General features: G+C 42.1%; 1 protein-coding gene across 1 annotated transcript; it reads left to right on the top strand.

Annotated features, from left to right (window-relative positions):
• The first annotated feature begins 14064 nt into the window (after window positions 1–14064).
• On the top strand, window positions 14065–106059 carry LOC117282404. Its single transcript, XM_033751851.1, has 2 exons — window positions 14065–14081; window positions 104093–106059. Exon 2 carries the CDS (start codon window positions 104098–104100, stop codon window positions 104464–104466), a length of 369 nt encoding a protein of 122 aa, XP_033607742.1. The 5' UTR covers window positions 14065–14081; window positions 104093–104097; the 3' UTR covers window positions 104467–106059.
• The last annotated feature ends 19256 nt before the right edge of the window (window positions 106060–125315 follow it).

Raw genomic sequence — 125315 nt, forward strand, 5'->3', positions numbered from 1 at the left:
AGGTTTTCCTATGAGAATTTTATATACATTACTCATCTCATCCAAACGTGCTACATGCCCAGCCCATCCAATCCTGATTAGATCTTCCTAACTAACTTGTGAGGGGTATAAATCATGAGGCTTTTTAATGTGTAATTTTCTTCGCTTTCCTCATATTCTGACTGAACTAGTAATTTTGATTTATCGCTTCCTTTCCCAAATATTAACCTTCGCCGCTTTCTTAAAAAAATATTTTGGTATGTAACGACGTTTATTTCGTTTCAGAGGGAATGTATTCCCTTCCTCTCCCGTGTATGTTCAGTGCCCTATTTCTTGATGGTTTTTTGCTTGTGTTACTCTTCGGCGCTGACATCAGAGGCAGTGCGTTCCTTCGAAACGTCGGTAGACTTCTACTGGACTACACGGTGCTAATCTTTTCTCAACCCCCTTTCCCTTCGGGTAGGAAGGAAACCCCGAAGCGTCCATCCAGCTGTCCATCCGTTGCTGTGTGTGCATGGCGGGCAGCGGGGTGACAACAGAAGCTGTCTGTGTTACGTCAGCACAGAAGCAGCCAGTGTCACACTTCACACTGCAGCACCCACGTGTGACGTGGCACGCACTTCGTTGCGTGAGTCTCTACGCGCTAGTCACAAGTCAGTTGCGAATTTTAAACAATTGGCACATACATATGTAACTATACGTGTGTGTGTGTGTGCGTGCGCGTGCGTGTGAACTTGGTCTCACACGTCTGTCTGCTGGTCTATTACACAGCCTAAATTCAGCATACATTCATGAGCGGGTTAGACGGGCGGTAGCGTTCTAAGCTAGTATGCCAACAGTGCTAAGTCCGGATAACATCCTGACACCGATTATGCTGGCTTTCATGGTTTTCCTAAGTGCCTCCAGGCAAATTATGGGCTACTGTATCGATTAAGGTCACTACAGCATTTTTCCTAAATCCTTCCAAATTTAGCAGATATGCATCATCCTATATTTCGACGCTTTGTAGCCTAGGTCCTGAAAGAGCAGTAGAACAGCCCCCTTCCCAAAATACAACTCATTCCGTTATACCTGTATACCAATAAATAGTACTTTGTTCAAATAAAAGTAATTTTTATTTTTATGCAGAACGCCGTTACTAATAAGCGTGCACTGACATGTGATACTAGTGCCACTACGGGCTTGGGTTTACGGATGAATGAATTTGCGATTGGCACAATAACAAAGCAGAAAGCGAGTTTATGGACAGCCTGTACAAGGATAACCGGGCGTATCTCTCTCAGTATGTAAATGACTATATGCTAGAAGCCCGGATTCCCTTCCCTTCAGAGGAAAACCTTTCCTCTCCTCCGCCACTTATACCAGATCGGTTCAAGGCCCCTCAGTCCAGTGTGTCCCGGGTGTTATCGGTCGGAGCGTGAAACTGCTAATATTTCCCTGTACTACTGAGGTTATAAACGTGTGGAGTTTAACCTCCAATCTTAATACGTCTTCGAATCATAATGCTTAAGTACAGGTACACCTCTACCTTCCTCTTTACCTGGTTTCTTTATCTGAAGAAAGCCGGTATAGTCCTATCATTCAGTCTGCGCAACCAGGGATCGATTCGCCATAAGAACATGGAATCTTCTCCCCAGCACGACGCCCTGTTTCTGCAATATTTACTGGCTGCTCTTTTCCCAGGAATGAGGCTTCAACTGTACAACTGTACATGCATCAAAGTTGAGTGGAGTTTTGCCCTCACTCCCCCATACGTCTTTGTGGCTCCGTACGTACCCATCTGAACAGTGACGTAACTTCCTTGGGGGGGTGAGTCAAGCACTTGGCAACATCATGCCCATGTGCGCATCTGATGTCCCTAACAACTTTGGAACCGGTGGATGAAATTAAACGAAATTATGGATGGTTATCTGATGCACCACAATTTGAAACCCTTAACTCCCTATTTTCATTGTGGCAATACTAATTGTGAACATGGCCGGCATTATGACTGCAGAATGCCCAAAATATTACTCCTGAAGAATGAAAATATGGCGAAGCGAAGTCTAGAAGAGTTTTTTTTTTGTTTCGTGATAGTCTTACGCAAATCACGTGCTATCCATGCACACGCACCCACGCACATCAGCACATGTAACACGAACACACGCGAGCTTCGCAGTTTAGGGGTCATTAGTTCTGCTCGGTAATAATGCTAGACATCATGACTGAGGGTTTCGTTGTTTTCCTCAGTGCTATGATGATAGTAAATAGATCAGACCATTTCCTTCAGAGACCCTTCAATCTACTATTCATAACAATCCTCCACCTGACACTAAATAATATATGTATCTGATATGGTGTCGTTAAATTAGTACGAACTCATTTACATAATCACAAATGCAACTGGTATGCTAAAGTACTGGTGAGAATTGCGTTCAACATTACAGTTGATAGGGAGCCAGGATAGCGTAGTCGCTGTAGGGACTGACTATGGGCTGGACGACCAAGGGGTCGCAGTTCGAGTACCGGTAGGAACAAAATTGTTCTCTTCTCCACGTCGTCCAGACCTCCTATCCAATGGGTACCGTGGTCTCTTTGGCCGGGGTAAAGCGGCCGGGGCGTGAAGCTGGCGACCCACTTCAAACTAGTGCCGAGATCAAGAAAACGTGGATTAATACATCCACTCACCATACGCCTTCATGGTGTAGTGTTTAATTTGTTAAGTATAGGGACAATTTTACCTTTACCTTATTAGTCTAATAACTAACGGTTTATTGAAGCTGATCACTTGCAGATTGGTATGGAGGTACCATGGATTTACAGATGTTTCTGATAAACACTTTTTGTAATACAAAACGTGGTACACTACAGGTATGAATGGAAATAGTATGGAGATAGTTCGTGAAATTGTCTGCAGATGTTGTAAGATTAAACACTGACAGAGACCATGAAATTGTCTCTATTTTTGGGGGGGGGGATTAAGTAGTTTTGAAGTTGCATCTGATAAAGCTTAGTGTGGCGTTGAGAAAGATCATGAACTTGTATACAAATGTTGGATTAAGTTACGAGGTAAACGAAGACGTATGTGCTGGGCCATTCTTGAAAAGTCAGTAGTCTCTCGGCCACTGAAGAAACTCCGAGCGGGTAATGAGGGCCTAATGTTCATTACTGGATTCATTAGAGCCGCCACTGGCCTCCTTTTGAAGGCAGATGAATGAAGTCCACACCCTCTCATCCTATCTCTTTTAAGTTTCCTACCAGAACTATGTACGCACTACTCTTCCATCTCACATGTGCTGCATGCCTTGCCCATCACACTAAAATTGATTTGATAACCATAATCATTTTTGACGAAGAGTAAAATGATGAAGCTTCTCATTGTGCAGTTCTCTTTAGCTCCCTGCCACTTCAGTACCGTGATTTCAAACACCCTCAATTGCACAATTCACAATTACAAACTTAAAGAGCATTGTCACAATTTTAGTGACTATAGATGTGTTTTGGATTGATGACCAGACTTATTGGAGTCTTTAATACAGCAAGTGACTATACGTGATGATTATGCTCTCATTGTTCTACACACTTCCCGAATCACTAGAGGACACACTAGTTCTTCTCGACCTGTTAGATTCTTCACTAACCGTTGCTTGGTATCGGCTTCAACGGAGGACATTCTCCATCCTCTGGTTTCCCGAGCTGTTACCCGCCTCAGCTTCCAGCTTCACATAGAAACATCTATCTACCTAACTCAACCTTTAACTTATCGTGCTTATAGCATCTCGGGACGGACCGCAGAGAAAACACCGATTCTCTGTTTGAGTGCAATTTTTTCCATGAAAACATGCTTGTTTGCGTAGCCATTACTTAGCAAGTGCTGTTGTGTAGTCGCTTATTTCGCGGTCGCTGCATAGCAACGGGTCTACATGCCTCATTATTTAAATCCCCGTTTTGCAGGTTGAACATCGACAATTATTCCAAGTAATTACTTTTTTCCCACATGCTTATACTATTACTGCATCACCACTTCCAACGCATACCTCAAAAACATGTTTTGCTCTGTGTGGGCGAAGTGAAGGTCATTTCGTCTTTCACAGTTACTCGTGTTCTTTCCTTCCAAACATCCTGCCATTTCGAGGAGGAAAGTACGCTTACCTTCAAATGTACAGAGATTCAAATTGGTGTCTATTAACTTAGAGAGCTGGCATACTGCAGCCCATATAACTAGCGGCTACGGGCTGGACGAGAGATGGGTTCCAATTCGAGTCCCGGTAAGATCAACAATTTTTTCTTCTCCATTTCATACAGACTGGCTCCCAGCCACCTATGTAATGTGTACGGGGAGTAAAACGGACGGTACGTGAAGCTGACCGCTCACCTCTAACTAGCCCCGATGTGAAGGAAACATGGATCTACACATCCACTAACCATACGCCTTCATGGCATAGTGTTTAATTAGTTAAGCAGAGGGATATCATTACCTTACTTTTACCTTCTATGTGTCCATCTGTGGCTTCTACAGTCCTTTATAGCACCTTGGCAGCTTTTTCAGTTTCCTTGTCTTTTAAACAGACGGTAGGACACCTTGGACGGGGGATCAGCCAGTCGCAAGGCCGCCACCTAGATACAGAACAATGCAAACACAGAATAAACTCACACACAGACATCCATGCCTCGAGGAGGAGTCGAACCCACGATCCCAGTGTTTGAGCAGGAGAGCACGTTTCATGCCTTACACAGCGCGGCTACTAATCAATTATGTATTCATTGTTTGTCCAGCCACACGGTCAGAAACTCGGATTACGGAGCGTGGATGTAGATTGATTTGGTGAGTGATGAACTGGAAACGAGGTGGAGGGAAGTTGTCGTGGCAGGGTTTGAGTCACTGTCACGGAACGGGTGAGGGGAACCAGAACATTTGGTCTGCGGGCCGAGATCTGAACTCGGGACCTAATGAATGAGGAGCAGGAATTCTAGCCACTCCACCACAGTCAGTACCTACATATTTCTTTTATTATTATTGTCAAGTGTTGGGTGGTACGCGTGACGAAATAATTGTGGCTTCTAGTTGGGATGATTGGATTTATTAGCACTTCGATTACCTTCTTTCTCTTAATTACAGTTAATACAGCGCTATCGCTGATTTACACTTTCCAGTTCGGTGTTGCACACGCACTAGGATTCTCTGTTTCTACTAGTCGTCTCCTAGCAACGGATCTCAACGCAGACACTCTCACTTCAAATCATTATGAAGTCTTTTTGTTATTTCGTCTTCAATCACTCTGTACTCCTCTGTCCTAATCTGTACTGAACTAATCTTTATAATTCACTAAGGGCACGCTCCATTCTCGTCCTTGTGCTCTCAACTGCTGAATCCTCCTGGACTCTCCAGTATTTTTTTTATTGTTAATGCGGTGGGACTAAGTCCATTGTACCGCGGCCACTTCTAGCCTATTGTACCAGCCCCAGATGATAGACGAGGGTGATTGTGGAGCAATTGGTGGAATGAAGATTGGCAGGGGAAACCGAAGTACTCTGAGGAAACCTGCCCCAGCGTCACTTTGTCCACCACAAATCCCACTTGACCAGAACCCCGGATCGAACTCGGGCCGCCGCGGTGGGAAGCCAGCGACTAACCGCTTGAGCTATGGCGCGGCCAGGACTCTCCAGTAACTTAAGCTTAAACAAATCTTCGTTATATAGGCGCCGCACGGACAACACTGAAAGCAAGTTACATGATAACTAGTACTGTTGAAGTGTGACATAATTGCACCTGCGCGGAATTCTGTTTACCGATCCATCCACGTTACATTATTTTCTCATGGGGTGAGACTGAGTCCACTTGGTACTGCGGTCGCCGTTTGGCCCACTGTACCAGCCTCGGGTGATTGTTTATGATGATGATTGTGGAGCAATCGGCGGAATGCGAACTGGCAGGAGAAACAGAAGTACGAAAAATACCTGCCCTGCTGCCACTTCGTCAACCACAAATCCCGCATGACCTGAACCGGGCCCAAACGCGTGTTTCCGCGGTGGAAAGCCGGCGACTAACCACCTGAGCTATGCCAGGCCTTACCTAGACGTTACTAGCGCTGAACTAATGCACATAGAAATCTACGTCTTCAGAACTCATCGCATATTGGAGTACACAGATATTCTACTTTTACAGTAAACCGTCGCTAATCCGGATTAATGTGTGGGGAGGGAGGTCGTCCCGATTAACCGATAATCCAGATCAATGAAGCAGTACAGAGCTCTAAAAGATAAATAAACATTAGGAAACAGATGAACGCAACATTTAATCATATTGGTAGTGCCGATGAAAATAAATAAAACAAATTACAGCAGTTTGTTCTCCTTAACAACGAGTACAAGGACACGACAACAGATTAATTGAAGAATTAAGAAACCCTCCCAACGTTGTACGGAGACTGAAGAGACAGTGACCATCCGACATTTCGAACAGACAAAATTAGTTTAAGCAATAAATTCTAGCATCAATTGTGTTTAAGAGCATCGACGCTGGTTAATTCTCTACTCACGTTCCTACTTTTAACCAATTTACTTATTGCTCTTTACTGTAGTGAGTAGATTGTAAATTCGCAGAGAAATAAAAAAAATCAGAAGCCGAGATCCTGGATCTCCTCCATCCAGCTCAAGATTAGATTGGAAATTTTCTTGTGTGGTTTCAGTTTCCCCAGAGGTACTCAACTGTGAACAGAATTTTCCATTTTTCATATTTCGATCCAAATTGACCGTAACCGAATTAGCGAGGGTTTACTGCTACGTCATTATATTAGCAGAGCACCTCGAAGAATTTCTGAAATGAATGCCGAATATGTGAAGGGGCGGCAGTTGTCATTTTGCAAATGCTATTCCCATGTTTCAAGGGGGAATTGAGGAAATCTGCTAAAACTGAGGTCATAATAGGACGTAATGGGGCCGAGATTCAAAGCAGGTAATTTTGTAATACAAGTTCAGAAGGTTCCCGTTACCTTAGCCTTCTCAGTGTGGTTGGCCTACCATTGTGATGAGAATATTATAGACGGGGTTTCGATTGATGAATATATTTATTGACAACTTACTACAAATACACGTAACTGTAACAATATCTCTATTTCCATATTTACAGTTCACAGTTCAGACAAATTTCGAATGACCAACCAGAAGTTTCTTGGGGATAGTTTAAACATTTAAAACACCCCGAAAATTCTGGAAACGTCCAGCGGACTAAACTGTATTTCGCTCTTCGTAGAGCTTAGATAAGAAAGCATATAGGTCAAGAAAGAACTGATCGCCTACATTCCTTTGACACGACACAAACCGCATAGAAAACACCACGTCCAACAATTCTATTATTGTTGAATATTTATTCCTTGCCATGGGAATCTGTTTGCTGAGCCGTTGCCTAATAACGACCGTCTTATCTGGCCTAACTTTTTCGACTTTTAGACGTCATATCGCACTTCATTTAACAGTTTATAATATGATATACAGGCACGCAGACAGCAAGGCGGTCTCATAAATTTCCTTTTATTTCTTCAGAAAAATGTAAGTGGGTTAAAAATCATTGCTTGCTCCTTATGTTGACCTATGTTCGTTTTTGAAATGTCTTATTTTTGATTTTTACAAAAATAAGAGGCAATTTCGAAAAAGTCGCAAAGAAGCAAGGGTTTACATTCTAATGAATCAGTTAATTCCCTTACAATTCTACTATTTTATATTAGTGTCACGTGTAGGGTGGTACGCGTGGCGAAAAGGACGGGTTCTATTCCGGATGATTGGATATAGTAGCACCTTGGTTACAATCTCTCTTAATTGCACTTAAATACAGCGCTATCGCTGATTTGCACAAACACAGGTCCTCTCCTGGTACCACAACTAAAACAGAGGAACTGTAACAGTCTCACTGAATCACACACTCCAAGTGTTACACATGAATGAAGCCTTCTAATCGCACACGAAGTCTTCAGAATTAGACGAACTTCCCGTGACTCTCTTCTAGCGAGAACTCAGAACCCAGATCTCAGAACTGCATTTGAAACTGAAAACTGTTATATCTGTAACTGTCGTTATATAGCCTCCTCACCGACAACGCACGGAAAATACAGCCCTATCGTTGCATAAGGAAGACCACAGAGAAAAGGAGTCACCTGATAGCTATCTAGCCAGTCCATTGACGCCCTGACTGTTGCCTAGCGATGAGCTATAAACATTCGTCCTATTATATATAGGAATTAGGGTAACCGTCAGCACAACAAATATACTCGCTTTTAATGTTTTACAATTAGACTTTTTATTCCTGCTACATGTTTCGGTAGTAAAAGCCCATCATCAGGCAGTTATATATAGGAATACGCATAGTCATTGAACTACCTATATGGATCCATACCAGTGCAATTTGTCATATTATATACTAACAGATAAAATTTGCCTCAAGTTGGTAAGTGTTACAATTAAAGTAGAAGGTACAAAAATGAGATAAAAGATAAAATATGAAAATGTATACCATATACCAAGATGTATAAAGTGTTGAATATATTATGGATGATACAGACGAGAAAGGACCATATTGTGACATGTTGCGCAATGGAGAAAACCCCCCCACCAACAGTGACGCGGCGGGTGAGTCAGCGCTCCGTCATCCCCCCTCCGCACGGTGACGTAACGCTCAACGCGCGGTGACGTAAGACGGCGTGAGGTAACAGCTTTGCTAGGCTATACGCAGACACTGTGACGTGGCACGCAACGAAGTTGTTGACGCGGGCAACGGGCAACAGCGAACGGAATAAAAGCCGGCTGAGCAGTAAGCGTGAGTTAGTTGTAATGTGGCCGTCGGCGAGTTCAGTTGTATTCAAGTTAACTTGTAGCAGCCGCCGAAGAGAGTTGAAATATAGCAGCAGTCGCGAGAAGAAGACCCGAACGCGTGGTTACAAGATTTTATGTGACAGTGTGCGAAAACTAAGAAGTCAGCGAGTGGAAGACTTATTGTGTGCTTTCGAGACTTTGTGTGTGCTGTAGTACAGTTATATTTGGAGTGTGTAGTTCAGAGAGACTTGTATAGCTCCCGCGTTATTAATACGTGAGGACTCTTGAAGATAGTGTGAAGCGATTTGGTTGTAGAGTTTGTAAAGTGTGGAAACCCGAAACATTGGTATAATTAATTGTAGCCTTTACTTGTAGGTTGTTGAATAAACCAATTAACAATCCAAACGGCATCTTCAGTAACCCAACACGTTACAATATATTTTACAAAGTGAGGTGGAAAAAGCTATCAAGGAAATGAGGAAGGGAAAGGCTACAGGAGATGATGATGTACCTTGAGATGTGCTCAAGTTGCTGGGAGAAGGTGGTTTGAAAACACTGACAAAACTAATAAACACCGTATATGAAACTGGGGAGTGGCCCAAGGACTTTACAGAACTAACAATGATTGCCTTAAAGAAAAAGACAAAAGCTACAAAATACAGCCACCATCGCACAATAATCCTTATTGCACATACAGCAAAAATAATAGCAAAGATACTTAAAAGAAGAATTGAAAGGAAAATAGAGGATATACTTGGAGAAGATCAGTTTCGATTTAGAAGAGGAAAAGGAACCAGGGATGCAATTGGGATGATGAGAATTATAGCGGAACGAACTTTGGAGATAGATGAAGAACTGTGTTTGCTTAATAGACTGGCAGAAGGCATTTGACCGTGTAAAGTGGACCAAGTTAATGCAGATCCTGAAGGAAACAGGTATCGATTGGCGTGAATGAAGATTGACTAGTAAATTGTACATGGATCAGAAAGTTAGAGTGCGACTGGACACAGGGGAAATAAGAAGTGTGAAGATTGGAAGAGGAGTTCGACAAGGATGTTGTTTATCACCAATTCTGTTCAACTTGTACAGCGAATGCCTTACCAAGGAAGCTCTGGATGGGCTCGGAGACTTCAAAGTAGGAGGGCAAATTATTCAAACTGTGAAATATGCAGATGACCTTGTGTTAATGGCTAAGGAAGGAACTGTGATACAGGGTATGATTAATAGACTAATCGAAATTGGAAGGTGCTATGGTATAGAAATGATTGTGGAAAAAACAAAAGTAATGAAAATTTCGAGACAACCAACCCCAGTCACACTAAAGATAGACCAATAAACTGGAGAATATGAAATGTTTTAAATAATTGGGTAGCTTGTTAACAGATGATGGACGGTGTACGTGTGAAATTAAATCTAGGATTGCCATGGCAAAAGCTGCATTTAGCAAGAAGAAGAATCTTTTTACCAGAAAATTGGACTTAAATTTGAGGAAGAAACTAGTGAAATGCTACATTTGGAGCATAGCTCTGTATGGGGCTGAAACATGGACACTTAGGGCAGTAGATCAGAAACATCTGGAAAGTTTCGAAATATGGTGTTGGAGAAGGATGGAGAAGATCAGGTGGACCGATTATGTGAGAAATGAAGAAGTGTTAATTAGAGTCAGTGAGAAGTGGAATATCCTACACGAAATAAGAAAACGGAAGGCTAATTGGATTGGTCATGTTTTACGCAGAAATTTCCATCTAAAAGAAGTTATTGAAGGAAAGATAGAGGGGCGGATAGAAGTGACAAGAAAGCGAGGAAGAAGACGTGAGAAGATGCTGGATGACCTTGGGGACAGAAGAGGATATTGTCATTTGAAGGAGAAAGCTCTAGATCGCATTAAGTGGAGGAATTGTTTTGAAAGAGACTGTGTACCTGTCGTCTGACAGATTACTGATGATGATGATATTATGGAAGTATTAAAAACATTAACAAATACTTAAAAAAGTTTAAAAATATATTTAAAACTATTTATTTCTATTAATATACTGAGGCTCCAATGCTACAGTGTAGAATTGGTTATGTTATGTCGTTTGTAGGTCTTTGTTGGTAGAGGCTTTCTACTTAGTAATCCCTGTCATGGAGCCCAGAGACAAGTTTCTATGATGTACAAGTTGTTAATATGTGGTATATTAGGTGTGCATATTTCATGATATTTATCGTTATATGTTCATAAAATATGGCGTATGCGTTTTGTTTGGGTGTATGTATATGTTCGGTGTGTTCTACCTTTGAACTGGTTCGATGTAGACTGACAAATCATATCTACAACACACAACAGGAAGGAACCAATGAAGATTTGTCCTATTGTTGTGTGCGCCCAAGCGAGAAGGCATTTATCGCGCCGTTGTCTAGCTTTGCATGTTACAGTGTTAATTCTTCAGTACGTTGCTCACTTATCCGCGTACATTGCACTCGGGCTAGGCCCGAGTAAGTCAGCCAGTCAACTGTAATTCTCGCAAGTTGAACTTTACTGTCATCGCAAAACCTACAGTAGCGTTCAACCCCAACCAACGCAGTCTGACCTCACTGATAACTCAATCGGCAATGACTGAAAAGGACACATATGCCCTTATTGTAACCGATCCAACTGAAACTCATGAAGTAGGCCTTGGCTTCTCACCACAAAGCCTTGGGTTCGATGCCTGGAGGCTTCAAGTCAACTTATGGTGGACTAAAATTAGCTGCAGCAGATTTTCTCATAATTTCCTCTGATAATAATCTTCCCTCCATTACTCCATAATCATCTGTCCCCGCCCCATGATGTGCGCGATAACCCTGGAAAAGCAGCACATTATCATATTGTCAAGATTTATTTGTGATTACTGACGGGGTTTCGGATGGGATGTTTTGATTTATTGCCCCTTGTACGCTACATTCATACAGCACTCGGAACCAGAGGCAATACAGCGCTATTTCTATTCTACAGGCTTTCCATTTCACCGTTGCACGCGCACGAGGGTTCTCACTCTTCACTAGTCGTATCCTGGCAACGGATTTATTGCAGTCTCACTGTAACTTCAAATCAGATATGAAGCTTTTACCAGTCTAATTACCTTCGACTGTCATCTCCAGGACTCGACCCAATTCTCTCGACTAGTGTTCCATACTCCTTCGAGTCTTCTGACTCTGTTTTTTATAACACCTTGGCACGGCCTCCATGATAACATCCTCTTCTCTTGCTAAGGCTGCTTGTTTACTGGTCCGTTACCTAGTAATGGATGTCTTATTTTCTTTTGATCTTGTGTTGGGGGCATATGTTTACTGACCCATTGCCTAGCAATGGATATACATGTCACAGTATCCTTGGTCTGGAAGCTGGGGGCTTCATTTCTCTGACTCGGCTACGAACAAAGTAAGGAATTTTTAAAGGAAACAAGGAAATTAAGTTTAATTGTAAACAACTCAGAGTTAGTGCGTTAGTTGGGTCACCTATTGGAAGGGGTAACGCTTGTTTCGTTCTCTTTATATAAATGTATGATCAGAATGCAATAAACATCAAACAGATACTTGGAATCCACTCAAAACAAGTACAGTTTCTAAGCCAGATAAGTCGTGCGTAACGTGGAAAAGCTAACGCAAGCGAAAGACGTGTTTGTGTGTTATTGCGCTGCTGCTGTAGTTGAATTCTGATGCAAGACACAAGTGTACATGAGTGCTCAGACCTGTACTGCAGCCAACAGATGCCCCGTCCATGACGCAATAAGCACGTAACCCTGTGACCTCGATAACCACAGGTCGCTGCTAATTTTACTCTTTCCACACCCGCATTCACAGTCACCAACATGGTGACCGCAGGCACTTATGCGGTCTATTGAATCACTGCACTCACACTTTGGAGGTGAGCCTGGGACATTTAACCCTGGAGAAAGAGCCCCCGGTACCCACTGGAGCCCTTACTAAGACTCGAACTCCGATTACTAGTCCGCCCACCTCGTATAATAAAAAAAACTTTTGTTTTGGTTCTGCACTACAGGAATTTAAAAGCCAAAAATTGAGTTTCGACCGAGTCTGTATTCAATGATTAGTTAATTTTTCGTTTACTTAACCTAAAGATATATGAGACAGTCTACACAACAGCAGTTCTGAAAAAGACCAACTAGGCACTGCTGTGTCAACATTTGTTTTATTAGCTGTTGGTGGCAACGCTACAGGTTTCGACCCTTTCTTGGGCCATCAGGCGTACCAGAATACTGGTACTAGTTCTCGAATTGCGTTATTAATTAGCACGAATTTATAGTGTTTGTGTGAATTTTATGCTAACAAATACACTTTAATTTAAATGTAGTTCACATATAGCTAAAACTTTTAGTTAAATTTGACATCAAACAGATACAAATTAAAATGAAATTTAGAATTCAAGTAAAAAGTTTACTTAACCTCACTACCATAAGCGCAGTCTCCAGGATCAGCCATGAAGTGTCGAATGTTATGATTTTTACCTGTAATGAGTTGGAGACTACTACTTTAGTTTGAAGTACAGTCTCAAAAGTTACTCGGACGAATTCAATAAATCCACGAAGAACCTCAGTTATGATATCCGGTCTGAAGACCCAGATCTGATGTGGCACGGACCACCCACAGAAAATACATTGCTGCTCTGCAACGTAAATCGTGTATTGTTGTTAGGCATGTCTACTCATGCATTGTCTAACAATGGGCGCCATATTGTTGTGCATTCGTTGATGTGGGAACTCAACATTTCGGTCTCTGTTGCTTAAACACTTCCAGAGGCAACGGTCTGTTTATGTTTCGTTGCCTAGGAATTGCCAGCCGTTGACCAGAAATGGACGTTTTACATTCCGGCCTTCCGGGCGGCGCGCCACAATATTTAAATATCAGTACTTTAACCCTTACTAGACAACACATGCACGCAGCACAAGTGAAGCATTTCCTTTGAAGTGTTGGTCGCCTACTGATCAAGGCCAGAATTGGCCGAAGCATGCAAAGGCTCTATTTTACTAATAAAACATTGTTGCTATTGATGAAATTCAATTATAATTTAATTTATGTGTTAAAGAGTTCGACAGCCGAGGATATCATAAAAATAAACAAAGCGAAACATTCTCCAGTGTTTCGTACATTCGTCTCTAGATATTTTCCTGATCACTTTGGTAGCAAATGCTTGCAGAGGCAGAGACGGGTGGTGGGGGGGCGGGAGCCTCTGAGCCAGTGTGGGTGGGGATGAGTCGGGCGGCTGCTAGCTACTGTGCTGTGTCCCAGTGTGTAAAAGTTGACATCCAAGCGCGTATCGCACCTGAATGTCCTCACTGGTAAGTGGAGCTTAACCGTCACTAAAATAACTAAGGCATAAATAGATGCATAATGGAGAGGTCGTATCTATCAGTATGTCGTATGTTTTATCTCGTAAATCCCTTTGCGGATTTCGAAAAAGTTGTTTTGGATTTCATGTTCTCATACCTCTGACTATGAAGGGCGCAATTTTCTCGGTTGTGTAGCTTCGCAGTCTTTTGAAATTTCGTGGAAATTTCATAGGAACAGGTCACTGTCATCTTCAGAGTAGAAATCTGATGCAAGCAGCTAGCAAGAAGCAAAAAGTTGTTGATTGTTTAGATTACTCTTAGTCTCTGAGGATGGAAGCAGTGCGTTCCTTCGAAACGTCGATGAACTTCTATCAGATTACATTGTATCACGTCCGAGAACAATGTATCCATACTCTTTCATTCTAATTTTTTTTTAATTCTGTAGTAACCCATCTCGAAAAGCGGCCTCCGTGTTCTAGGGGTAACGTTTCCACCTCATGACTCAAGGTACGCGGGTTCAAACCCGGCGGAGGCCGTGGAATTTTTAAGGGTGGAAAAATTTAGGGAACAAGTCTTCCGGGAAGGAATTTAAGCCGTTGGTCGCGTGTCGTAGATTTACGGCACGTAAAAGATCCTCATGTCTCTAGGAGATCTCGGAACAAAATTAGGCAACAATTTCCCGCCCAAGTAGTTTCCAATGCCTCTGGTATATGGGGGAAGTATCAGGTACCGAGGGCCGACCTCGTCGGCTGAACGGGGCTGGTAGGACGCACCAGTACCGGTAGGGTATGGCGACTGGCAGAATATCAAAGGGGGACGTACAATAGATTATTAGTCGCGGTGCATGGGGAAACCGACCCCCCTCCAATAATAATAATAATAATAATGACCCATCTCGAACGAATTTTAAGTTTTATTGTAACCACATTTAATCAAGCTTCTAAAAGAGACGGAAGCATGACAATATGGAGCTGATTACGGTAGGCCTATATACAGTATACTTCATACCTAGAATTTCCTCTGCACTAATATTTATGAATATTCAAGATGGTATACTTAGGTTGTTCGTAGTTCCTACACCTGCACTGTTCTTCATATCTGTCAAGATCTCAAGAGTAAATGTCAGTCCTTCGGAGAACAGCACTTGTTTTCTTAATTAGCTCTGTGGATGTTACATTTACATTGCTAATAAGCTCACTAAAAGACTGAGAGGAATATGAGTGTTGCAAATGGAGAAGGAAGATACTTTTGGATCCGAGGATCTCATGGCGGTGACTGTGAGGATTATGCTCATGTAGTGCGTAGAGAGACCGGAGGAACATAGTACCTCCATTTTCAAGATAGAAAGGTAAACAATGTAAGAAACTAGGAGAAATAGAGCAGCAGGCTCTGCAGATTTCAGCTCTTTGACCCTGAATATGAAGGCTATATGTTCCTCCGAAACGTCGGGCTCTCTCATGACTAGACAACTATGCAGCCAAGAAAATCGTTCTATTTAAAGACTTTTCTTTGCATTTATTATCTCAATATTGAAGCATTAATAAAAACTAACAGGGATCTTATCAATTTGTCTTGCTGGCAGTCTTCCTGGGAACGAAGCAGATCTAGAATTCCTTACTGATGCATCAGGGTGGAATATATTCTACTGTCTTCATATCTAAAGCAACAGTTAGCTACCTAACCCCAGGTTCGTCACCGCTGCTGACTCAGCCACTACCGAACACCATCTTGAGCCAGTTAAATCCATCCCTCATATTTAGAACCTAGTTCAGCCTTAACCATTTAAGGCCCAGCAGTTAGAGAGTGCGCCATCTGCTTTAATATAATTTTTGGCACGTAAGGAATTTATGTGATTCATATGATTTTGGCAATAAACTTTATTATTTTTTAAACAACATCAAAATTTGAGATGTTAACTGAATTATTATGTTCTGTAGGTGCATTTTAACCCTTAAAGGTTCTAATATTGTCCTTCCATTTTCCGCTTACTCTTGCAAATGGCCGTTGTCCAAGACGAGACATCGTGAATCGTTTCTATCGCGTCCGATCGACACATTACTAGCATTCAAAACCTTACTGCCTCGTCAACACGAAGGGACCTTGATCGGATATTCCCTCCTTATGTGACATCTAGACTTCTTATCTTGCATCTTCACCTTAAGCAAACATTGCAGTGCCGGTCTCTTCCTCAGGCGCTTGTAAATTGTATCCGTAATAAACATTTAAAACGGTTACTAACAATTACGGGATGGGTAGCAAACGTAGCAGAGCAAGAAAGGCGTATAAAATTCTGGCAAGACGAAGATATGGTGACATATTGCTCGAGTAACTTCCGTTTCAACGCAACGGCGCTGTAAACATGCCTCCTCAACATTATAGAAGCTGTGTTTACTGCGAGGTCCGTGCATAGTTGTTACAAAGAAGAATTCAATCGAGACGCGTCGCGTTTCGAGATGCAACCCTGCCAGGATATAAGCTTGGGAGCAGAGGAATCGTGTTGAGCGCAGTGTTCGGAATTGGCAGACGCAGAATAATGACAAGAAAGGAATGAGGCTGTACAAAGAAGACTTCATGTGTGATTTGAAGTGACAACGAGAGCGTGATAAATAGCCACGACTAATGAAGCCTGAGAAGGCTAGTGCGTGCGTAAGGGTAAGCTGAAAATTGTGTAGATGAGCGATAGAGCTCTGTTACCTGTAATTCCTAGTTGTGCGAATGTACGTGTACAAGGTGTCAATAAATCCAATCATCTAATCCAGACCCCGTCTAATAAGTAACGCACAACCCCTACATGTGACAATATGCTTTATCGCCATTGATTTTCAGTTCCGCTTCAACTCTCTGTCTCTGTAAGAGGCCCTGGAGACCCATAGGGCTTTCAGACGTCGGGGCTCCACGTGCTGTAGACAATGGGCTCGCAGATGACGGTAAGGTTGTCAGTCTTACGCGCCGGTAAGGCGCCCTTTACCCCCAGGAAGATTCCTGGTACTCATTAGTGTTAGAGGTTGAATCGACTCGAATAAGGATAAGGTCAATTGAAAAATCCATTGACCTCATCGGGAATCGAGCCCGCGACCTTTCCAGCTTGTAGCATACTGTCTCAATCAGTGACACTACCGCGTCCCCCTTCTGCTTTAGAACACACCATTACAAATTTCAGGAATATCAGGCTGGAAATAAGGAGACACAGACATGTCAGTTTCTGTTCACTGTTGACGAAGTTCATACGCCGAACGGAAATATAAATATCACATGGCGCTCGATAAATACTTACAAATATTTCGGAGGAACTTGCTACATCCATCTATATTCTACGTCCGTCTTTACCCTACACTTGCAAGTAGCGAGTTCCTCTAAAGCGCCAGAAATCACGGCATCACATTCGTGATGATCATAGTGTTAATGACTGCAATGCGTGAAAATAAAGGAGTGGTCTGTGACTGAACTAAGCAGACCAGGCTCGTGCTCGCCACGCACTGGAGGTGCAAGGCCTGACCACGGAGGTTCTTCAGACATGTTTCGAGAATATGACAAAATGCAGATATTCAGGGACGGCTGTAACAAATTTAATTCCATTCTGTCTGCCTGTCAGCACAAAATTCATTCTACTCCCCTGCCCGAACACGTAAATATCAAAACATGCAAAATTATTTTGTCCGTCGTTTTGCATGGGTATGAAAATTGGTCTCTTTCAAAGAAGATAGTGCACTGGTGCTTGAAAACAGGATGGAAAGGTAAAGCTGCCCCTGTGCTTAGCTAATTAAGCTCTACACCATGAAGACGTATGGGGGAGTGGATGTATGGACACATGTTTTCTTGACCTCGGCACTAGCTGGAGGTAAGTGATCAACTTCACGACCCGGCCGCTTTACCCCCGGTACCCATTTGATAGGAGGCTGGATAAGGACCAGAATCAGTGGAGAAACGAAGATTCTTGACTCTACTGGGAATGGAACTCTGAACCCTCGGTCGTCCATCCGCAGCGAAAGGGTTAAGAACAACGCAGACTGAATTATTTACTTACACCTAAAGGAAAAGTAAAGTTGTCCCTGTACTTAACTAATTAAGCACTACGCCATGAAGGCGTGTGGGGGAGTAGATATTTAGATCCACATTGTCCTGACCTCAGCACTAATTGGAGGTGAGTGGTCAGCTTCAGGCCGCTACTGCTTTACCCTTGAGGACATCCCCCCTACCTCCGGTGCCCATTGGATAGGAGGCTGGGTGGACCCCAAAGCCTGTCTGGACGACGTGGAAAACAGAAAAGTTTTGACCCTACCGTAACTCGAACTTCGACCTCTCTGCCGTCCAACCCGTAGCCAGTCGGTATACTGACTTACACCTAAGTACCTAGATTAATGCTGAATTCCCTGATATATGATATACATATAACCTGAGCAACGAAGAGCTTCTGTAAGCAATCTTATGAACTGCAGGTGATGTGTAGGCCTGATGAATATTTATTCAGTACACAGTACGCACCACGACGTTACGGAACGCAGCAATTTCCTTCTGCAACGAAGGTAAATATGGCAAATATGTAAACTGCTGTTTCCTCAGTACTTTTGAATATGTGCTGCACAGGCACTCGAGTAACAACTCATTGCATTTATGCTTTCACATTTACACACTGAATTGGCATCACGTCTCAGTCTTCCATATTGAGCTCCATATTCATTGCTAAATCCTTGACTGAATTCTGCGTCTAAAAATAAGCTGTTCCGGCTGGTAACTGCTTGGAATGTGGTCGCTGCTGCGAAGCGAGATTACCGACATATTAGAGGTTTATTGCTGCGAGGAATCAGAAATTCACGATCGAAACTGACTGACAGTGTCCGTAAATAAGGCAAAGTTTTCCTTATACGTAACTAATTAAGCACTATGCCATGAAGACGTATGGAAGAGTGAATGTACAAACCCACATTTTCTTGGCTTCGGCACTAGTTGGAGGTAAGTAGTTAGCTCCGCGTCCCGGCCGCTTTATTCCCAGGGAAAGAACCCCCGGTACCCATTGGACAGGAGGCTGAGTGGGCCCCAGAGCCGGTCTGGACGAAATGAAGAACTGATAATTCTTTCTCCCACAGGGATTCGTCCAGTCCATAGCCAGTCGCTATAGCAAGTGGAAGTATCCGTAAATACTTATATAAATATAGCCATATTGTCACGTGTCTGCTAGGCAACGAGACAAGAAACTGTGCGGGTTCTCGGATTTGAACGAATACCTTTATTGTACAGTCACTTCTACACTCACACAGTTATTCTCCATTTATAACGTTCTTTAGACGTTTCTTCTCCAATGTTACAACACTTCTGCTAAAGTCGAGTACAAATTCTACTCTTCTAAGGTCAAATACAAACTGAACTCGTCTCTGGCCGACATTGGACTCTTATAAAGTGCACTCGGACTCAGTAGGGAATATCTTGTTGAAGGGTTAATTCCGCCCACTGTTACGCAACGAAGGCTGGAATACGTGTCTGCCTCAACAATTCGTGTGTAACAGTGGAAACTCCTCTGTTAGATTTTCATTTCATTGTATAGCAATGGATGCGTTCCGATTCCTAGCTGTTGTCACGGGAACGTTGGTCGTTGCCTAGGAAATTAACCCTGATCTCCTAATCCATTCCGGCTTTCTCGAGGTACTCCACAATATTTCATATGCATTCCTTATTTTTAAATTTTACCACGTACATATGTAAAATACCGGTCATAGTAGCCGCGCGATCTAAGGCATGAATTATCTTCGCTCGCTCGGACGCTGGGATCATGGGTTCGAATCCCATTCAAGGCGTGGATGTCTGTGTGCGTTTAGTCTGTGTTGTCCTGTGTGTAGGTAGCGGACTTACGAAGGGCAGATCCCCCATCCAAGGAGTCGTACCACCGTCTAAAATGATTACGGAGCTAAATAAAAGGCCTGGACCCTCAATGGGCTGGAAGAGCCATTGTAAAAAAAGTATGCTACAAACAAATTCATTAAGCTGATGGGATATTTGTACAGTTAATAAAATGTTTATTCATACATTATGTATGTAATCAGTTCGTACAGTAGTCAGTCAGTTACTTAGCGCAACATTAATTTTTTTTAGTTCGCTTAGTGGGGGGTGAAGTCCAACTGGGTCCACTCGGCACGGCTGCCACTGATTAGCCTATTGTAGCCTGCCACGGGTGATTATGATGATGGAGAATTTGGTGGAATGAAGATTGGCAGGGAAACCGAAGTACTCGGAGAAAACCCGCCCCAGCGCCATTTTGTCCACCACAAATCCCACTTGACCAGACCCGTGATTGAACCCGGGCCGCCGCATTGGGAAGCCAGCGAATAACCGCTTGAGCTATGGTGCGGCCAAGTGCAGCATTAAGTCAGAGAGCTGCCCAATCAGTCAGCTGTAATGAAGTATTCGAGTGTGCTTTTCTCGCTGATGTCGTTGCCGCCGGTGATGAGGTGGTGAAGTCACCGGAGAGAAGGCTCACGTAGAATTTCAGGATACCTTTCGTAGGTACGCAAAATATCTAAGTCTTTTGGTTGCATAATATAAGAATGTTATTTAATATGATGTTCTGAAGATACACTGATATTAAGTAATAACAATAGCAATACAACACCAGCTTCCAGCAGAATATAGGAAAGTTTACAGATCAAAGGCTCGAATCGAAAACCGGCAGATCTTCGTCGTCTGAAGAATGATCACTAGATATGATACTTGGAGCTACAATACTCCTGTATTTATAGGACCAATCTGGGCGTTGGCTTGAACGAAGTTCACTCATAGCGTCTACCATTATTACAAAACATCTGTGCTCGTGAACGTGAGTCAGCTCCTCTCCCAGTTTAGACCTATAACATACACTTGTCACGACATGTTACAATTCCTAACTTTCAGACTTTGATATTTTCGCATTAATCAAATTAATTGGTTAGAGCGACTGTTTACTCCCTCGCATCGACATCAGGGTCATAACGTCATCTGTCCCATGCGGGTGACTAAGATAACAACTTTTATTAGTAACATGTCTAGACTGGTTTCATACAATATTCTTACATTTACTCTATTATACCAAATGTTACGTTCGATTGAACCTTAGAGGGGTTCTTTCAATTATAGTAATTAATAGCAGGTGTTACTGTATCCATTCAGTAACTCTCTAGTTTTGCTACTTAGTTACACTTTTCATTTAATTACATTTACAATATTTCATTCATGACATATATCAATAATTGATTATAGTACCTTCGTTACATACACTTTATTACACTCAGTACACCTTTGTACTCCATCATATACCTTCTTTATGCTCCTTCATTACACAGCTATAATAGTCAGTGAAGTGGTCAGTCTGTCATTTCATTACTTGCCTTCAGGCCATATCGTTAGATCTAGTCTCGTATATAAAGAGCACTGTTTTCTGGGCTGTATCGCCGGAGAGAGCCCGACGTTCCAGACGAACAGATCCCGAAAGCGGGCGCCAAGACAACTTGCTGCATGCTTCTGCTGACTTCTTGCTTGGCTTACTCTTTGACCCCCAAACTGAGCAGATACATTTCTTCTTAACACCGACCTCTCTCTGAACTACACGGCACTGGAACCGACAACACCGCCCGCTTCAACATTAGCCGCAGTGGGAATTCAGGTTCAACGTAGATAGACGTAGTCCGCTAGATGATCCGCGAAAAGAAACTGTAATTGTCAGCAATTTATATTACATGCCCTGCTCATCTCTTTCTCTTTGACTTAATCACTAAATGTACGAGGATAAGTCAATAAGTAAGTTACAAATTGATATAGAACTTAAAGAAATAAGAATACTGATTTGAAAAATGCTTTTATTTCTCAACATAATCTCCCTGTACATTGAGGCACTTGTCCCACCGTTTCACAAGCCCCTGAAAACCAGCAGCATAAAAGTCTTTTGGCTGCTGTCGGAACCAGGCGAAGACATCCCTTGCTACAGCTTCATCTTAGGGAAAATGTTCAGCCAAAAGATTATGTTTAAGAGGGCCGAACAAATGGAAGTCGCTCGGAGCAAGGTCGGGGCTATACGGAAGATGCTCGAGGACTTCCCACTTGAAATTTTGCAGCGTCTCATTTGCCTTGTTGGCAGTATGGGGACGCGCGTTGTCATGCAAGAGCAACACGCCTTTGGGGAGGATTCCTGGTCGCTTCCGTTTAATGGCCTTATGAAGTTTCCTGAGGATGTTACAGTAGGAGTCGGCATTTACGTAAATGTCGACTCCTACTGTAATATCCTCAGGATATAAATGTTCCCTGTAAAGGGAGGTCACCGCCTGGTTCCGACAGCAGCCCAAAGAATTTTATGCTGTTGGTTTTCAGGGGCTTGTAAAACGATGGGGCAAGTGCCTTAGTGTACAGGGAAATTATGTTGAGAGAAAAAAAACATTTTTCAAATCAGTACTCTTATTTGTTTAAGTTCTATATCCATTAGTATGGTAACTTACTTATTGACTAACATACGTACTTGGCGCAGAGTGTAAGTTCTGAAGCTCTTCGTTGTGCAGTTTTCTCCAATATCGCATCACTGCATCACTCTTCAGTCCAAATATTCTCCTCAGCATCTTCTTCTCAAACACCCTCAGTCTGTGTTTCCCCCTTACTAATGTCAGGGACAAAACGAAACCACAAGCAAAATTATAGTTTTGTACATTCTAATTTTTACATTTTCTGACAGCAGAGAAGATGAGTTTTAGGACCTTTCGGGATAATATTAATTACTAAGCGTTAAAATGTTACTTCTACATAAATAATCCTTACTTAATTCCCAGACTTGATGGGAATGCAAAATTTCTCTTTTTCGGAAGTTCTTAGAAAGTGTCCTTAATTGTTCGGAATTGCAGGACATTTTTCTTTTCCCGATAGTCTCAAACATCAAATAACTTCAAGCTACACTGGTTTTCAAATCTTGTGCTTAATACTGAACAGATCAATCTGTGTGTCTGTGTTTGTATCACGAATCCACCTAGCGCGATATAATATACATACATCATACGAGAGTTAATTACTTGAAAGATAAATTTAACCGAAAGCTTAGATGTAATATAAAAAGTTTCAAGCCATGAAGGTATGCGTAGGAGACGTGAAACTGAAGGTGAGTGCTTTCCAGTTATGAGCACTGGATCTAGGCGAGCTATCCGCTTCACGAGTCGGCCACTCTTCCCCGGGGAAAGAATTCCCGAGACTGTGAGGCAGGGCTGACTCCAGACGCAATTTGGTACCTGTGGTGACAGAAGAAAGTTGTCTGCCCCTGCCGGGAATTAAATGGAGGTCGGCCAGATGCTACAGAATCACTATATTAAGTGAGCTACCAAACTTTGTAAAACGCGTCTTAACCTTGAAGAATACAGATCTGACGTTCTGGTCATGTGCTCTGCGGGGCTGCAAGATTCCACCTGTAAGTGTGACACTGAAGCAGGAACCGGTGACAACAGCAACCCGATCAGTATGATTGTTCATGATTAAAAAAAATTAAAGTAAATGTGTCCCCGTGCTTAACTAATTAAGCACTATGCCATGAAAACGTATGGGGGAGTGGAAGTATTGTCAGGTGTTGGGTGTATAACGCGACAAATAACTTCACGCTGTATTGGATATAGCGAATTTTATTTCACACTCGCTCATACAATCACACAAATTACAATCTCAATATTATTGCCATCGGCAGTATCACAAATACTAGACTGCAAATGCTAGACTACAACTGACTGGTTGACTGACTCCCTGGCTAACTCGTAACTCTGCTTTGAGAACTCAGAACTGACTATGAATAGTCTTCGCTGCTCCGTATCTAGCCTCGTTACGGACAACGCAGAAAACAGCCACGCAATAGGCACCATTGTTGTCTGATGCCGTGTTTACCGGTATTACTGGTAACGCTGTCGGGAGTTGTCTCTCGCAACCACTGTTTACCCGCGTTTCATAGCGACCAGTGTGCCAGGACTCGGCTCGCTTCGGCTCTGCTCGGCACGTCACCGCCGCCGGGGGGGGAGTGGTGTCCTGCATAGCGCGACACGTCACACTGCCCCCTCCTTAAGGCTTTTCGTCCCGAATAGCCTAACGGTGCACCCCCGTTCCTTTGTCTTTGGAGGCTGTTCTTGCAGCATCTTTTCTCCGGCCGTTACAGTATACATCCTCGTTTTCTTTACCTCTACACTATTTGGAAGCGAGTGGGATTATTTCTGAGTACAAGAAGTAAATAAAATGAATGCAAGATATGGATATGATTACATGACAGAGGTTTATGATGAAACTGACGAAACAAGAATATAGAACGGAAGCATATTATAAAAATAACCAATAAACACTCTGGAAAGGTGAGGAAGTTCAGATATCTGAGCATAACATCAACAAAGAAAATGTATGTTCACGTAGAAGAAAGAACAAAATTATATTTTAGAAATGCCTGTCGTCATTTAGTCACGAAGTTCCTTTGGCTTCGCGCCCTCTATGTAGAGGCATACGCTTAAAAAACTCTTAAAACCTACAATTTTGCCTACTATTTGATAGGGTTATGAATCTCGTTCTCTTTTCCTAAGGACAAAATTAAAGATGCCTAAAAATACAATGGTGAGCAGAATATTCTTACGAGGGGTTGAGGGCCTTCATAATTTGTTCTCATTGCCTGTCTACGTTGGATCTATCTATGGCTCGATAGCGCTTTGTTGGGACTATGCCGCTTATGCAGTTGATTGATCCTTTACACAGTCCGTAGGACACCTCGGACGAGGGATCAACCCATTGCAAGGCCGCTACCTGCACCCAGGACAACACAAACGCAGGATAAACATAGATAGACATCCATCCCTTGAGTGGGATTCGAACCCACGATCCCGGTGTTTGAACGGGCGAAGACAGTTTATGCTTTAGACCGCACTGCCGGCCACTGTGCTCGGCTTCTCAACCTGTGATACTGTCGAAGTCATCAGATGCATGATGAGGCGGGCAGGGCATGTACAGCCTTGGGAGATAAAAGCAGGCAACAAAAATGACACAGATACTAGTACGAAGCAGATTATTCGAACTCGTAATTGGTTGAGGAACTGCGCTACAAGCCGGAAGGTCGCGAGTTGGATTCCCAATGAGGTCATGGCCTCTTACAAGTATTTCCAGCAACACTATGACCCTGGAGTCGACTCAGCCTCTAATATAAATGAGTACCAAGAATCTTCCTTGGGGTAAAAGGCGGCCGAACGGCGCGTAAGGCTGACAACCTTACCGTCATATGTGAGCTGATTATCTAGAGAAAATATGAGAGCCTTGATGTCTCACAACCCTATGGGCCGGGATAGCTAGTTACTTTTGTATTGTGGGTCATGCTCCTGTCGGCTGCGGCCAATTCTTTTCGCGGTCCATAATTTCCCTGGGTCCGAATTTTCCTGAAAATTTTTCCCCTGCACCGTGCCACTGCTGCTCGACGGGACACCTTCCTGCAGGCGGCAGCCAACTTCCTCCAGTATCCACCATCTCCTCGGGTTAGTTCCTTTGGCTTCCCGCAGCGCCTTGCAATTTGCTTCGGGCCCCTGTGCTGCTTATTGATTGTTCCCGAAGATTTCACTGCGACCCCTTCTTTTGGGACCTCCCGATGCTCCCTTGTGGACTGCATCCTTTCTGGATTTGTCTCCATATTCTCTGGATCGGCTCCGTCTCTTCCCGCCAGGCATTCATATTTGTTTTCCATCCATTTGTTTCGTATGGCTTTCGTTTCTGCTCTCGTTTCTTCTCGGTCGGCTTTTCTGTTGGCGTTCATGTCCTTTTGATTTCCTCTTTCATTTCCTTTAGGATGCGGACAACATTTGTTCCTTCTCCATAATGTGGCGATGTGCTTCTCGATGATATTTCGATCAGTCCGATCCATTTACTCCTGACGAATACCATCAGATCCGAACCGCGAACTTCTGACCCCAAATTCTCACATGTGTTAGTGATTTGTAAACGCGGGCTTGGATTGTTGAGTCGATTTGTTGGATATTCACCACTCGTAACTAAAGTTAATTATAACACTCACAATATTACTGTAACTATAGCACACAAAATAATGTCTTCTTTATCCGCTTGCTCTAGGCGTTGCTAGGTAGCAGGTCTCAGCTATGGCTAAACCTTGACAATGTTTTCACTATCCGTTTCCTGCCAACACAGGAACTATAAAAGTTTCACTAAATCGTACATTCCCAATGTCACTATACTATAGCATACATAAAGCCTTCATTCACTTTGTACTCCTTTGTCCAAATCTGTACTCAGCTAATCTTCACAATTAACTAAGGACATGCTCCATTCTCGTCCATGTACTATCAACTGCTCTGCAATGCACTGCACTAATCTAAGCTATAACAATTTCTCATTGTATAGGCTTCGCACGAACCACACAGAAACACAAGTCACGTGATTGCTATCTCGCCAGTCCATTGGCGCGTTGACTACAGTCTAGCAACGAGCTATCACATTCGTCCTATTGTTTCGTGGTCTTACTGCAGGGTGTTTATCGAGCCGTTGCCTAGAAACGGGTTGCATAACCCCGTTGGTCCATTTTTGCATGCGTGTATTGTGGGCGTTGCCCTGAAATGGATTTAGATGTCACAATATTTTAACAATATTTTATCTTAGAATGTTTTAAATGGTCCTTCAAGAAACAAAATTAAAACAAAATTTTACGTCTAAAAAGAAGGTAAAGCTATCCCTGTAGCATGCCATGGTGGTCCATAGAGATATCAGATGTCGAGGCTCCAAAATTTTCTCTAGAGAATCGGCTCACAAATGGCGGTAAGGTTGTTAGCCTTACGTATCGGCCGTACTTAACCACCCGCCCCCCCGGGAAGATTCCTGGTCCTTATTTCTGTTAGAGCTGGCAGGATTAGGTCAACTGAAAAATCCAATAACCTCATCGGGAATCGAACCCGCAACCTTTCGATTTGTAACATAGTGCTTCAACCAACTACGCTACCGCGTATAAGAAACTTTAAAAATAAAGTACGGAAAACTCTGTACCAAATATATTACAAATTTCAAAGCTCTAGACATTACTGTGCCCCTAATTTTAATAAAATTAACGTATTAACGTACAAGCTGTAGTTTTAGCAAGACCCTCCACCAAGGACAGAGTTACGTAAATCAAAGTGAATACGGGATCAAAAGTGGGGGACCCGTCGCGTGTGGTAGCACAATTATGTCATGTCGTGCTGCAGAGATGAAAGTGAACAACAAAGCATTAAAATTACTCGAGTCTGCTGGAGCATGACGTCATACACTTGACATCATGTCGCCTGATCCATATTTCTCCTGTATTGCGTCATAGAGTCGAAAGATGATGTTCGATTCAACTCGGCCGTTTCAACCCATTACCGAATTGCAAGTGGTCTGTGAAAACAATGCTCAATGTCCACACTGATTTTGGCGTATGGCTCCTCCTTCAGATTCTGCACTGAGACTGCTGCAGCCCGCAGCTCTGAATCACTTATGACCGAAGGGTCCGAATTCAGGTCAGGATACGTATTATTGTTGGCAGTCTCTCATGTTCTACTGTGTAGATCACAGATCTTAGCCGATGAGTATCCAAGGGACAAACTCGCTTGTACCGCTGGGATAAATTGCCCAAAGTACTTTAAATGCACTCATTATACACGAATCTGATTACGCTATTGAAGGCAAACGAATATGCCTGTATATTGTAGCGTGTAGAACCGTTGCTATGCAACTACTGCGAAATGGGCAGATGTACCGAGGCCGTTTCTGGACAACAACTCGGTAATGCGTTCCCGCAACAACGAACACGAACACTACAATAGAATTGATGTGTTTCCTCTGTGATCCGTGCCGATTATATTATAAGTACGGGACAAGGTTAGAGGGTAGTCATTCTAATGACTAAGATGCCATTGTAGCATAAGCTACGTAAATTAGGCATTATCTGCTCTGTAAAGCCTGTACTGACAGAGGACTTGTATGTAGTGCAAAAGGAAGAATTTTCAATAGCACGTCATATGTGAGAAATATACTCTTGACGAAAAGCCAAGCATATTAATAAGTGACAAACCTAACTTCTAGTTAGAGAGGATGTTATATAAGGACTATAACCGCAAGGGTTCCCTTGGGAAATAACGTTCTCTGGTCGTAGGCCTCAAGGGGCCCGGCGCCAAGAAGAATTGACTGGCGGTAAACCGCCAGTAGTAAAGTAACTTCGACTTTGAGCTTAGTTCTGTGTGGGGTCTGTAAAGAGAGGACTTGAACCGGGGGCAGACGAATAGCCATTGTCGGAGCCGTAACCAAGAAACGTCTAGTAACAGACCGAGGACACTAGACTGACAGCGATAAATGTTTCCTACATTAGCCTGGTGGATTATAAACAGGTTTAGGAAAATAGTTTCAAAATTTATTTTCTAATGTGTGCAGTACTATGAAAAATCTGTCTCGAGCTTCTGATGGATTTCCACTATTTCCTGCATCCATGGACATTAACATATAGCTTTATGGAAGCCACCTGTCCATCTGTCTGTGTATGGGCCTGAAAGGCTGGAGTAAAGTTATGAATATTCGTCATCCAGAGCAGGCCGGTCCCGTGTGAATGTCAACGTTCAAACTCCAAAAATTGAGGCCCAGTAGACGGACCTAAAGAAACGAAGTTTTCAATTTCTCAGAAGCGACTCATACTGATTCAATTCAATTCTTGTAATTTATGGAGCCTCCCTACATTAAAATGCAGACGTGGTATTCCCCGGAAAGTAAAGCTGCACACTGCAGCTTCCCAAACGTAAAATATCAACTTCCTCGTAAACGCCTTGACAGATTTTCATTACGACATTACATTTACTTACTTACTTACTCACTCATGCAGCTGAGGCCTTCTTGAGGAGCCGCCAATTCTGCAGCTACTCAAGAATTTCCCAGGATTTTACGAAACCCGATGGTTCTTCATCGTATTCACAAGAGCCCTCCACTGGTCCCTATCCTGGGTCAGATCTATCCAATCCATATCATCCCATTCTATCTCTCTAAGATCCATTCTAATATTGTCCACCCACCTACGCCTTAGTCTTCCTGTGGTCTCTTTCCTTCTGGCTTTCCCACCAATATCCTATAAGCATTCCTCGTCTCCCCCATTCGTGCTACATGACCTGCCCACCTCATCCTCCTTGACTTGATCATTCTAATTATACTTGGAGAAGAGTACAAGTTATGAAGCTCCTCATTATGCAGTTTTCTCCAACCTCCTGTGACTTCATCTCTCTCTAGTCCAAATATTCTCCTCAACACCCTGTTCTCAAACACCCTCAGTCTATGTTCCTCCCTTAGTGTCAGAGACCAAGTTTCACACTCATACAGAACCACAGGCAAAATTATAATTTTGTATATTCTAATTTTCAAGTTTTTGGACAACAGACGAAAAGACAAAAGGTTCTGGACTGAATGGTAGCAAGCATTATTTGAGTTCAGTCGCCTCTTAATTTCCTCCCGAATTAGGTTTCGATCTGTTATCGTTGTTCCCAAATATCTCAACTGTGCCACATTTTCAAAACATCTGTTTCCTATCTTTATGTCATGATTTTGCCCTGCATTTTGGTGACGAGACAGTATCATATACTTAGTTTTCTGTGTTTACTTCTAGACCAACCTCTTTACTTGCGTCAATTAAAGTTTGTGTGTTTTTCTTTATGGTACAACATTACATTAGGCTAACTAATCATTTAACTTCATGGAGCTGAGCCCTCCTCGAAAAGCCGCACGTTTTGCAGCTATTCAAGAACTTGCTACCAATTTATGGAACCTGAAGTTTCATTATCATGTTCACAAGAGCCCTCCACTGGTCCATATTCTGAGCCAGATCAATCCAGTCCATACCACCCCATCTTATCCACCTGTCTCTGTCTTGGTCTTCCTAGTGCTCTCTTTCCTTCTGGCTTTCCCACCAGTATCCTATATGCATTCCTGTTCTCCCCCTTCGTGCTACATACCCTGCCTATCTCATCCTCCTTGACTTGATTTTTCTAATTGGGCTTGGCGAGGAGTGCAAGTTATGAAGCTCCTCATTATGCAATTTTCTCCAGCACCTGTCACTTCATCTCTCATCTCCTCAACACCCTGTTCTCAGACATCCTCAGTCTATGTTCCTCTCTTAATATAGACACCAAGTTTGACACCCATGCACAACCACAGGCGAAATCATAAATTTGTATATTCTAATTTCTTTGTTTTTGGACAGCAGACGGGAAGACAAGAGGTTCTGGACTGAGTGATAGCAAGCATTACCCGAGTTCATTCTTGTCTTATTATTATTATTATTATTATTATTATTGGAGAGGGTGGGTTTCCCCATGCACCGCGACTGATTCTTGTCTTAATTTCTTCCTTAATCAAATCTTCATTTGCTACAGTCGTACCCAAATATTTCATCTGTTCCAAATTTTCAAAATATTTGTTAGCTATCTTTAAGTCGTGCTTTTATAGGGAATGGATCAAAATATTATTTAAAAGAGTTAAAATTTCTGACATATTTATTTTAGGATTGTAGAAAGCTATGATCCATCAAGCGTGTATAATAAACTATTGTATGTGCAGTATCTTGGGTGACAATGTAGATACCATAAAGAAAAACATACAAACTTTAATTGACGCAAGTAAAGAGGTTGGTCTAGAAGTAAACACAGAAAACTAAGTATATGATACTGTCTCGTCACCAAAATGCAGGGCAAAATCATGACATAAAGATAGGAAACAGATGTTTTGAAAATGTGGCACAGTTGAGATATTTGGGAACAACGATAACAGATCGAAACCTAATTCGGGAGGAAATTAAGAGGCGACTGAACTCAAATAATGCTTGCTACCATTCAGTCCAGAACCTTTTGTCTTTTCGTCTGTTGTCCAAAAACTTGAAAATTAGAATATACAAAATTATAATTTTGCCTGTGGTTCTGTATGAGTGTGAAACTTGGTCTCTGACACTAAGGGAGGAACATAGACTGAGGGTGTTTGAGAACAGGGTGTTGAGGAGAATATTTGGACCAGAGAGAGATGAAGTCACAGGAGGTTGGAGAAAACTGCATAATGAGGAGCTTCATAACTTGTACTCTTCTCCAAGTATAATTAGAATGATCAAGTCAAGGAGGATGAGGTGGGCAGGTCATGTAGCACGAATGGGGGAGACGAGGAATGCTTATAGGATATTGGTGGGAAAGCCAGAAGGAAAGAGACCACAGGGAAGACCAAGGCGTAGGTGGGTGGACAATATTAGAATGGATCTTAGAGAGATAGAATGCGATGATATGGATTGGATAGATCTGGCTCAGAATAGGGACCAGTGGAGGGCTCTTGTGAACACTGTAATGAACATTTGGGTTCCATAAAATGCTGGGAAATTCTTGAGTAGCTGCAGAATTGGCGGCTCCTCCAGAAGGGCTCAGCTCCATGAGTAAGTAAGTAAGTAAGTATGTGCAGTATCTTTATGGCAACTTTTTACTAAACCCTTAACGTGATTAATTACAAACATGTTTACAAATATTTATGTTATAGAGAATAAAATAGCCGGTGACGAGGCATACAGAATTATCAAATGAACGTGCAATGACTGCAGTAAATCTGTATTCACTTGACGAAGAGACATACAAGTGCAGGGAGAGGTGGCTGATCCAGCCTAACAGACATGATCGTAACGAAATTTTCTCTTCCCTACGAATCCATTCTACAAAATGTAACCGAGCAGGTTAAGTGCGGTAGTGCTCTAGTCTTGTATTCGAGAGATGTTTTTTTCTAATCTCTGACAAGACATTGTGTATCTGACTGAGACACTGCGTAGGATTCCTCACTCCCTTCAGGAAAGTGTGAGGACAGTACCTAAATTAGGCAACAGTCGTTTGCTTCCAAATCCATTACAATTCATCGTTCACCAGTCATCCCGCCATTAGAAGCTAGAGCGTCGCCAGGAAACAACAGAAAGCATTGAGGTCGGAACAGGCTTCAGCTAAATTCGTGGTTAACAGAAAGAAAGACAGATCAGAAACAGCTTGCAGCAAATTGGAAAGTGATATTCCAAATAGTAATTAGAACGGAGATTCATTTCAGCTTGAGGGTACACGCTACCCTGCAGAATGACGCATCTAAAAACTTCAATTTACCAAGAAAAATAAGAACAATGCTATTTTTTACGGCGTGAGAGCCTTTCATGGCGACGGTGTGTTACGTTTTGTTTACTTGATGCAGATTATTCAGTATTACGCTGCAATATATATTTTTTATTATCTTAAAAATCGATTTATAAAGCACACGATTGAGAGAAAGTAACCTTCACTTTCTCCTTCCCTTCCACTTTCCCCGCATTGCTTTCCTTGTATAGATAGAGCTGGTTCACTCACTGCTATCGAGGTCAACTTTGCCCAAGTATGCAAGGCCCGGCTACATCCCAGTGCAATTTGTTTACGGGAAGGTTAAGAAGTGGTCAGTACAGGAAACAGGAAGTAACATTGGCAGCACTGCGCTCTGCATGGGATGCGCAGGGTTTTGCTCCTTATCGCCTGCTAATGGGCTTATTTAACGGCGGTTTATCAATCGTAAAATTTATGTACAATCAACCTTATATCTTGTTGGATATGAGGTTCGGACAGCCGTGGTTATGAAGAGTTCTATCTTCTGGGATATACCGGCGTGTAGTCCACTGAAAGTCAACCGACTTTTCGGAGTAATATATCGCCTCCATCTTCAGAACCGAAAGAATAACCCGAGCAAAATACCAGCAGGTGACAAGCAAAACTCATTGATCTACACGGATTATGTCCCAGAAGAAATTCTGCTTTGTTGCTTATTTTACGATGCTGTAAATATGTGGAAATATGCAGTGTCAGATTGCGAGATGATTGAGGAGTGATGAACTGGGAACGTTTTAGAAGGTAGTGGTAGTAGTCTAAACTTGGTAATCCAAATGGCCTTGAGAAATTTCAAGTCAGGACAATGGCCATCCGAAGCCGAGTTTCAAACCCATTCTCTGTGTGAGTGCGGGTTACAGTAGCTAGACTACATAGCGTCGAATTGTGTCAGACTACTGACGAGTGATGAATTGGAAAGGATATGGAAGGAAACAGTCATGGCCTAATCTAGGTATTACTGCCGTTTTCCCGGTAGGACAGAGGAAAACCAGGAGCGCCGGTGTCCCTCTCCAGATTCAAGACAAGCTGTTCTTCAGTACAGGTCTTAAGGCTTACCGTTACATGAACTTGCTCATTTCCTGCTGAATATTTTTATCACCGGATTTAACGGAACTGAAACTCCTACAACTTCGAACTTGAAAATATCAAGTGGCCTCCTCTCTTGGTTTAAAAATCTGAAAAGTATAAGAATTATAATATTACTCCTACTACTAATAATAATAGTAATAGCAGTAGCAGTAGTAGTAGCAGCAGCAGTAGCATTAGCAGTATCAGCAGCAGTAATAGCAGCAATAGTAGTAGCAGTATCAGCAGCAGCAGTAGTATTAGTAGTAGCATTAGCAGTATCAGCAGCAGTAATAGCAGCAATAGTAGTAGCAGTAGCAATATCAGCAGTAGTAGTAGCAGTAGCATTAGCAGTATCAGCAGCAGTAATAGCAGCAATAGTAGTAGCATTAGCAGTATCAGCAGCAGTAATAGCAGCAATAGTAGTAGCATTAGCAGTATCAGCAGCAGTAATAGCAGCAATAGTAGTAGCATTAGCAGTATCAGCAGCAGTAATAGCAGCAATAGTAGTAGCATTAGCAGTATCAGCAGCAGTAATAGCAGCAATAGTAGTAGCATTAGCAGTATCAGCAGCAGTAATAGCAGCAATAGTAGTAGCATTAGCAGTATCAGCAGCAGTAATAGCAGCAATAGTAGTAGCATTAGCAGTATCAGCAGCAGTAATAGCAGCAATAGTAGTAGCATTAGCAGTATCAGCAGCAGTAATAGCAGCAATAGTAGTAGCATTAGCAGTATCAGCAGCAGTAATAGCAGCAATAGTAGTAGCATTAGCAGTATCAGCAGCAGTAATAGCAGCAATAGTAGTAGCATTAGCAGTATCAGCAGCAGTAATAGCAGCAATAGTAGTAGCATTAGCAGTATCAGCAGCAGTAATAGCAGCAATAGTAGTAGCATTAGCAGTATCAGCAGCAGTAATAGCAGCAATAGTAGTAGCAGTAGCAATATCAGCAGTAGTAGTAGTAGTAGCAGTAGAATTAGCAGTATCAGCAGCAGTAATAGCAGCAATAGTAGTAGCAGTAGCAGTATCAGCAGCAGTGGTAGTAGTAGCAAGAGGAAGAAGAACAATAGCTTAATGAAAATTGTTCGTCACGTGATCAGGTGATGAAGTCCAGAATACGAACGGAATGGCAACAATGGTTTGTAGATTCGAGGTTTGTTTTACCTCTCCATCAGGAACCAGACTACATAACATCGAAAGCTAAAATGACGTATGATGAAGCAGGAAGGACTTGAAATGGAGCGGTCGTGACCTAGTCGAGATACTCTCCTGACATGTGCCTGGAAGGACCGAGAATATTCACGAAAAGAAAAATCCTCACTGAGGATAGTCGGTGCCCTGGAGGAGATTCAAACTAGGCACTTCTCGAATACAAATCTAGAGCGTTAAATCTAGACCATCCTGTTCGGTAATAATGTTGTAGCATCTAGACCCGTTCCTAAGTAATGATTCTACGAAGAACGTCCTTTGCTAGGCAACAAATCCCTAACACGCGCCAATGGACTAACATGGAAGCAGTGCTCTCTGCGCAGTCCGTGCGACATCAGATTGACGCTACAATAGAACGTTGGAAAAGAGTTCTCTGTGTGGTCCGTGCCGAGATGTTAATCGCAGATAGTCAGTGCAGTTAGTTCAGTTGACTTGAGTGAAGTGGAGCGAGTTGGTTGATGAGTGAGTGAGTTAGAGAGTTGCTGCGCTTCAGTCCTTGTGAGCTGTTGTGTGAGCTGTCCTTGTGTTGCTGTTGGACGCTGGTAGCTGAGGCATGGTACAGTTCGGAAACCCAGAGGAAGGGGAACACCCACCGTTGAAACAGTTACCAGGCAACGATCGGTGAAAACACAGAAGACTGGGAAGATATAGTGCGTGCTGTAGTGAGTTGCGGAGTGTGTGAATTCACAATAGCGCTATAGTTCTTTGTAGTTATGTTTTGTAAGAGTTCAGTAAATCAAATTACCAATCCAAACCCCGTCTGTAGTCACTCAATCACGTGACAATATATGTGGGGAAACATAAGCGGCATATTCAATTCTTGCTTTGAAATCCGTGAACAAATACGGCTTGGGCGATTAGTCCAGCATGCTAGGATAATACTGAAACAAAAATAAAAATGTATAGAATAATGACTGTAAGAACAGGGCTCAGTGGCTCCTGCGAAAGCGTAGTGGCCCCGTCAAAGCACTGAACTTCTTGACTTGCTGGATGTCTAACAACTGCTCAAAAAAAAAAAATTGTTCTGCCGTGGTGGTAATTAATTAACAGCTAAGGAAAGGTCTGGCTACGGGCTGTATAAGCTAGGTTCGACCCCGGGCAGGAGCAGGAACACTTTCCTTCTGCACCGCATCGAAATTTCCCACCGAAGGAGTACAGGAGTTTATTCTCGCGGAGGTAAAACGGCTGAAGCGTGAAAGTAACCGCTAACTTTAATCTTGTATCGGGGCATTAGTACTGCAGCTACTTTGTATCTCCAATTCTCTATACGTTCTCATGGCTTTGAGCTTAACTCCACAGTTAAATATACATATTTCTGCTGTGGATAGCAGCCGTTCAGAGTTGGATCTGTAGCAATGAATTCTTTATAATTTCCAAGTCTGAGAGGACTGCTTGGACTTTGGTTCGACTGTCGCGAAACCTCTACTGACGTGCATACATACGTACAGCAACAGCAGTAGCAGCCACAACAATATTAATGCTTTCTGGGATGTGATCATGTAATCGGGTTCGAAGATATTGTCATATGTACACTCATTGCCAAATAACAACTTTGTTTACAAGCAATAGTACAACAGCCGTTGATAGGGAACGGCTCTGTGGACACGTTGTTTCCCCGGCAATGACAGAACACGCAATATTGGAAAAGATGTTTTCCGCGCGGTCCATGCTCGGGTTATATAACGAGGACCAGTTCAGTTTTTGTGTAAACGACGGAATATTCATTTCGTCAATCATGTAAAATATTTGGGTGCAATCTCCGATGAGAGGATTACATGGAGACTGCACATAACAATGACTGAAGCCAAGGCCTTCAGAAAATTTATTACAATTTACTGCTTATTCAGAAATGAACGTTTAAGCGCCAAAGTGAAACTAACCCTCCATAAGGCATTGATCAGATAAGTAATGGCTTATGCTTGCCCCGCCTGGGCATTAGCGGCAGGCACATATCTCTTAAAATGGCAACCCCTAGAAAACAAGGTTCTCCGCACAACTTAAAATTTTCCAAAGTGCACGTCGGTCCGCGATTTGCAGGCAGCTTGTAATCTTTCGCATGTACGTGTATATGGTTACACGAGCACAAGAAACCTGTACAAGCAGGGAGCAGAAGTGTTACAAAATCATGAGAATGAATATATTCGAAGTATAGGACAAGGCGAAGCCAGACATATAAAATACAAGGCGCTTAAACTTGGAGGCGGTCAAGCTTACGACCGTTCAAGTGACTAAGCTGCCGTTGTAGCATAAGGTCAGTAAGATAGTCATGATCTGCTTCGCAAAAGGTTGTATCGACAGAGGATTTGTATATATTGTAAAAGGAAGAATTTCCAATAACATGCCATAAGTGCGCTATGTACGCTTGCCGAAAAGACAAGCATATTCATAAAAGACAAACCCATCTTCCCATAAGAGAGGATGTTACACTTGAAGTGTTCACTTGAAGAAATATCTCTGGTTGTGAATCTCGAGGGTTTTGACACTAAGACGAACTGATTGGCGGTTAACCGCCAGTCGTAAAGTAACTCTAACTCTGACTTTGACTTAGACTTGCTGAGTCAGCCATCGAAGTAGTAACCACGCCTAATGTTGCTTAGCTTCTGTGATCAGACGATAACTGATGTTTTCAACACCGTATAGTGTCAGGGTTGCCAAACCTGGAACTGCGGATAGCATGTTTTCCCGAAACGTCGGTATCCGCTTACATTCCTGCATGTTGCCACAACCCAGAAGACCTCAGCTGATGTTTCCGTGAGAACCTTACAACACCTACGTATCATGCTCATTTTTCGTAGAAATCTAATCATAGTACGTATGTTGTCTGGTACAAATTTGTGTGGGAGGTAATTTCATCTTGGTTTATTATTAGGTTATGTCAGGAATTTTGTAATTCATTTTCGTATCAGTAACAACATATCTGCCGGTCACGGTAGCCGAGCGGTCTGAGGCATGCACTGTCTTCGGACAAGGCATGGATGTTTGGTATGTGTAGGTTTTTATTCTGTTTTTGTGTTGTCCTGTGTTTAGGTAGCGGCCTTGCGACGAGCTGATCACCCGTCCAAGGAGTCCTACCGTCTGTAAAATGATCATGAAACTGAGAAATCAGCTCTGTGCTCCAAAGTAGGAGCGAGAGAAGAGGAACAGGATACCATTGCTGAGCAGCGTGATGTCCTTGGACGTGATAGCTTGTATTCAGGCAGAAATTCGCAGATGTTTCGAAGAACCTATTGACCCTTTTTTCGGGGTGTGAGGTATAATTAGGAAGAAACAAGCACCCAGCATGCGGCAGCATATCATTGCTTGCCTAGCATGTTGTCATGCGGTGCGACTAGAAATGAAATTTGGATTGGTACGTATCGCATTTTAAGCATGACTTTTTTTAATTTCTTCCTCTCTCACTACATAAAAATCCCCTATCAGTACAGGTTTTGCAAAATAAATCACGCCTGTTTTACGTATCTTATGTTATAATGGCAGCTTAGTTTCTTGAACGGTCGTAAGCTTGACCACCTTGAAGTTTAAGCCTCTTATATTTTCTACGTCTTTCTTCGCCTTGACCTATCCTACGAACATGTTCATTCTCATGATTTTGTATGACTTCGGCTTGTTGCCTGCACAATCTTGTCATATAATCGTATACACACAGATGTTTGAGAACATTGTGAAAATCGCGGACCGGTGTGCGCCTTTGAAAATGTTCAATGACGCGCAGAAACTTGTTGCTAAAATTTTAAGTTATGTGTCTGCCGTTTATTCCCAGGGGGCAAGAATAAGACATTACTGATTTGATCAGTATCTTATGCAGAGTTAGTTTAACGTTGACGCTTAAACGCTTACGTTCGAATACCGAGTAGATTTTGATAAATGTTCTGAAGACTTTAGCTTCAATCATTTCAAGCCTATCTTACTAGTTTTCTTTCCTATAACATCTCGGCCCGGACGACACAAAGACCACCGTTCCTCTGTTGTTGTTCAGCTGTTGCTTGTTAGGAACCTGTTGCCTAGCAGCTGACGTTGGTTACTAAATCATTACTTAGCAACGGTTCTACATGCTGCTGTATATTATAATCACTATAATTTTATTGAAATTAAACTTATTCTACATAAAATGAGTAATTGTAACACTACAATTTACTTGTTGGTGTGAAAATGGATCCAAGAAGCATTAACAACTTGAAAATCCATGTGTGTTGTGAGTTTACTGGAGGACAAGTCTAGCTTGAACAGCCAGTTAACAACTTCTTCAAGTATACAAGCAGGCTTTTTCTAAGATTATTGTCTTTTATATTATGCCCTGTAGGCTTGTATGTAGATATGGACGCTTCCACGGAACATTTCCTGTCATGAACTAGGGGACCACAACAGAATATTTCCAGTCTCTGAAACTTAAAATCTCGGAAATATCTTTCTCAATATATCTAAACAAGGAAGACATAAATTATTAAATCTTGATTTTCTTTCATTTATACTTGGTAAAAATTAAAACTTTCCCTGTAACAGACCATCGAGGTTATCAGGGTTGTGAGACGTCGAAGCTCCCACATTTTATAAGCAGTCGGGTCACAGATGGTGGTAAGGTTGCCAGCCTTGCGCACCGGCCGTCCTTTACCCCGCAGGAAGATTCCTGGTACTCATTTCTGTTAAAGGCTGAGTCGACCCCAGGGCCATAGTGCGGCTGGAAAGATTAGATTAATTGAAAAATATTCAGTGGCTTCATCGGGAATTTTACCCGCAACCTTCCGGCTTCTAGCACAGTGCCTCAACCAACTACGCTACCGCATGCCCCTGTATCTATAATTGTATTGTCTAAAATTTTATTAGCTTTTCAGTGTAAACCTTTCAGCACCTTGGGCTTAGTCCTTTTCATAATATCGCTATACGATCCTATTTTAGGTCACACTTGCCTTTATATTATCATTTCGCCTTTAGCTTATCAAGAAGCCAGAATTCCATCCTCTTCGTCAAATCTGCCTGCCACTACTATCACAGTGTCTCCGATTTTACTACGTTAACAAACCTACATAAGTTACATGCATTTATTTGAGGTTTCCAAAGGACTCAAGAATTATAATTTTCTGTTATGGCACCGTTAATTCTGGTAGTTAATTAATCTAGATGGTGTCACATCTGAGAAGACAAAACTATTGTAGCGTGTATAGCCGTTTTCATGTAACGATAGCGAGAATGCACATGCGTTGCTTGATATCGGCCGGTAAACACGTAAACAATAGCCGGGCTGTCGCTAGGCAACTGCTCAGTTAAAGGGTTCCCGCGGAAACCGTTTATGTAAAATCATACATCTATAACAATAGAGGAATTGTTAGGAAACGGTGTTTTCTTTTGGGGCCGCCCAGAAGCCATACAACGGGGATCTCAGGCAACTGAGAGGAGAAGCAAGGGAGCCTTTTGAGACCGCAGTCGAAGAGAAGACTTAGTGTGTCATGTATTGGTTTGTGAAGTGTAGTAACAAGTTGTATAAGTGCGCAATAAATCCGATCATCAATACAAATCCCGTCTATAAGTCACGCACACCACCAACTACTTGAAAATATGTAACTGTCTAAAATTCCTCGTTACGTAAGAGGACTACTCTCTACATCTCACCAGATCATGTCCCTTTTGTTAAATATTTTCGTGTTTCTTAATTCCGATATTTGTAATTATATTTCTTTCCTCAAAGTGCAGGAAAAATGGATGTACCTTTGACAATGGCGAAGCCTATTCATAAGAGACATATCTAGTCTGTTGTCAGAGGGGATGTTACATAAGGACTATGTCTGCAAGAATTCAGTCGCAAAGAAATCTGTGGTCGTGGGTCTCAAAGGGATTGACGTTAGACGAACTGATTGGCAACAAACCTCCAGTCGTAAAGCAACTTTGACTCTGACTCAAAGTACACATAACCTATGACATTTCACAGTGAAGCAACAGGCAAAACATTTGCTTCAGAAAGAAACGCTGTACACATAGGCACTAAGTTACGTTCTAAGTGGCCAGAAATATGACGGTTGTATAAATGTGGTAAAGAAAGGGCGGCTGTACAGATGTGTATGCAACTAACATACCTGCGTGTGTATAGAGAAATATATATTCACTTGGACAGATTCATTACACACAAAATATTTCCCATTAAGTGGGCATTTCTATGCCGATTACAGTGGCCAAGCGGTCTAAGGCATGAACTGTTTTCGCGCGCTCGAACGTTGGGGTCGTGGGTTCTAATTCCACTCAAGACAGGTGTATATGTGTGCGTTTATTCCGTGTTTGTGTTGTCCTGTGTATTTAGCGACCTTGTGACGGGCTGATCCCCTGTCCAAGGAGTCCTACCGAATGTGTACAGAATTACGAAACTGAAATAGCGGCCAAGGTCAAACAAAGGGCTGTAGAGACATACTCATAGATAGCTAGTTAGGCAATTTTATATTTGTACTGCTCGCTATTTGGGGCGCGCGGTAGCGTAGTTGTTTGAGGCATTATGCAACATGCCGGAAGGTCGCGGGTTCGAGTCTCGATAAGATCATTGGATTTTTTCAATTGAACTAATCTTTCCAGTCGCACTATGGCTTTGTGGTCGACTCAGTCTCTAACAGAAATGAGTACCAGGATTTTTTCTGTGGGGGGGGGGGTAAAGGGCGGCAGGCTCCTAAGCCTGATAGCGTCACCGCTAACTGTGAGCCGATTTTCTAGAAAATGTGGGAGCCTCGACGTCTCACAACTCTATGGGCCTCCACGGCTTGCCACAGAGATAGCTTTACCTTCACTGTCTCTTTTATTGTGTGGATACGGCCAAAGTCGGATCCGTGAAAACTATTAGATTACCTCGTTTTCGAAAGAACTCGACCGGTTAGCGTACAAAAACTCAGCAAAGCTTTTCAGTCCTCAACGGAGAAGGTGTGACACCCTGCCAGTACCATAAGGTAACACCACATCAGAGAGGTTCAAACAATAATCCAAGAAAACGAGATTTCTATTCATTATGGACACCAACTGAAAAATTTCGACTTAATTACAAATAAATTTCCTGTATTGTGACTTTCATAATGGGAAATATGGTTCTACGCAAAGACGGAATCGTAATAAACAAATCTCTGCACACATTTCGGTATTTTCGTCACAGTGCCGTTTAGGTTCCTAGAAGAGGCTATTTTTGGCACTGGAAGCGCAATTTTCTGCACCACTATTTATAATGTAGCATGTAGATCCGTTGCTAAGTAGCGACCTCGTAAACAACTGCCTTTGCTATATAATGAGGCAAACAGATTCCTGATACGCACCAATGTCTCTACGCGACAGCTGCCTGACGCAAAATCAGAAGAACTCCTGAAAGCGGTGTAAACTTTAGTTGGTAGAGGGATACACGGCGTTGGAAGCCTTTACCATACAACGACTGGTGAAGATACACCAGATTTAGTGCGTGCTTTACTGACCTGCTGAGTGTCCGAATTAGCGATAACGCTATAGTAACTTGTAGTTACGATCTGTAAGTTTTCAGTAATATATCTAATTACCAACCGAAACCCGTCTATAGACACTCATACACGTGGCAATACTCTATTTAGGGTTTGAAAAGAGTGCAGGGCACACATTTGAAACTAAAACGTAAGCGATTCTTGGATTCATTTAGTTCTGCCTGTCTCACGCATCAGATATTAGCTGTGTTCTTACCACTGCGTGATTACTATATGTGAATATTTCTGCCTACTGTCGTTCCCTGATTACTGTGTACAAGTTTTGTTTGTAGTATTGCAATTTCCTGATTACTGTTATGAATTTTCGTGATTCGTTTTATCGTGATGGTCCAACACAGAAGCTGGAGACACTAGCAGCTGATTCTTTCGTTACAGTTTCACCAGACATGCTCGGGTGTTGAACCCATGAAGCAGGTGTATGGGACAGGGCGCGTCACTAACGCGATGTCGCGTGGCACGAGGCAACATCCTTGAGACAAGATATGCAGGGCACTTTCTTTTAGATTTCAGAACGTAAAGCGACCATCAAGTTTTCTAAATGAAAAGTTACACATGTTTCTGCACATAATGGCTCCCAGTACATATCCCTTTTACATGAAACTTATCATCAGCACAAAATGGCGATTCGGCGACATGTTTCTAATTTTTAACACGCATTTTTTTCTCGTACTTTGTTTCCCTTGACGATTCTTTTTTCATGTTTTAAGTAATACTGTTCTTATTTGTTTCTATCCCCGTTTGTGTGTCGTTTTTAGTATCTGCAGGAAATTTACGCATAATGGTGAGGTCACATCCGTTTCGTCCTCTAATTTTTAATCTGATTTTGATTGAATTACATATTGATAAAAGTTACTCTATAGTTTTTATTTCAGCCCTTATCGCTCCAGTTTCCACAAAATATCTGATGGTACAAAAGCGCAATATTCTACATTACGGAAAATTCACACCTCATTAAAATCAAATAATTTAATTCCAAAAACGTTTTAATATGGCGTGTATTTAACGAAATCCATGACAAAATTATTCGTGATACCATACGATTATGCACTTAACTGGAACATTAGAACATTAGAAGACATTTGAATTTTCAACTTTTCACTAAACAACAAGCATTTGAGGTGGTAAGGAAGCATATGCCTGGTTGGATATATAGCAGCTATAGCGAAAATTAGAAGTGGATGCCCAAATGTAACGGAGAGGCCCGAAAATATATAGAGACCACGAAAAGATATCTCAAGTTTGGATGGAGTGATGGTGCTCTGCCTAATGCTGTATTTTCCTCCAGCCCCTTCTAACATACAGCAACCAGCTTAATGCCCTTCACCCTATTGTCTCTCCAACACACCGCCGTAGGTACCACGTGCCTTGAGCAGGCAAGAGAACACGGAGGAAGTCCCTATGTGTTCAGCGATACTTCCGTTATGGCTAGAAGAGTTCACATTCTATGAGTGTGTTCAAAATCCTTAAGCTTTCAGGTCTGTTCCCATCAGAAATAATCTGGGACTACTTATCATATAGAAAGACGGTAGGGCTCCTTGGGCGGGGGATCAGCTCTGTCGCAAGGCAGCTACGTGCATAGGACAACACAAACGCAGAGGGAAACACGGACACACAGACATGCATCGAATGGGATTCGAACAGATGATTTCAGTGTTTGAGAGGGTGAAGACAGTTCATGCGGCAAATGTGATCGGCGGTTCCAGATTCATTCTAGTAAGTCTCTAATGATGATGTAATGATGTACGTCATTAGCGGATGATGACGCTCCTTGAAATGTGTTCAGACACTGTGTACCCAAGGTTTTCACCACGAACATTCCTGTGAACAGAGGAGCGGACATGTTCTGGAGTTATGTGCGTGAGACTCACTTCCCAGGCGTCAGTCGAGTCCCAAGTGGGCTCATAGCAGCATAAAGGAGCCACATTCAGAACACAATTGTTCTTAATGATAGAGTCGTATCATTATTACTATTTTGTTTTAAGTTAGCTTAATATGTATGTCTAGTATGAGAATTGTTACTTATTATAATTTCTAACGAAGCATATATTCAAAAAATAAATAAAATCCAACAAGTTTTAGAGAAAAGGTCTGTGAAAATTGAGGAGAGTGGGTCCTTATTTCGGATGGGTAACATAATATTTTAAGGAATGTAAACCATAAAAAATAACCATAGTAAATTGAAGAGACAAAAGAAACCTAGGGTTACAGTAAGAAAATTTTCTTATATTTTTAAAGCAGAAATACCTATATTGGAAAAATATTTCTTACATGAAGATGTGGAAAACAATCACATCGCTTTCAACAGATATTAACATCACTTTACCTACTTATACGAATGAAATAGTTTCGAGTCAAAATTCAAGTTCGACTGCTTATTCGAGGGCAGTTTTCGGAATCTTTCAGGAAACCCATTTTCTTTACTTCTGCAGCCGGTGCTGCACTTCTTATGGAGTCTACGGTACACTATTTTATTTTAGTATAAGGCACCCAGGAATGTATGAAACGCCAAAGCTGTATAAAGTAAGTTTCCTAACTTCGGATGCTCAAATTTCATAACCAGGGCCCGTATTTTGATGACCTGAAAATATTTAAAAAATGACTTATAAAATGACCGAAAAATTCCAGAATAATGACCTAAAGGAGAAAAGAAAGAACACTTCGCTTCCACGTTATTCACATTTCAGAAAACATATGAAGAAAAAGCCCCTAAAGTGGCCAAAATGACAAGAAATACCCTTAAAAGTCCAAAATTTTACCAAAAAACCACCCCCAAAATGAAAAAATGACCTTAAACGTAAAAATGTCAAAAAATAGGAAAAAATTACTCATAAAATTTACATTTCTGAAACCAGCAGCACATATTAGAGATTTATATATTTAAGAGCATCGCATAGGACACAAGGAAAAAAAAAAGATGACATGTCATCAAAATCCGGGCCCTGGTCATAACCATGTTAAGTATCCGAAATTAGACAAGCCACTGCTAATCTAAACGTGGCAGCATAACGGGGAATTGAAGCGATGGAAACACGCGATATAGCGATATACATGTCTTAATGTATATAGTTAAGGTCATATAAACTACGTGTAAGCTAAACCCCGCTTATGGTTTCTGAGCCTTATCGCTGTAAAGGAAAATATTACATGAGAACTGGCAGAAACACATCCGCTGCTGTTTCAGCGTCCTGTCTGTCACAGCCGAGATTTTGGTTGGGAAGGAGGAGTAAGTTCCACAGCCGCAGTGCTGCTCTTACCTTCTGAAACAACCACGCTATCCGAAATTCGGCGACTTTACCTAACTCACAGTGACCTTGAACCAATGTGGATGCTGTGAGTCTACAGCATTCCAACCCTGCTCACGACAATGTGAACACAGTGACAAACTTATGTTGAAACAATTAAGGACAATTTCTTGGAAAACTGGGCAACTACAAACTTTTAAATAAAGACTGTGCCTAATAGTGACAGTTAAACTGCAGTACAGACACCTTCCGGGAGGAGGAGCACGCGGTAGTATAGTTGGCTGAGGCACTATGCTACAAGCCGGAAGGTCGCGGGTTCTATTTCCGAATGAGGTCATTGGATTTGATAATTGACCTAATCGTTCCAACCGCACTACGGTCTTGGGGTCGACTCAACCTCTAACGTAAATGAGTACCAGGAATCTTCTTGCGAGGTAAAGGACGGCCGACGCGTAAGGCTGACATCCTCAGCTCCATATGTGAGCCAACTGTCTAAAAAATGTGGCAGCTTCAACGTCTCACTAGTCTATAGGCCTTCACGACCTGTAACAGGAAGAGCTTCTTTTTTCCTTCAGAGAAAGCAGCGAGTGATATTACGTTTACGGTATTACGGGTTCTGGCGCCCTGTGGCCTGATGAAGTGTACTTGTCGCTTTATGGGCCCAAGTTTCTCTAGATGCGACAGATAACACTCACTGTTTGCCTAAACTTGAACACTGTCACCAGGCTACTGAGCTGGCATTCCAGTGAAACTGATTATAACTGTTTCAGTTATTAATCTCAGCTAATATACTGGCAAGTTTTATTTGCTGCAGTTAAATTTTGAATTATGTGACGATATATATACACTAGGTATGTCGTTCGAGATATATAAACATTTCGTAGCATCAAATTTATGATTGTTGTTACGTAATTTCGGGTTACCTTAGCAACGAACTCCTGGGCGTTAACACATTCTATGAAACATGTTATGTAGCAGGTCATGAAAGAGTAAACAATATTTTAGCTCAATATATCGTGTCTACTCTGTGAGTACTGATAATATTCGTACGTGGATACACTAAGTGTGGTATAGTACACAGAGATGGTTTACGATGGAATGTTTATGCGTGTGATTCGTGAGAGATGGCGTCAAACTTCAGCCTCGATGTATCACTCGATAACATACAGGACTGTAAAGGAAAAGGGGCGAATGCAGGAAGCGTTAATAACATTTAAGCTTATATAACACATGACGAGATACACCGATGAATTCTCAATGGAAGTTATGCTATCGTTAACTAAAAAGTACATCATATTCAAATATTTGGTGTTGGTCAATATTACGGTTATGGTCTTGTGGCACGGACTGCCCTGTAGTCTGACAGAGGGTTCTGCCCTGCAGATGGTGGAAGGAGGTTCATGCGAAACATACTAACATTCTGCACATGACTGTGGAAGACCTCAAGCTTAATGTAGCATGGCTGATGTATGCATGTGCTAACAGACTGCTACTTTTCTCTTCTCCGTACCACATTCCACTCGACTTCCTGTCTGCCGTGTGTTTCATCTTTCACTTTCCTTGTTGTCTCTGAAGTGTTCCGGCACACTCAGTGCGAGACGTCCTATCACACTGGGGTGCTGGAACATATTCACTGCAAGAAAAGCAATTCCGAACGGCTTATGTGATTAAGTTGGCAGTGATGTGTTAATAACATTAATGGTTGACCTCATTATACGAAGTCATGTCGGCACGTTACGCCTTGTCTGAAGCTCATCTGATGTGTACAATGTTTCGGTCGCTATATCAGTTTCTCCCATCAGGTGTAATTTAGGAAGGATCCATTTACCCGTTGTACAGAGTCCGGGTTTCCGTGGCCTATAATTTTCAAATCTGAAAAAATAAAATCAAACTGCTGACGGAACATGAAAATGTAACTCAGAAAGTTTTATTTTGCAACGATGTCCTCACAGCATTTATATCTGAGAGGAAATATGACGTCATAATTCAAAACGGCATCTGTTCAGGAGAAAGCAATGTGTGTACTTTGGTTTTCCGTTAGCAAAACCCAGCGTCTGTACAGAACTCAATATGGAGCAGATCCACCTTCAGATAATGCTGTCCGACGTTGGCTGAGGTAATTTCAAGAGCCCGGTAGTGATCTTCACCGAAAATTTCGGGAAGAAGGAGCAAATTTGGAAGGAAATGGAATGCCGCTTGAACATCATACGTGTTAAGAAAGACGCGCATGTTGAAGTTGTTTAGAATTCTACAGTATAAAACTCTCTGAGTTTCACTTTTATATTCCAGAAGCAGTTTCGTTTTGTTTTTTTTTCCGATTTGAAGATCATAGGCCACGGAAACCCCGATAACAATTTAGAATCACTCTGTATATCAAATTTGCTTAAAATAACAGGAAATATCTAACAGAATATTCTTATGCTAAACTAATGGCTTTTAATTATTTTTTAATTATTTACAAGTATATAGACCCTAAGTTTCCAAAGCGGAACTGTTAAAAACGAACTTCATTAGAAATACCTAACCACAATTACTGGATAATTTTAAAATATCATATAGATATATACTAAAATTTTAGTTTTGTATTTGATGTGAAATTATATTTATATGAAATATTTACGACAAAAGTTAGTTATAAAATAATCGTGAAATATACCTATCCCTTTCCCGCCTTTAACTGGCCACATACAGTCGTAGTAAGGATGGGTGGTAGGATTACTTACTGGACACAGCCACCTAAAAGGACACCTTTCCAAACTGGCACTGACAGAAGACCCAAGTTGTGAGAGCTGCCTACAAGAAGATGAATCAGCCACACACATCCTGTGTGACTGTGAGGCCATAGCTTATTTAAGATATCGCCACCTGGGTCAGTTCTTCATGGAACCAAGTGACTTTCATGACCCCCCCGTAAACAAAGTCCTACATTTCATTCGAAGCGTAGGATTAATAAAGGGTTAATCCAAAGGGTCCTCTGTGGTCAGCGTTCCTGGCTACAAATCCAGAGGTCCGGGTTCGATTCCCGGCGCTACCAGATTTTTTTCTGAGAAATAGTGGGTCTGGAACGGGGTCCATCCCCGGGGAATGATAATTGAGGAGCTATTTCAAGGAAATACCGGCTCCGGTCTAGAAAACCGAAATTAACGACCATAGGGATTCGTTGCGCTGATCACGCGACACCCTCTATCTGCAAAAGTTGGCACTAAACTTCTCCGACAAGCGGCGGTCGCTCGGTCGGTATGGTTCGATTGCGTACTGAAATCACGGAGTTTAATCCAAAGGGGAAGCACAATAGACCATTGACTGTCGCAGTGTTAGGGCCAGTTTTATGGCTCACCCTTCATACTCATACAGTCATAGTGACCAATACGCATTTCGCCACAACACATTTCTTTCGTTCATAACTGGACCAATAATGACAGCCGGTTGTAGAATGACCGACATTCAGATTCAAAATAAACGCCGACAGACACTACAGCCCTTATTTCACATTCTCATCACACACAATTATTTTCCTTCCATGTCCTTTGCAATAGCCGCGAAGCATTCTGAGTTATCCCAAAATGCAGCAGAACCTTCAAAATAAATTGGTCTCGCCTCTCTGTACAGGTCCCACAAATAACCCCTTCATCGATCCACCGTCATACACAAAGTAGCGATTTCACTGAGTATGTACGCAATAAACTGTGAACTTCTTTCTTCGGCGAATACGAAACTGCAATGCCGACCGAAATATAAGGACTTCTCGCACTCCTCCTAGAAGTCAAATCGGAAACTGTGACTTAAAACAGTACGGTAAAGCTATTCCTGTAACAAGCCTTCGAGGCTTCCACATTTTCTGCAGACATTCGGCTCACAGATGGCGGTGAGGTTGTCAGCCTTATGGGTCGGCCGCCCTGATGCTCATTTCTGAGTCGACCCCAGGGCAGTAGTGCATCTGGAAGGATTAGGTCAATTTAAGAATCCAATGACTTAATCGGGAATCGATCCAGCGACCTTCCTTCTTGTAGCGTAATGACTTAACTATGTACGCTACCGCGTGCCCTGACTTATAACATTGACGTTTACAGTGCTGGCAGCATCCAAACCTAACTCCATGGAGATGAGCCCTTCTTCAGAAGCCGCCAGTTGTGCAGCTACTCAAGAACTTCCCAGCATTTTATGGAACCGGAAAATTCATCGCCGTGTTCACGAGAGCCCTCCACTGGTGCCTATCCTGAGACGGATCGATCTAGTCCATACCATCCCATCCTATCTAAGATCCATTTTCATGTTGTCCACCCACTACGTGTTGGCTTTCCTAGTGGCTGTTTCCTTCTGGCTTTCCCAGCAATATTCTATATGCATTCCTTCGCTCCTATTCGTGCTATATCGCCCGCCCCTCTCACCCTCCTTTACTTGAACAACAATCTTGGAAGAGATGATCATTTATTTGACGTTTATTTAGGGACCCTCTCTGTAGCTCAGTTTTCTCGCGTCGAAAGGTGGAGTCAGAGTGAATAATGAATTAGAAGTGGTGCGGGAGAGAGGGGTTGTGGCTTATTGTGAGGCCGGAATTTGTAGGAAGACACTGAGTTGGGATTTTCTATGTTTCGGCTGAGACTTCATTTGGCTTCCTTGAGAATACAAGCCATAAGCGCTGCCGCTTAAGCCAGCTTGTTCCGTCAACAAGTGTTAGTCCAGTATACCATATTGCCACGTAGCATGGAATGTGACGCCGACGGGGTTTTGGTTTGCAGATTGGATTTATTGACCACTTTAACACACCACTCGTAACTATACTTAATTATAGCGACATCGCTGATTACCACACAATTGGCAAAACACCAGCACACAAAGTCTTTTCCAGTCTGCTGTGTCTTCACCAGCCGTTCCCTCGTAACTGCTTCTAACAGTGGCTATTCCTCTGCTCCCAGGTTCAAGTCCTCTCTGAACGGCGGCTCCCTTCCAACTGTCCCTTTCTTTCACAGATTCCTATACAGAGCTGACTTGGTTGCCCCAATTGCCTTCCGTTATAACTCCTTAGCACGGCCAGCGCAGACAACAACGAATCTCTGTTGCATTTGTTTCCATTGCCGCGAGAACATGTTTACAGTGCCGTTTCCTAGCATCGGCCGTCTGCACTTGCTTATCAAGAATATGCTGCCTAGCAACAGACATCGTTCCGTTTCTCGGTCATTGCCTAGAAACGAATGCTGTTTCAGAGCCGTTCGCTAGCAACGGTTGTTTCACTGGCCCCACAGTTCATTCCTTCAGCAAATGTGCAGCACAGTGTGCTACACAATGTGCTACAGCGTTTGTTGTAGCGTGCGGTCGCCTTCAGCGGCCGATGTATTCATTGGCAGTTACTGGTTCACATTGATTACTCACATGCCTGGACACAAATTTGAAAAGCTAGTAGACGTGCTAATGGTGTCAAAATTAGGGAGCTTTCAATCGTAATTCGAGGACGTTCAGTACTCGAATTGACCAAAATAAATCGAACCGTTCTCAAACAACAAGGTGACACAGCACAAAAATCGCTTTTAAGTATACTGAACATGGCAAAAGTTAAGGAAAAGTGTGTTGGGCTTAAAATCTGCATTCATTTTTCTGCTTACGTCAATTAGAAGAAAATTTTCTCCGATAAACATCAGCGTGTATTTCGCGAGTTACTCTCGAGATAAGGGCAGAAGCAGGTGTGGGCTTTACGCAACTGCCAGAATTTCTAGTAGAACTTCCAAATAAAGGCACCAAATTTCACGAAAATCCTTTTAGAGGCAGAATTATTACAGGCGATCAGAGGGACAGAAAAAAATGAGGCAAATTAGCAGGCATGTTTTTTTAAAAAATAAATTTTGGTCATGAGAAGAAAAGAAATCAGAATTTCATTTAAACATTGTATTGATATCTCCTCCGTAAGGCCGTGCCATAGCTCATGCGGTTAGTCGCCTGCTTCCCACCGCTGCGGCCCCGGTTCAAGTCTAAATAAGGTCGTGTCGGATTTATAGTGGGCAAAGTGACGCTGGGGCAGGTTTTCTTCTAGTACTGCGCTTTCCACTGCCAATTCTCATTCCATCGACTGCTCCATATTCATCATCATTTACCATTCGGGGCTGATACAATGGGCTAGTTAGTGGCCGACGTAACAAGTGGGCTCAGTCTCTTCCAACCCGAAGAACCTAAGAAACTAAGCTATCTACTTCTTGCCTGATATTGCCCTGATATATATATCACCAATCTGCAAAGAGGTAAGTAGATTCGAAAGAATTCTGACGGTAAGGCACAACACCTGGGACTACTGGATTTTTTGCTCTTTATGCATCATTCGGTAGGAGTAGGGATAGCGTAATCACTATAGCGACTGGCTAAGGGCTGGACGACCTAGGGGTCGGAGTTCCAGTCCCGGTAGGGTCAAGAATTTTCCCTTCTTCACGTCGTCCAGACCGGCTCTGGGGTCCACACAACCTCCTGTCCAATGTGTACGGGTGGGCTCTTTTCCCAAGGGCATGAAGCTGACCACTCACCTCCAGCTAGTACCGAGGTTAAGAAAAAGCGGATCTATATATCCACTTCCCCATACGCCTTCATATCATAGTGCTTAATTAGTTAAGCACAGGGACGTGTTTACCTTTTGCCATTATTCGGTAAAGAACACAACGTTTCGGAAATTGGATACGTTTCCATCCTCAGAAGAGGAGGTGGGAGTCACCCATTCTTTTGGTTCCTTTGGAACGAGCTAACCTCGGTCACCGGTGTCTCCTAGCTTCTCGTCTGAGGATCTGAGGATAGAAACAGATCCAGTTTTCGAAAGGTTGTGCTCCTTGTAATACCCGATGATCGTCAAAGCCCAAACTTCCAGTAATCCTGCAAAGAGGCATTTGGGGAAATAACACCATAAATATACTTGGGTTAGCTTCTTGAAATGTAGTTGTTTCGTAAATATTTGGTAATAGGTTACTTCCATTACCAAGAAAGGAATGGAAAAATGATATTCAGGTCATTATTAAGTGAGGCTGCAGGACGGATGAAACGTGCTTCCCATTCTGCTCACTAGGACTCGTATTGGCGTCCTCGTATCTGAATGTCAAGGAAAGTTATTGACCTTGAGTTTTCGTTTAATTCCTTAGTCTGTCTTTCTGCACATGTGGATCCTTCGGAAGATCAACCCAGTGTCCAAGCTGTCTGCTTCAACCCATTATTTTGGACTCTGTCCATCGTCCGAGTTCCTTAAAACCACTGCTACTCGGAAACTGTCTCTTTCCATTATGAACAGAATATGGAGCTCAGAGAGAGGGCTACACTCAAATCTACGTAATTAGAACCAATTTCCAAAATACAGGGTTTTAGACCAAAATAATAGTGTAAATGATGTGTTACTCCATCATCAGGAGTCTGAAACTTAAGTATTTATGTTTTCATAACTGGAATAAATTTTGTGTTCCCTGCCGTGCTCATAAACAGATTCCAAGTATAACATTACAGTTTCCGCTGCATGGAAATTCTCTGAGTTGGTTGTGGTGGCTGGAGTTGTAGGAACTTTAATTGTCATGCAAAATGAATGCAAGCATAATGGGTAAGGAATTGGAAAGCTTTATCTCAAGGTCATGAAGCAATAGGTCTGAAGAAAATTACTGAATTGGCGTCACGAGAGTAATGGCTATGAGAATTTTGTGTCTATCGGGCCAACATTGCCACACAGATAAGAAAACGTATACATAACCGTGCTGCATGGTTACATAGTTAAATCTGAGCCGTTATTTCGAAAATTAACTTGGTTACGCTTCCAAATATTTTACCAGAAATATGACTGAGAAAGACGGTCATGTTTTATGACACGGTCGATTACACGAAAACTGTATGAAATCTATTAAAAAAAGATTCTATTTAATTATCATGGGTATTATATTTTTAGCAGGTACACTATATATTAGTCGACTGAAATTAATTTTGTGAGTATAATGGGTGAGTAAACTTATTCCTTCGATTAATTAATTAAGCACCATGCCATGAAGACGTGTGTGGGAGTAGAGGTATGTTTCCATCACTCTTGACAATGGCAGTACATGGAGAGAAGTGGTCAGCTACACGCCCCTACCTCTTAACCCTTGGGGGAAAACCTCCAGTACCCAGTGAATATGAGGCTGGGTGGGCCCCAAAGGCTGTATGGACCCCGGTGGAGAAGAAAAAATTTCTTACACCCCCATAGCCCGTCGCTCCTCATTTTCTTCTTTGTAATCATATGATCCTAAAAATTCACGGAAAGACCAGCTTGTGAATATTAGAAGATATTAGTACCATATACGTCAAAGTTGTAAATTTGTTATTATTCAAATAGTTCTGCGAGGAATATTGTTGTTGAAATCTAACTAACATTTTATGGCGAATTTACTTAAAGTCCGATAATAGAAGGAGGCCCTTTTTTCCCTCAATATGTATATCAGTATATGGGAGGGTTACGGGCAACAAAAACAAAAAGAAAGAAATCCCTGTATTTTTATGTAACTTCGTACTGCAACATTGTATAAGAGGGGTACAGTGACAGATTAATATTTCCTGAGCATTATATTTTGGAAATAGAGCCTCAGATATAGTGACTGCATCCCTCGTTGTCCGAATGTCGCCTAGAAATATAACGGATTGTGTGGTTCTTAACAACAGACACATGTCTTGGGAACATATGCATGCAACACGGTACCAACATCTTTCGTGCGTATGGGCCTCAGAAAGCTGCAGCGAGGTCTCACCGCTGTTGAGACGTGGCGTGCGGTAATGATAAGACTCAGGCCGTCTACCTTCCTCATAGACTTAGACCACATAAGGTTCATCTTACATTTAATACACCGAATATCGCTTTTATATACTCTACTTTTTACATTTGGGTGGGTTCTGTATACAAATATTTCGCGTGCACTTGCTATGCCAATTTGAATTGTCCTTCGGTATGAGATTACATTTCGTCAGTATCTCTCTGTCGTCTCTTCTCAGCGCATCAGTTACTCAGTGTAGTAGTGGCACTTTGCGTTAATAGAAAACAGTTTCTAAATTGAAGAGATATCTTGGGCTTTCACTCTTTAGCGATTCTGTACTCGCATCCCAGTCAACCTAGGGAATAGAATTCTGCTCTACTAACCTCACGCTCTTGAGGTCACCGGCCACGATACGATAGCAGCTGAAATCTTAAACAAGCTGTACAAATTAAGAAATTAAAGCGGACCCATTTAACTGAAATTATGGGAATTTGAATTACACCGGAAACTCTGCACATCGCTTTACCAATCCTGACTGCTGCATCTACGGCCAAATGTAATGAGCAGGGCCGGATTTTTAAGTTTTAGGTCATTTTTTCGGTTTGGGGTTAATTTTTAGGTAAATATTTGGACTTTGAAGGATATTTTTGTCATTTTGGCCATTTTAGGGAATTTTTCGTCATATGTTTTCAGAAATGTGAGTAATATGCAAGTAAAGTGTTCTTTCCCTTTCTCCTGCGTTTAAAAAGGCAGCCTGCAGCTGTACCCCAAATACCTCCTACCACAGTATGCAATAATAAGTTGTAATAATGTCCCGTCCTTTCTTTCGTTTTGCTGAACGTGCTGACATTACATACATAAAACATTTTAAGCTTGCAGCGGGGTATGACAGCGGTCAGTCACACTGCGGCCCTTTCCAAATTCTGTGCAAAGGAATTTGCTTAGTTACAAATATTTCTAGTCGGAATCCCTTGCTTTTATACATACTGCTGCTCAATAAAACTCCGTCTGTCTTCAGTTTCTGGCCCTTGACCGTACAGACAAGGATACAGTTGACGAAAGGTTCTCAGTGTGAAAAGGTCAGTTCTGTGTTTCACTAGAGTGATTCATTCTATCGCAATGCCTAAAGCAAAGCCATCTAAATCCTGTCGTTTAAAGCAGACTGTAGCTGAATTTGGGGATGATATATTTTCAACTGACGATAACATTTTATACTGCAAGATGTGTGACACAAAAGTAACACCAGAAAAATGTTTCACGGTACAACATATCGGCCGCAAGAAGCATATACGGGTAGTGCAAATTTCGAACAAAAAGCAATCTGTGCAAATGTTACTGCAACAGTGTTCATCTGCAGGCGGAAATAAGTCGTCGGATTTTTTCAGAGATCTGTGTGATGCTCTGGTGTCCGCATATGTTCTGTTTTGGGCTCTGTATAATGAAAAACTGAAAACTCTTCTCGAAGTGAATTGTGGTCGTTCTATCCCGGATGAATCCGCCCTAAGGAAGAACTACCTTTCCCAGTGCTACAACAGTATCCTGGAAATGATTAGGAATAAAGTGCATGGGAAGAAGATTTTCGTTTCCATTGATGAGATCTGCGATACGGAGGCTCGCTACGTGGCAAACGTCATCATTGGAACCTTGGAAATTGGCGGACCAGGTGAAGTGTCTTTGCTTACGAGTGAGGTGCTACAATCCGTTAATCGTTCCACAATTTGTAAATTCTTCGACAGGTCAATGTTTCTGCTGTGGCCAGTGGGTATACGTACCGACGTTGTCTTGCTTTTTGTGACCCGATGAGGCCCCATATATTTTAAAGGCAGGCAAGTCAATAAAGTCGTTTTATACGAAATTGGTGCACGTTACTTGCCTAGCTCATGCACTGCATAGAGTGACGGAGGACGTGAGATCAAAATTTCCTCAAGTGAATGCTCTCGTATCGTGGACGAAGAAGATTTTCATCAAGGCTCCAGCTCGTAAAATGCAATTTAAATCTGCGGCTCCTGGTGTTCCACTGCCCCGGAACCCGTCATTACAAGGTGGGGAACGTGGATCGGTGCTGCAATTTACTGTTGCGATCATATTCAGGTAGTGAAGATTGTAGATTCAATGAAGACGGAGGATGCGAGGGCAATTGAAGCTGCTCAGGAACAGTTCTCGTGCAGCGAAGTGGAAGGACAGCTGACCTTCATAAAGGCAAATTTCAGTTCCTTGACAGAAGGAATCCAATGCTTGCAGGAGAAAGGAGTAACGATAGAAGATTCGCTCGCTCTGGTGAAAAAATAGCCAGTGATTAGGAGAAAGTTTCAGGGGATATTGGTAAAACAGTGTTAAGAAAAATGAAACGTGTTCTAGATAAAAACTCAGGTTATGAAACATTATGCAGCATTTCCCGATTTCTGACAGGAGAGTCCTTCAGCACTTTCAGTATTGAAGAGGAACTTACTGCTAGTGATTTCGTACACTTCAAGTACACTCCCACTGCGTCTGCAGATGTGGACAGGAGTTTCTCCAAGTACAAGAATGTGCTGTCGGACAATAGGCGCTCACCCACCTTCGAGAATCTCCGCATGTTGACTCTCATTTGTTGCAACTCTGAATGAGGTGGCACTTAAATATTGGAATATGTACCGCATACGTACACTTGACAAGCGTTCCAAAGCGGTAGAGAAAATCGTACTAAAATATTTAGCTTCAAATTCAGTCAATGTTGCTTAATTTTTAACATGAAGCCGAGGACGAACATAAAAGAGTAACGTTGATTCCACAGTGTTAATAAAGGTTAAAAATACACTTTAAAACAGTTAGTAGATTTTCCATGACATGATATATTTTGAGATCGTTTTTTAACTTTTAGATAATTTTTCTAGATTTTTAGGTCTTTTCTTAAATACTTGTATTTTAGTTCATCAAAATCCGGACCCTGATAATGAGTGGCTCTCTATAACGCCTTCTGTGTTCTGCATTGGGTCTGCAGTATGCAGCAGGTTACAATTTCGTAAATAATCGTGGGTATATATTTAATAGCCTCGAAGTAACATTCACCGCTGATCACAGTGACCACGCCGCCTAAGGCATGAACCGTCTTCACCAGCTCGAACGCTGGGATCTTGGGTTCGAATCCCTCTCAAGCCATGGATGTCTGTGTGCGTTTACTCCTTGAGTACGTAGCGTCCTAGCGACGGGCTGATTTTCCCGTTACTAGGTAACCTGCTTCCAAACAAAACACGCTCCCACGGAAATGATTTGAACAATGTCTCCACAGCAACGAATGCACAGAGCGCAAAGAGGTGCTGTTGAAAACGGTGTTTTCTGCAGTGGTCCATGCTGAAGAGTTTTAAAGAGGACAACGACAGTAAGAATTCAGACAAAATTTAAGATGCTTAAACTTGGCAGTAGTCAAGCTTGCTGCCTTTCAAGTGACTAAGTTGCCATTGCTTTGCAAAGCCTGTACTGGCAGAGGACTTATATATAGTGTGAAAGCTAGAATTTTCAATAACACGCTATATGTGCGTTAGGTACACGTGATGAAAGGCCAAGCGTATTCAGAAGAGAAACACATCTTCTCGTTAGAGAGGATATTACATAAGGGCAGTTACCGCAAGGATTCAGTTAGAAATTCTCTGGTCGTGGGTCTCAAAGGGACGAACTGATTGGCGTCAAACCGCCAGTCGTAAAGTAAATTTGACTTTGATTTTCAGGAATTCAGACAGTTGACATGGAGCAGCAATTCGGAGAGGACTTGAGTACGGAAGCAGAAAAATACCCAATGTTGGAGAAGTTACCAGGCAACTACTAGTGAAGACTCTGCAGTCTGGAAAAGACAACCTGGTTTTGTAAAGTGTGGAAATAGGGACAGTGTTATAATTATTTTTAGTTACGACCAGTAAGTCGTCAATAAATCCAATTATCCATTCCAAAATCCTGTCTATAGTCACCCCATACTACGTGATAATATTCATTCTACCTGGAATAATGAAGAATTTTTTAGAGTGATGACACTGAAGTAAATATTTAGCAAAATCTGTGATATGAACTTCTGTGAAAGAGTTCAGTCAGACACGGAACCGTGGTCGCCTCTTAATAACAAATATCGCTGGGAGACGAGTGCATTTCGGCTGAACCTTGCACAACAAAATGGAATCTCATACAGTAATTGTCAAGGTGGCGAAGACATTGCAATTGCTCTGCAATTGTTATCATCAGACTGTAAAAAATGACATCATTTCAATGGGAAGATGTTTTCAGAGCTGGAGGATGACCCTCACATATTGTACATGACTTTATCTCTCAGGCTATGCGCGGTTTCATGTGAACTCTCACAATACTCGCTCATGGTCCACGGAGATCCCCTGTGCAGACCATCGAACTTCGCTTTCATACTCTCAAGATGAGTGCAGTATGAGGCGCCTAGCCGTAGGATTTTTGGTTTCATTTCCTTCGGAAACACAATGACCTCGGAACACTACATTGATATAGTCCATTAATTTCTCGGACACGTTACTGAAGAAGAAATTGCCGAAATGTGGCTCAAACAAGGCAGAGCAACATTTCTTCGGACACAGATTACAATGCGTGAGGTCTCCGTGTTGTTTGGAGATCGAACATTTTTGAAAAGGTTATGGCTCCCACCCTTCCGAAATTACTCACCATCAGACTGTTTTCTAGGGGGCTACATTAAAGGAAACGTCCACTGAAGTAATCCACGAAATCTGGAGGAATTGAAAACCAACATATTTAACAGCACTGCCGACGTTTCGCCCACGACACTGTAGGCAGTGCCAACGGACATGCTTCGTCGTGCTCGACTGTGTGTGCAACTCGGATGGGCAGACTTTCGGGGTGAATTTGCAGTCAGAGCCGGAGGATATTACTTCGAGTTCATGTAATCTTTTAACAAATGTTGAACCCTGAAGTTTACGAAATTAATATATCTATATTCGCCGACACAAAAATGCATGTAAAATACTAACATAGGTTGTCTACACTAAATGTCAACACAACATGTTTCGACCTTTATTGAGTCATCATCATGTGAATCGCTTTTGCTTAGATGCTAAGCTTTTTGTTTAATATGGATCTTTTTTTCAGATTTGACCATATGGTGTGTCATATATGCTTACTAACAAAACTTCCGGTTATTTACTATTCAGTTTAAGGATTAAATCTACAGATTACAATTAGTTAATTTTTTTTTTGCTAGTGAGGTGGGACTAAGTCCCTTGTACTGCGGCCACTTCTGGCCTGCTGTACCAGCCCCAGATGATAGGTGAGGGTGATTGTGGAGCAATTGGTGGAATGAAGATTGACAGGGGAAACCGAAGAACTCGGAGAAAACCTGCCCCAGCGTTACTTTGTCCACCACAAATCCCACTTGACCAGACCCCGGGATCGAACCCGGGCCGCCGCAGTGGGAAGCTAGCGACTAACCACTTGAGCTATGGCGCGGCCTTAGTTAAAATTAGTGTAAATCAATTAATTTAAAATTAAGATTAGAATTAACATTAAAAATGTATGTATATGTCTATATGAATAATCTGTTCATGCACTGGTTATCTTGATGTGTAGGACGGCATTGATGTACGAAGGGGGACCCAAAAATAACCAGAACCGACCTGTTGCGCGCGCATGCTTTGTAGTTACGAGTTGTGCTGCTAGGTGGTGTTAGCTGGGGGTCTCCCGCGACTGTTAGTGAGCTGGCGTCAGTCTGACTTAAGTGGTTTGTCTGTGGTGCTCTGTTGTGTGCGTTCCTGTTTCAACCCTTTGGCGATTAGTGAGATGGCCGACCAGAAGGAACAAAGAGTGTGCGTGAAATTTTGCTTTCTGTTAGGGAAAACTGCAGCCGAGACTGTTGGGATGCTTCGGCAAGCCTTTAATGATGATGCTTTGGGGAAATCACAGGTCTACGAGTGGTTTTCCCGTTTCAAATCTGGCAACATGTCAACAGAAGACATGCCACGCCCCGGGCGTCCTTCGACAGGAAGAAATGACGAAAACATTGCCAAAATCAAACGTGCAATTGATGAAGATCGTCGAAAGACCATTGACCAACTTTCTGAGGAAACGAACATCTCATGGAGCACGGTCCAGCGAATTTTAACCGAAGGTTTGCACATGAGACGGGTGTCTGCAAAATTTGTTCCTCGCTTGCTCGGAGATGACCAAAGAGAAAACCGCGTGAATGTTTGCCGCGACTTGAAGAGTGAAGTGCAGAACGATCAAGAATTTCTTAAAAGAATTGTGACTGGCGTTGAGTCTTGGTGCTACGGGTACGATCCAGAATCAAAGCAATCATCAAGCCAGTGGAAAACTTCAACTTCACCACGACCGAAGAAAGCGCGTCAAGTGCAATCCAATGTGAAAACAATGTTGATTTGTTTTTTTGATGTGAATGGCATTGTCCACAAAGAGTTCGTTCTGCCAGGACAAACAGTGAACCAACATTTTTACCTGGATGTGTTACGAAGATTACGAGAGTGTGCGACGAAAACGGTCCGAAATGTGGAGAAATGGGAACTGGTTGCTTCACCACGACAATGCTCCAGCCCACACAGCTTTGACGGTCCGACAGTTTTTGACAAGCAACAACGTGGTGATTGTGCCTCATCCACCTTACTCACCCGACCTGGCTCCGTTGCACTTTTTTTTTGTTTCCTCGGATGAAGAGAAGTCTGAAAGGAAAGCAATTCCGTGATGTGGATGAAGTCAAAGAAAACACGCTAAAGGCTTTGAACAGTATCCAGCCTCAAGAATTCCAGCACTATTTTGAGCAGTGGAAAAAGCTTTGGGACAAATGCATTAATGCATATTAACAATACTTTGAAGGGGACTAATATACAGTTCAATAAAAATGCAAAAATAAAAAATAACAAAAATAAATTCCGGTTATTTTTGGGTCCCCTCTCGTACGTTCCTGTGCGTCACTCCTTGTTTATGCCGTACCGAGGCATAGGTTGAATGCTGTAAGGCTGTGGGTCGAGGCGCTGTGTTCGTGTGATACGGGGTGCACTTCTCGTGTTGTCTTCTAGTTAGTGGTTTACTTCTACGAGTAGACAAAATTACGGGGGGAGGGTAGTCGCAGCGTGATTCGACGAAACGGATCAACTGTTCATAAGATATACTGCATTCGTCATGCACTTGATAAGATTAGCAGTACAATGGAAATTACACCAGCTAACTTTATACTCCAGTAACAACTTTTATTTTAAAATATAAGTTAGATTTAGCGGGAATACAGGAGGTCAGATGGGATGGAGGTGTTTTCGCACCAGCAGGATACTGTACATTTTTCTGTGGAAAGGGGAATGAAAATCATGAATTAGGTACAGGTGCTTTCGTACATAAGAGAATCTTATCAGCAATTAAGAGGGTAGAATTCGTTAGTGATAGGCTATCATATATAATACTAAAAGGTCGCTGGTGTGATATCATTGTTATGAATGTTCAAGCCCCAACAGAAGATAAAATTGATGACATAAAGGACAGGTTCTATGAAGAGTTAAAACATGTATTTGATAAATTCCCGAAGTACCCTATGAAAATTTTGTTAGGGGATTTCAATGCCAAAGTAGGGAGGGAAGACATTTTCAAACCAACAATTGGGAATCAGAGTTTGCATGAAATTAGCAATAATAATGGAGTTCGAGTAGTAAAATTTGCCATATCAGAAAATCTTACTGTCAAAAGTAGAATGACCTACTCACATCCACTTGTGGGCACATATCGATAACAAATCCCAATTAATTATTTAAATAAATATTGGAGTAAAAAGTGGTCTGAACGGAGGTTTAGAGAAAAATATTATTTAACATGACATATTCCTGCCCATACATTTTTCCCCCAGCCCAGCTGCCTGCTGTAGGCCTCAACTGAGAGCAAAATACTGGCAGTGATATTCCGCCATTTGTACGTTTCCTAATTTCTTTTCTCTGCCGTGGCTGCGTCGTATGGATTCAGTGCTGACGTCATATTAATTACGTAGCGTTCCTTTGTATGTATCTCACTCCATATTACGTGTTATTTAATAAGGAAAGGTGTAACCTTACCTTGAGAAGGCCGCACTCTTACGGCCTTACAAGGGCGTGAGGATTGCTGAGCCAGTCACTGACTGGTATTGACCCAATTTACCGCTTTATTAGTGGCCCTTCCTGCCCCGCAACACGTGAGAGATATACCTAACCGAAGGCCAGGTGTGTTTCACTTACCATTTCCTTCTCACTGTTTTCGTGGAATATACGGCTGAAAGGAGATATTCGAGAGCGATGTTTCGGAAACCACTTCAACTGACATACACGTCCTGCGGGCTCAGAGCGAAGCTATACGCACTCAGAATAAATCTTCACGTTTTCTTTCGTCTTAGAGAGAAATTTTACTCGCAGAGTGAAACTTCAGCCGGTCTTTCGTTTGAGAGCGATATTTCAAGCATTCCATGAACTAAGACTGAAGCTTCAAGTACACTTTGTCAATGGTTACTTCACTTCGATCTCAAATTTTATATTATCGTGTATTAAAAAAAGACATAAAGTCATTTAGTTGTTTATTCAATGCACTGGAAAATACGTAAAGAAATGGAAGGTGTCAGGGCATTTCAGACTGTTTGGACTGGTTACTAGTTCATGCATCCCCTGGGGGTACATGTAGAATCGGTTCTGAACCGACGATCTAGAGGAGATAGGAAAACGTGGAAAAATTTAATAAAAGGTAAAAGGGTATCCCTGTAACAGACCGTGGAGGCCCATAAGTTTGTTAGATGTTGAGGATCCCACATTTTTTAAAGAGTCGGCTCACAAATGGCTGTGAGTTTGTCAGCCTTACGCGCCGTCCGCCCTTTGCCACTAGAAATATTCCTGATACTCATTTCTGTTAGAGTCTGAGTCGACCAAGGTCCATAGGATTAGGTAATATACAGTTTACTGCCAAACGGAATTACGAGTCGTTTTTATGTATCATAAATGCTATATGAGGTTTTCTAACTGAATATGAATGACATGGCTGCAGATATTTCAGAATGTATACCTCAAATTTAACGGTATAATTCATTAGCAAAAATATGTTATATATTAGACCAAAAAAATAAATGGACTAATCTGATATTCCACGACCGTCAAGAGCCTTCACACAGGCTGGCGAAAGTCCCGCATCCATTAAAGTATGTTAATGTAAACGCAATTTTCTTGTACAAGCTTTCTTATTCACAATCAATGATAGCGCTATAGATAATCTAATCATTCCTAAATAACTAGGACACGCTCTGTTATCGTTCTCTGTTTCACTCCCTCCTCTCTCCTTCTAGTTACTCTCTGAAATACCAATTCCAATTCTCTAATCCTCCTATCTACAAAGAGACCCGTTACATAGGTTCGGGTTGGACCCCTTGGAAGAAACATGTCACATGTTTTAAAAATGTGTTCATTTGTTCGTTACTTAGCAAAAAATGTCCTTATATTGTTGAGAACGTAATTTCAAGAAATTTTCTACTGATCTGTTGCCTAGGAGTGGCCATATGCATCACAATATATTATGTTACAATAAAAACTCACTTGTAAGCGTGTATGTCTATTTGCTGTTAAATGAAAGCTAAGAGACAAAACAAGACATCGAAGAAGGAAACGAGATAAACCTAAAACTAAGATTTTCAGAACGTTATGAGAAATGAGGACATTTTTAATCCTTATACAAGTAAGCCAGGCAACATAACATGCAAGGAACTATACAGAGAGGCAAAGACAAAACTGGGAAGACAGTATTAACAACGTGAGCAGAAGCAAAATGACAAAACTGGGAAGATAATATTAGTAACAACATGAGGGGAAGAAAAAGACAAAACTGGGAAGACAGTATTAACAACATGAGCAGAAGCAAAAAGACAAAACTGGGAAGACAGTATTAACAACATGAGCAGAAGCAAAAGCACAAACATGGAAGACATTATTAACAATATGAGCAGAAGCAAAAGGACAATACTGGAAAGACAGTACTAACAACATGAGCAGAAGCAAAAAGACAAAACTGGGAAGACAGTATTAACAACATGAACAAAAGCAAAAAGACAAAACTGGGAAGAAAGTATTAACAACGTGAGCAGAAGCAAAAGCACAAAACTGGGAAGACATTATTAACAATATGAGCAGAAGCAAAATGACAAACTGGGAAGACAGTATTAACAACATGAGCAGAAGCAAAAGACAAACTGGGAAGACAGTATTAACAACATGAGCAGAAGCAAAAGGACAAAACTGGGAAGACAGTATTAACAACATGAGCAGAAACAAAAGGACAAAACTGGGAAGAGAGTATTAAGAATGTGAGCAGAAGTAAAAGGACAAAACTGGAAAGACAGTATTAACAACATGAGCAGAAGCAAAAGGACAAAACTGAGAAGACAGTATTAACAACATGAGCAGAAGCAAAAGGACAAAACTGGGAAGACAGTATTAACTACATGAGCAGAAGAAAAAATACAAAACTGGGAAGACAGTATTAGCAACATGAGCAGAAGCAAAAAGACAAAACTGGGAAGACAGTATTAACAACATGAACAAAAGCAAAAGGACGAAACTGGGAAGACAGTATTAACAATGTGAGCAAAAGCAAAAAGACAAAACTGGAAGACAGTATTAACAAAATGAGCAGAAGCAAAAAATAAAACTAGGAAAACAGTATTAACAACATAAGCAGAAGCAAAGATGAAACTGGAAAGACAGTACTAATTCGGTGCTCTTTTATGTATAGTACTTACGCTTGAACTTCGTCTCGTTGGAAATAAATGAAATAAGCGTAAAATTTTACACAGTCTTACATGAGATTGAAACTGCAACCAATTTGCCAGATATTTTCCTTACATAACTCATACATGGATCGCCTCTGTGGTCTAGTGGTCAGAGCTCCTGGTTACAGATCCAGAGGTCCGGGTTCGATTCCCGACGCTACCAGATTTTTCTGAGAAGTGGTAGGTCTAGAACGGGGTCCACTCAGCCTCGAGATGATAATTGAGAAGCTATTTCAAGGAAATAACGGCTCCGGTCTTGAAAACCGAAATTAACGGCCGTGGGGATTCGTTGCGCTGACCACGCGACACCCTAAAATCTTCGCCGACAATCGGCGGTCGCTCGGTCGGTATAGTTCGCTTGCGGACTAAAATCACGGAGATTTTTGTTTGTTTTTACTCACATATTCGTGCGCATATACTGGCCACTGCTTGACAATATATTCTGCTGCCTCACCGACACACGCGTATAGCAAGCATTACTTTTTAGCAAGTAATTCTTTCTTGAGAGTTATTTTTAAAATAATCGTTGTGTTTCATTTTGAATTTAAAGAAATATTTTCCTAAACTTCCCTTAACTGCAAATTTATAATTTTTACTGGGTTCTGATGAGGGTGTATAACACTCAGGACGGCTGGGTCCCTGGACTTGGTCCATCGCGCGGTGTTCTGAAAGACTAGATAATACACGGTGCCTAAACCCAGAAGACAACATTCTTCATCGACTAGATAACAAGTTTCGGAAACGGGGTCTGTTTTCGCCCTCAGTTGACGGGAGAGATATCAACTCTTTTGGGTCCCTTAGGCAACTGAGGTTAGCTGTTTCTCAGGGACCCAACAGAGTAGGTGACTCCCTCTTCACTTAGGTACGGAAGCAGATTTACTTTCCGAAAAGTACCGAAGAATTGTTAGTCCCGAAGTTCCGAGGTGATTTAACAAGAATTGGCAAGAAGACTTCATCGTGATTTGAAGTGCTAATTTCTTTGTTGAGATCGGTTGCCAGGAGACGACTAGAGGAAACTGCGAATCCTAGTGCACGTGCAACGGTGAAGCGGAAAGTGTGTAAATCAGTGATAGGGCTGTATTAATTGTAATTAAGAGTACTCGTAAGCAAGGCGCCAACAAATACAATCATCCGAACTAGAGACCTTTATTTTAGTCACGCATACCCCCATATACGTGACAGTACACACCCGTATATATAGGCTGCGTCCAGGTACATGGGGTGGGGGTGGGAGTGCCTGGTGCGGGCCAATATGACAGGGACATTTTATCAAAATCTGTTTTTTTTTTGGTGAAGGGTTGCTTGACACACCGAGAAATATAACAGTCCCAGTTAAAAATTAGTGCTTCTTGTACGAGGAAACAACATAATATTTTGATGGCAAAATTATTAAATAAAACTGGAAACATCATGAGATGTAATTTAATTTCATTTAGAAATCGTAATTAGAGTGTCATGAAAGTGGACCGTAATGAGCGGCCATCTCTCACGCAACGCTTGTTCAATGCAGCAATAAGTCACGCTTCTTGACGCGTCTTAGTTTCCGTAACTATCAGCGTAAGCACTCACAAGTAACCCCTTGCTTCTGGCCTGGACTGCTTCAAGGCTCTCAATCTGATTTCACGATTCACATGAAGCAGGTCAGCAAGATTGTCCACACCCCCACCGTGCAAAGGTCCAGTCATTAATCACAATTATTCCAGAACATAACATACAAGTATGCAATGGTAGAAAGAAGATGTCAATGCTCTGTGAGGTTTTCATGCACGGAATTGCGACCAGTGAGCGGATTAAGTAGCAAGACACAGAGGAGAATGTACGGACGTAAGGAGGCTATGACAGAGGGTTCGAGACAAGCTCCATAGTTTCCATTTTTCTCTAAATACTCATTCAATCATTTTACAGAAATTTATTGGGCCTTGGCATATTCTTAAGTTTCATGATCTTTCTTACATAGACGGTAGGACTCCTTCGACGAGTAATCAGCCCATCGCAAGGACGCTACCTACATACGGGACAATACAAACACAGACATCCATGCCCTGAGTGGGATTCGCACCCACGTTCTCAGCTTTCGAGCGAGCGAAGACAGTTCATACCTCAGACCACGTGGCTACTGTGATCGGCTCTCTCCAAATAATATCAGAATGAAATCGTGGAAGATGAGCAGGGAGATATGGAGAACAGTTGGGAGAAAACAGAAAGCCTTACAATGTTTTCATAGAAGACATTGAACTAACTAAAAGAATTGGAATAGCTAGTAGAAGTTGGGAAGTGAAATTAAAATGGAACAAAAAAACAATAGAATTGTAGGCTGTAAAATGAATTAATCTGGCTAGAGTATGGATAAAAATTTACGAATACCATAAAACGTTCGAAGTGATTTGCTGACAAAAGTTGGGTTCCCAAGAACTGTGACTCGTGTTTCCATGGAGCTGTTCATCTTAAAGGCAATGACGACCACACTCAGGCTATACCGTGATCGGTCGAGCGGTTTGCCTATGTCACGTACTGACTGGAATAACGAAACTAATTCGTGCTTTTCGAAACGTAACTGACAAAAGAATGAGAAACACCAAATGCAAAAGAAAGCAATCAAACTAAGCAGAACACAGTCCTTGAGAATTGCGTCTTGCAGCATACAAGATCCACTCCGGAAATTCATGAAATGCTAATAAGATTACCGCTTCAGTAAGAAGGGGAGAAATTCATGACTGAGTAAGATACTTTATCATACTGTTGGTTCGTTAGTTAGTCCACAGACATAATTATTATCATGAAGCAGAGAAGCAGCTGCCCCAATCTGTCCTCTAACTGCCCGGTTACAGTTGCTGATTCCTCATGCAATTGGTGTGTTGGACCACTTCTTATTGATCTAGCAGATCTGCCTCATTGAATTTTGTGAGCATGGCGAGCTCACTACTTTAATCAATTATTGCGTTTCTGCCTCGTCACCAGAATGCAGAACAAAATCATAACATAAAGATAGCTAACAGATCCTTTGAAAATGTGGCACAGATAAAATATTTGGGAACGTCAGTAACAAATCAAAATTTGATTGAGGAGGAAATTAAGACAAAATGAATTAGGAGTAATGCTTGCTACCATTCAGTCCAGAAACTTTTGTCTTCTCGTCTGCTGTCTAAAAACATAAAAATTAGAATATGAAAACTATAGTTTTGCCTGTGGTTCTGTATTTGTGTGAAATTTCGTCTCTGACATTAAGGGAGGAACATAGACTGAGGGTGTTTGAGAACAGGGTGTTGAGAATATTTGGACCGAAGAGTGATGAAGTGACAGGAGGTCAGAGCTTCATAACTTGTACCCTTCTCCAAGTATAATTATAATTATCAAGTCAAGGATGATGAGATAGGCAGGGAAATATAGCACGAATTGAGGATAAGAAATATGCATATAGGATATTGGTGGGAAAGCCGGAAGGAAAGAGACCACAAGGAAAACAAGACGTAAGTAGGTGTGTAATATTAAAACGGATCTTAAAGAAATAGGATGGGGTGCTGTGGACTGGATCGATCTGGCTCAGGATAGGAACCAGTGAATGTTTTTTGTAAACACGGTAACGAATTTTCTGGTCCCCATAAAATTCTGGGCAATTCTTGAGTAGCTGCATAACTGGTGGATTCTCAAGAAGAGCTCAGCTCCATGAAGTTAGTTAGTTAGTTAGTTAATTATGTTTCTGGACATTATTCTTCGTCCTCTTTTATTTAAAACACACAGCGTTTCGGAAACCGAATCACCGGAAATAGGGACTAGCTCTATCGACTGGGGCCAACTGAGTAGGTTCCGCCTGAACACGGAGATAGAATCCAGTCTCCGAAGCGTTGTGTGTTTCAAACGAAATCAGGACGATGGATAACGTTCAGAAACACAATAAATTTATTAATATACCATCATCACAGACTTTTAGATCTTAATTACACTTCTTCAATATTGGTCAGTTCCAATTTTATCTTCAGTTCATAAATATACCCTTAAATTTACATTGTGCTAATATAGCGATATCGGAAGCTTCGATGATTTTAAATCCTTATTGAACTATGAACCTTTTCCTCAGAATATATTTACCAGACGACGAAATAACGACTGTAATTTACCTTCCCATTAAACAATGCGCTTCACACAGATCGTCGAAAACAAAGAGTAAAATTATCACAAAGGAGAAAACTACTCCTGGAAAATTTGATTTGTTTCATTCTGGTCCGTCACACTAACAAATTACAGAGATAAAACCACTCCGTCCAGTGTGACTATTTAAACTTTTACTACTTGAAAACTTAGCACCCTTACATGTTTCGGTCCTTACGGAACATCTTCAGAGGGAACATTATTACTTATTTGGAAACTACTATCACAGTGGGTGTTCTGAGTGCTACAATACATATACACACAATGCCCGGAATGCACAATATGCACAGAATCCAATTTTTCACAATCACAGCAGCTTTCCTGGTATATTAAAGTTTTTAAAACTTTTCTGTTTAAGTTAAAATTTATAAACCAAGTAGTTTGGTGTTCCTTCTCCTATAGTCTTTCTTGAAGGGGACGATAGGAGAAGTGACACGAACCTACTTGGTTTTTAAATTTTAACTTAAATAACAAAGTTTCAAAAACTTTGACTTAATCAATTTAATTGTACTTGCTGGTTGTAAAGTTTTCAGTAAATAAAATTGCCAAACCCAAACCCATCTATAGTATCTCCCTACACGATTTTGGGGCCGCGCCATAGCTCAAGCGGTTAGTCGCTGGCTTCCCACCTCCGCGGCCCGGATTCGATCCCGGGTTTGGTCAAGTGGGATTTGTGGTGGACAAAGTGGCCCTGGGGCAGATTTTCTCCGAGTACTTCGGTTTCCACTGCCAATCTTCATTCCACCAATTGCTCCACAATCACCCTCACCTATCATCTGGGGCTGGTACAATAGGCCAGAAGTGGCCGCAGTACAAGGAACGTAGTCCCACCCCACTAGCAATAAAGAAAATCTCCCTACACGTGACAGTATGAAGCTCTTCAGGTCACATCCGTCCCAACTCCAAACTTGTCCTCAGCATCCGGTTGTCAAACAATCTCAGACTGTCGTCTCCCCTTAAAGTGATGTGTCAATTTGACGTCTATCTCAGCCTTTCTAGTTCCGTTATTTTCAATAATAACATTGTCTGTCGGACAATTTTGTCTTCCATTTTAGATAGCATTGTTCTTGCTCTATTGCGTGTGTTCGTGATATAACTCCGTGAAAGTCATGACCAGATTAACGAACGTAACTAAAGGACAAAAATTGAAGACATTGGAAACTGTGTTACACAATGTAGATCAACAGGAAGGCCACGGCTTTGTGTAACTCTCTCTCGGAATTCGTAAGGTTGCTTCGTGACTAAAACCTGGAGCCTTGAGTGAGAACCTTCTTCCAGTCACCCGTTCCCTCCACTTTCCGATATCTGGTCCAGATACATTGTATAAAACATATTGACTTATCCACAAGAGATATCCAGCATTTCCATACTTTTATGGTTCATATCTTATATTCTGTCAAAGTATCCTTTTTGAAGATTTCGAAACGAAATTTGGAAATACATATGCATATCTGTCTGACTGTCTGCCTCTCCCCCATTCTGTTCGAACGCATATAAAATTCTAGAATAGCTAATTAGAATTTAATGACTTCTTATACAGGGTGAATAGTATAGAACCGGCCCGATGAATTTGCTAATAATTCCGCAGGTGATGCATGTAACTCCTCACAATTACGACATAATAATCCGTGAGCCGTGCTTAGTCGAATGGTGTGCGCATGATCCGGCAAGTGGCAGCCCTTATGCTGCAAGGTCAAGGACAATCCCGAAACGTGTCTCCAGAGGGCAGACGACAGTCATGGAGTACACTGTTGAACAGCGAGTGTTTCTAATGCCTACTTGAAAACGGCGGACACTTTCAACACCTGCTCTAATCACGGCAGACAATTCAAGATAAAATATATGTAAATTACTTTAATATCTGTATGGTATATTTTATATTGCAGCTCATTTCGTCGGGCCGGTTCTATATGAATCACTCTGTATTACAAAGCTGTAATGTACAAAATTGAGCCAAAACAGTATCACGATTTAGAGTGACTATAGACGGGGTTTGGATTGGTGAAAAGTTTTACTGACCACATACAAGTCGTCATTACAAACAACTGCAACGCTATTGCTGATTTCCACACTACAAATTCTTCTCAGTCTGCTTTCACTAGTCTTTACTCGGTAACAGCCCTCAACAATAACTATTCCTCTGTAATGTTTTCACTAGAAGATTCCTGGTAACGAATATTAACAATGGAGTTTCTTCAGATTCCGTGATCACGCCTCTGCCCGCTGTTTAACACTCTAAAACTGAACTCTCAAACTAACTGCAGCATTTGTTGTCTTTAAGATAATTCCTCGGTACAGACCAAGCAGAAAACACAGCCCCTCTACTGTTGTTACCGCGCATAGCAATAGTCACGGCGCAGACCACATAGAAAACGCCGTTCTTCTATTGCTTGCGTGTATGTTACTGGTTTTACCTAGCAACGGCCGTTTCTCTGGCTACACAATTCTTTGTTTTGAGCAAATACGCCACAATAATTTTCATTAAAATCGAGCAAATACAATGGACACTTTATATGATGGCCTCCCTACTTGTCTGGCATCATCTCGAGCGGTGTGTTACTCGCTGAATACTTATCGGAGCGTATTTGTTTTTCGAAGAGAACAAATTTCGTATGTGTAACATACTGAACTTTTAAGCTGTGCGTACCCTTCCAACATGCAATTGCAGACTGTATTCTTTGTAGTCTCCATGGTTATGACATGGGAGAGTGTAATGGGTGTTACTAATATCTCGCAAGATCCGGTTCTCCATCTTCAGGACACGGGCAGGCATTACACTCCTCTGAAAGTCTGGTATTACCTGCCAGACTACACAGTGTCTTAAACCTGATGACCACACCATCAGACTTTCAAATCTCACATAGGCTGATGTTGTTTGGAATACTGTTGAAAATGTTAGAAACTGAGACAGCAGTAAAAATACAATGAAAAAAAATTGTGCACTTCGTTTAATATTGTGGCATATTCGCGCTAAGCAAAAACCGTGGAGTCATAATAGCTGGCCTTTACTAAGCAGCGGCCCGCAAACAACAACACAGGAAGAGTGTTTCATGCGCGGTCCGTGCTGATGGCTGCGCACTCAACAGTGGAATACGTCATGCAACCGCTAAGCAACAGTTGGACTGAAACAGAGGAACGACGTTTTCTATGTGGTCCGTGGCGAGATGTTATGAACAGGAAACTTTAGGAGTTGCAGTGCCCGTGTGGAGGCTGGGTCGAATACCTCCACCGTGACCCTGCGAGTCATAGGAGACGGCGAAGAGGAAAGTCTCAAATCTGAGAGAGTAAAATATGGTCACGAGTCCTAAAGGATTCGGACCCGAGAAAGACTGCGCTGGCAAGGACCAGCAGCATATACAAAGACAGACCAGTCCTCTCGTCAGAGAGGGCGCCCCACAAAAACAAAACCGTAACTGTAAAACGGTAATAAATATCTGGTCATGAGCCCAAGATGTGGCTCGACACCAAGACTTACTGACTGAATGACAGACAGTCACATTGTGACTTTCACTTTGACTTGAGGAGTTGCAGGCAGTAAGTGAGTTAGAGAACTGCTGTGAACTGTTGCTCTTACAAGTTGGTGGCTGAGGACGGGAACAGTTCGGGAACCCAGAGGAAGGGGAACGTCCGCCGTTCGAAGCCACTACCAAGCAACGGCAGTGGAGACGTGACTGTGGACACCAGTGTGTATGTGTGACTGTGAACTGTAAAGTGTAGTCACACACTGTATCAAAGAGTCCAACAAATCCGATGATCAATCAAAAACCAGTCTGTAGTCACGGTAGTACGTGAAAATATTGTGACATGTTGCGCAACGGAGAACCGTCCCCCCTCCCCCAGTAGCGACGTGGTGGGTGTGTCAGTGCTCCGTCACCCCCCTCCGCGCGGTGACCTAGGCCCCCTCGCACTGTGACATGGCACAGCTTCCCGCTGTGATGCGGCACCGCAACGCAACGCCGCTGTTGACACGGGCAACAGGCAACATCTAACGGAATAAAAGCCGGCTGAGCAGCAAGCAGGAGTTAGTGTGTGGTCAACAGTTGGTGTGTGATCAGGAATGACACAGTTGGAGTATAGCAGCAGTCCCGTACTTTGAATACGTGTAGACTACTGAAGATAGTGTGAACAGATTATTGCGAATAGGGTTATAAAGTGTGAAACCCCGCAACAGTGTGAACAGATTATTGCGAATAGGGTTATAAAGTGTGAAACCCCGCAACAGTGTTATAATTAATTGTAGCCGAGACTGGTAGTTTGTTAAAGAAACCAATTAACAATCCGACCTGCGTCTCCAGTAACTAAAACACGTTACAATATTATTGTCCTTCATTCTAAGGATTAGGTATTAGCATGTTCCGGCCTCATTTATGACTCTCTCCATCTCCACTTCTGCCTTCTCCATCACTTTTGCCGTATCTGTTGCAAGCCATAGATTGTACTGTACGTGTATATGAATGCAGGTCCCATCCGTTCTCAGGAGATGCTTCTTTCTCTTGTACATCTTGTACATTCCAATATATTTGGTAAATGAAGAAATTTCTAGTCATGTCCTCACACACGTGCATTTATTTCTTATTTTGTTGTATGCCGATGAAAAAACCAAGGAGGACGAGACGCTACAGCGTAAGTAGCAAGTACAAGGGGGGGGGGGAAATAGGCGTAAACAGTTTTATAGGAAAGCACGAAGAAAAGAGACCACTCGGAAAGCATAGACGTGGATGGGACGATAGTATTAAACGGGTCTAAAAAACTAGTGAAGATTGGATTCAACTGGCCCGTGATAGATTCTAGCGTTGGCTATTTTAAACACGATGCTGAAACTACTGAGGGGCTTCATAACGTGTATCGTCTGCAAAGTTTATTTAAAATGATCAAGCCAAGGAGGATGAAATGAGCAGGGCATGTAGCACGTAAGGGTAGAAGATTCTATATAGGATATTGGTGGGAAAATAAGAAGGAAAGGGACCAATATGAAGAACAAGAGGGTGGTAAGGTAAAAAGGTAAAGCTATCCCTGTAATATACCGTGAAGACCCATAGGGTTGTGAGACGTCGGAGCTCCCACATTATCTCTAGACAATCTGTTCACAGACGGCGGTAAGGTTGTCAGTCTTACGCGCCGGCCGCCCTTTNCCGCCCACCAAGGATGATTCCTGGTAGTCGTTTCTGTTAGAGGCTGAGTCGACCCACGGGCCATAGTGCGGCTGGAAGGATTAGGTAATTTGAACCAATCCACTTCGTCGTGATTTCAACCCGCGACCTTCCGGCTTGTAGCATAGTTCCTCAACTGCGTGCCCCCTGTAAGTAGGTGGATAATACGTAAATAAATAAGTGGATCTTAGAGATTAGGATAGGAAGGTATGGAGAGGGACCAGTGGATGACTCTTGTGAACACGGTAATGAACTTTTGGGTTCCAAAGAATTTTGGGAAGTTCTTGAGCAGCTGTACGACTGGCGGCTCCTGAAGAAGGACTCAGCTCCATGAAGCTAGTCAGAAGGAACTATTTGGTCCATAATATATTGAGAACACCTCGACGGGCTGAGTGACAGTCATCTTTACAAGGAAGCTTCTACTCCACTGAATCAGCTGCAATACAGACTCCTCATGTGAAAGAGCTATTTGTGTATTGTCTTCACATGTCTCTGGGAAACGGAAGTCCTATCTGCACTAACTGATTACAGAGACCAGTAACAACTGCAGAATCAGATACGGAGCCTTGAAGCAGTCCAGGCCAGAAGCAAGGGGTTAGTTGCGAGTGCTTACAAAGCGGCGCGCCATAGCTCAAGCGGTTAGTCGCTGACTTCCCACCGCGGCGCCCCAGGTTCGATCCCGGGTCTGGTCAAGTGGTATTTGTGGTGGACAAAGTGGCGCTGGGGCAGGTTTTCTCCAAATACTTCGGTTTCCCCTGCCCATCTTCATTCCACCAATTGTGCCACAATCACCCTCACCTATCACCTGGGGCTGGTACAATAGGCCAGAAGTGGCCACAGTACAAGGGACTTAGTCCCACCCCACTAGCAATTAAAGAAAGTAAATAAAAAATACGGAAACAAAGACACGTCAAGAAGCGTGACTTATTGCTGCATTCAACAAGCGTTGCGTGAGAGATGGGCTTTCATGACACCCTAATTACGATTTCTAAATTAAATTACAACTCACGATATTTCCAATTTCATTTAATACCCTTATTCTATGTGGCCATATAACGAGCGGTTATTTTTAACCAGGATTATTTTGTTTCCTGGTTGAGGAAGACGTGAGTCAGCCACCCTGCTTCTATATCTTACTTACAGATGCGAAGAACCAGTAAAGAAACGGCTGTGGCCTTCATTAATGTAGTGTCTCAGCATCTACCTAGGGGTAACTTGGTTCTAATCGAGATTCGAAATCAGAACTTTCAGATTAGAAAACAGGAGTGCCAACTACTACATCGCTAGATTGGGTGGCTACTGGTAAAGAGTTGAGCTTTCTTAAATTTTTCTTATTGATCTATGTGATACGTTTAATGAGCTACAGATATTCATGTGTCGATTGAGTGGAGGGCTAGATACTCTTTATTTATTTAAATGGAACTGTTGCATAAGCCACGGTAAACCCAGGCACAGATACGAAGCAGGGACTTCACTAGCACAAAGGAAGTGTATGCGTCACTGCACCGTGACGTAAGGCTTTATTAACGACTAAAACTCCGGTGGTTGGAGCCCAAGAACCAATAATTCTAATACGAAAGTCAATAGGCCAGAAGTGGCCGCAGTACAAGGGACTTAGTCCCACCCCACTAGCAATAAAGAAAGGGGGTTGTCTCAGAAATCTGAGATGCTGCAATATTGTTATTACTAGTGGGAGGGATTTATGAATTACGCCGTTTAGAAGTGCTGAAACATCGTGATATACATACCAAGTTTCATAAAGATTTGTTCAGCCATTCAAAACTTGATAAAAGGGGATACAAAATACAGACACAGACATACACATGCACACAGAGAAGAAGGTGACCTCATAAGCCTGCTTTCATTTTTTCGAAATAAGGAGATCAGGCAACATAAAAATTAGAATATAGAAAATTCTACGTAATTTTGCCTGTGGTTCTGTATAGGTGTGAAATTTTGTCTCTGACATTAAGGGAGGAACACAGACTGAGGGTGTCTAGGAACAGGGTGTTGAGAATATTTGGACCGAAGAGAGTTGAAATAAAACTGCATAATGAGGAACTCCATAACTTGTACTCTTCTCCAAGAAAAATTAGAATGATCAAGGCAAGGATGATGAGGTGGGCAGGGCATGTAGCACGAATAATGGAGAAGAGAAATGCATATAGGATACTGGTGGGAAAGCCAGAGGGAAAGAGACCACAAGGAAGAATAAGACGTAGGTGGGTTGAAAATATTAAAATGGATCGTAGAGAGATAGGATGGGATGGACTAGATTAATCTGGTTCAGGATAGGGCCAGTGGAGGGCTCTTGTGAATACGGTAATGAACCGTTGGGTTCCATAAAATGCTGGGAAATTCTTGAGTAGCTGCACAACTGGCGCTTCTCAAGAAGGGCTCAACTCCATGAGTGAGTGAAGAAATTAGGCAAAAAAATATTTTAATCTATTTTCCCGTTGTAGAGCCCAAAGATTCATTACCGCCGAAAGCATCGTTTTTTAGCTGGTTAAGTACTTGGTTAGGCTGCTAAAGAGTCAAGTAATTAGTAAGTTCCATACGTCTTGACTTAAGCATTTAATTGCATAACTGCAGGGGATCTGAAGTTATCACGGTGATGGAACTATTGAGATGTGGCTCCGTGTAATTTGGTCCAACCTGCCGTCTCCATGTTCAGTGCATAGTGAACTGTGACCGCGAGAACTTTCTAGGGCCTGGACATAACGTCCGGCTCTCTTCTTTTTTCCATATGTTATTAATAATATTGCACCTAGAGTATTTTTATGTTATTAACTTATTGTACCTTTAAATTGAGTTAAGTTCATCCTAAACTTTGGTAACCATCTACCAAACCACACGGAATCACATCTCAGAAGACAAAATTCTTAATAACATACTCAGTCAGAGAGTTACTTCACTTCTTATGTCCAAAACATCCAGTTAGTTAACTAATTCCGTTCCTTGTCATTTGATTGGTTAATTAGTTAGTTAATTAGAGGCTAGAGTCTTATAAAGCTGAGGGTACACACAGAGGTCCCCACAAATGTCACTGATCTCAGTACCTGATTTCTCACTTATCAGCAGAATGCAACGTGAAGACAGGAAAATGTAGTCGAATTACTCAACAGCGACCAGTAATGGCTCTGGCAACACTAATGCAACATCATCTTCGATAGCGGAACGGAATTTTCCTGAAAAGTAGACCAGAACAACGACTCGTCTTAGTTCCTACCATAGAATCTATTTTAATGTTTCCACTTTCACTGACTGTTGCCCCTTCCTCTCGGTCCGGACTGGCAGCACAAGGCAGTAGTAGCCTGCGTATTCATGTGGTGCGGTGGCAGTCGGACAGGCAGAGTCCAGGCGGTACATCGCCCTGTCTTCAAGGATAGAGGTGTTGCACCCTTGACTCTGTTTCCGCCAAGGTGATCGACAGAGAAGGAAGGAACCTGAATCACATGATGATTCGCCTGCAAGGTGCTTCGTGCCTGATATAAAGCGCACACAACTACATACACCTTTCACAGTGTGACAGTGAGCCGTATTGATTACGCATTTAAGAAGTGTTGCTTTACATCCGTCACTGGGTGAGTTAATCAGTGTTTAACAGTGAAATTCGAGGTTCTCACAGACGTAACTATGAAGGTCGCAATAGTTCGGGATCTACGCCGTATAATTTGGTAGAAAATTACCAAGGATTCGAAAAAAAAAACCCGCAGCTTCCATCTTCAGGGTGGAAGAATAAGCCGAGTGATACAGATATAGGGACAGAGAACAGGTGTACCGAGGCCCTAAGTAAACAGATAGCTGTCAGGAGAAGACAGGAAAGTAGCTTACGTTGTTCCTTTAAAGGGCCGTTTTCCGAGAACAGAGTAGAGGAGAGAAATAGGGCTCTGGACACATCAACAGAAGCTGAAAGTTAAGTCTAGTTATAGTCTACCAGACTATACGGTGTTATATCCCAGAAGCCAGTACTATGCAAGTTAATGTTCACTCTTACTCAGTCGACACAAGCCTGGCACAGGCACAACATGCGTTTCCATGTTCTACATATTTCTGACCTTCTTCAGTCATCACCAGGTACACAGAGCCCTTAAAATCAGCATTCTTCCTACCCGCTGTACCTCCCTACACTGGTCAATGTTTACATATTGGGAGTACGTTGTGCAGGTATGTTGTTTACATAATGCTGTTGTGTTATATAATACATTAAATACTAAATTTAAAAGCGTTAAAATATTCTACCTGTAATTAAAATTAATTTATGTGTTAAAATATGTGTATGTATTTTTCCTTTTTCTTTTGTCGTGTGTCTCTTTTGATTTGGTTGCCATATATATATATATATATATATATATGGCAACCAAATCAAAAGANTACCCCTTATACACGCCACTAGTAATTACACTTAATTCTAGCGCTATCGCTATTTACACACTTTCCAGTCAACCGCTGCACACGCACTATGATTTTCAGTTTCAATTAGTCCTATTCTAGCAACGAATCTCAACACAGAAATTATGAATTCAAATCACTATGAAGTATATTTCCTCTTTGGTCTTCAATCAGTCTGGAACCTTGGAACTGAAAATTCTCCTGGACTCACTGCTCTAGCAAACGACTGACTCGTAGCTGCCTTGAATGAATTCTGTCACTCTTACTTACATAGCCGCGGAATGTAAATGGACCTATAGTAAACACATATCATGTGATCGCTATCCATCCAGTGTATTGGCACGTCGGTCGGATCTACAGAAGACACAGCTTCCTCTATTTTTCGAGTGTTGCACCTTGTTTACAGAGCTGTTACCTTGCAACGCGTTGATCAAACCCGTTACAATTCATTTTATAACATAAGAGCATTACATAACAAGATACCTGTACAACGCATTCCCAGTGTGCAAACACTGGCCTCTGTAGGGAGGTATTTCTTTTTCAATGGCTCTTCCAGCCCATTCAGGGCCCTGGCCTCTTATTTAGTTTCGTAATCACTTTTCACAGACGGTAAGAATCCTTGGACCAGTGATCAGGCCGTCACAAGGCCGCTACCTACACACAGGACAGCACAAACAATATAAACGCATACACAAGCCAAACATCCATGCCCTGAGTGGGATTCGAACCGACGATCCCAGCGTCCGAACGATCGAAGGCAGTTCATGCATTACGAGTAGAGCGCGCGGCTACTGTGACCAGCTGTGTAGGGAGGTATAGCAGATTGAAATAAGGGTGGTTATAATGGCTCTATGTAACTGATGTTGGCAGGAAAAGGCCTAGACTTGTAGTAAATGCAAAGGCATGTTGTGTCTATACCACAATTGTGTTGATTTAGTAATAATAAACATTGTCTTACACACAATATGACGCTACAACACACGAATACATATTTGTGTCTAACATTCTTATGTAAAGCGATGGGTTCCGATCCCGGAGACAGGGCAGTGTAACTACCTTGAGGAGAATAACTGCATCTGTTAAACATAATGACGTTTCAGAATTCATACTGAAGGAGCTTCGTAAATTGTAGTTTCATCAAATTGCGATGATTGTAGGAAGATTGGGTGGGTCATGTGACAACATGCGAAGTACATATCCAATTTTTCTGGACCGACCGCTTCAGAGACCTACTCATAGATTTGAAGGTCATTTGAAGAGGATGCACAGATGTGGACCAGAGGAGCCTCATATCAGGTTACATCGGCGGGCGGTGTGCCCTCGGGGTTCCATGAAAGCGACAAGCTTCTTTACTATTTGAGTAGCTCCCATTTTCAGCATATCCTACAGAAACAGCGGCAACTCTTTCAGGTTTCTGTCCATAAAAGTACCTCAGAATAAACACTGCTTAAGTTTCTGATCATCATTGGTCAAATGTTTTTTGCAAAAGAGATTGCTTTTTTAAAGTGAAGTCACCCTTTAAAATTTTGGACGGCAACGAGACAAGGTTTGGATCGCTGATTTTCATATCGTTGCGGGGGGGGGGTGCATGCAATTTACATCCGCGTTTGTCTTTCTGTTTGGTGTGAATCTATTGTTTGTTACTGCTTCTTTTATCTTAACTGTGAATTCAGCATTAGGCAACCTACTTCTTGAAGTGGGGTGGGACTGAGTCCACTTGGTACGTCGGCCACTATTTGGCCTACTGTACCAGCCTCGGACGATAGCTGATGAGCGTGGGGCGACCGGTGGAATGAGAATTGGCAGTGTGAGCCGAAGGACTTTGAGAAAACCTGCCCCAGTGCCACTTTATTCACCACAAATCCCACATAACCTTACCTGGGCTCGAACCCCGGCAGCCACGGTGGGAATCCGGCGACTAACCGCTTGAGCTATGGCACGGCCAATGGGGTAACCTAAATAAATATTTATATATGCTAGAAATAATATGCGAAGAGACAACAACGAATTCTCGTCAAGTTTTTGGTTGGTTAGTTAATTGTGTCTACAGTTAATTAACCAAATAACGCATTGCTGTTACTATATGTACCACATGCCTTAATAATCAATAATTCTGTGTTTTGTCAAGACAACGTATTTATGGTTTCCGTATGGTTCTCGCAATAAACAGCAAGTATTCCCAAGAAGAGTTTTAACACAATGAGTTTATTGTCAGAGCGAGTTTTTAGAATTATTTAGAAGAGCTTTAAACTCTCTAGTCAAACAGCCTCTTGTCCTATCAATGGCTAAATAAGTCAGTCAGCGCTTTTATTACTTACTTAATTAATTTGCTCGTTAGGCCAATTACGTCAGTTGCTTCGTTCATTCATTTCAATCATCATTGGCTGCACATCCCTTTGTTGGGCCATGGCCTCTTCTTCAGTTTCGTAATATTTTTTACAGAGACAGTAAGACTCCTTGGATGCAAGATCATCTTCTGCTTTCTTAGTCAACTGTTTAGACAGTTCGTTAGCTAGGCAGACGACTAATTATTCTACTGGAATATACTTACTTGCAGTATCGGAAAGTACATCAGAGGTTACGGCGGAGATTGATGTGCAGGCATCTGCAGCTACGTCAACTTTTAACACGATAGAAGTTTTTAGAAATTAAGCACTGAACTTCGAATTCGGGGTTTCTTAATGAAATCGGTATAAACGTAGTGTGAAGTGAGCAAAATAGTTGCACGGTGTTGAAGACACTAGCTTCCAAGAAGGACCTGAGAGTCACGACTTCAAACACATGAATGCTAGTAACAGAAAGGTTTCGCAATACAAACATTCAGTACCCATTTTCTGCCTGACAATTCTCGCCTTTAGAATTACGTCAAACATCGTGTTACTTGTAAGAGGTCTGAAGATGGTATAAAAGTGGATTATGCAGAACTCCAAGATATCTTCTATACGAATTTGCTACTCTATATGCAGAGCCTCACACTGGCCGCACGGTCTAAGACATCAACTCTATTCGCTCGCTCGAAAGCTGGGATCGTGGGTTCGAATCCTAATCAAGACATGGATATCTGTGTTAATATTTTTTGTGTTTGTGCTGCCCTACGTGTAGATAGCGGGCTTGCGACGGGCTGATCACTCGTCCAAGGAATTCTACCGACTGTGTAAAAAAGATTACGAAACTGAAGAAGAGGCCAGGGCCCAACAAAGGGCTGTAAAACCATTGATGCATGAATGAATGAATGAATGAATGAATGAATGGACAGCGTAGAGTCTGGAATTACTTTAGAGTGGATACGAACATAAGATAAAGTAATCAAGAGTAGTTATTATACACTGCAAGAAAATGTTTCTCTTCCCATTTGCAAGACAAGAAAACAAATAAATAAAAGGATTCTGTGTCGAGAAATTTCTTCTATGAAAACATATACCCGAAAGAGGGTATGTTTAATATTGCGTAGCTGCTACTCACACCACTAAAACCGAGCGTCCGGTAACGTTTCTGGCATCCACTCGGTGAGGTGCCGGTTAGAATATCGGCCAGATTGTGGATTTTTGTAATTTTCCTCAGTACTTCCACGTACAAATCTTAAATTAGTCACTATTTGTTCCAATTTATTATTCGCTATCATCCAGTTATTCAACAATATTGTATATAGAATACGTTAACTGGTTTCGTCATTTGAAACTAATACACATAAACAAATGATAAGGTTATAACATCAGTCATTGATTACATATTTGATGATTTGATGATTTAGGTACAGCGAACTAGTACATACCAAAAGATTACTGGTCCAGGAGAATTTATTATAATTAGTTATTCACTATTCAACTAATTATATAGTCTGTCAGTTGCATTGCTATCTTGTTCTTTAGTTCGTCAGAGGTAGGGTGCTTGTCACAGCATGAGATGATTTGTTTGTTCATTTCTTTAAACAAGTTTTAAAAACGGCGGATATATGGAAATTATTGCTGCATTTAGCGGAAGGGACATAGTATAATTTTGTTTTATAAGAATCATATTCAAAATTTAGTTCTATAAATAACATATCTACTGAAATCTGCTAACCCGCTCTGGTTTTGAACTCATGGGCCCAACTCTCATGGAATTAATTCTTCAGTTCCTTCCTGTACTTTTAGACCTGGCCTCATGAAAAGATTGCACATGGATGTGCTCGAGTCTGCAGGTGAGATGAGGATTATATGGTGTTTATGGGATACAAAAGTGTTTCCAGTGCGTCACCTTTCCTCCTCCCACAGTGCAGCTGCAAGCACTACCCCTCTGCTTCTTGCAATGCTGCTCCTCACGCCCAAACCGGAAGCCAGTTCTGAAACAGCAACCCTGTAGCCACTAGCTCGATAGCCGAATTACCCACTCGGTTAATTAGAAGTGTACGTCGTAGTGGGATATGTATACATTATAACAAAACCTGACGTCTTTACTCTGCCCATAATCTTTTGGATGCATCATTGTAGTTTCTCGTAGTGTGTATGGCTATAACCGGAGTTTGCACTGATGAATGAAATAACTGACCACTTATAAATACGACCGGAAAATACATCCAAGTACTCGTAGTTACAGGGCCACCGCTTATCTCCCCGCTTTGTAAATTACCACATCAACGGCTAAACCTTTCTTCAGACTGCTGTGTCCATATCAGCCGTTTCCTGGTAACAGTTTTGATAGTGGAGATTCTTCAACTTCACACGCCCAGATTTTGTTTTCACAGACTCCAGTGCAAAACTGCCTCTACCAACTAACATTGTCACTTCCTTATACCAATACGCCGTTTTGAACTGTAGCTGTATTGTTGCTTGCGTATTCGTTGCCGTGGTAACGTGTTTACCGAGCCGTTTCGAAGAAACAGTCACTCTTTACAGAGTCACTGCTTAACTATGGGTATCTACGCCACAACAGTAAAACATTTTGCATGTCGGAAGGTCAAAGTGACTGAAAAAGAGAGGCAGCAGGTTGTTCCGAAACTTCGTTAAATTTGACTGTCCAATCAGTGCTTCAGTCTGAAGACTCAGAGCCTAGGCGCCCTTTCCTTGCGTCATGTTGCCGCTTCGAGCAGTGATGGACACAGAAGCTGCTACGCAATGGGAGAAGCGGCGCCCAACAAATTCTTACGCGTCCTGTCTTAGAAAGTTATATGCAACTTTCATATCAATTAGCTACTTTATGATGCAACACTAGAAGACAATGGGGCACGCGGTAGCGTAGTTTCTTGAGGCACTCTACTACAAGCATGAAGGTCGCGGGTTCGATTCCCGAATATGTCATTGGATTTTTTCAATTAACCTAATCCTTCCAGCCGCACTATGGGCCTGGGGCCGGTTCAGCCTCTAACAGAAATGAGTACCAGGAATTTTCAGGGGGGGGTAAAGGGCGGCCAGCACATAAGGTTGAGAACCTCACCGCCATCTATGAGCCGACTGTCTAGAAAATGTGAGATCCTGGACGTCTCACAACCCTATGGACCTCCACGGCATGTTACAGGGATAGCTTCACCTTTCCTCTTTATGTCAGAAGAAAATATTTCAAACTCACTCGAAGAAGGAGACCCCTTCTTGAGAAGCTGATGGTCGCTAAGCGAGTCAATGTATTCCTGGCCTCAAAAGGAGTTAAGAAGTTCATACCCACCAATGGATACTGTTTTGTCGCATTTGAATTCAGTCCACACTCTCTTTAAAATCCGTATTAAAAATCTGGGTACTGCAGACATTTTGTCTGGGACGAAGCAACCATCTGCACGGCGTGTTGCATATTTAGAGACATCAATTTACATTTGTTTTCCTTTGTTTCATTTGTTTATACATTTTCATGGCTTATTTAATGACACTCTTAGTATCTCAAATTATATAGAGTCGGTTTGTTGGAGGATTGTCGAAAAATGAATAGAAATTTTTATAGGAAAAGATGTCCTGGCCTGATTAAGGTACCATCCAGGCATCTGAATGAAGTGACTGATAAATGCCACATAAATTCTCAGTAAATCTGTCTATAACCCGGACGAAATTCGAAGCAAATAGAGCTTATTCTCTGAACGCTGTATTTTTCATAATAGAAGCAGTACCGATTGGCGGAGTCCATAAAAACAATCTTGAGGGTTGTTTCATAACCTCCTCATACGAAATTAGGCATTTACGAACCTCTCCTATGCGTGCTATATGAACGGTCAGTCTCATCCTCTCTGGTCTATTCACTCAAAGAACATCTGCTGAAGAATACAGCGCCGGTCACGGTAGCCGAGCGGTCTATAACATATAATGACTTCGCTTGCTCGGATCGTGGGTTCAAATCCCACACAAGGAGTGGATATTTGGTATGTGTATGTGTTTATTCTGTGTTTGCGTTGTCCTGTGTTTATGTAGAGGACTTGCGACGAGCTGATCACCCGTCCAAGGAGTCCTACCGTCTGTAAAGTGATCTAAATGAAAAAAAAACAACCTCGACACAGTAAGGTGTGAGAGTAACAGATTAAGTAAGTAAGAATAATACAGATTACGAAATTATACAGCTTGTTGGTTATTTAATGGCACTTTCAGTATAGTGACTAGTTACATAACGTCGAACAGCAAAATGATTGATGAATGAAAAGAGGATAGTACTTGGATGGACAGAATATCTTTGCATTATCTGGAGGGACTGAGGAATACCTTTCGTCCAGGCCGAGATCCAACCGAGCACCTCCCGAAATCAAGTCTTGAGCATTATCGCTAGATAAACTTGTTTGGGCATATTTCCCTTGTTGCTGGCGCTCTCTCTCAGGTCCAAGTGTTCTCGAAATTTTCTCCCAGACATCTTCACTCTGCATCCCTTCCGAAGGGCAAGACATCGCGTTCCACACCCATGTAAACCAAGAAGTTAAGTTATTGTCCCATACATTTCAATCTTCAAGTTCTACATACGGTCTTTCATAGAGGCCTCGCGGCGCAAAGCGCACACTCACTTCGGCGGGCTGAATCCCATCCGGGGCATGAATTCGTGTCTGCCTCCCTTCTGTGTTCCTGTTGTCAAGCGTAGGTAGTGGCCATGCGATGGGCCGTTCCTCTGTCCAACGAATTCTCCCAACTGTCTGCAAGAATCATATTTTCAGAAGTATATTGGGACTTAGATTAGGTCAGAGATCCTGAGCGTAGAACAAATAATAATTATAATTCAATTCAATTCAATTCGTGTTTATTTACGTGCAAACGTGATAGCACAGAGGCCAATTACAAAGCTAGCACGAATAAAGAAATACACAAAAATAATTAAAGAACAAAATACAAAAATGATAGTCTATGTTAATTACACAGTTAGCATGAATAAAAATACAGAAGCAAACATACACAGACAAAGCCACAATTTGAGAATTTTAATAATAATAATAATAATAATAATAATAATGTTTTATTTATGAAGCTAATAATTGGTTTCCCTCTCAGTGTTTTGGGGTTTCTGGACTTCTTCCTGACATCTAGTATTCCGAAAGGAACAAAGTGTTTCGGAAATTAAGTCTGTTTTCTTCCTCAGGTAAAACGGCATCGTATTGCTGTTTCATTTGATTCCATTAGAAAGAACTGCTTTCAGTTACTTCTCAATTATCGAGTTCAGAATATCAGACAATTGATGAAGTCCCGATATGCCGTAGTACTGAGTATAATATTGTCACGTGTCACAGTGTCTAAAGACGAAGTTCGGATTGGTAATTGGATTTATTGACCACTTAGAGGTCGTAACTATAATTAATTGTTATGCCGTTATTGATTTTCACACTACAAAGCACTCCACTCTAATCTCTTCAGCTTATATCCACTAGTCTTCAAGGATTTATAACACAGGAAGTATAGAAAGTCTCACTAAATCACACACTCCCAATACCACTGCAGTATAGCACACGTAAAGTCTTCAAATCACATGTTAAATTTTCAGAGGCCGACTTCTTGTACTCTTCTGTACTCCTCCAGCTTCTTCGCGTCCTTCTGCCGCTGCTACTCACTCGTAACTGCCTTGAACGAATTCTGTCACCCTTAGTAGGGCCGCGGAACGGATATTGGCCTACCTTAAAAACATATCACATGGTCGCTATCCGACCAGTCTACTGGTGCGTCGGTTGGATCTACAGATAACACAGCTTCCTCTACTGTTGCGTGTTAGACCATGTTTACAGAGCTGTTGCCTGGCAACTCATGCGTCACACCCGTTACAATATATCAGACCCCTCTAGAATTCGTTTCTCCTTTTCTTAACTTTGCAAAGCTTCATTTGCCATAGTATTCGGCACTCTCGTTGAAACACGAGACAGAACGTCAAGACACTCTCAGACCTCTAGCGTCACAGAATAACACACATATGTGGTGAGACATCCCGAGGAGAACTACATGCCGCAATCCTTAGCTTGGAGCTGGCATCCGGGTTCACTAACGCATACACACACAAATGAGGAGCTTCATGTCTTGTACTCTTCTCCAAGTACAATTACAATGATCAAGTCAAGGCGGATCGGATGGGCAGGGCATGTAGCACGAATGTGGAGTAAGAGGAATTCATATAGTATATTGGTGGGAAATCCAGAAGGAAAGAGACCACTGGGAAGACAAAGACGTAAGAGGGTGGACAATATTAAAATGCATCTTAGAAAAACAGGATTGGAGGTTTGGACTGGATTGATCTGGCTCAGGATAGGGACAAGTGGAGGGCTCTTCTGTACACGGTAAAGAACTTTCGGGTTCCAGAAAGTGCTGGGAAGTTCATAAGTAGCTGCAAAATTGGCGGCTTCACAAGAAGGGCTTAGTTCCATGAATGAGTGATATAACACACATTTGTATACATAGAGTATATATACCTAGTTATATGAATGAAATGAATGAAAATTCAGATTGTTATATGCAAGAAAATAGCTGTCGTTATTTTCAAACAAATGTCTTCTACCCTGAACTTGGAGGCAGGGGATTCTCCGAAATTTTAGCAACCCCATACCACACCACAGGATCTCACAATCGGAAACACTAAAACCTAAGTAAAATGTCTTCACGTTTTCATTGCTGCATTTTAATGCATAACTTCGACTTTCGGAGTAAGATGCATGAGGCATCAAAGGTTTTCCAACGTTTCTACTAGAATTTTAGTTGCCATCTTCAGGGATAATACTTTGTGGGATCTGGAAGCCCTTACTAGATGTGGTAGTGTCGGTGAATGGGGGGGTGATGGCTCTGCTGTTTTGATTTAGTCACCCACTTCACCTGCTCGCTACCAGAAAATGGCTTCCAAAGCTCTTAAACACAGTCACTGAAAATGGAGACTGAAATATTTGACCAAGGGTCAACAGTCCGCATAGCTTACTCCAGAATGCCAAAGTTATCACATGTTCCCTTGTACGAGTATTCCTGTTAACAGATGCTTCACGCAGATTGCACTAAGTCTTGCACTCGGGTACGTTTAATTTTCTTGATGATTCACTGAAGATTGTCTTGCTCTGTAACCAGCCAAGTGCCACGTCAGAGATGAAGCTCCAAACATTAGACCAAAGTTGTGATAATGTGCTGCGTGGACAAGACTGTCTCTCAATTCAGGGAGTATTGATAGATAAGATTGAGGCAATCACGGATTGAAGTTTTGCAGGTAAAAATCAAATAAACTTAAAGGAAAAATAACTCCAGTGTCACTTGCTCCACTACGAATTTCCTGTGACATCATTCGGAAATGTACTCGAGTCTGAGCAGAGAGCACCTAACCGTCCAAGCAACTACATGCTCTTAGATAATTGACCGACCTTCATTTCTTAAGAATCACACCATGAAAACATATGAAGGGAATGGAGGTATAGCTCTATCGTTCTTGATGTCGGCATTAGACGGATATGAGTGGTGAGCTCCCAGCATTTAGTGGAACCCGGAAATTCATTTCACCGTGTTCACAAGTGATCACCACTACTCTTTATCCTGCACCAGATTAATCCAAAATTTTAAACAAACAAATGTAATAGAGGAATGGAATATTCTGGAACATGACTTCACGTGGCCTTGTACGAGTTTACAGACTTTTCGAAAGAGTGTACTACCTATAAGCATCTCAATGTCGAAGAAAGGACCGAGCAGATATGAAACATAGTCCACTCTACACGGCGTCACAGCCCAGGAGATGGTACTCTTCACAGTCACAGTCGCTATGACCTCAGATTTAACCCTCAAGCAGCTGCGTGTCCTACTTGTCCTTCTTACACCTCTTGGATTTAGAAGCATTAATCTTTAGTGTGAATAAATTTATTTCTATTACAACTGCTTAATCTCTTAAAAATGGTATTGTCCTTATTTAGTCCTTAGTAACAGTAAGCTTCAAGTAAATTTAAAATATTTTGACATGTAGATCCATTGATAGGCAGCGACTCGGTACACAAGCCCGCAACAAATACGCAACCAACAATATAGTAGACACATTTCTAGTCAATGCGGAATTGATGGCCTTCCAAAAGAATACCTCAGGCACCTTCTAAGGCGACCTTTGATACAACTGACCTATTTATTCAATCATTGTCTTCGGCTGTCCCATTTTCCAAGTCCTTGGAAGAAAGCAAAAATCATAGCCTTACCGAAACCCGGTAAGGAACTAGAATTCTCTCAAAATTTACGTACGATTAGCCTCCTGTCAAAAAATGTAAATTATTCGAGAAAGCCATTCTGAAAATATTCCAAAAGTACATTGAAGAAAGAGACCTGCTTAACGCAAGTCAGTTTGGTTTCCGTGCACCTCACAGTACGACACTTAATTGCATGAGGCTAACGGACCACGTGACCGTTAATTTCAACAATAAAATATCTATGGCTGCGGTGTTCTTGGACTTCGAAGAAGCCTATGACATTACATGGTACTCTGGCTTGCCATAAAAGTTGTCTGAATTGGAATTTTCGACCACCTTAATCAAGCTTATTGGATCTTTTCTTCCACAACGGAACTTCAGTGTTTCGGTGGAAGGCGAAATATCTACGCCAAGAGAAATGCAAGCAGGGGTACCACAAGGATCGGTCCTGTCCCCTACTCTTTTCAATACGTACACAAATGACGCCCCCCAAACACATGGTGTTCAACTAGCTCTCTTTGCAGAAGACACATGTCTGTAGGCGACAGATCTCAAGGAGGGTTTTGTTGTTAGGAAAGTCCAGCGCGGTCTCAGCTCAATGGAGACCTGGTGTGAGCGCTGAATTATCAAAATTAATGGAGATAAGACTCATAGGATCTACTTCTCTCGCAGTCGTCGTCCACCTGTGTCTCATCTTACATTGAATGGAAGATATATTCAATTTCTAAATTGTGTAAAATATCTCTGTGTATTCTTCGATAGGATGGTTACACGGAGATTGCACATAGAAATGATCGAAGCCAAGACCTTCAGAACATTCATTAGAGCATATTCCCTATTCAAAAGTGAGCGATTACTCGCTACCATTAAGCTGACCCTCCACAAAGCTCTCATTAGATCGGTAATGACTTATGCTAGTCCCGTCTGGAAATTCGCGACATGTACCCGTCTAATGAAATTGCAGCTCCTGCAAAACAAGGTTCTCCGCACCACTGGCAATTTTCCAAGGCACTCACCGTTCGCGATTTACACATGGCATTCAAAATTACGTACGTCTATGATTATATAACAAAATTATGCAGGGAACAAGCGGAAGTCATACAAAATCATAATAACGAAAATGTTCGCAATATTGGACAAGGCGAAGCCCGACATAGAAAATGTTAGAGGCTTAAACTTGGCGACGGTAAATCATACGACCGTTGAAGTGAGTAGACTGCCGTTGTAGCGGAAGCTACTAGAAATAGGGCACAATCTGCTGTACTTAGCATGGACTGACAGAGGCCCTGTATATGTTTTATATACATTTATTACCCTGTTTAACGTGTAAAATATAAATACGTATCCTTTACGTTATGAAAAATGACTTACTACTATAAACCATGACTAAAAAAAGACAGAGCCGACCTCTCGTCAGAAAGGGCGCCCTACAATAACAATACCGTAACTGTCAAAGAGTATTAAATATCTGGTCATAAGCCTCAGATTGGTCTCGACACCAAGACTGACTGACTGACTGACTGACTGACTGGCTTATTGACCGTCAGTCGCAATGTGATTTTGAGTTTGATTTGAACTGACAGTTCAGATGGAAGTCAGAATAGTTCCCATGGAGTGTCCAGTCGGAAGAAGATGACAGTGTCAGACAGTGATTTATGAACTGTTGTAACCAGTTGTATAAAGGTCTAATAAATTCGGCCATGAGATCCAGAACCCATCTTATTAGTCACACAAACCCCGAATACGTGACAATAACAAAATTGATGGAATGCGAAGTTGTTATGATTTAATGAATGTACGAGTACTTTAATTGACTATAGAAGCTATGCTCTTGTGCCAATTCTGCATGTTACTAGTCCATGTTTAATTGCTTATACGTATTGAACGGCCAACACAAGTAAAATGGGAAGATATTCAATAAAGGTAATAGATGTTGGTATATATTTTACGTGTTTAATATAAATGTAACTGTGTTACATGTTTCGACCATATAATCAGGCCAGCATCAGGCACTCATGAACATTGGAGAGATTCCCATATTACTTGTACCGACGGTCGTAATATAAGCAATTAAACATTATACACACAACAGGATGCGGTCTATTGGTACATGTTTCATGTATGCAAACTGATCGCATGAATTGCATACAGATGTTGTGTCCGCATATTTCGCATCCACACATTAAAGGCTCTCCATCTCTCACCAGATCTTCTCGCATGCCTACCGACTACTCTATCAGCGGGAACGACTTTACTTTGATCCTCTGAATATAATGTCAGTTTTAGGAGTGACTACAGACGGGGTTTGGATTGGATTCAGAAATCACTGTTACACATACAGCACTGTTGGTTGATCTGTAGGTCAATATTTAAATGTCGGAATTTTTAAATGACCGTAGGGTTAGCTGGACTGATTTGATTTGAATGACCGTAGGGTTAGCTGGATTGATTTTATCTGAATGACCGTAGGGTTAGCTGGACTGATTTTATTTAAATGACCGTAGGGTTAGCTAGACTGATTTTATCTGAATGACCGTAGGGTTAGTTTGACTGATTTTATTTAAATGACCTTAGGGTTACCTGGACTGATTTTATATGCATGACCGTAGGGTTAGCTAGACTGATTTTATTTAAATAACCGTAGGGTTAGCTGGACTGATTTTATATGAATGACCGTAGGGTTAGCTGGACTGATTTTATTTAATTGACCGTAGGGTTAGTTGGACTGATTTTATATGAATGACCGTAAGGTTAGCTGGACTGATTTTATTTAAATGACCGTACGGTTAGCTGGACTGATATTATTTAAATGACCGTAGGGTTAGCTGGATTGATTTTATCTAAATGACCGTAGGGTTAGATGGACTGATTTTATATGAATGACCGTAGGGTTAGCTGGACTGATTTTGTTTAAATGACCGTAGGGTTAGCTGGTGTGATTTTATTAAATGACCGTAAGTTGGTTAGCTGTACTGATTTTATTTAAATGACGGTCAGTTGGTTAGTTGTACTGATTTTATTTAAATGACCGAAGGCTTAGCTGGACTGATGTTATTTAAATGACCGTAGGGTTAGCTGGACTGATATTATATGAATGACTGTAGGGTTAGCGGGACTGATTTTATCTAAATGACTGTAAGGTTAGCTGGACTAATTTTATTTAAATAACCGTAGGGTTAGCTGGTGTGATTTTATTTAAATGACCGTTGCGGTTGGGATTTTAGAGTACGGCTGAACCTCTCAAGGACATTTAATCCTGAGTTCAGGTCTCCTCGAGATCCTTGACCAAGATGTTTGTCCTCTCTCATATATATATATATATATAGGTGTTTTGAGGTGGGACTAGGGGAGACGCTATGTTTATTGCACCGTAATTTTAGCACGTGTATACCCGCGCTATCATAGCGACCAGGTCACTATGGAATTTGCATTATTTGTCACTGTTCTATACTAAGTAACATCTATGGGAGCTATATAGACTGACTGCTTGGCTGTTGAATTGCTGCTGGGCCTCGCCAGCACAGTCATGGTCCCACGAAGCACATGTCCATATTTTACTGCCAGACGGCTTTAGGAGCCTTCAGATTCTACGGACAGATGTGTGAATTTGTTAATACCTAATTTATTTGGCCACTGTTTTAATCAGCTACAGCATTACAGCAAGAAGCTGTCCATATTTCGTCTGCGCGTTGAAACATAATGAATACCAATGGGAAGCTCCCATTTTTGGGTTTCGGACAGAGGTCCGGGTCACTCTTTACCCTTTAAAAACTGTGTAAATTCCGGATGTTTGACGACCCAGCGTGATTTCTTGTGAGAAACATGGTTGCCGAAATGGACGTAAATTTGTGTCGCGATGGTTTCGTTGTTCTTCGGCCATGAGCTACAGAACCTGAGGGACAATTCTTCTGATCTCCGAAGGGGCTTCGTCTGACTCAGGTCTCCTTAGGACTGATATGTCTTTTGATAAAAGTGTGAGTTTTATATTAATTAATTTAGGATTCTCTATTCGATATATCTTGACGTTAGTCTTTTAACCTTTGATAATGCAGCCGAATGCTTTCATTTATTGATCTATTATAAGAGCACATAGTTTTGCTTATTTTATGAATTCGAGTTTAATCAATCAGTTCAATAGCATAGTGCAAGCCCCTTCTGTCAGAGATTCACCAGTCCCTATCGATCCAGACGAAGGGTTGGGCCACGCAATTCACCCCTTTGAGAATATCATAATCCGCCTATGTTGCGTTATAGCGATGTGGGACCTAACGCTTCGAGAAGCCAGCGTGAAAGCAGGTTCCGGACCTTTACAGTTCAATTTCCTGACTCCAGTGTCGAGTGACATTGACTCAGTCCTTCAACACGAGCGGCGGATTAATACGGACAGACTGTTTCCGAGACAACCTGCTGGCATGGCCGTGGCTGAGCTGCTTAGCTCGGCCTTGCAGCTGCTGGGGACAGCCGGTAACGGGTTCCGGGAGACAGGTACTGGCATGGGTGTGTGCGCAGTTATAGCGCATGCGTATGTAGACCTTGCGTGTATATTGTCTCGTACGAGTGGTTAAAACTCCTGTCTCATGTTACGGAAGTTCTGACTTCAAACCTCGACCCGTGAAACCTGAATAATTTTTACCGTGGTTTTTTCTAATTTCCACCAGACAAAATCCGTGTTAGTTCTTAAATTAGGGTTCTTTCCCTAATTTCCCCATTCTAAACGGCCATCACCCTATTATTCGTTGTCATGCAGTCTTAGCAATAGAAAACGTCGTTGTTGTGCCGCAATTTTGAGGTGTAACAGTCGTTATATAAATCAAGCATTAATAAATGAAATACATGGACCGGGGTTCGATTCCATGCATGGTCTAGAAGAGCTCACCCAGTCTTCTACACAAAACTACCGAGGCTTGTTTCCCTAGGGGCAAAGCGTCAGGAGCGGGAAGCACATCACTCACATTCATTTAGCACTGAGATCAAAATATAACCTAGGAGCTGCGATAGCTCAGTTGATATAGCAAATAGGCTACGCGCTGGACGACCGAGGAATAGGGGTTCGATTCCCGAAGTGGATAAGAAAGTTTCCTTTTCCCCATACTGCCTACCTAGCGTCATATCCACTGGGTACCGCAGGCTGTACCTCCGGGTGTAAAACGGCCGGGCGTGAAGCTGACCACTCTCCTCCATGTAATGCCGAGCTCGAGAATTATGGAGCTATAATTCGAACTCTTTATTGCTTATTTAATTTTGCACAGGGACAAATTTACTTTCACCATTATCAGGGACGATTTTACTTACTGAATTGCCAATACAAATAAGTCTATGGTTGTTGTGTGTTTGTGTGTGTGGGCTCACGCGCGCGCATTAAGAAAATTGCCTAGTATGATGAATTATGGGGGAAATACAGGTATAGAATTGTGAAGGTGAGTTCAGATTCAAGCTGTCCTTTGTCCTTTCATCGATTCGAAGGCGGGCTGAGGTTTGGACACAGCTTTGCTGAAGGGAATTATCGTGCACCTGTATGGGCTCGAACCCTGGCTGTCTTACAGCCACGCGATTTATAGACTGAATAATTATCCTGTAGAGTGACGGCCGTTTCAGAGTGATGGTGTGGACCAGATTTCTTACCGCCCTCCTCGTCATCGTCCTTACCGCTCAGTGAGACTTCAAGCCTCACGAGTTGGTCGTCACTTATACCTGCCCTTCACGTTCGCACCTTTGTGGTCTGCACTTTCATCCGCCGCTTCCTTGTAGCTGTCTGATTCAGGGTAGGGTGTGGGATTGCTCTGAATACTTGAATTTTTATGGGCGCCAGTGGACTTGGGTGAAATCCACGAGTTTGGAACGGGGAAAACAACGGTGGGGATATGGATAGGCGGGCGTTTGTGGTTCCGACTGCTCAGAAGGTAGGACGAGATTCTGTCTCAGGGCGACTTCTGGGCCTTGCTCACACAAGGAGAGAGAGAACACTGAAAAAAACTCACACTTCACCAACACTGTTGCTTTTATTGTAGGTGTTCACTAGAGTTACACATTACGAGGTCGTAGCACTTGGACTTTGTACACAAATTTATCGTCCGAGAGGTTACTACTGTTACTCCCTTTGGCTACTCACTCCTGTTACTCACTGTCCATGACTAACCGCTCTTATTCCCTTGTAAAGACTGCTCTTATTGCCTTGTAATGACTGACTGCTCTTATTGCCTTGTAATGACTCACTCCCGCCGTTTCCTTCTGATGACTTGTAATGACTGCTCTTATTGCCTTGTAATGACTGACTGCCGCTATTTCCTTCTGATGACTTGTAAAGACTGACTGCTCTGGAGAGGCAGAAGTCCCGACGGTTCCGGGAACGCCTGGATTCCTATCCTCTGAAATTTTGCTGATTGGCTGAACTTAAAATTTTGGTGTTTCTCTCATTTGCATTCAGCCAATCCCTAACCAGATCCATGTTAATTTGGGCCTAAGTACAACACGGTCCCTCTGACAGCTCTCAAATAAATGGAGGTACGCTAACGATCGCTCGGTACGCCCCTTCGAAAATTATTGTGACTCGTATCTCTCAAGTCTCAAATTTTCAAAGACTCGAACCGTCGAAGTTAAGCATTGAAATCCCCAGAAAACACAGCGGGATACTTCCTGCTCCGTTCTCGGTTTTCAAGTGACCTGCAGCTTGCTTGTCCCTCAGAAAGACCAGATGTTGTCCTTGGCGTCTGCTGGTGCTGGGGTCAATTCTGTATCATCTTGTGTTACTAGTAGTACAGTTCATTTACATGTAGTACATTGTAATTAAGAATGTAAATCAACAACATTGCTGAGGTTCCTGCATGGTGCGGTTACAGATTGTACTGGTTCAAGATAGGATTTTGTGGGCAGTTCTATTGAACAGAGTAATTAACCATCGTATTCCATAAAAGGTCAGGGATTTTTTTACTAAATGAGTGACAGTTGCTCTTCCTGCTCCATGAAGTTGGTTACATCGACAGGAACGACACTCTTATTTTTCTTATAATGTAAAATAAAAATATTTGCAGTCCTCTGCCGCTTGATAGTTAACTCGGTAACTAAAGCCATTGAGCTTAGTCCTTCCTAGAAGCCAGTAGTCACTCAGGTACTCAAGGATTTTCCAACATTTATGGAAACTGGGGTTTAATATCGTGTTTACTGGTCCCTGTCCTGAGTCAGATCAATCCACTCCATGCCATCTCATCTTATTTCTATAAGATCATACATGTATTTAAGACTTCCTAGTGGTCGCTTTCCTTTTGGCTTTCCCACCGAATTCCTATAAGCCTTCTTCTTCTTCTGCCTCAAGCGTGCTAGATAATTTGACCATTTCACCTCTCTTAGCGTGACCATTCTAATTATATTACCAAGGAATACAAGTTATGAAGTTTCTCATTATGCCGTCTTCTCCAAGCCCCTACCACTTTATTCCTCCTTGGTCCAGATATTCTCATCAGGAACTTCTACTCCAAAACCCTCAGTCTGTGTTCCTCCCTTAACGTCAGAAAAATAGTTTCAATCCCATACAAAACCACAGGCAAAATTAAAGTTTTTGATATGGTAATTCTTAAATTTTCGGTAGCAGAGGAGAAGACAAAAGCTTCTGGACTGGATGGTAACAAGCATTACTTATGAATTCAATTTCTTCTTAATTTTCTCCTGAATAAAATTTTGATTTGTTAATCTTGTTTCAAAATATTTTAACTTTGCTACATTTTCAAATTAACTATTGGCTATCTTTATGTTACGATTTTGCCCTGAATTCTGGTGGCAAAACATTAATATATACCTAGGTTTCTCTGCGTTTATTTCGAAACCAACTTCCTTACTAGCGTCAATTAAATTTTGTGTGTTTTCCTTTATGGTATTTTTATGATCATACAGTAGATTCACATCAGCAGCTGACGTGTCCCATTTAATTCCAGTCCCACGTAGTTTTCCTAAACCTTCTTACGGTATATTTTAAAGCAAAATTAAAAAGCAATGGCGATAAAGCATCTCCTTGTTTTACACCATTTTAATAGGAAAGAGACAAGCCTATACGGACTTCACTATAGGTTTCATTTAAACACATTTTATTTCAGTTAATAACGATAACTCCTTAACAATTTTTCTGATTAAGGTAATATCTGATGCGAATCTTTGAGATTATGTAGAAATTGCTATTGTTCTATTGTCACCATTATTTAGGACATAAAATAAGTTGCGGAATTTTTGCATAACATGGCAATTCTGGCTTATTTGCTCTCTGGTTACCTCTTCGTTCTAAATGTGTTAATGTTAACACTGGCGTTTCCTTGGCGCAGCAAAATCAGTTCATCTGATTCCTGAAACTGTAAGACTGAGCACACGGCAGCGTAGTTGGTTGAGGCAGTATGCTGGAAGCAGGAAAGTCTTGGCTTCGATTCCCAATGAGATAACTGGATTTTTCAACTGATTTAAGCCTTACAGTAGGAATATGGTCCTGGGTCGACTCAGCCTCTAACAGAAATGAATACCAGTTACCTTCGTGGGAGGGGGGGTGTGATAAAGAGTGGCCAGCGCGTAAGGCTGGCAACCTTACCGCCATCTGTGAGGAGACTGTCTAGAAAGTGTGGGAGCCTTAACATATTACAACTCTATGGGCTTTCACAGCCTGTTACAGGGATATATTTGCCTTTACCGTAAAACTGAAGTAAAAAGTGCACTGAATGTAAAAATCTGTGTTATATGTTTCTATACAACTTCTAATGGCGCTATTCCTCTCTGCATAACTGCTGACCAAGGGTCACTCGAGTTGCTCTCGCGTTGCTCTCGCGTTGTGTGCAGAAACGTATGTACATATTCATGTTCTGTGCCCATTTCTATGGTGTGAAACCGGTCCAGTAAAATTCCCCAGTATCGGTTCTGTTCAGCGGTTCTTGAGTTGGTACGTGAGGACAGACATGAAGATAATGAGCATTTTTGCAACGTTTCGTTGCGAATGCGCAAGCTTTATAAGTTGTGAGTTGTGCTATCGTGTTTCAGAGGAACATACTTCTGCTGGCTTGCATAGCTTGCAGTTTTGCCCTAAGGACAGTCAGTGAACTTCTGCCAGACTACTCGGCGTTACAACCCAGAAAGCAGTAAACAGAACGCCGATTAACTGAACTGTAATTTAACTGTATCGGTGCAACAAAGCAATACGTCGGACTTTTTAAAAACGAATTGTTTCAAAAAGTTAATTTACAATTACATTTTTTAATTTTTCATCTTTGATCTGTTTTGTAGGATCTTTAGTCTTTATTATTATGTATAATAGTGCACTGCATTATGAGAGTGTTGTCAATATAATAGTGTTTTTCGTGGATTATAATTTAATCCAATTACTGGAACTTGTGATTATCCGAACCAGATTTGTCGCTAATTAATTAGGATAATCAGCGTTCTACTGTATTCTATATAGTCACAGTTGTGATAACTTCAAATCTGAAAGTACCAACCATTCATTAATAATTTGTTTAAGGTAATTAGTAGAAACTTTGACCCCCTTCAAATTTTCCACAAACGGAAGCTTTTAGTTTTCTTTCGATGTCGAGTTTTTAAAATGAACTGTTTACTTTACGTCTATATTTCCATGGTAACGGGGAGAAGCCGCAAATATTCCGCACGAAATCCCGAAATATGGTACCTATCTATCTATTTATACAAGGACAAAGACGACCAGCAACGACAACATATCGACCTTCCCAGTTCTAACTCAGCCACGGCAGAGACTAAGCTCAGCAGACAGCGTAATAACGACACAAAAACAGCCAAAAATCCATGTCACCGACAATGCTACACGGAAAATCCAACAATCACAGATGCATATAGACGAAGTTGAACAGCAAACAGGACGCTATAAGGCAGCAGAGAGCATGGACACGGCAACAGTAGGAGACCATGCAGAGCCCATGACACCCCATGCCTCTGAAAAGAAGAAACAAAACAAACACACAAACAAAGGCAGCCACCCCAAAACAAATATGGAATACCAGATAATGCAGAAGACAAAGAACTCAGTTATGTGGAGTCGTTCTCTTCCAACAACTGCAGTGTTCTTGTAGACATACCCAGTAGTATGACCGCAACCCCAAGGGACAGAACAATAATAGCAGATCATAAAGCCATAGATATCTTATGTGACAACTTAAGAGAAAAAGGGAACCAACCCATATCGACTACAACTTTCTCAAAATTTCTCAAAGCCTGCAGGAGACAGAAGGACCCCAAAACAATAGCCAAAGAATATACATCAAATATCACAGGACTTACCAACATGCTGGAAGAAAACCTATTCCTCACGAAAGACTACAACCTAAGAAGAAGAATGAAACTTATCATTGATGGACTCAGAGTTCATCATGGTCAAAGTCCTGACACTTAACATAAGAAGCATCAAACGAGAAATGAAACAAATTCAACTTGCTTTGTATGTCAAAAGACAAAGGCAGATATCCTCCTACTGCAAGAAACAAACCTCTCTGACATAACAGCACTACCGGGGCTCCCCTTGTACACTGTAATACAGAACCCAACAATATTATCAGGATCAGGCACAGCAATAGCCATACTCACAAATCTAACACCCCATGTAGTAATTAATTCGCACCACACCCTCGTAACAGACTACCTACAGACATGCCACATTACGCTGTATCACACAGAACTCCAGCTAATAAACATATACTACATGCTAATAAGTACAACCCGAGCAATGACAGTAACACCTTAGAGGAACATATGAAGAATACTCCGCTAGACAGGAGAGTACTCATCGGGTGAGACTGGAACGTCACCCTAGAAGCACGTGACAGAGAGCACCATTTGGAAAAGCGCACATCACTTGCACAAATAAACTGGAAACCTTAACGCGTACAAACCAGATGGTAGATGTATGGAGAAGTTTTCACCCTGACAGCAAGCAATTCACATGCCGCGCGAAGCAGACAACTAATCCCGAATACAGACTAGATAGAATATACATTTAAGACAACTGGCTTCACCAGATACACTCCGCCCATATATGCCCCTGGTTTGCAGACCACGCAGGACTATCCCTCGATGTACTGTCACCCCCCAAAACACAGCGTCTAGCTTTCTGGAGATTCAGAAACATGCTTCTCAACGACAAATACTTCGTTGACTCCATCACAAACATTATACAATATTATATTATGTTATCAAATGAAGGAAACAATATGCACGAAGTATGGGAAGAAATGAAGCAGGAAATACAGTTACAGGCAGACAGATATGACGACAACCAAACACAACAGAAGAAGAAACAATTAGAACAACAAATCAGCTATCTAACTGGGAAACATGATCTCACATAAGCAGAAGAAATAGTCCTTAATTCAGTAGACACCACACTACAAAACAAATTTCAGCAAGATGCCCGAAGACAAATATTAAAAAAATTCAACCTAAACACATACCAAAAAAACACACTCCTACCCATTTACCCCAAAAAAGTTTTCACACCCAACAGCCGCAGCTTCAAGCCATAAAATTACATGATACACTTCTAAGCGAACCTAATGAAATTCGAACTGAACTACGGAAACACTTCCAAGAATTCTACAGTAAGGAAGGACACAAACCAGACATAAGGGATGACATCTTCTCCAACTAATCATTACTTCATCAAGAAATACGTGAAAAATGCGAAGCACCCATCACCATAAATGGGCTGACTACAGCGCTCCAAAATTCAAATCCAGGAAAATCACCCGGACTGGATGGGCTCACATGTGAACTGTACAGGAACTTCTGGAATGAACTTGGCCCTCTGCTCTTACGAGTAGCAAACATCAGTATGCAAGAGGGAAAACTGCCAACTTCCATGCTTAATGGAATAATAACCCTTATCCCCAAAACAGGATACCTCACACTGTTATCAAACTGGAGACTAGTAACGCTACTACGTTGTAAATACCGACTACAAACTAATAACAAAATGTCTAGCTGGAAGAATAACATCAGTCCTCCAAAACCTTATCACCACAGACCAAAGCTATTGTATACCAAACAAAACCATTCATACCAACTTGCACATCATCCGAGACGCCATAGACCATGCAAACACGCACGATCTGTCGCTTGCAGTCATATCGCTTGACCAAGCCTCAGCATATGCCTGCGTGGAACACCCTTACATTTTCTACGTACTGGAAAGTTTCGGCTTTGGAAATAACTTTATTCATAACGTACGAACTGTGTACCGCAATGCGCAAGGACTGGTTAAGACTAAAGGCACACTCACAGCGCCCTTCAAATATGGAAGAGGAGTGCGACAAAGCGAACCCCTCTCCGGGCCACTTTTCACGTTAACAACTGAGCCTTTCCTCTTATTATGCAACCAAAAGCTACGAGATTATGGACTCAAAGTACCGGCTTCCGTCAACAGAACACTGGTCACCAGCGCATATGCAGACGACATCACGGTATTTATTACAAAAGATGAAGGGTTTCCACGCCTGCTGCAAAACTTCAAGGTTTATGGTCCCATATCATGAGCTACTTTAACATACAAAAATCAAAAGGACTGTTTGTAGGCCGGTGGAGAAACAGAACAGACCGCCCATTGGCCTTCCAATGGAGTGAACAGGGCGGAAAGTACCTGGGAATCTACCTAGGCAACACAGACGATTGGCAGCAACAAAATTGGACACAATTTGAAATCAAGATACGAGCAATACTACAAAAGTGGGAACAAGTACCGCAAGCCACATCATATCCTGACAGAAAACAAATACTAAACCAACTAGTGGGAGCCAAAATGACACACGTACTGACCATATTCCAACCCACCACCACATTTCTAGACACGATGCACAAGCTGATAGTCAATTTCACATGACAGGGCAAACACTGGAAACATCCTAACTTCGTATATGGAAGACTGGGAGACGGGGAAATAGGCCTGCCCCACCTCCCAACCCCAATTAAAACCATACGCTTCAACTTTTTTCAAAATTTTATAACCAGAAATAACGAAGATAATGCATGGTACTTCCAAGCAAACAACATCAGGATGTATACCCCAGTCCTACACGCAGAAGCCGTGCTGAAACTGAACTTGAACCCAGCGCACCTTCCCGTACTGACACACTTCTACGCCAGCGCACTCGAAGCATGGCACGGAACTTCCAAGCAAACAACATCAGGATGTATGCCCCAGGCCTACACACAGAAGCCGTGCTCAAACTGAACCTGAACCCGGCGCGCCTTCCCAGACTGACACCCTTCTACGCCAGCGCACTCGAAGCCTGGCACGGTACTTCCAAGCAAACAATATCAGGATGTATGCCACAGGCCTACAAGCAGAAGCCGTGCTCAAACTGAACCTGAACCCAGCGCACCTTCCCAGACTGACACACTTCTGCGCCAGCGCACTCGAAGCCTGGGCCGGTACTTCCAAGCAAACAATATCAGGATGTATGCCACAGGCCTACAAGCAGAAGCCGTGCTCAAACTGAACCTGAACCCAGCGCGCTTTCCCAGACTGACACCCTTCAACGCCAGCGCACTCGAAGCCTGGCACGACATTAGACTCATTGTTGACCCCAACCTACAGTCCCTTGAAGACCTAAGACACATTCCCTTGCGCGACTCCACCCTCATGAACCCACATATTTCCGGCCACAAAGTTATGTTTGACGAAGCTTGGAAGGCTCTAAATATAAACTACATAGGAGACAGCATCATGGTGAATGGCCATTGGAAAGAACTAAAAGACATCGACACAACACACTGTTCTCAACCGACCACCCGTAGACTGGCAGCAAACCTACAAAAAGCAGAAGTCTTTTTCCACCACAATTACCCAAACCTTTCAATGAAGACCACTTCCTTAACACAACCCCCCAGCGATTACGTCATAAAACAACCCTACGGCCAGCTGACTCCCCAATATAAACAAAAAAGCAATGGTCAACGGAGAATATCATAGGCAACTGGGAAAATCCCTGTGGAAAGCAATATATCACCACCCCATTATGAGCAAAGACGGCGACTTCTCATGGAGGATGCTACACAATAGAATAGCCACACCGCAACAGCTGCACAAATGGGTCAAGAAGGACACACTAGACTTCCCCTGGTGCCCAGGCACAACAGGGACGGCGGATCACATGTTCTTCGACTGCCCCACAGTCACAGCCTTCTGGTGAGGTCTAACCAAGACGCTCCATGACCTGCTGGGCCCACACCCATTGCAAAAGACGCAAATATTATATGGATACCCCAAACTAGACACCACACCCCAACAACTTGCCAATTACTTAATATCCCCAGCCAAGACAACCATATACAAGACATACCTAGCAACGACGAACACCCACGAAAAACCATCAGACTACCAACGCATGTATCGTATAAGGCTGCAATTCCGACTAAATCTAGAAAAACACTACAGCATATGGCAAGATTACGTCGAGGCGATCGAGAGGTACTGGCTGCACAAACACATACTTGGAAAAATTGAAGAGGGACGAATTATACTCAACAAACAGATCTAATACTACTGTATACATCAACTGCACGTAAAATTCAGCACACATTTAAATATATGTTATTTACCTTTATTTACAGGTTGTGTTGTAAGAATTATTGTCCTTATTAACTATATCTTGTTAAATAAAATATAAAAAATAAAAATATATATCTATCTCTGTATCTATATATCTGTCTGTCTATCTACCCATATATCTATCTGTCTGTCTACTTATCTACCCATCTATCTGTCTATCTATCTAAACATGTTGCTCCCTGTTGGAGCATAGGGTATTCGTGAAATGCTTAGTTTCAATCCAGTTCCTTTATCTTAGAGAGTCAGTAGAACCCCAAGGACGGGGGATCAGCCCGTCGCAAGGCTGCTACTTACACATAAAAAAAAAGAATAAAAGCATAAAAACATCCATGTATTGAGTGGGATTCGAACCCACGGATCGCAGCGTTCGAGCAGGTGAAGACACATCATACCTTAGACCACTAGGCCACTGTGATCGGCGAAATATAATACATAAGACTCTGTTTCAATAACACCTTTTCGGAACGACATATTTTGACTTTAATATTTACACATGTCAAGTCCTTGCTGTTCCGTTTTGTGTTGGAGTGAAGATGATCTCATTTTGTTTGTTGTTTCCAGACAAGATGCAGCCTCAGGTGGTGCTGGTCCTCGTGTCCCTCGCTGCAGGCTTTGCTACAGCACAGTTCTTCGTACAGGGACCAGGCCTCACGTTTCAGGGACAGCCCCTACCGTTTCCACAAGAGCATTTCGTCGATCCAGCTAAACGCGCCCTAGCTCACCGAGCTGTCCTCGTTAACTCGCAGGCCGAAGCTCAACTGCCGCCTTCACTTCAGAATCCCTTCTACAAGAACCCACGCATCGAGGCCGTTCTAGCAAAAGAGTCATGGTTCACACCCGGAGAACAGCAAGTCCGTGAACGGGAGGCGGAAAAGATTCCCCGCCAGAAGATCTACAGCATTCTCAAGAACGCCGGACTTGTGCAGCGCCGATGATCACGTCATGGATACGTCATTAACACATCTCGGGCGCGGCATCGCCACGCCATAGACACCTCACGATTTCATTGTCAGCCATCAAGATGTAACGAGATCCTTCTACTTGTTGAGAAATTCCGTTACAGAGAGACTTAAACAATGATCCAGCTTCCATGTTTGATTCATCAGTCAACAAATAGACTCAAAACTGTGATCTATCAGCAATTAAATTGTGAAATATTAATTTATGTTGATAGAAATACTAGTTATTTAACACGGCGAATGTCAAAAAGGGTGACAGGTGTCTCGTTTTGAAATGTAGCTATATTGTCTTAATTCATCATATAGACACTGACAGGACGGACAGGGCTGCAGGCACACATTTGAACCTTAGCATTCATAAGCATCGTGTCGCATCTTGACACACTACAGTTTCAGAAGCTGATACAGCGTCTGAAGGGAACTTGGGTACTGAATATGTTCTCCAAGAAAATGAGTCGCTATTCACGCGGGATGTATATGCTCTTATTATTAACATCTCATTATATCACAGCTAACAATTCGAAAAGGAATGCTACTGAAATTTAAAGATAAAATTTCGCTGAAAAGAAGAACCATGATTCGAAACTTTTGGGAAAGGCAATCGAATCACGTTTGAATGCTTTAACACAATGCTAGCGTATTACTTCAACGGGAGTGACTACGGGTCCATGCTGTGGGCAGTGGGAAGTGAATGTCATATCCTAGCGCATTCTCAGGTCTGCGATGGAAACAAGACATATCAGAAAAGAGGCAGACATGTCAGAATATTGTGCAAATATATTAGGCAACGCGGAATCTGTTCTAAACTGTTTCCAGTGCAAAGCGTATATCAAGAGCCACACCCGAAAACAACAAATTAAATGCCTTTTGTAAGACAGTGACATCCATGGAAATTAGAATCTGTGTCGTCAGTGATAGCTTGTGTCTTGCAAGCTGTACTAATTGTGTTCTTAATACTCGTAAGACTTGCCGTAAATATAGTCACAATGAAACAACGACACCAAAGTCACAACATAATTAACTGTTATGAAAGAGAAAATAATTTATTTTTACGTGAAGCATGACACAGAACCCACGCAGTCAAGATTTCTCAGGAAATTCTCTCCGTGACATCTACTCTTGGAGTCATGAGGTAACGCGTCGTTACAGTGTCTCTGCATCCCGAGAGATGGCAGTGCTAGAGCTTCACATAATACACGTACACAAGGCGCTGAGTTCAGAGATGCGCAGTAATTGAGCGCCAAACAAGTTTTCAGTCCCTTCCGCAAAGGCTTCTCCAAACGATTTGTTTTAAATTTATGAGTATATTCATTACAGAAACCCACCACAAAATTCGTCTTCAAACCCAGTATTGGTACAGGAACATGTCCTTCCCCTCTTAACTGTTTCCTTCTCTCTGTTACACCAGTTTCTTTTGTGCGCTCTGTCTACGGTTCATTCAGCCTTCTTCATCTTCCTTGGTCTTTCTTCACACATTCTTCGTTCAGTTGAGAGGGGGAGATGTAAGGGGACACGCGGTAGGGTAGTGGTCGAGGCACTCTGCTGCAAGCCGGAAGATCGCCGGTTCGATTCCCGATGAGATTATTGGATTTTTTTTTCAATTGACCTAATCATTCAAGCCGCAATACAGCCATGTGGTCGACTCAGCGTCTAACACAAATGAGTACAAGAAATCTTCCTGAGGGTAAAGGGCAGCCGGCGCGTAAGGCTGACAACCTAACCGACATCTGTGAGACGATTGTGTAGAAAATGTGGGGGCCTCGCCCTCTCAAAACCATATGGGCTTCCACAGCCTGTTACAAGGATAGCTTTAAGGAGAGATGTAATATTCGTTTCCCTGCACACACATTAGAGCTACTTTTCTTCTTCCTAGCCGTATTCCGGACTATCAATTTACACTATTTCCCTTTTTCATAAGCGAATATACAGCCACTTTCGTTGTCACCCTTCTTCCTGCGTCTTCTTAAATCTCTCTCCCGCTCAGATTAAATCATGTATCTTTTGAGGAATTCTGTAAACACACTCTGTAGCCGCTCTTCTCTTTAATCACGAACTATTCTTTTCTCTGGAGAATGTAACAAGTTCGTGAATCATTATGTGATGCCTCTCCGATTGCCAGAGATTCGTTGCGTAGAATTTAAATTCCGTTTCTAATGATCTTTTCGGAGAAGCCTAATATTAAAAAGTAATTAAATGCAATTCTTTACGTAAATTGAACCAGAAACAGTCATTTTTACGCGTCACACTATCCTTTTACTCTGGCCTTACTTATGCATTTTGTTCAAAATTCATCACTTTGCCTTACGCGTTCCTCTTAGTTCGTAGAGAGAGTCCCATGGCAGATCTATTTTCTTGTGTGCTGTCCCCATTATCAAATCAACTTTACCATTAGCTGCACTGGCGTAGAACTTACTTACTTACTTACTAACTCACTCATGGAGCTAAGCCCTTCTTGAGGAGCAGCCAATTCTGCAGCTATTGAAGAATTTCCCAGCATTTTATGGAAACCGAAGGTTCATTACCTAGTTCACAAGAGCCCTCCACTGGTCCCTATCCTAATCCAGATCTATCCAATCCATACCATCCCATCCTATCTCTCTAAGATCCATTCTAATATTGTCCACCCACCTACGCCATGGTATTCCCTGTGGTCTCTTTCCTTCTGGCTTTCCCACCAATATCCTATACGCATTCCTCGTCTCCCCCATTCGTGCTACATGACCTGCCCACCTCATCCTCCTTGACTTGATCATTCTAATTATACTTGGAGAAGAGTACAAGTTATGAAGCTCCTCATTATGCAGTTTTCTCCAACCTCCTGTCACTTCATCTCTCTTCGCTCCAAATATTCTCCTCAACACCATATTCTCAAACACCCTCAGTCAATGTTCCTCCCTTTGTGTCAGAGACCAAGTTTCACGCCCATACAGAACCACAGGCAAAATTATAGTTTTGTATATTCTAATTTTTATGTTATTGGACAACAGACGAGAAGACAAAAGGTTCTGGACTAAATAGTAGCAAGCATTACCCGAGTTCAATCGCCTCTTAATTTCCTCCTGAATCAGGTTTCGATCTGTTATCGTAGAACAGTTGACGTAATTATTTTCCCCTCTTTTCTAGTTCGATCAATTTTACTTCGAGGAAGATAATAGAGACCGTTGCCCTGAAGGTACTATTTTGTATCTACAGCGCAGCCTCTAAGTATAAAGTAAAATGAAATTGCAGCTACCCTTGTACAGTTCGTGGAGGCCCATAGGGTTGTGAGACGTCGAGGTTCCCACATTTTCTCTAGAAAATCGGCTCACAGATAGCAGTGAGATTGTCAGCCTTAAGTGCCGGCCGCTCACATTTCACCCCCAGGAAGATTCCTGGTACTCATTACTGTTAGAGGCTGAGTTGATCCTAGGGATATAGTGCGGCTGGAAAGATTATGTCAATTTAAAAATCCAATGACCTCATCGGGAATCGAACATGCGACCTTTCAGCTTGTAGCATAGTGCCTCAACCAAATGCTACCGCGTGCCCAAGTAGCTCATTATATTTTGGTGTTAATTATTTATACAACATATTTCAATGATATCGAACTCACTATTTTGTCAAAAATATTCATGTTTTCCGTTCGATTCTTAGACTAAAAAAGATACATTTCTTAAATATTAATCGAATGACCTTCATGTTTTCTCTGAGAGGAATGTAATTGTAAATAACATTTAGGCTAGCGCGTTTTATTTCCCGTCGAAGCAGGAGCAAATGATGTGTTGATATCTGGATTCTAATGCTAGTACAGTAAAGCCCCTGTTCAGTTCCTTTCTTCAGCTGCGTAGCCACAAAACAGGACAGTTCTCATTCGTCTCGTTTCCTTAAGTCCCAGCGCCTTTTCTTGTCTCCAGTCGCCGAGTACCGAAAGCGTGAGCAGGCACTTACTTACAATTTCTTGTAGTTTTCATATCTTCGCTTTCTGATGTGTCTGTGTGGCTCCAACTTCCTTATCTCTGAAGCAGGAGCAGGCATTGCTGGCCACCCTTCACAGGCGAAGAGTTCCTAGTAGCCCTCACTAAACTTTATTCATCAGAAAGGCGGATATACCTACCCATACGCCTGCATTAAGAGTTTCTGAACAAAGAAGAATCCAGTGATTGAGGTTACCCCTTTCTAAGGGACCCAACAAAGTAAATGTTTTTCCCTTCTCACCTGAGGACGGTAACAGATCCACATTCCGAATCATTGTGTTTTCTAGTTTCTAAAATACCGGAAGAGAGACAAGGTCCAAAATCCATGTAATTCTGAAAACAAAAATCATTTCTTTAAAATTAGTTTTTAGCTTAATGTATATATTTGCGGTATTTTGTGTTTAAGAAATGTAAGGTTTTATCCGGGTTTTCCACAAGAGCGAATTTTCGGTCCGTACCGTAAACTGTATGGCCATGTGTTACAGCACCCACAAGAGCGAGCGTTATTTCTGCATGCAGCAGGGAACAAAGTGAAAACTGTTGAATCTCACAGCGCCGTCTATGAGCAGTACTTTCTCCTGTTATGCGACGCCATATCGCTTGGTAGAAGTCCACATGCGTTCGGAAGAACGTGCTGCCTATATCTTCAGGATCGAAAGACACTGCAGTGAAGTAATCAACAAGAAACAAGCGGCAAGCAAACTTCTTTGAACTTCTACCGTGATGCTTTGCGTCATATCCCAGAATACAGCATTCCTCAGAGCGACATATATTTAATATGTGCAATAATGCTCCGATCAGTATCATCATTGAATACTCAAGCCCTACTCTGTATGCGGTGGCTACTTCAGACACAATTCAGTGTTGAATGTTGTGATACGGAAACATTTCTTAGCTGTTATAAAATACTGTACGATATGCGCTCTTATGTGTATATATATATATATATAGATGATTGTGTAAGAATGTATACAACGTATTCGTGTTATTTCTTATTGTATTTGTGTTTAACATGTTCTATGTGAATTAGAAGATGCTGTCTTATTTGTCTTCACATATTCTCTCCAACCGGAAACTTCCATACTCTGTGTCCTCGGCATCGAGATGAAATTTTCACTCTATTCGGAAATTCGCGACTTCTACTCAAGGAACGCGGGTAGGTAACGTGGTATTCCTCAGCATCTCTAGGGAAATGCGAAAACAGTAAACTAATATTAAAACAGATATGGCAGTTTCCTGTCGCAGACTTCTCAGTTCAACATTCGCGGTCTCCAATTCTGCATTTCATAACCTTTGCAAGATAGCAAGGGCTAAATCTAAATCTCTGCTCTGATGTCTCTCTATTTCTCTCTCTGTCTTGAATCTCTAGTTTCTACTTCTTGACCTCACGAATGCAGTGCCTTTTATAACTGCTAGGCGGCCCGCATGGAAGATACCACGTCAAACAGTTAATTGTTCTCTGCTGTCCTGTTGCTTGTGAAGGAGATCTTGGGTTCAGCAAATTGTTACTTGGTAACGACTCGTTCGCTGCTATACGTTGTAAAGGGAACGTGATTTCCGAGCCGTTACTTAGCAACGGACGTCTGTCTCTGGTTCCACTTTTCCGACTATCGGCCGTTACCTCACAATACAAATTACCCAATTGCAACGATGTTACATTCATGTTGTCCAGACTTAACACCGACAGAGCAACGGGCCACAGCTTGGACATCCGGAGTTCGAATCCCGGCAGCGGCAAAATTTTCTCCTGTCCGCAGTGTCCAGACTTGCTCTGCGGCCCACCCACCATCCCATCCAATGGGTACCAGGGTAAAGCGATTGCAGTTTGAAGTTGATGGCTTATCTCCGTCTAGTGCCGAGGGTGAGGATGGTGGATCTGTACCTACCCCACCCCCTTCCTGCTTACGTCTTCATGGCACAACTTTATTCCTTTATTAAAGTTAGACCGTTTTCGGGATTTTCTTCAGTCTCTTCAGGATAATTCCGCCACAGTACCTCACAGTTAGTCAGCCACTTAATTTCCACTGATAATCCTACCATTCGGCACTACACGGAATGGCCTACTGACAGCGCCATTAAAAAAGCCAAATACAGGGGCGGGTGTCGGGTAATGAAGTCCTAACGCACCGCCAAGTGAGCTCTGTACAAGAAAGTGATTTTAGCGATGTGCATTTTGTTTGCAGGAGCTCAGATCCCGGCTCTGACATTAAAGGAACAACACAAAGTGAGGAGTGTTTGAAAACGGCGCTGAGGAATATATTCGGACCCAAGAGTGATAAAGGAATATGAGGCTAGCGAAAAGTGCACAAAGAGGAGCCTCACTGTTCGGAGTTTACGCCATATAACCCTAGGAAGATCAAATCATGGAGAATGAGATGGGGAGGATACGTAGCAGACATGGTAGAGAAGAGAGCAGAAACAGAGATTGTAATGTGGTTAGTTTACGTTCGCGTGTGTGAGGATGGTGATTCACACGCGAACTCAGGATGTTAAGGAATGTGTCGCTACGTCTGGAGACGTAGAAGGTAACGTGTTGTTTAGCTGCCACCACTTGGTGATACTGCACCAAGACAGGTGCGATGTTGATGCACGTGGAACAGGTAGGGTGCACTGGCCAGGTGCGATGTTGAACTCTGCCTGTTGATCTTGTAGCGGGTTGTGAACCGAAGCGTTGGGCGTGTGGATAAGCGAGATCTCCTTGAAGATTCGGATGTGTGAAATAAGGTAGACGACACGAACTTGTGAGGTGAAACCAAACAATTTACTTGTTCAAGACATGAAATAAGTATAAAACAGGAATCAAACCCCTGACTTTACGAGAGCAGCGTGCTCTCAAGCGCACAGTGCGTGCGGCACTATCTTAGTGGTTGTACATTACATTACATCAACCCCGAATGGTTACAATGCCAGCCTTTATATAGTATTGTCTTCGGGCGTGGCAAAATCATGTGACTTCATAGCGCCCATCTCCTTATATGGAGAGTATGGCCTGGACATTGCGGTTAATTTCTCAGAACCATAACGTCACTCTGAGTGCCGTGTGCAGCTAGGATGACTTCATTTTCAAGTTGCGAAATATCTGTTTATATTAGGCTTATTCTGCCGTTCTATGCTATGTGTCTAGGGTATCTCACACTATCATATGCCCAATTAATGTGCGAAAACATCATTAAATCTTATAAAATATAATATGTGGTGACGTCACTTAACATATCAGCGTTACCACATTACAAGATTTAGTGGGAATATCTAAAGGAAAGAAACCAATAGGAAGACCTAAACGCAATTATGCGCTAATACTAAAGTATCGTAATAAATTAGAATGAAATGTTGTGGACTTCTTTCGTCTGGCTCAGGTTAGGGAGCAGTGGTGAGATCTTGCGAGCGGGCTGATGAACCTTCGTGTTCCACAGATTGTGGTAATTGCTTAAATAGCTAAGCAACTGCGGGCTTATCCAGAAGGGCTTAGTTCCATGGAATAAGATAATTAGTTGCGCACTTTGTAGGCTATACAATTGTAACGACAAATTGAACAAGCACTACAGACAGAATAAATTAAGAAGAAACTTAATATTTTAATACACAATTAAAACAAATAGCTGTTTCGTATATGAGAATTACGGAAACCAGAATTCCAGAACAAACGTGACTTAGCCTCAAATCTAAATACGTAAACTAGGCAAATGATATAACATCTTCTTTAACTAGACGGGGCTCTGTAATAACACGCTATTGTCTCGCTGATTTCTTGGAGTAGTAATACAATCATCCTCTGAGAAGATCGTAGAGACAGAAGCAGTGACGTTTACTTTCCACCGCCTCGGCAGTTTACACAGCAGACACTAGGCTGGAGAAAACATTTCTTCATTAATACACGCAGACGTATTCATATGTCAGTAACAGAGAGCTGCTGCAGGAACATGTCGACAGATGTGATATCCGATAGTATATAAACAGATAGCAATACTCAGAGTTGGGTTAAATTGTTTGATAACAAAATGTTTCTTTAGAAAATGACAGAAGCGTAAGGTGCAGTATGAAAAAGTTTTAACCGGGTCCAAATGTGTGACGAATTACTTAAGAAGAAAAACAAATACGTGTATGCTGTTTCGTGCATCCAGTGGCTGTGCGGAACTTTAAGAACTTCGGCTGCTTCTAGGATAGGTAACATTTTCTCTGTATTACGAGTTTTTGCCTTTCGACGCCATCTCTTCGTATTCAGCACCAGTAAGTCACTTTGTGCATCCTTTAGGGCCTCATTCAGGGCCTCTCGCTTTCCTTCTGTTATCTGTCCAAATTTTAAAAATGTTAACTATCCTTTCTTGTTCCATTCCAGACATTCCTTTTGTTATCTGTCCAAATTTTAAAAATGTTAACTATCCTTTCTTGTTCCATTCCAAACATTCCTTCTGTTATCTGGCCAAATTAAAAAAAATGTTCTTAAGTATCCTTTCTTGTTCCATTCTGTAACCGTCCTTCTTCGGTTCTGCTAGTCTCGGTAGAGCAATCCGACTCCTCTCAGGGCGTGTTGACAGGCCACGACTTGGGTGATTAGTGGGGCTTAGGTGTAGGGAAGTAACCTCAACACCGATTAACTGTACGGGGTCTTTATTTAATTTACACTAATTGGATAGGAACAGCCCGTATTGGTACCCTTCACAAATTCGTGGACGTAGGCTTACAGTTCTGGGGACGCACACTTAATAGTTACCACCGGCGTGTTACGGGGATCAGCACACCTGTACCCCCGGTGAACGTAACTTTCCAAGTCTCTTTGCCAAGCACCCTCTGACTGGTAAGTACTTGCCCTGGTTACTCACAATTCGGGCAAAGGACCCCCGTCCCCTCAGACGATGATTGGCTGGACCGGGCAGACTGGGAGGTGGCTTATCATTCTCCTCCAATTAGGAAAGCGAATATCCACTAGTGTACAGTTTAGGGGTGAACTTTGCCACCTGCTGCGTGGCTGTCAAACTGAGATTTTGGGTTAGCAGGAAACGACGCTGCTAAATTTATGACTTCCCCTGTCAAGTTTAGAATTTCTAAAGAACTCGGCCTGGTTACGCATTAAATTAACTGATTTCGAAAGGGCAGCAGGCTTCAAGCTTGACCCAAGCCACTTGCTGCTTGTCTCAGGGGGAAGATTCCAAATTGTGAGGCGAAAGTGGGGAATTTCACAAAACCCTAACCATACACAAACATCAATTGACCTTCCCATAAACTGGACAGTTACAACTCCAAACACATGCCTCAGCCACCGCAAAATAATTCTATTTGCGTTCCTCAGAACGGTGACTAGAAACTGTACTATCTTCTGGGTTCTAATGCTAGTCGCCTTTTAGAATGATTGGATCATTATTTACTGAAATAATTACTGGATATTTATTTATAATTAGGGCACAAAGTAGCGTAGTTGATTGAGGCACTATGCTACAAGCCGGAAGGCCGACAATGTCATTGGATTTTTCAATTGACCAAATCCTTCCAGCCGCACTATGGCCCTGTGTTCGACACAACATCTAACAGAAAGGAGTACCAGGAATCTCCCTGGGGGTGAAGTGCGGACGGCCGGCGCGTAAGGCTAACAGACTCACCGCTATCTGTGAGCCGATTTCAAGAGAAAGTTGTGAGCCTCGACGTCTCGCAACCCTATAGACCTTCACGGCCTCATACCGGAATAACTTTACCTTTTATTTATTAAGACATGATAGTGACTTTCGTAACGTCGTATTGCATTGTCTTGACCTGGCAATGGGATGCTTCATTGGAAATTTCGAGATGTCAAGGCGCCAGTATGTCGTCTCCTTGACAGTCCTGTATAACCATAAGTTTTGAACTCTCAACCCAGAGGCGGCGCGCCCCCAAGCTGAATGTGTTGCACGTGTCTTAAGTGCCAGCCAGCCTGCCAGACTCTCTGTAGGGCTGTAATGCCGTGGAATTTCAGCAAGGGTTTTGTAAGTTTTAGATATTAAGTTATCTTGGGTTCACAGTTAGAGAAGTTAGACGAAGGGTTAATGTTCGAAACAGAATGCAAGAAGTAGCAACGTAAGTGTAAAATTGTCACATTGCATAGTACTGCTGATTCACGCGGAACAAACGGCAGTACGGCAAAGGCGTACAGAGTGCCAACTCAGCGAGACGGCCTGAGCAGATCCAACTCTCTCTATCCAGATGACCAACCACTGGCGGACCTTTGGGGGAGAATTCGCTCTATTTAGGGGCGGAGCTTACCCCAAAGACAGGAGTCAGCAAGGAAAAGGTATAAAGTAGCTAACGCAGCTCGAAGAGGGGCTATCCACACCATCTACTACTACTACTACTACTACTACTACTACTACTTCTTCTTCGGCGACCTACGTATCTTTGTCTACAAATGTTAAGTGAGTAGTCAGCCAGAGGCCAAGAGGGCCAGAGCCATGGTCGTACCAGATAGAGGGGACACCATCAGCTTCCTACACCAAGTAGGTCGAACTGTTCATATCAGTCATGGATATAAAGTGAGATATTATTAAAGTGCCATTTTACAAGTTTGGGGCAGAGAGAGAGTGAGAGTAGGGCCTGAGTGAGAACGTAGGAACTACCTCGAGAGCTAGGATGGTGAACCCAAGTATGTTTTCATCTAAATTACAATGTGTACGTAACCGGGAACTGTCGGCCATGAAAGTGAGATGTATATAAGTATATATATTAGTAGACTAGAGTAGACCAAGTAAGGGGGATGCGTGTGTTAATGACTTACCCCAGTATCATCCTCTATTTCCCACGATCTCCCATACCTCCCATGTTACTGATACTGTGAACTCACAGCTAAAATTTAGTTAACGGGACAATTACCAAGCACTCAGCCTTACAACTGGCCATTCCCGAAGGGCGCAACAGTATGAATGGTGGAAGCGGTGGAAAGAATCCTTCACTCCCCCCCATTACGCCATAACAAGGGCAATTATGACCTTGTTGCCCAGTTTGAATGCAGCCTCTCAGTCGAGAGAGAAATATGCTTTTCTGAAAATTAGTGCCGTCTTTGTTCGTAGCTCTCGAAGCTGTCGGTCACTTGGCGTCACTTTTGGACCACACCAGACATGTGCTGCTTTCCGCTACTGAATTACTGTATTAAAGTTTCAAATTGAACTTAAGGAGCATAAATCATGACGGAAGGCGATATGCCCGATTTGATGCAGCATTGAATCGGAAATATTATAATCAGAAATTAATATAATTTCGAGATCGGAGACTATGAGGCTGCTACCAGTAAGTCATGGGACAGTGAACAGTGTTGTTTTCTTTACTAATTTCATCATTAAGTGTCTAATAATGTTTCCTAGTGGCTAATAAATTATTCTCGATACCACGGATGCTGTAGATTTGGGCGCATCACCCTTGAGATTCTCATGTTATCCGGCTTCTTAGCCCGTCCAATCACATTCGCTTACCTACCATTAATTACATTCACGGGAGCATATCTCTCACTGGCACCCATCCCTTTTTATTACAAATTTTTTATAATGAACCAAATAACCCCGAAGGGAGAGGTGAATGTAAGGTTAGACGTTCGGCTATATGTGCATAGCAGTCTGGTAGAAATTCGACCTTGTTTCGTTTGAACATATTGCCTCAATCTTAAGGGTCGAAAATTAAGGCAAGAAAGCAACCAGGAAGACAGGTAATGCCTACACCTTGCTCAACCATGTTTTAGCTTTGTCACTGCTATAAATCAGCTTTGAGTTATTTTATTTTATTTATTATTTTAGATAAATACTAAACAATTACTGTTGTAACCAAAACATACTGGGATATATGCATATATGAATACATGCTTGAAATATTTCAGTTGTGGTTGTGAAACAAACGTAAAAGTATTACCCACTCATGACAGTCCAAAGCTGCTACATTTCCTGCATGAACATTTATTATGCCCTTTAGTTACTTCTCACGGAGAGTCAAGCCATGTTTCTTGTATCTGGACAGTGGACAACTGCCTTGTCTTACACCCAGAGTTAGTGACGAGAAGTGTGAATATGTTACCTCGAGAGGCAAGTCTGTAGTTTTCTGGCCACGAGTGTGTGGCTTTTGACATGTGTAGCTCTCACAATCTATCTTCGGTAGGGTACCGCTAAACCCTCTGTACTAGAGGGTAACAGCTTCCATGTGGGAAGCACGAGTTCTGCCTCTGGGAACTGCTTTATACTCAGGAGTCAATATGTGATTGTCTTATGTTCACTGCATAATGACTTTGGCAAGTTAAAATCAGTCAGTCAGAAACGAATTCTTGTATGATAGGGGACGTAATCAAATCAGATCCATCTGGGGATGAAGCGATGTTCCTGCAAGATATTTGTCTTCAAGACTTCTCACATTCACCTCGTCAGAGTCTACGATCCACAGTTTTCTAAATTACTGCTAAAATTGATGATGGTAATTACTGAAAATTGATATTATTATTATTAAGGGTAGATTATTACTAATGAGGGCACGTGGTAGTGTAATTGATTGGAGCACTATGCTACAAATGGGAAGGTCGCGGGTTCAAGTTCCAATGAGGTAATTTTTTTTTCAAATTGACCTAATGCTTCCAGCCGTACTCTGGACCTGGTGTTGACTCAGCTTGCAACAGAAATAAGAACCAGGAATCTTCCTGGGGGATGAAACACTGCCGGTGTGTAAGGCTGACAAACTAACCACCATCTTTTACTAGACTGTCTAGAGAAAATGTGGGAGCCTGGACATTTCAAAACCTTATGGACCTTCACGGCCTGTTACAGGGATAGCTTTACCCTTTCTCTACTTTTACAATATTACAAACTCCTAACGCGGATAACTTGCAAAGGGTTCAGCGCAATTTATTAAACAGAAGAAACTGTTGATGATTCCGCAGTCAAGTATCTATAACCGTTCATCGCTCACCTTCCTTACCCCTTTAGCTTGCCACGTGTTGATCGACACCCTTTTCTTTGTCCTTTTTCTGTTGTTGGGTGCCAGTAAGCTTAACTGGCGTTGGATTACAATAATTAAGGGTTTAATTTAGGAAAGAGATGTAAAGGTGATGGGTAACTAGTTCGGCTGTTGGTAGAGCTGAGATTCTTCCTCGGAGCGTCTGGCAGGGCATTGCTTAGGCAAGTAAGGTATAAACACGATGCTAGCTTTGCAGTGAAGCACTGTGATAATTTATTAACACTTTTATTCGCTTGATAGCACACACAGTTAATATATCTACTTGTATATAAGTACTTATCTAGCTTCAGTCCTGGTACACCAGAAGTTATCAGACTAGTTTAAGTAAACACTTTGGCTTGTTGAATTTAGACTTTTGTCTAGAACAGTGGGGTTACAAATTTTGCATCTAAATAGTTCACGAGTTGGCAGATAACTGGACTCATTGACTAACATCTCTGAAGTGCCTGAGGTAGGGCCGCGCCATAGCTCAAGCAGTTAGTCACTGGTTTCCCACCGCGGCTGCCCGCGTTCGATCCCTGGTCTGGTCAAGTGGGATTTGTGGTGGACAAAGTGGGGCTGGGGCAGGTTTTCTTAGAATACTTTGGTTTCCCCTGACAATCTTCATTCCACCAATTGCTCCACAATCACTCTCACCTATCATCTGAGGCTGGTACATTAGGCCAGAAGTGGCCACAGTAAAAGGGATTTAGTCCCACCCCACTAGCAATAATAAAAGAAGTCCCTGAGATCCTCGGTCCATCAGTTCCTCAGCTATGTCACTGTCCATAAATTCCACCGATTGGGTAATTTTGAACTTTGGCAATTCACACATTTTTTTTTGATCTCCAATCAGCTAACTGGAGTATGGGATTCTGATCCTTAAAGTCCTAACGTCATTTTTGACAGCCCAGTGATAGATACTACGCTTAGTGTAGGTATCAAGCACACCTACTTTTAAGTTACAATTTGCTGGACCTGTCAGAGATCGTATTCTCAAAGTCTGCTGCTGTGTTACTCCTAGACAAAATTTCTAAGAAAAAGCCATGGGGGTGCTTCCTGCATAACAGAAAAACTGGGAATAAGTCAATTCCTGCAAACAAGAAGGTGACTATGTCCCACTGGCTTGACTACCTGCTACGACAATTAATTCTTTTGTAGTAATGTTTCTAATAGCACCCACTAAAACTAGTGTGTGGCAGTGGTGCAGTTAGAAATTGGAGTTCCAAGTGAGCAGCTGACAAGAGTTGAGTTGTGGGATATTCACCGGATAGTAATGACGTGCACATGGGAAGCTGAAAAATCCCCACTGTTAGAAGCATTTGCTAGAGAACAGCTGTTGAAGACCCAACAGTCTGGAGAACAGCTTAGTGGGTGCTGTGGTGATTTGTGAATTGTGGAGATTAGTGGTGGCACTGTAATTGCTTGTAGTTCTGAGTGGTTTATATAAGTTATGAATAAATCCGTTCACCAATCCATATCCCGTCTATAGTCACACACCCTCAAATACGTGACAATATTATGAGCTACTGACAGCATCATTAAATAAGTAACAAACAAATAAATAAATGTATTCATTACTTCATGAAATTTATGAATCGGTTAAGAGGGAACCACTGTACTTTGTCAATGAATTCGATACAGCTGGAGGAGAATCACGGCAATGCCCCTGTATGCAAGCCTTCATATTTGCTGATGTACGTGTGTTTACTGTTCAGAACGGTCTAGAACAGCGGTTTCTTTTTTTATTTTTTTTTCTCAATACACCATTAGGAATATCAGACAGGACTGGAGCTTAGTACAATACACCAGCTTCTTTTCTCTGCTGTAGTTAAGTTGTTGAGTAAAAATATAAAACGCACAAGCAAAAATACAGAAGCAGTATTAGATGTAAGTAAGAAAATAAAAGGTAAAGTTTTACCTGTGCTAAACTAATTAAGAACTATGTCATGGAGATGTATGGGGGAGTTTATATATAGATCCATTAATTTTTCTTGATCTTGGAACTAGTTTAAGGTGAGCAGTCAGCTTCATGCCCCAGTCGTTTTACCCCTAGGGAGAGAGACCCTGGTACACAGTAAGTAGGAAGCTTGCTGGGCACCAGAGCCAGTATGGATGACATGGAGGAGAGGAAATTCTTCACCTTAACGGGAGTCAAATTCTGACTCTTCTGTCACCCAGCCCGTCGCGTCTCTATACCGACAGCGATGTCCCAGCTCGCATGCTGTTTGCCTGAAGAGTATAAACTAGGATTATATTTTGAGCCAATCACTTATTTGGCCATGGTAAGATCCAAAGTTGGGGCCAAGTAGAGACTGTGGTGAGTGGGGCCCACAAGGTGAGTGTCTTTTCCCAAATCTGGGTATGACCCTTCCTACTAAATTTTAGTCTTGGTGGTTCTCTTTCATTTACTCACCTTTGCCGGAACCCACTCCCCCCATTTGTATATACCGTATTTACGCATGTATAGGCCACACATTTTTTGCCAAAAATTCAAGAAGAAAACTGGGGTGCGGCTTATATTCGAAATATTCGATATCACACTTCATTTGAAAAAATTATATTCATAATTAGTAATACAGGGTGTAATACTCCTGAAATAATATTCCAAGAATTTTTTTCCTATAATTTCTGTCTGAAAATTGTGCTGCGGCCTATACACGCACGTGGCCTATACATGAGTAAATACGGTACATTGCTTTCTGGAATGTGATGCCACGTATTATTGTAGAAGTTTATCAAAGGTTCAGAGATAGTGCCAACATAATCAGGGCCGAAAAGGAAGGCATGGAAGCAAGGAGACTAAGCTCTACTCTCCTTCCTGCTTGCTCACCTTACTCTTCGACCTTGGAGGAGGAGAGCGGGATGTTCCTCTTAATCCTCACCACTGTCTGGTCAGCAAACCATACTCCTTACCCAGTTGCAAAGACAACATTCTGTTGAAGTAAATAAAAATGGAATGATACAAGACAAAAACGACTCCGTGATTTTAGTCCGCAAGCGAACTATACCGACAAGAATGAAAATGTGGTGTCAAGAAAATAAGGATGGAAGGATTATGGAGATATATGATGAGAAATTTGCAAAACCAGTAAATGAGCATGGAATTTGGAAAATCAGAACTGAACAAGTGAGCCGTTCTAAGCTTTAGCTCGCTCACGTATGATGTCATCATGTTTCCCTTGACGGATTCCATCCCCACAATGCAGTATCCTGACGTCAGTCACGTGGTCCCATGTACCCTCTCGTGAAGGGGAGAATTGTACAGTGCAGTCGTGTAGACCAAGTTGACTTGGAAGGTCGGTTACTAGCCAGCAGGTTTGTTGTGGAAAATATTGGTTTCGGCTGGGGCTGTTCTAAATTCCCTTTTGGTGCGATCTGGCTGGCCGGTAAGGACTGCCCGCGGTCGCAAGCCGTTGCTTGAACGCTTGCGACGCGCGTTATTAGATTTGGTTTGGTATTTTTTTGTTTTTCAGAATTTAGACTTGAATGTATGGCCGGAGTGCTTAACGTCCTGATATCTCTTGTGTCGACACAAGTGGTGCTGACGGGAAATTGTTTTATTCTAAATGAGCTTGTATTAATTTCTTGGTCAAATTTGTCGTTTGTTATCTATGTATTGTTATATATTTTTTATTAAAATTATATTTGTTTGTATCTAAGCCAACGTACTGAGTGTAGCTTCCTCCTCCTAGCTTGGATACCCCATCTCAATCTAGGGGAGCGTGGGAACCAACAATAGGGCCAGTAACGATTGCGCTGTGCCCTTCCTCTTCGTAATAATAATAATATAATAGTAATCAGTGGAGAGGAAGACGAAGGGCGCGGTGCACAAGTACTGAGCGTGAATCATAATACCCCTGATCTGGTAGCAAATACTAATATAGAGAGACTGAAGTCGCTGATGAATGTGATTAGATCAGAACAAACAGCAGTTTTTCTACTTTCAGGCTAAAAATTACCTTATATTTATAAACCTACTCCTGCTTAGTACTGAGGTTAAGGACGTGTGAAGCTTTATCTCCATGGCTCCATATACTTCCATGGCACCACATATAACTGCATGGCTAAGTTAAATTTACAACAGTAAAACACATGATGTTTATTCAAGAGTTATTACAAGGTGGTTCAAATATGACCGGGACGAATTTTTTTTAACCAAAATTGCCAAACACTTACTTGCACATGTCAGTTTTCAACGTACTCCCCTCCAGAGTCAACACATTTTGTCCAACGTTCTGGAAGCATCCTGACTCCCGTTTCAAAAAAGTCTCGTGGTTGGCGGCGTATCCACTCCCGAACATTCTGGATGACGGCGTCGTCGTCCACAAACCGAAAGCCTTGCAAGTCTGATTTGAGTCTTCCGAACAGGTAGAAATCACTTGGTGCCAAATCGCGACGGTACGGCGGATGTGTCAGAAGGTTCCATTTCAATTTCCAGAGGTTTCCATTCTTGTTTTGGCCGTATGGGGGCGTTCATTGTCTTGAAGGAAGGCTACCAGCTTTCCATCTCTCTTCCGCTTGGATCGGATCTTTTCCTTCACGTCTGTTGCCAGGAAGTCTGAGTAATAAGCTGCATTGACTGTTCTGGCGTCTGTCAGAAAGTCTACATGGATAACCCCCTCCCAGTCCCAGAAGAACGTTGCCATCACTTTTCCTGCAGAAACGCTCCTCTGCGCTCGCTTGGGTTTGGGAGAACTGGTATACCGCCACTCGCGTGATGATTGCTGGGACTCGGGAATGAAGTAGTGCACTCACGTTTCATTCGTGGTCACTATAGACTTCAAAAATGCATCACCTTCGTCTTCAAACTGCTGTAGGAGACGACTGGCAACTTGCATGCGCACCATTTTGTTCACGTCCGTGAAAGTGCGTGGTACCAACCGTGCATTCACCTTGCGATAGTGCAGGTGATATTTCACGATGTCTTCTACATTACCAACACTGACGGACAGCATTGTTCAAAGTTCGTTGATACTGATGCACTTATTCTCGTGAATAAGTGCATCTGCACGATCAATGTGTGGCTTGGTGACGGATGTTCGCGGCCGACAAACATGCGGTTCATTCTCCACGCGCTCTCTGCCCTCTCTGAAGCACTTACACCACTCAAACACACGGGTCCGTGAGAGACACTCTTCCCCATACTGTTGTTGTAGTCTGTGGTGAATTTCAGCGGACGGGACGTTTTCTCCAAAGAGGAATTTGATTACAATGCGTTGTGCCACGCTCCGTGGTACCTTCTGTATGCTCATCCCTCTAGCAACACCCAGACATCACTGAAAAGGTTCTATCCCTAACAGGAGGGAGAGTGGAGGATGTGGCTACGATCCCTAAAGGTCGCAAATCTGCTGCGCAGTGCGGCTTGTTTACAAAAAAATCAGTCCTGGTCATATTTGAACCACCAAGTATTTACAGTATTATATTACTGAATACAGTTTCACAAAATATTAACACATATCAGGTACTTACATGATTAAAATATGGCACCATTTTCAGACGACAGAAAGACACACTGGCTATCCAAATTGGTTTTACAACTTTTAATGGATTACAGAAAGTACTTTCGTATCCTTCAATAAGGTTTGGGACAAATAATTTTACTTCATAAAATACCAATAATGAAAAAATAGATGAATATCTCCTCTTCTCTAGTGCCGAAAAAAAATACACCATGAGGTGTGGAAACTGTTTTAGGAGCCGAGCTCACAGATTTACCTTCTCCTTTCCCCTTGCATGGGGCTCACTGCGGACTGCTTTGTGTGGAGTTCCAACTCTTTCCTGCCAAATCTTCATTTTCAGTCCATTCATTGTCAGTGCAAACCTCCAGATGAATTTCCTCTCAGCAATTTGAGAAGTATTGCGCTTCCATTCAACAAAACTTTTGCAAATGGTTGAGGTTGCCTTGTGGGAGCCTGTGTGACTTGCACTGTGCCAGGGAACATAGGGCACGGATGTTTGTGTTCATGGCGAGGTGCCCTAAGCTTGCCAATCATTCCTGAACTGCCAGAAGGTACAGTTCCATGCTTGCTGGGACTTGCTAGAATACTCACATTGACGTGGGTGACCCTGGGATGTCCATCCCTGAAAAGTCACAGCAGAGTCATGGTGAGGAAAGAGAACCATCAGCAGCAAAGCAAAATAAATGTGAAGTTAAGAAATTTCCATGTTTCATCACACAACTTACACTCATTTTTTCCAAAATTTCAAAGAATAAATTTGATGCATGATTTACGATAATGTCTACTGCAAAAAAATATCACCATATGTGCCATCTAATTTTAAAATGAAACGTTTCAATTTAAATGCCTCAAGTATGATGGTTACAAAATCTTTTGGGACATGGAGTTATGCTGGTACAGGCAAAAGATCCGGATGCATAATTTCCATTTCCAATTCCTTCAGGATAAACAGCTTGCTGACTACCTGGCAAAGGCACTGCACTTTCATGGAATGACAGGGTAAGGCTTCAAAAGTAGGTGAAACAAGAACGAGTCCCTAAATATTTGGAGGATGTACACATCTTCCAGAACATTCTTCCAACATGTGGCACAGCTTTCCTGTGTTCAGAATTCAAGAAGACGAGAACATATTTCAGTACAGATCACGATGAAAGAGGATTCAAGATTAATGGACACAATTGGAGGTAAAAAATTGGATATCAATCTGCCAACTGTTCTTTTCAACTTACATAATCATCTTCGCATGAGGCTTGTTTCATGTCAATGGTATGATTGATTTGAGAAGAGCACTTACCCAGCTTCTGACGTTGTCAAGGATCACAAAACATAGGCTCATTATCCTTTGTTCAAAAAAAGACTTGCAGCTACTTAGCTCTTGGCTGGTCACACTCCCTTACTGAAAATGAAAACACCAAACTGGATAGGAATGAAGGTCCTTTCTTTCTTGTAAATGTTCATCCTGCCATTATGAATGAAACTTGACACACTGTAGAGTACAACACAGTGTGATTTACTGACTGAGAATCTTCATGAAAGGCTGGACTGGGCTGATCACTCCAGCACAGCTACTCAACTGTTAAGGGAGAAAATCAGAAGGTCACTTTATTCAGAACACATTTTGAGCTACCAATTTTTGCCACTGTTATTACCAGAATAATGTCAAAAACTATCAGTATGTCAAATATGTTCTGAATAGAGAGATACAATAAGATACAATATAAGCAACCTAAAACAGGCACAAGCCAGGAAAGAATATGAGTAAATCAGTAAGGATTTGTGTCAGGAGATAAGGGAAGGAGTGACAATTGAAAAAAAGTGGAAGAACTTGGAAACAGTTCTTAAAATTGCAGCAGAGGAAAGTATTGGGAAAGCTAAAAGGGACTTTAGGAATGGCTGGTTTGACCAGGAGTGTAAACAGGTGAGAGTGGGAACGAATAGGAAATGCCAGTGTGCGCTTCAAATGAAATTTACTAGAGCAGCTACAGAAGAATATCATATCAATTTTCTTTAGCCAATGTTGTGGCCCAAAGGCCGACTCCCGGTAATATGTTAACATAGTATAACATTTTTGTATTTTTGGGAAAATATTTGTTAGGATAGATTTGGTTTTGGGAAATATTTGTAAGAGGTACGAAAGCGGATGTACGAAAGGTTAACAACTTAAAGGAATTTCTGCGTATGGATTTAGACGGACATTGGCTTGCCGCGAGGGAATGCCGAGTCAGCAGAATGACGTTGAATGTATATCGAACTGCTAACTACAGAATTTACACTTGCGTGATGGGGGGACGTTTGGAGGTAAAAATGTCAACCAAACGGTTTAGCAGTAGAAGGGGGTGTGTCCCCTTAGGATCCCAGCCAACGAGATCACCCACCTTGGGATAAGACGTCACTGGAGGCGGACTTACACCCTCCGGGAAAATAATGAGTAAGCATACATAGGGGTATATAACCCAGAGACCAAATTAAGAAGAGGATTATT

Source organism: Cryptotermes secundus, unplaced genomic scaffold (assembly GCF_002891405.2).
Source record: "Cryptotermes secundus unplaced genomic scaffold, Csec_1.0 scaffold530, whole genome shotgun sequence".
In the NCBI taxonomy this organism is placed as follows: Eukaryota; Metazoa; Arthropoda; class Insecta; order Blattodea; family Kalotermitidae; genus Cryptotermes; species Cryptotermes secundus.

Excerpts from the sequence above, each read along its gene's own strand:
- LOC117282404 (XM_033751851.1), top strand. The coding sequence starts at position 104,098 with ATGCAGCCTCAGGTGGTGCTGGTCCTCGTGTCCCTCGCTGCAGGCTTT.